General features: G+C 47.1%; 2 protein-coding genes across 6 annotated transcripts in view; both read right to left on the bottom strand.

Moving 5' to 3' along the window:
- Window positions 1-7,611: 7,611 nt before the first annotated feature.
- On the bottom strand, window positions 7,612-88,998 carry ACTN4 (actinin alpha 4). 2 transcript variants are annotated; one of them, XM_063937930.1, is made up of 21 exons: window positions 88,661-88,998; window positions 32,945-33,059; window positions 20,462-20,581; window positions 19,474-19,560; window positions 19,296-19,383; window positions 18,525-18,603; window positions 18,314-18,395; window positions 17,394-17,479; window positions 15,456-15,548; window positions 14,626-14,856; window positions 14,374-14,521; window positions 13,862-14,012; window positions 13,230-13,338; window positions 12,968-13,108; window positions 12,689-12,871; window positions 12,469-12,603; window positions 10,502-10,681; window positions 10,275-10,421; window positions 9,822-9,902; window positions 9,224-9,382; window positions 7,612-9,077 (listed from the first exon to the last, which is right to left on the bottom strand). In XM_063937930.1, the coding sequence occupies exons 1-21, from the start codon at window positions 88,799-88,801 to the stop codon at window positions 8,919-8,921; spliced, it is 2,715 nt and encodes a 904-aa protein (XP_063794000.1). In that variant the 5' UTR covers window positions 88,802-88,998; the 3' UTR covers window positions 7,612-8,918. The 2 variants fall into 2 exon arrangements, with proteins under 2 accessions (XP_063794000.1, XP_063793999.1); XM_063937929.1 differs by lacking the exon at window positions 17,394-17,479 and adding an exon at window positions 17,825-17,910 and having other exon boundaries at window positions 88,661-88,997.
- A 44,051-nt stretch (window positions 88,999-133,049) lies between these two features.
- The window catches only part of LOC134949388 (calpain-1 catalytic subunit-like), a 91,563-nt gene continuing 80,433 nt past the window's right edge, over window positions 133,050-144,179 (bottom strand). For 3 of the 4 annotated variants that reach the window (XM_063937933.1, XM_063937932.1, XM_063937931.1), the window contains one exon: window positions 133,050-133,811. In XM_063937933.1, the coding sequence (XP_063794003.1) occupies window positions 133,785-133,811 (27 nt within the window). In that variant the 3' untranslated portion in view covers window positions 133,050-133,784. The remainder of the gene's footprint in view (window positions 133,812-144,179) is intronic. The other variant, XR_010183153.1, reaches the window with a different exon arrangement.

Here is a 144,179-nt window from a genome sequence, read left to right on the forward strand (position 1 = left end):
TAATACCCCTCGTCCAGGCTTGCAATAACCACCCTGAGCGATTCCATCTTGAACTTGAATTTTTTTATGTATGTGTTCAAGGATTTCAAATTTAAAATGGGTCTCACCGAACCGTCCGGTTTCGGTACCACAAACAGTGTGGAATAGTAACCCCGTCCTTGTTGAAGTAGGGGCACCTTGATTATCACCTGCTGGGAATACAGCTTGTGAATTGCCGCTAGCACAGCCTCCCTGTCTGAAGGAGTAATCGGCAAGGCAGATTTTAGGAACCGGTGGGGTGGAGACGCCTCGAATTCCAGTTTGTACCCTTGAGATACTATTTGCAGGATCCAGGGATCCACCTGTGAGCGAGAGCCCACTGATCGCTGAAATTTTTGAGGCGGCCCCCCACCGTACCTGGCTCCGCCTGTGGAGCCCCACCGTCATGCGGCGGACTTGGAAAAAGCGGGGGAGGACTTTTGCTCCTGGGAACCTGCTGTTTGTTGCAGCCTTTTCCCCCTACCTCTGCCTCTGGACAGAAAGGACCCGCCTTTTCCACGCCTGTTTTTCTGAGTCCGAAAGGACTGTACCTGATAAAACGGCGCCTTTTTAGGCTGTGAGGGAACATGGGGTAAAAATGCTGACTTCCCAGCAGTTGCTGTGGAAACTAGGTCCGAGAGACCATCCCCAAATAACGCCTCACCCTTATAAGGCAAAACTTCCATGTGCCTTTTTGAATCTGCATCCCCTGTCCACTGGCGAGTCCATAAGCCTCTCCTAGCAGAAATGGACAATGCACTTATTTTAGATGCCAGCCAGCAGATCTCCCTCTGTGCATCTCTCATGTATAAGACTGAGTCTTTTATATGCTCTATGGTTAGCAGAATAGTGTCCCTGTCTAGGGTGTCAATATTTTCTGACAGGGAATCTGACCACGCAGCGGCAGCACTGCACATCCATGCTGACGCAATAGCTGGTCTAAGTATAATGCCTGAGTGTGTATATACAGACTTCAGGATCGCCTCCTGCTTTCTATCAGCAGGTTCCTTGAGGGCGGCCATATCCGGAGACGGTAGTGCCACCTTTTTAGACAAACGTGTGAGCGCTTTATCCACCCTAGGGGGTGTCTCCCAATGTGACCTATCCTCTGGCGGGAAAGGGAACGCCATTAGTAACTTCTTAGAGACTACCAATCTTTTATCAGGGAAAGCCCACGCTTCTTCACACACTTCATTTAATTCTTCTGACGGGGGAAAAACTACGGGTAGTTTTTTCTCCCCAAACATAATACCCTTTTTAGTGGTACCTGGGTTTATATCAGAAATTTGTAACACCTCTTTCATTGCTTCAATCATGCAACGAATGGCCTTAGTGGACATTAGACTAGACTCATCGTCGTCGACACTGGTGTCAGTATCCGTGTCGACATCCGCGTCTACCATCTGAGGTAGCGGGCGTTTTAGAGCCCCCGATGGCCTTTGAGACGCCTGGACAGGCACGAGCTGAGAAGCCGGCTGTCCCGCATTTGGCATGTCGTCAAATTTTTTGTGTAAGGAGTCGACACGTGCACGCAATTCCTTCCAGGTGTCTGCATCGCAGGGGGTGACATCCCTTCTATAGGCATCTGCTCCGCCTCCACATCATTATCCTCATCAAACATGTCGACACAGCCGTACCGACACACCGCACACACACAGGGAATGCTCTAACAGAGGACAGGACCCACAAAAGCCCTTTGGGGAGACAGAGTGAGTATGCCAGCACACACCAGAGCGCTATATAATGCAGGGACTAACTGAATTATGTCCCCTATAGCTGCTGTTATATATACTGCGCCTAAATTTAGTGCCCCCCCTCTCTTTTTTACCCTTTTCTGTAGTGAAGACTGCAGGGGAGAGCTAGGGAGCTTCCTTCCAGCGGAGCTGTGAGGGAGAAATGGCGCCAGTGTGCTGAAGGAGATAGCTCCGCCCCTTTTTCGCGGACTTTTCTCCCGCTTTTTTATGGATTCTGGCAGGGGTAATTATCACATATATAGCCTCTGGGGCTATATATTGTGGTATTTTTGCCAGCCAAGGTGTTTTTATTGCTGCTCAGGGCGCCCCCCCCTAGCGCCCTGCACCCTCAGTGACCGGAGTGTGAAGTGTGTATGAGGAGCAATGGCGCACAGCTGCAGTGCTGTGCGCTACCTTGGTGAAGACTGATGTCTTCTGCCGCCGATTTTCCGGACCATCTTCTTGCTTCTGGCTCTGTAAGGAGGACGGCGGCGCGGCTCCGGGACCGAACACCAAGGCCAGTTCCATGCGGTCGATCCCTCTGGAGCTAATGGTGTCCAGTAGCCTAAGAAGCCCAAGCTAGCTGCAAGCAGGTAGGTTCGCTTCTTATCCCCTTAGTCCCTCGCTGCAGTGAGCCTGTTGCCAGCAGGTCTCACTGTAAAATAAAAAACCTAATTATATACTTTCTTTTTAGAAGCTCAGGAGAGCCCCTAGTGTGCATCCAACCTCGGCCGGGCACAAAATCTAACTGAGGCTTGGAGAAGGGTCATAGTGGGAGGAGCCAGTGCACACCAGGTGACCTAAAAGCTTTCTTTAGTTGTGCCCAGTCTCCTGCGGAGCCTCTATTCCCCATGGTCCTTTCGGAGTTCCCAGCATCCACTAGGACGTCAGAGAAAGGTTCTTTGCATGAAACCTGCCGAATGGAATCGCTTCGTAGGAAGCTACCATTTTTCCCAGGATCCGCGTGCAGTGATGCACAGACACCTGTTTTGGTTTTAGGAGGCCTCCGACTAGAGATGACAGCTCCTTGGCCTTCTCCTCCGGGAGAACCATCCCTAGGAACAGCAGGCGTGTCGTAGGGACCAGCTGTGACTTTGGAATGTTTAGAATCCAGCCGTGCTGTTGTAGCACTTCCCGAGATAGTGCTACCCCTACCAATAACTGCTCTCTGGACCTCGCCTTTATCAGGAGATCGTCCAAGTACGGGATAATTAAAACTCCCTTCCTTCGAAGGAGTATCATCATTTCCGCCATTACCTTGGTAAAGACCCTCGGAGCCGTGGAGAGACCGAACGGCAACGTCTGGAATTGGTAATGACAATCTTGTACCACAAACCTGAGGTACTCCTGGTGAGGATGGTAAATGGGGACATGTAGGTAAGCATCCTTGATGTCCAGCGATACCATGTAATCTCCCTCGTCCAGGCTCGCAATAACCGCCCTGAGCGATTCCATCTTGAACTTGAATTTTTTGAGATATGTGTTCAAGGATTTCAAATTTAAAATGGGTCTCACCGAACCGTCCGGTTTCGGTATCACAAACATTGTGGAATAGTAACCACTTCCTTGTTGAAGTAGGGGCACCTTTACTATCACTTGTTGTGAATACAGCTTGTGAATTGCCTGTAACACTGCCTCCCTGCCTGAGGGAGTGGTTGGCAAGGCAGATTTGAGGAAACGGCGGGGGGGGAGACGTCTCGAATTCCAGTTTGTACCCCTGAGATACTATTTGAAGGATCCAGGGATCCACCCGTGAGCGAGCCCACTGCTTGCTGAAATGCTCGAGACGGGCCCCCACCGTACCTGGCTCTGCCTGTGGAGCCCCAGCGTCATGCTGTGGACTTAGAGGAAGCGGGGGAGGACTTTTGCTCCTGGGAACTGGCTGTATGCTGCAGCTTTTTCCCTCTACCTCTGCCTCTGGGCAGAAAGGACGCGCCTTTAACCCGCTTGCCCCTATTGGGCCGAAAGGACTGTACCTGATAATACGGTGCTTTCTTTGGTTGTGAGGGAACATGGGGCAAAAATGTAGACTTCCCAGCTGTTGCTGTGGAAACGAGGTCCGAGAGACCATCCCCGAACAATTCCTCACCCTTATAAGGCAGAACTTCCATGTGTCGTTTGGAATCTGCATCACCTGTCCACTGCCGAGTCCATAATCCTCTCCTGGCAGAAATGGACATAGCACTAATTTTGGATGCCAGCCGGCAAATATCCCTCTGTGCATCCCTCATGTATAAAAGTGCGTCTTTTATATGCTCTACGTTCAGCAAAATAGTGTCCCTGTCTAGGGTATCTATATTTTCTGACAGGGAATCTGACCATGCAGCAGCAGCGCTGCACATCCAGGCTGAAGCTATAGCCGGTCTCAGTATCACACCTGTGTGTGTGTGTATATATAGATTTCAGGATAGCCTCCTGCTTTCTATCAGCAGATTCCTTCAGGGCGGCCGTATCCAGAGACGGTAGTGCCACCTTCTTCGACAAGCGTGTGAGCGCTTTATCCACCCTAGGGGATGTTTCCCAGCGTGACCTTTCCTCTGGCGGGAAAGGGTACGCCATTAGTAACCTCTTAGAAATTACCATCTTTTTATCAGGGGAAGCCCACGCTTCTTCACGCACTTCATTTAACTCTTCAGATGGAGGAAAAGCTACTGGTAGTTTTTTCTCTCCAAACATTATACCCTTTTTTGTGGTACCGGGGGTAACATCAGAAATGTGCAACACATTTTTCATTGCCTCAATCATGTAACGTGTGGCCCTACTGGAAGTTACATTAGTCTCGCCGTCGTCGACACTGGAGTCAGTATCCGTGTCGACATCTGTGTCAACCATCTGAGGTAGCGGGCGTTTCAGAGCCCCTGATGGTTTTTGAGACGCCTGGGCAGGCACAGGCTGAGAAGCCGGCTGTCCCACATTAGGTATGCCGTCAAACCTTTTATGTAAGGAGTCGACACTATCACGTAATTCCTTCCACAGCACCATCCACTCAGGTGTCGACCACGCAGGGGGTGACATCACATTTACAGGCATCTGCTCCGCCTCCACATAAGCCTCCTCATCAAACATGTCGACACAGCCGTACCGACACACCGCAAACACACAGGGAATGCTCTGACAGAGGACAGGACCCCACAAAGCCCTTTGGGGAGACAGAGAGAGTATGCCAGCACACACCAGAGCGCTATATAACACTGGGATCCCACTATCAATGAGTGTTTTCCCTATAGCTGCTTTTTTATATATATATATATATATATATATATATATATATATATATATATATATATATATATACACATACATACATACTGCGCCTAAATTTAGTGCCCCCCCCTCTTTTTTTTTACCCTTCTGTAGTTTTCTCAGACTGCAGGGGAGAGCCAGGGAGCTTCCTTCCAGCGGAACTGTGAGGGAAAAATGGCGCCAGTGTGCTGAGGGAGAAGCCCCGCCCCCTTTTCGGTGGACTTTCTCCCGCTTTTTCTGTGATACTGGCAGGGGTAATTTTACATCTATATAGCCTCTGGGACTATATATGATGTATATTTTGCCAGCCAAGGTGTTATCTATTGCCCTCAGGGCACCCCCCCCCCCCCCAGCGCCCTGCACCCATCAGTGACCGAAGTATGAGGTGTACATGAGGAGCAATGGCGCACAGCTGCAGTGCTGTGCGCTACCTTGGTGAAGACTGAAGTCTTCTGCCGCCGATTTTCCGGACCTTCTTCTTGCTTCTGGCTCTGTAAGGGGGACGGCGGCGCGGCTCCGGGAACGAACACCAAGGTCGGGTCCTGCGGTCGATCCCTCTGGAGCTAATGGTGTCCAGTAGCCTAAGAACCCCAAACTACCACCTGTTAGGTAGGTTCGCTTCTTCTCCCCTTAGTCCCTCGCTGCAGTGAGTCTGTTGCCAGCAGATCTCACTGAAAATAAAAAACCTAAATATACTTTCTTTCTAGGTGCTCAGGAGAGCCCCTAGTGTGCATCCAGCTCGGCCGGGCACAAGAATCTAACCGAGGTCTGGAGGAGGGGCTTAGTGGGAGGAGCGAGTGCACACCAGTAGTCTAAAAGCTTTCTTTGTAGTTGTGCCCAGTCTCCTGCGGAGCCGCTAATCCCCATGGTCCTTACGGAGTCCCCAGCATCCACTTAGGACGTTCGAGAAATGAGGCTCAGTAGTGTGTGTGGCCTCCACGTGCCTGTATGACCTCCCTACAACCCACACAAGTGGCTCAGGTAGTGCAGCTCATCCAGGATAGCACATCAATGTGAGCTGTGACAAGAAGGTTTGCTGTGTCTGTCAGCGTAGTGTCCAGAGCATGGAGGCGCTACCAGGAGACAGGCCAGTACATCAGGAGACGTGGAGGAGGCCGTAGGAGGGCAACAACCCAGCAGCAGGACCACTACCTCTGCCTTTGTGCAAGGAGCAACAGGAGGAGCACTGCCAGAGCCCTGCAAAATGACCTCCAGCAAGCCACAAATGTGCATGTGTCTACTCAAACGATCAGAAACAGACTCCATGAGTGTGGTATGAGGGCCCGACGCCCACAGGTGGGGGTTTGTGCTTACAGCCCAACACCGTGCAGGACGTTTGGCATTTGCCAGAGAACACAAAGATTGGCAAATTCGCCACTGGCGCCCTGTGCTCTTCACAGATGAAAGCAGGTTCTCACTGAGCACATGTGACAGACGTGACAGAGTCTGGAGACACCAAGGAGAACGTTCTGCTGCCTGCAACATCCTCCAGCATGACCGGTTTGGCAGTGGGTCAGTAATAGTGTGGGGTGGCATTTCTTTGGGGGGCCGCACAGCCCTCCATGGGCTCGCCAGACGTAGCCTGACTGCCATTAGGTACCGAGATGAGATCCTCAGACCCCTTGTGAGACCATATGCTGGTGCGGTTGGCCCTGGGTTCCTCCTAATGCAAGACAATGCTAGAGCTCATGTGGCTGGAATGTGTCAGCAGTTCCTGCAAGACGAAGGCATTGATGCTATGGACTGGCCCGCCCGTTCCCCAGAACTGAATCCAATTGAGCACATCTGGGACATCATGTCTCGCTACATCCACCAATGCCACGTTCCACCACAGACTGTCCAGGAGTTGGCAGATGCTTTAGTCCAGGTCTGGGAGGAGATCCCTCAGGAGACCATCCGCCACCTCATCAGGAGCATGCCCAGGCGTTGTAGGGAGGTCATACAGGCACAAGGAGGCCACAGACTCTACGGAGCCTCATTTTGACTTGTTTTAAGGACATTACATCAAAGTTGGATCAGCCTGTAGTGTGTTTTTCCACTTTAATTTTGAGGGTGACTCCAAATCCAGACCTCCATGGGTTAATAAAATTGATTTCCATTGATAATTTGTGTGATTTTGTTGTCCGCACATTCAACTATGAAAAGAACAATATATTTAAGAATATTTAATTCATTCAAATCTAGGATGTGTTATTTTAGTGTTCCCTTTATTTTTTTGAGCAGTGTATATACACATATATATATATATATATATATATATACACATATATACACACACACATATACATACACACTACTATCCCTTTAAACCAGGACACTTATGAATTATACAGGTTCTCTGTGGCCTGCATGTCACCTGGTTTTAATCAGCTACAGAACCTGTGTAATTTATAAGTATCCCAATTTAAGGGGCTAGTGTGGCAAGTATATACATACATAGACATGTTAATAACTGTATAGTAAAGCAAAACCTGTGTTTTATGTCTTATACACACTTTAAACTCTAGACTTCGAATCCTGACACATCCAAGCGTACAAATCATGTCAGTTTGACACACCACAAACACTCTTACAAATCAGAGTAACAGGCCTGAATAAAGGACACATGCACAATGTGTATCTTAAAAATATTACTTTTATTGTTCTGTAAGGAGTTGTAAGAGGTGCAGGAATGATAGAAAGGCGCTGCCCCCTGACATTTCTCCCGGTGGGCCGCTGGTATAAAAAGATGAGACATGGAATGTTACAGCTCTCGTGATAACAATCAGCAACCTTATTTTTTTATATTTTTTTCATTTAGAAGACAAGAAAAACAAAAAAACGGCAAATATAGGTTTTGCTAGTTGAATATATATTTATATCATAAATCCCCCTAAATTAAGTAAATAGTAACCCTCTTAAAGTTTTGTTTTATTATAATTTTATTTTTTTTGGTCCACAGGGGGAAAAATAAAAATAAAAAAGTAAAAACCATTATAGGGCTGATGCTATGACATGATACGAATGTATAAGATGTAGGAGGTGGCTGTGCTTCCCGAAAAGCAGGAGACAGTCACCAAAAGGTTATGCGATAAATGACGTGGAATGATGCATTGTAATGTGTTCCCCTCACCAGGGAGACACACCAAGCAACAGGAATGTAGAATTAATTGCTTGAAGGTTTGTTACCCATAACCAAACACCTCCGCTATTAAAAAGTGATTGTGAATAAGTAATGGTTATTCCCCCCCCCCTCCCTCCTTTCCCCTGGCCTTTTTGTAACAGATCTGGATGTTTGCTACCAGCAACCTCTGTTCAGCAGATGCACGCACGCACCAGTGTATGTGCATCCCTCTTAAAATAGGACATGGTAAAACATCTGGCTGGGAAGGGGGTTTGGAAAAGCACCCTCCGTTTTACGGATCTCTCCCCTGCCTGCAGTGCGGAGCCCTCTGTGCTGTGACCTCACCAAGAGGCCTTCGAGTTGTGAAACCATGATGAACAAGGAAAGATAGAATGGTACTGCGTAGGCAAGGACCATATGCCTCTCGCAGGAGCTTGTAGGACCAGGAATAAATAACCCAAGGTAGAGAGAGAGGGGCTTGTGAAGGACCTGTACAGGATGCAAGATATGAAAAGGTTATCCAGAAGCGCAGTCTACGTTGCCAGCTGTGTGTGGAAGCACCCCTGCCCTTTAGCCGTTGCATAGATAGCTTTGCAGAGGGGAGAGGAGCGGTCCTGCAGCTTTAGCTCTGCCTTCTCCTCCCTCCTTGCAAAGGGAATGAAAGCTAATGAGATCCCCTCCCTCCCCTTTCCCAGACAGGGGGATGCTAGTAAGCCCAGTGCCCCCATGTCCAACCAGAGCTTCGCCTCTTCTGCAGCAGAGGCATTAGTAGCCGATGGAGGGTGGTAGGGCAGTGTCACAATCTCTCCCCCATCAAGGTCTCACAGGTCGCTTTCGCCGTACAACGCAGTAGAAAAGGACAGGTAATCCAGTGCTCCGGGCACTGCATCGGGGCCGTGGTAGGGTGCCATACGAGAGATGCAGTACTCCGCCTGGTCTGGGGGCAACTCTCGGCGCAGCTCTGCTGCTGTGATGTAATTCTGAAACAGAAGATGCGAGAAGGGCAGGTCTTAAAAATCTGGAATTCCGGAGTAAGTCTACTCTCCTAATATCATGTCCGGGAAAGACTGAAGAAACGGTAGCCTGCTGTGGTCCGCACTACTCGCTGGGTTTAAGTGACACTTACCTTATCTCCAGCAAGGACCTTGAAAGAAGCAATGACTTGGTCAGCGGTGTCTGTGTCCGTTGTCTCTCTGGACATGAAGTCGATGAAGGCTTGGAATGTCACCATGCCCGAATTGTTGGGGTCAACGCTGGCCATGATGCGGTTAAATTCTGCGTCACCCTGCCATGAGGCAAATGGAAAAGCAAAAAAGTTAGGGCAGGGAGAAGCTCCAAAGTATAACTGTGACACTAGGTGAAGTCACAGGAGCACACGGATGGGAAACCACGGAAGTACATAGATGTAAGCAGCATACCAAGCTGTATCCGGTAGAGATAAGGAGAGCTCGAAAGTCATCGGCATCCAGAGAAGAGATTCTCTTCTTTTCCAAGAAACAGTTATAGACAGAAGTCGAAGAGAGCAGAAAGTAAAGTGACAGATACAGGGGAAGAAAAGGGGTGAAGGTGGTAAGATGTAGCAAAATAATGCAAAGGACATAAATAGTACAATAACAAATAAAAACAAAACATTGGCACAGATGAGCAAAAAACAGTGAAAGGAAAAATGAGAGAGAGAAAGAAAGAGTGAGAATTAGTTTGTGCTCAGGGTGGTAGTTTGGTACCTGTCTGTCATTCTCCACATCATAGCCCAGACTGATGAGACAAGCTTTGAACTCTTCAGGTCCCAGGGCGCCCGTATGATCCTGTCACGGGGAGAACATGGTAGGGAAGAACATGTGGGTCCGAAGACAAAGCAGTGGGCAGTGGACAGGCGGTGAGATGGGGTGGAAGCCATGGGTGGAAAACAAGGACAATGGAAGAGAAACAGAAAAACAATATGTTACAGAATGCATAAAATGATTAGGAGACCTGGGACAAATGGGAGATGTACTCTGACAAGACTGGAAGGTGGTCTTCTGGGATAGACAAAGGAAGGGATCCATATAAGGAGGGTATGAAACGAGTTTACCCTTCCCAAAGAACTACTATACAAGGACTGCCGTGTAACCATATTACTGTAACCTTCCTGCCTTTCACCCACAATTCTGCCCTCAAAGTCCACAGTGCCCCTTCACCTTGTCGAAGTGGTTGAAGGATGCTCTGAACTCATGCATTTGCTCCTGGCTGATTCCCTTGGCATCACGTGTTAGGATCTGGTTCTCCACTTCATTTATGGTCCTGGCAATAGTGGTGAGCAGATGTTCTGAACCAACGCGGATGTGCTGCAGGGGACACATACGAAGCAGATTATGGACCATTCATAACTGGGTTGCTCTGACAGGGTAATAGAGTGCTGCCTTACCTCCATGGTGTAGTTGGTGTGCTTATTATCGAAGATCAGGGCTTCCTGAATGAGCTGGTGCTGCTGCTCCAGCTTGTCTATGTTGGGCTTGTAGCTTAGGACGCTCTGTTCATACTGCTTCAGGTGACTTATCTGGTCCTCCAGCGTGCCATGCATTTCAATGGCAATTCTACCGATCTCCTGAGTAAAGATAGCAGTCAGTATTTGCAGAAAGAGACATAACACCGAATTACACAAAATATAGGACATAATATATACTCAATTGCAGTATGTTAATACAGTACTATGAGATAATGGTGACCCCCAGCTACAAGTCTGTATTGTGCTCATGTTGTTTAAAAGAAATCAAATTAAAGTAAATCAGGGCTGATATACAGAAATACTTTTTTTTTTTTTTTTTTTTAATGGGTGCCTGCTCCTGCCCTGCACCAAAGAAAAAAAACTGGTGTTGGGGGTGGGATATAGGGGACAGGGAGGATGAGGCATGCTGGGAAATAGAAAGTAACTCTTTGGTGCCTGCCTCGCTCCCTATCAAGCCTATACCCAGTGTAATGACTCGTGACCCTAGTGGACGAAAGAGAGGTTCTTTAAATGCTTACTATTCACTCAGACTGCAGGCGGCCGCATGACATTGCCTGGGCTCACCTGGCTCACAGTGGAGCTGTTCTGGTGCCTTAGCAAGGTTCCTAATTGGGTACAGACTTCTTTCATGCCCAACTGATTATAAGAGATGTACTCCATCAGATGTGCGCTGGTTACAGAAGTTGCACTCCATAATGGAGAGTAGAACTTACATTTTATGGTGCCTTAAGGTTATAATGTTTAAAGAATTTGCCCCAAACGGGAATTCAATCTCATATGAAATGCTCTCTACCTGGGTGCCTTAAATTCCACCAATTCAGTAATTCATTGCCGTCTGAGACAGGCTTTTCAGAAGTGTTCCCTATGGCCCTCTACATACAGCATTTCCGATTCACATGAATGGAAAGTCCAGCTCATAGGCGTATTTATAATGGGTGCAAGGTGTGCCCCACCGTGCATCCACAGTATACTTATCTTGTGCCAGCAAGCGGTTTCCTCCCTCCTCCATCGAAGTGTCACCTTGTGACATCTTCCAGGCACATAGCTCCATGCAGTTAAAAGCAAAGACTCGAAACAGTGCTAGAACCTTTGCTCTCTTGCACCATCTTCCAGAATATTACTGGGAACCCGCTTACCGGCACAAGGTAAAATGCGGGGGAAGAGAGAACTGATGCACACAGGCCACCTCACAGACTAGGAAGCATTAACGTGTTTAAACAGGCAAGCAAGGAAAAGAAATGCTGTACCGTGGCAGGCAGTGAGGGAATACCACGCGATAGGTAGAATCATCATATGGAAGTCTGTTCTGTATGGAATTTATACTTTAAACTGATCAGTGTTTTTACAATACCAAGACTAGCAATATTACTTCCACTGGGAAAATGTTTGCAGTCGTCGTGGCTGACGGCAAAGCTTCATTTCAGTGAAGAGAGACTGTTGCAAAAAGCAAGAGTCCATTTTATCTTCTGCCATCTTCAAAAGTAGACTGTTGAAGGAAATTAAAGCTCCCTTCACCTCCGCTACAAAATGAGCTGGGTTAGAGCACTGTAGTCAAACACTATATCGACTCCATAAATGGCATCACATAAAATGTTGCAATGTAAACTTAGTCAAATTTGTTTGTTTTTTTTAAGGCAGAAACGATTTATCTGCAGTCAAACTAATTTAACTCAAGTAATTTACAAAAAAAAAAAAAAAAAAAAAGTACCAAAAAATTGCAGTTCCTACTTTGAACACCAGGTGGCGCTGAGCCTGTCTGCATGCCAACGCCACCAGTCATGGTCTTTACACACAATGTCAAATAAGGTCTGACTGGTTGAAGAATGAACGTTTTCTTTGTCATATAAACAGAACAGTTAATACAGTCACAAGGAACTGAGACTTGCCTCCATCTTTGACTGGATCCAAGGTCCCACCACATTTGCTTGGTTAGCAAACTGCAAACGTAGGCGCTCGTTGGACTGCTGCTTGTCTTGCTCTCCCTTTAATGCATTGTCTCTCTTGGGTACAAGTTGCTGGACCTGGTGTACAAAGAGCATTCCATGCGTTAGAGCACACAGCTGTGCCTAAGCAACTGAGGGTTCTTGGCTCTAGTCAGCCACCTACCTTATCCCACTTTGAATTTATGGTCTGTGGAGTGACAGTGGTGTAGGGGTTTCCGCTGGTCAGCTTGATGTGGTTATAATCGGCGATCTTCTGAGCCTGGTTTTGGATGTCTAGAATGGCCTCTCGTTCGCGGTCTGCATCCGGAAGTGTGGACTTAAACTGCTCATGGGCTGCGATGAGTCCCTGAGAAGCAAAAGCAGAACAGCCATGTTTTCTCTGTTGGATACAGCAAATCTACAGGTCTGCAGAACGTTGGGTGACAAGAAACAGAGCCCATACCTCAATCTCTTCAATGGTGTGCACAATGAACATGTCCTGCAGGTCTTCCATGGCCCCCTCCATCCAGTTATTAAATGGCGCTGCCCTCTTTGCATACTCCAGGTAGAGCTGGTCAATCGCCTCCAAGTGCTTCTCAGTTTGCTGGAGACAAAGGGCCAAGTCAATTAAGAGATGGGGGAGAGGGGAGGGGTATGAGCACACATCATGGGATGAAGGCTTGGAGAAATGCTATGTAGGGAAACGGGAAGGGTTCTGTTCTCACCTCTAAGGCCTCTCGTCTGCCGTGTGTCAGTGAGCCTAGAACATCCCACTGGTCGCAGATCTTTTGGCAGCGAGCGTTTACACTGGGCGAGTCGTAATAGTCAAGTTCACTGGAAGAGACAGAAAAATCAGACGTTAGGTTCAGCAGCCCCAGTACCAGAGTAGCGGTTTTATATTCTGAGGATGATTCGTTCACACCCACGTGTAACCCCTTGCTCTGCGCTCCAATAAACCTCTCCACGTGTCAGTGAAATGAAAGACTCCATTCACTGCAGCCATGGCAAGCTCAGAGACGTGGAAGTTGTGAAACTCTGGCTTTGGAATGTCTTCTAATAACGGTGTGGAAGAGATGTGAACAATGAGAGCACTGTGTGTATACACATACACACACCTATATCAGGGAGCACAGAGATACCACATGTTCTATCTCCCAGCACCACCATGACATAACTACAACTAAACAGCCAGAGCAACCACCTGCGAAGAGACTCAGATGCTGGAGCCATATAACAATCTAAGGCACCAGATCAGGAATTACAGACTGCAGAAATCTCAGAAGTTGGCGATCGTACACTCTCTCTAACAACGTAAACATGTCCTGTGCAGATTGCCGCCTGCCCTTATAGAACTTACTTCAGTTCCTGCGCTATGGCTGCGATCTGCTCCACCCTGTCCTGGTGAGCTGCCAGGTCACTCTCAAAGGCCTCGTGTTTTCGGATTAGAGCCTTGATTTCTGCCAAGGTGGCTGTCTCATAGTCCTTCTGCTTCAACATGGTCTCCTTACCTGTTGGAAGATAAAGTATTTAAGTGAATGTAGTGTAATAGACCACCTCCACAATGTGTAACGCAGTAGACCAATACGCTAGTAAAACACTATACTCTGAGGGCCATGACAGCACAGCCAGTAGATTTACTAGGAACTAGTATCACTGTAACAGGAGGTACACAGTGACCACCTCCGTACATGTTAGGTATAGCTGTAATTATGGCAGATGCCGTGGGCAGGACTGCTCTATATTGGCACAAAGCTTAATTATGTTTATTGTATTAAAGTTCCAAGATTTCCACTACTATGGTAGAGACCAATCATTTAATAATGTTTCCCACCATCCAGGAAAGCCGGCAGGGATGGTTACAGTACCCACCTTCGGTCCAAGCTTCATGTATAGACGCTTTCTGGCGGAACTTCTCTGCCAAGTGGTCCAGCCTCTCTAAACGTCGAATCTCATTCAACATCCATTCCTCATAACCCTTCTCGGACTGCTCCAAATGCTGCCAGCCATTATTAATGTCCTAACAAGGTGGAAGGGATGTCACTAAAACTGGACAATGATCTAGACTTTGCACAAGCACACACCAGGTTCCGATAAGTCTCTTGACCCTCTCCCCACACTCACCGAAACCATCTTCCCCTCAGAAGGCATGAATGCAGGTCGGTTACTGAGCCTCAGCTTGGTCTGTAAGGTGTTGAAGTTGATCTCCAGCTGACACTTCTCCTGGACCTTCGGAGGTTTGTGCACGCGGCGATAATCCCGGAAATCCTCTAGCTTCTGCTGCATATCTTGCATGGTCTTCTCTGGCTGACGATCTTCAAGCCATGGGATTGTACGTCTGATCCACTCCAAAAGCTACCAAAGGAAATCCAGTTCAGTTACAAGGAAATCACCAAATCAGGCTGAATTGTCAAAACCTAGACATGACCACTGCTTAACCTCAAACTACTACAATAAGAATGATCTATTACATACTCTGTTGACCATTCTGTAGGTAATTTTTCTAGACCACATACGTCTTCCATAACTAGACAAACCAGTAAAATCCTCTACTGGGCTCCGTATGCATTTGAAGATTTAACAGGGAAATTATCACATACCTGACAAATGTAAATAATGCTCAGTGATGTTAAAGGTTCTCTAAACTTAGTATCTATAGGAACTGTACACGTAACAAATAGCCGCACTTACTTGCGCTGCAAGGGGATTCATGGCTAATAGGATCTACCTGTACAATCTCTCAGGATCGGGCTGGTGGCAAAACTCAACAGCACAAGTCCAATCCGGTGGGCAGAATAATGAAAGCAAGCCAAGGGAAAGCTTGATGGCCTCAAAGTGCATTGCTTAAAGTTTAAGCTGATCATTTTTGACCCATTTTGTGCTGAAGTTTCAGAACAGGTTTCCTCATTTCTATTGTACCATAGTCAGAACTAACAAAGTAACAGAGGACTCACATCACTGGCAAGTTTCTCGTAATCCTCCATCAGGTGCTCATTCTCTTGGTTCACAGCCAGGACTTTGCAGATCCTGTTGGCAGCAGTCTCAGCCTAAGGCAGAACACATTGGTTAGATGGCACATAAATCCCCCAAAAATGTCTGGCAGGCCCAACGGCTCTTCTAATGCCTCAAAGTTAAGCCAAATCTTGGGAGTTCACAAAGGAAAAACCATCTGATTGCAATTTGTAGACACGAACCATGAAGCTTTTGTCTCTCCACTGCAAAATATTACATCCCCCCTCTAACACAGCTGAAACACCCACAGCATCTTTCAGATTGTGTCATAATGGGCAGATAGTGGTCAAAAAGCTGAAACGTCATGTCAGTAAGTCAAATGTGACCGCGCTGGCCCTGCCCCTGAGTAGGACTCAATCAATCCACACTGCACATTCCTTTGAGGAAATCCTGCAGAACTGCCTGCCCCTTGTGTAGGTTATTAGAGAAAGCCCTCCCATGCTTCAGAAAAGTGACTGAGATTAGTGTAGTTTTGTCACACGCAGTCATCTCAAGAAGATGTAGCCCTCAATGGGAAGCAGTTAGCTTCCCGGCGGTCAAAATTCCGACACCGGGATGCCGAAGGAGGATGCAATGCCGGTGTCCAAATACCGACTCCGCTCGAGATGCCGGTGGGGGGGGAAGGTTAGGTTTAGGCTGGAAAAGGGGCGTTAGGGAGCAGAACCAGAAAAGTTAGGGTTGGGGACCGGGGAGGGAGGGGAGGGTTAGGCACCCTGAAGGGGGAAGTTAGGGTTAGGCACCACTGGGGAGGGAGGTTTAGGGTTCGGCACCAAGCGGGGAGGGTTAGGCACCCAGAAGGGAGGGTTAGGGGGCTGAATGGGTGGCTGTCGCGATTACAATGGACGGGATGCAGCCCATTTATTGGCAAATCATACAGAACACCCCTCAATATATTACACACGAGTGACATTAACGCCATTTAGAAACTTGATAGCAGCTTCCAATCAGAGGTGTGAAGGAACTACTTTCGGGTGAAATTATTGTTACACGGAAATAGACCACATCCTAGCATGACGCTTCAAGCAGCCCATTATGATGGAGAGAGTCTGAGCTCTTACAGCCAGTGGTTTGTGCATAAACCATGGAAATGGGAATTGTCTGATGCTTTCTATTGTAACAATGAGATTACAGCCATCTGATGCCTGCTAGCTGCAGGAAGCCCATTACAGATCCTCAAACACAATTAATGCTATAGAGTGGGAGCAGCTCTGACGTGGAACCTGATAATTCTGCACAGTTAGGTTCTCATGAGCTCTAGGTCAGTGGTTCTCACCCTCGGTCCACAAGTACCCCCCAACAGTTCATGTTTTCCAGGTCGCCTAGCAGTTGAACAGGTGTATTCATTAACTCACTGACACATTTTAAAAGACCCACAGGTGGAGCAAATTATTTCACTTGCAATCCAGTGAGGAAACCTGGAAAACATGAACTGTTGGGGATAATTGAGGACCGCGGTTGAGAACCACTGCTCTAGGTTATTCCATTGCTGGGTTACCATCGTACCACCCCACGTAAGACATTACACTGTAAACTCAAAAGGCATTCAGTTCCAGCAGTAAACTGTACTTCACGTGGCATTTAGTAGCCAAGGAGAGTTGAAAAAGAGAATTACAAAGTAGAGGATGATTACAAAAACCAGTTAAAACACCCAGGGCAAAAAGTAATAGTCTGAGAGATGCAGGCAGTTCACGAATTCCTGTGAGTCTGCCTGTATATTTAAAGCAGCAACCATTCACCAGGCAAAACCAGGTCAGTTTTGCCTTGTTAATGATTTCCGCTTTAAAAATACGGGTGGACGCGCAGGAATTACCAAACAGCCTGCATCTCGCAGACTATTACAATTTGCCCCCAGTATGAGATGCCAGCAGCAGCAAGCTCACCTTCTGAGCCCCAGAAAAAGCGTGGTAGAAGCAGGAAACGTAGGTCATTATGGCCTTCTCATCAGGCCTGAGAGTGCCCACAATATCTGTGCAGAGAAGAAAGAGAAGGACAAGTGCAGAGTGAGAGAGAGGGTGCAGGGCCGGTCAGGAGCCAGATGAGGGGCTTCCTGTCCCAGATCTGCACCTCTCTGCCCTCAGTATGTGTCAGGAATGACAGGTGGGGGGAGGGAGTGTAGAGACAGCCGCCGCAGCTGCGGGGATCGCTACTCCTCCCTAACACTGAAGAAAAAGATTTGTTATAGAGCAGACCAAGAGATTCCCGACACAAAGCGAGGGGACAGCATGCCGCGCATCTGCAAAAGAAGCAGGAAATTAGGCATGCAGAAAGGAGAGGAGACAGGTGGAGGCTCTGCGGCCGCCCCACACACTACCTTCTGGGCTCCAGAGAAGGCGTGGTAGAAAGAGGACACGTATGTCATGATAGCCTTCTCATCAGGGCGAGCGGTGTTGACAATGTCTGGAAATGAAGGAAATAGGGTGAGACACTGGAAAGCATGGTGTCAAGGCTCAGATGCCATTTTCGTTCACTACAAGGCAAGGGAAATGTATCTAACACTACAGATTACACAGCCAGTGCCTGTAATGGGAGGAAGCCACCTTGATAATGATAGTCTGCCTTGACTCTTCATGCAGAGGAAGACTTAAGGTCACATGAGCAATTAATATGCTGACTTCAACAAAACGCTCCCAGACATAAGTAATGGATAAAGGCCGAACCAGCGATTGCAGAGTTGTAATGCACATTCCAATGCGCCAGTCATTACTAGGTATCAGTGTTCTAGCGGTTAAGCATGGGATTTCAAAGCCAGCGGCTTACTTGATCATGTGACTACTGCAAGACCACAAATCCAGAGCCTCACCTTCAGCATCCAACATCTTGGGGATGTCCAGATACTTCTCGGCCACTTCAAAGGCATTGTTCAAGTTGGTGACCGGGTCGTCCTAGGAGACATTGGCAACATAAGATTAGGGAAGTTTGAATGTTTACTGGGGGAAGTTCAACTGCACAATGCATACATTAAGCAACAATGGGATTTATACAGCGTGTGACAATGCTGGTTATATTCTTACCTTTCTCAGTTTATCATATTCTATAAGCTCTGGCCGGTGTCTGTGAATCAAGGCGTTAAAAGCCAGGCCATCCTTCCAACTGCAGGGAGAGCCACAGATTAGTCAGAGAGAAAGAAAAGGAGTAAGAGTCTCTCAAAGCCAAGCAGTGACAGGAGTCTAGAACACCCAGCATCCAGATAGTAATATGTGTCAGTCAGATTACAAATTACAGCAAGTGTACAGCTTTATTTTTGTTGTAGGAGTGGATTTTAAGTACTTTGAGTCATACGACTCCCTTTGCCACAACCGATTGCTACATATGGTCATCATCCTAGTGATTGACAGATTCATTCCTATGGCATTCAACAGCAGTTTCAATGAGAATTGGCATGACCGAGACTAACATGACGATGAGGGTAGGAAGTCAGGTGCTGCAGTCCATAACGGGGACCACAGCAGAGAAAGCCAGGAAAAACAGACCAACCGTAGGAGAGTGCATCTTGGAACCACAGATTTAATAGGTCCGGTAGTTTGGTGGCAAGTAGTGTTTGCAGGCAAGAGTAGGTGTCACTGATGTAGTGGTGAGGAAGACATAGAAAGTGCAGAATCACATATCAGAAAGTAATGTAAGAGTAAACGTACAGCCACAGGTGTAGTGGCGTGGAGAGCGTACACTCAGGAACACAGGGAGATAAAGAGAGAGGTGCGATCCTGCAACACTGACACAGCTACATATAAGCAGCAAAGCTCAAGCAGAGAGCAATCACAAGAAGAAGCTGAATGCACTGTTACCTGATGTGGAAGTTCTGTACATTCACGTTCTTGTAAGGCGCTGTCTTTCTCTGACACCACAGCAACAATCCTTCCTTGGCAGACGTCTCTGTGGAGACAAGAAAAAGAGGAAGTTTAGCACGAGACAACAGGGAACAAGAGAGAAGGAACAGCGAAACCAGAATATCTGAACACTTACCCTCAACAGAAATATCTTGAATAGCAAACCGTAGGATAATAGTCCAGATCATCCCCAAGGTCATTTTAGCATTACCATCCACGATTTCTGCAAGAGATCAAAGGTTACAAGGACGCCAAGCTCCGGCTTCTGCTGTGTGCTTCGGGCGTAAGTCACAGCATGGCCAGTCAGGAGGGAAGACCTCACACTCAAAGATGCATGGCGCTGTGCTTGTAACTGCAGACTATCATTTTCTAAATATTGCTAGGGCCACTTTGTAAAGCCCCACTATGGAAAATAAATTTACCCTCTAGTGTCCCCCCATCTGCTACTTACAAGTAATTCATTGGTTTTGCAGGCAAAATGACATTCACGAACGTACTCTATTAATTCAACAATGACATTGCTACAACCATTCAAAAGCGGATTATAAACCCATAAGAATCCCATTGGTGCTCCTGGACCCTGCTCAATGGATAAGCTGCATCCTACAAATATTGGAACAGCCGCCTCCACTGTCTGCTGATGAGAAGGCTTTAAACACAGATATAGATGGAGGGAGGGTATACAGACAGCACTGACTATTCAGAGCATTTACACACAACAGCAGCCTTTAAAATTACCCCAAAGTATCTCAGGGGCAGATGTATTAACCTGGAGAAGGCATAAGGAAGTGATAAACCAGTGATATGTGCAAGGTGATAAAGGCACCAGCCAATCAGATCCTCACTGTTAATTTACATATTGGAGCCGATTGGCTGGTGGCTTTATCACCTTGCACATATCACTGGTTTATCACTTCCTTATGCCTTCTCCAGGTTAATACATCTGCCCCTCAGTGTGTTAGACTAAGGCAATTAAGTACTTTTGTACAAAGAAGATCACAGAGAACATTTGGGGGACAGTACGAGGTGCATAGAAAGCAGAAACCACTTCAACTAGTGCAGAGAAAATAAGGATGGGGTTAAATTAGATGCAGGTTGAGTGTGTTTTCAGACATCCGGCCTACCTTCAGCTCCGATAGAGACAAGCTTCACCCCTTTACTCGCAATGAAGTCCAAGGCTTTATTGACGTTATTGATTTTATGAACCCGCATCTTGCCACGTTCTGGTTTAGGAAGACGCTCCCCTGAAATAAAACAAAGCCTTGTTGATAACAAGTATAGAACGTAACATGGGCTAGCCTACCGTATTCTATGATCTAAGATGCCATACATTGTCTCTGCACAGTGTGCTGCAGACATTACCAGGTATTCCTTGCACCTCTATGGGAAAAGTAACAAAGACCCAATCATGAAGTTCCTTCTCCAGGCCATGCTGAAGGCACTTTGCAGCCATTGGCTGAATTCCCCTTTGAAGTGTGAATTCAATCTTTATCACAGAAGCAGCTGCCGTCGCACTATTCAATTGTTTGTGCAGCTGGGTGCGGGTGCCCATTATTTCTACTCCCACCCTCATAAGATGGCAGGCAAAACCTGACCAAAGTCAGCATTTTGGGTGCCCAAACGCAGAGCCCCAAATACTTTGTACCGGTTTAGCCATTTTAAAGGGGAGATTAAATTGTGCTGGGTGCCCCATGCTGGTCGTCTATCAGAGCAATTCAATTGTAGCTCAGATCAGATGCCCATTACCCATGGCATACTTTTTTTTTTCTCAAAGGGGTCAATTCAATTCGGCAAGTTATGAATAGCGCCGGGAATTAGCTCCCAACGCTATTCAATTCAGCTCCAGTTAAGTCAGCGATGTCCCATTCTCGCCGACTAAACAGGTTGAATTGTCGGGAGAACAGGCATTCTCCGACTTAACTCCCCGGCGCGAGGCTGATTCCCGACAGAATCAGCCTTGCGCTGGCCGCGAGGAAGCACTTTTGTCGGGTTTCTTCTCTCATCCCCGGGGATGAGAGAAGAATTCCCGACAATTGCGGGTAACTAGCAGCTGAATTGAATAGCGTCGGGAGCTAATTCCCGGCGCTATTCATAACTTGCCGAATTGAATTGACCCCAAAGCCTCTAGAGGTGCTTGGGGAAAAGAAAAAAAATAATATTTTACTCACCGGTAAATCTATTTCTCGTAGTCCGTAGTGGATGCTGGGGACTCCGTAAGGACCATGGGGAATAGACGGGCTCCGCAGGAGACTGGGCACTCTAAGAAAGAATTAGTACTACTGGTGTGCACTGGCTCCTCCCTCTATGCCCCTCCTCCAGACCTCAGTTAAGGAAACCGTGCCCGGAAGAGCTGACATTACAAGGAAAGGATTTTGGAATCCAGGGTAAGACTCATACCAGCCACACCGTATAACTCGTGATAACATACCCAGTTAACAGTATGAACAACAACAACAGAGCTCAAACAACAGATGCCAACATAACATAACCCTTATTAAGCAATAACTATATACACGTATTGCAGAAAGTCCGCACTTGGGACGGGCGACCAGCATCCACTACGGACTACGAGAAATAGATTTACCGGTGAGTAAAATCTTATTTTCTCTAACGTCCTAGTGGATGCTGGGGACTCCATAAGGACCATGGGGATTATACCAAAGCTCCCAAACGGGCGGGAGAGTGCGGATGACTCTGCAGCACCGAATGGGCAAACACAAGGTCCTCCTCAGCCAGGGTATCAAACTTATAGAACTTTGCAAAAGTGTTTGAACCCGACCAAATAGCTGCTCGGCAACCCCAAGAAGAGCCCAAGAAGAGCCCACTTTCCTTGTGGAATGGGTTTTCACTGATTTTGGATGCGGCAAACCAGCCGCAGAATGAGCCTGCTGAATCGTGTTACAGTTCCAGCGAGCAATAGTCTGCTTTGAAGCAGGAGCACCCAGCTTGTTGGATGCATACAGGATAAACAGCGAGTCAGTTTTCCTGACTCCAGCTGTCCTGGCTACATAAATCTTCAAAGCCCTGACTACATCAAGCAACTTGGAGTCCTCCAAGTCACGAGTAGCCGCAGGCACCACAATAGGTTGGTTCAAATGAAAAGATGACACCACCTTCGGCAGAAATTGCGGACAAGTCCGTAATTCTGCCCTGTCCATCTGGAAAACCAGATAGGGGCTTTTACATGACAAAGCCGCCAATTCTGACACACGCCTAGCCGAAGCTAAGGCAAATAGCATGACCACTTTCCACGTGAGATACTTTAGCTCCACGGTCTTAAGTGGCTCAAACCAGTGAGATTTCAGGAAACTCAACACCATGTTAAGATCCCAAGGTGCCACTGGTGGCACAAAAGGGGGCTGAATATGCAGCACTACCTTTACAAACGTCTGAACTTCAGGAAGCGAAGCCAGTTCCTTTTGAAAGAAAATGGATAGGGCCGAAATCTGGACCTTTATGGTCCCTAATTTTAAGCCCATAGTCACTCCTGACTGTAGGAAGTGCAGGAACCGGCAGAGCTGGAATTCCTCTGTAGGGGCCTTCCTGGCCTCACACCAAGCAACATATTTTCGCCATATACGGTGATAATGTTTTGCCGTCACGTCCTTCCTAGCCTTTATCAGCGTAGGAATAACTTCATCCGGAATGCCTTTCTCCGCTATGATCCGGTGTTCAACCGCCATGCCGTCAAACGCAGCCGCGGTAAGTCTTGGAACAGACAGGGACCCTGTTGCAACAGATCCTGTCTGAGAGGCAGAGGCCATGGGTCCTCTGTGAGCATTTCTTGCAGTTCTGGGTACCAAGTCCTTCTTGGCCAATCCGGAACAATGAGTATTGTTCTCACTCCTCTTTTTCTTACGATTCTCAGCACCTTGGGTATGAGAGGTAGAGGAAGAAACACATAAACCGACTGGAACACCCACGGTGTTACTAGTGCGTCCACAGCTATCGCCTGAGGGTCTCTTGACCTGGCGCAATACCTTTGTAGCTTTTTGTTGAGGCGGGATGCCATCATGTCCACCTGTGGCAGTTCCCATCAATTTGTAATCTGTGTGAAGACTTCTTGATGAAGTCCCCACTCTCCCGGGTGGAGGTCGTGCCTGCTGAGGAAGTCTGCTTCCCAGTTGTCCACTCCCGGAATGAACACTGCTGACAGTGCTTGCACGCGATTCTCTGCCCAACGAAGAATCCTGGTGGCTTCCGCCATCGCTACCCTGCTTCTTGTGCCGCCCTGGCGGTTTACATGAGCCACTGCGGTGATGTTGTCTGACTGAATCAGCACCGGTTGGTTGCGAAGCAGAGGCTCCACTTGACTCAGGGCGTTGTATATGGCCCTTTGTTCCAGGATATTGATGTGCAGACAAGCCTCCTGACTTGACCACAACCCTTGGAAGTTTCTTCCCTGAGTGACTGCCCCCCATCCTCGGAGGCTTGCATCCGTGGTCACCAGGACCCAGTCCTGTATGCCGAACCTGCGGCCCTCGAGAAGGTGAGCACTCAGCAGCCACCACAGAAGAGACACCCTGGCCCTGGGGGATAGGGTGATCAGCCGATGCATCTGAAGATGCGATCCGGACCACTTGTCCAACAGATCTCACTGAAAGGTCCTCGCATGGAACCTGCCGAAGGGAATGGCTTCGTATGACGCCACCATCTTTCCCAGGACTCGCGTGCAGTGATGCACCGACACCTGTTTTGGTTTTAAGAGTTCACGAGCTCCTGAGCCTTCTCCGCCGGGAGAAACACCTTTTTCTGGTCCGTGTCCAGAATCATGCCCAGGAAGGGCAGACGAGTCGTAGGGATCAGCTGCGACTTTGGAATATTCAAAATCCAGCCGTGCTGTTGCAACACTTCCTGAGAGTGTGCTACGCTGAACAGCAACTGCTCTCTGGACCTCGCCTTTATGAGGAGATCGTCCAAGTATGGGATAACTGTGACACCCTGCTTTCGAAGGAGCACCATCATTTCCGCCATTACCTTGATAAATATTCTCGGTGCCGTGGATAGACCAAACAGCAACGTCTGGAATTGGTAATGACAGTACTGTACCACAAATCTGAGGTACTCCTGATGAGGTGGATAAATGGGGACATGCAGGTAAGCATCCTTTATGTCCAGAGACACCATAAAATCCCCCTCTTCCAGGCTTGCAATGACCGCTCTGAGCAATTCCATCTTGAATTTGAACCTTTTCAGGTAAATGTTCAGGAATTTAAAATTCAATATGGGTCTGACCGAACCGTCCGGTTTCGGAACCACAAACATTGTGGAATAGTAACCCCTTACCTGTTGAGGGAGGGCAACCTGTACCACCACCTGCTGGAGATATAATTTGTGAATTGCCACTAACACTACTTCCCTTTCTATGGGGGAAGCAGGCAGGGCTGATTTTAGGTAACGGTGAGGGGGCATCACTTCGAATTCCAGCTTATATCCCTGAGACACAATCTGTATAGCCCAGGGATCCACCTGTGAACGAACCCACTGGTGGCTGAATTTTCGGAGACGCGCCCCCACAGCTTCCGGCTCCACCTGTGGAGCCCCAGCGTCATGCGGTGGACTTAGTAGAAGCCGGGGAGGACTTCTGTTCCTGGGAACTAGCTGTATGGTGCAGCTTCTTTCCTCTACCCCTGCCTCTGGCAAGAAAGGACGCACCTCGGACTTTCTTGCCTTTTTGTGATTGAAAGGACTGCATTTGGTAATACGGTGCTTTCTTAGGCTGTGAGGGAATATATGGCAAAAAATTTGACTTCCCAGCTGTAGCTGTGGAAACTAGGTCCGAGAGACCGTCCCCAAACAATTCCTCACCCTTGTAGGGTAAAACCTCCATGTATGGTACCTGAATGTGTATAAACAGACTTCAGGATACCTTCCTGCTTCCTATCCGCAGGATCCTTTAGGGAGGCCGTATCCTGTGACGGCAGGGCCACCTTCTTAGATAAGCGTGTCAGAGCTTGGTCTACCCTAGGGGAGGAGTCCCAGCGCATCCTGTCCATTGGCGGGAAGGAGTACGCCATAAGTAACCTTTTGGAAATCAGCACTTTCCTATCAGGAGAATCCCAAGCTTTTTCACATAACTCATTTAACTCATGTGAAGGGGGAAACGTCACATCTTGTTTTTTCTCCCCAAACATATAAACCCTCGTCAGGGACAGGGTTTACCTCTGATATGTGCAATACATCCTTCATAGCTACAATCATGTAGCGGATGGCTTTAGCCATTTTAGGCTGCAATTTAGCATCATCGCCACTGGAGTCAGAATCCGTGTCGATATCTGTGTCAACAATATGGGATAGTGGGCGCTTCTGAGACCCTGACGGCCTCTGCGCTGTAGGATCAGGCATGGGCTGAGACCCCGACTGTCCCAAGGCTTCAGCTTTATCCAACCTTTTATGCAAGGAGTTTACATTATCATTTAACACCTTCCACATATCCATCCAATCAGGTGTCGGCGCCGTCGGCGGGGACCCCTCATTCATCTGCTCTGCCTCCACATAGCCCTCCTCGTCAAACATGTCGACACAAGCGTACCGACACACCACACACCCAGGGAATGCTCTATGAGGACAGGACCCCCACAAGGCCTTTTGGAGAGACAGAGAGAGAGTATGCCAGCACACACCCCAGCGCTATATGACCCAGGAATCACACAGTAACTTAGTGTTTACCCAGTAGCTGCTGTATATATGATTATTGCGCTAAATTTGTGTGCCCCCCCTCTCTTTTTACCCTCTTTCTACAGTGAGTCTGCAGGGGAGAGCCTGGGGAGCTTCCTCTCAGCGGAGCTGTGGAGAGAAAATGGCGCTGGCGAGTGCTGAGGAAGAAGCCCCTCCCCCTCAGCAGCGGGCTTCTGTCCCGCGATTTGGTGTAAAAAATGGCGAGGGCTCATGCATATATACAGTGCCCAGCTGTATATATGCTGCTTTTGCCAGGAGGTACTCAATTGCTGCCCAGGGCGCCCCCCCCTGCGCCCTGCACCCTACAGTGACCGGAGTGTGTGGGTTAATGTGGGCGCAATGGCGCACAGCTGCAGTGCTGTGCGCTACCTCATGTGAAGACAGGAGTTTTCTGCCGCCGATTTTGACGTCTTCTTGCTTCATCCGCCGGCTTCTGTCTTCTGGCTCTGCGAGGGGGACGGCGGCGCGGCTCCGGGAAAGGACGACCAAGGTTAAGTTCCTGTGTTCGAACCCTCTGGAGCTAATGGTGTCCAGTAGCCTAAGAAGCGCAACCTAGCCGCAGTTAGTAGGTTTGCTTCTCTCCCCTCAGTCCCACATAGCAGAGAGTCTGTTGCCAGCAGAAGCGCTCTGAAAATAAAAACCTAACTAAAATATTTTCTTAATAGCAAGCTCAGGAGAGCTCACTAAAATGCACCCAGCTCCTTCCAGGCACAGATTCTAACTGAGGTCTGGAGGAGGGGTATAGAGGGAGGAGCCAGTGCACACCAGTAGTACTAATTCTTTCTTAGAGTGCCCAGTCTCCTGCAGAGCCCGTCTATTCCCCATGGTCCTTACGGAGTCCCCAGCATCCACTAGGACGTTAGAGAAAAATAAACAAGATTTTACTTACCGGTAAATCTATTTCTCGTAGTCCGTAGTGGATGCTGGGGACTCCGTAAGGACCATGGGGAATAAACGGGCTCCGCAGGAGACATGGGCACTTTAAGAAAGAATTTAGATTCTGGTGTGCTCTGGCTCCTCCCTCTATGTCCCTCCTCCAGACCTCAGTTAGAGAAACTGTGCCCGGAAGAGCTGACAGTACAAGGAAAGGATTTTGGAAATCCAGGGCAAGATACATACCAGCCACACCAATAACACCGTATAACTTGTGATAAACTTACCCAGTCAACAGTATAAACAACAGAGCATCAGTACAACCTTGATGCAACTATAACATAACCCTTATTGCAGCAATAACTATATATAAGTATTGCAGAAGAAGTCCGCACTTGGGACGGGAGCCCAGCATCCACTACGGACTACGAGAAATAGATTTACCGGTAAGTAAAATCTTATTTTCTCTAACGTCCTAGTGGATGCTGGGGACTCCGTAAGGACCATGGGGATTATACCAAAGCTCCCAAAACGGGCGGGAGAGTGCGGATGACTCTGCAGCACCGATTGAGCAAACACTAGGTCCTCCTCAGCCAGGGTATCAAACTTAAAGAACTTTGCAAAAGTGTTTGAACCTGACCAAGTAGCCGCTCGGCACAGCTGTAATACCGAGACCCCTCGGGCAGCCGACCAAGAAGAGCCCACCTTCCTAGTGGAATGGGCCTTAACTGATTTTGGCAGCGGCAATCCAGCCGCAGAATGAGCCTGCTGAATCGTGTTACAGATCCAGCGAGCAATAGTCTGTTTGAAGCAGGAGCACCAAGCTTGTTGGAAGCATACAGGATAAACAAAGATTCTGTTTTCCTGACCCTAGCCGTTCTGGCTACATAAACCTTCAAAGCCCTGACCACATCAAGCAACTCGGAACCCTCCAAGTCAGTAGTAGCCACAGGCACCACAATAGGTTGGTTTATATGAAAAGATGAAACCACTTTCGGCAGGAATTGTGGACGGGTCCTCAATTCTGCTCTATCCGCATGGAAAACCAGATAGGGGCTTTTAGGTGACAAAGCCGCCAATTCTGACACACGCCTAGCCGAAGCCAAGGCTAGTAGCATGACCACCTTCCACGTGAGATATTTCAATTCCACCGTTTTGAGTGGTTCAAACCAGTGGGATTTCAGGAAACTCAACACCACGTTAAGATCCCAAGGTGCCACTGGAGGCACAAAAGGGGGTTGAATATGCAGCACTCCCTTTACAAACGTCTGAACTTCGGGCAGTGAAGCCAGCTCTTTTTGAAAGAAAATGGATAGGGCCAAAATCTGGACCTTAATGGAACCCAAATTTAGGCCCAAAGTCACTCCTGACTGTAGGAAGTGAAGGAAACGGCCCAGCTGGAATTCCTCCGTAGGGGCATTCCTGGCCTCACACCAAGCAACATATTTTCGCCATATACGGTGATAATGTTGAGCGGTCACGTCCTTCCTAGCCATTATCAGCGTAGGAATAACCTCATCCGGAATGCCTTTCTCTGCTAGGATCCGGCGTTCAACCGCCATGCCGTCAAACGCAGCCGCGGTAAGTCTTGGAACAGACAGGGCCCCTGTTGCAACAAGTCCTGTCTTAGAGGTAGAGGCCACGGTTCCTCTGTGAGCATTTCTTGCAGATCTGGATACCAAGTCCTTCTTGGCCAATCCGGAACAATGAGTATTGTTCTCACTCCTCTTTTTCTTAGAATTCTCAGCACCTTGGGTATGAGAGGAAGAGGAGGAAATACATAGACCGACTGGAACACCCACGGTGAGGGTCTGAGGGTCTCTTGACCTGGCACAATACCTCAGTAGCTTTTTGTTGAGGCGGGATGCCATCATGTCCACCTGTGGCAGTTCCCACCAACTTGCAATCTGCGTGAAGACTTCTTGATGAAGTCCCCACTCTCCCGGGTGGAGGTCGTGCCTGTTGAGGAAGTCTGCTTCCCAGTTGTACACTCCCGGGATGAACACTGCTGACAGTGCGCTTACGTGATTCTCCGCCCAGCGAAGAATTCTGGTGGCTTCCGCCATTGCCACCTTGCTCCTTGTGCCGCCTTGTCGGTTTACATGAGCCACAGCTGTGATGTTGTCTAACTGAATCAGAACCGGTTGGTCGCGAAGCAGGGTCTCCGCTTGACGTAGGGCGTTGTATATGGCCCTTAGTTCCAGGATGTTAATGTGAAGGCAAGTCTCCTGACTTGACCACAGACCTTGGAAATTTCTTCCCTGTGTGACTGCTCCCCACCCTCGGAGGCTTGCAGCCGTGGTCACCAGGACCCAGTCCTGTATGCCGAATCTGCGGCCCTCGAGAAGGTGAGCACTCTGCAGCCACCACAGGAGAGACACCCCGGCCCTGTGGGATAGGGTGATTAACCGATGCATCTGAAGATGTGATCCGGACCATTTGTCCAGTAGATCCCATTGAAAGGTCCTCGCATGGAACCTGCCGAAGGGAATAGCCTCGTATGATGCCACCATCTTTCCCAGGACTCGAGTGCAGTGATGCACTGACACCTGTTTTGGTTTTAATAGGTTTCTGACCAGTGTCATGAGTTCCTGAACTTTCTCTATCGGAAGATAAACCCTTTTCTGGTCTGTGTCCAGAATCATGCCCAGGAAAGGCAGACGAGTCGTAGGAATCAACTGCGACTTTGGAATATTTAGAATCCAGCCGTGTTGCCGTAACACTTCCAGAGAACGTGCTACGCTGATCAGCAACTGCTCTCTTGACCTCGCTTTTGTGAGGAGATCGTCCAAATATGGGATAATTGTGACCCCTTGCTTCCGCAGGAGTACCATAATTTCCGCCATTACCTTGGTAAATCTTCTCGGAGCCGTGGAGAGACCAAACAGCAACGTCTGAAATTGGTAATGACAATCCTGTACCACAAATCTGAGGTACGCCTGATGAGGTGGCTAAATGGGGACATGAAGGTATGCATCCTTTATGTCCAGAGACCATAAAATCCCCCCCTTCCAGGCTTGCGATGACCGCTCTCAACGATTCCATCTTGAACCGGAACCTTTTCAGGTACATGTTCAGGGATTTTAAATTCAATATGGGTCTGACCGAACCGTCCGGTTTCGGTACTACAAACATGGTCGAATAATAACCCCTTCCTTGTTTAAGGAGGGGAACCTTGACCACCACCTGTTGAAGATACAATTTGTGAATTGCAGCTAACACTATTTCCCTCTCGAGGGGGGAAGCTGGCAGGGCCGATTTGAGGTATCGGTGAGGGGGCATCTCTTCGAATTCCAGCTTGTATCCCTGAGACACAATATCTATTGCCCAGGTATCCAACTGGGAGTGAACCCACTTGTGGCTGAAATTTCGGAGACGCGCCCCCACCGGGCCTAGCTCAGCCTGTGAAGCCCCAGCGTCATGCGGTGGATTTTGTGGAAGCCGGGGAGGACTTCTGTTCCTGGGAACTAGCTGTGTTGTGCAGCTTCTTTCCTCTGCCTCTGCCCCTGGCAAAAAAGGACGCACCTCGGACTTTGCTTTTCTGTGATCGAAAGGACTGCATTTGGTAATACGGTGCTTTCTTAGGCTGTGAGGAAACATATGGCAAAAAATTTGACTTTCCAGCAGTAGCTGTGGAGACCAGGTCCGAAAGACCCTCCCCAAACAATTCCTCACCCTTGTAAGGTAAAACCTCCATGTGCCTTTTTGAGTCGGCATCGCCTGTCCATTGCAGAGTCCACAGGACCCTTCTGGCATAAATCGACATAGCATTTATTCTAGAACCCAGTAGACTAATGTCTCTTTGAGCATCTCTCATATATAGGACAGCGTCTTTTATATGCCCCAGGGTCAATAATATAGTATCCTTGTCTAAGGTATCAAGTTCCTCAGACAGTGTGTCCGTCCATGCTGCCACAGCACTACACACCCAGGCTGACGCGATCGCCGGCATCAGTAAGGTACCTGAATGTGTATAAATGGACTTCAGGGTACCCTCCTGCTTTCTATCCGCAGCATCTTTGAGGGTAGCCATATCCTGTGACGGCAGGGCTACCTTCTTGGATAAGCGCGTTAAAGCTTTGTCCACCCTAGGGGAGGATTCCCAGCGTAACCTGTCCGTTGGCGGGAAAGGATACGCCATAAGCATCCGTTTGGAAATCTGCAGTTTTTTCTCTGGAGATTCCCAAGCCTTTTCACATAACTCATTTAGCTCGTGTGAAGGGGGAAAGGTCACCACCTGCCTCTTTTCCCCATACATATGAACCCTCTTGTCAGGGACTGGGGTTTCCTCTGTGATGTGCAACACATCCTTAATTGCTATAATCCTATAACGGGTGGATTTAGCCAATTTAGGCTGTAACTTTGCATCAGCGTAATCGACACTGGAGTCAGAATCCATGTCAGTATCCGTGTCAACAATTTGGGATAGTGGGCGCTTCTGAGACCCTGACGGCCTCTGCGACATAGGATCAGGCACGGGCTGAGACCCTGACTGTCCTGAGGCTTCAGCTTTTTCCAACATTTTATGCAAGGAATTAACATTATCATTTAAAACCTTCCACATATCCATCCAATCAGGTGTCGGCGCCGTCGGCGGAGACACCACATTCATTTGCTAGCGCTCTGCTTCCACATAGCCTTCCTCGTCAAACATGTCGACACAAGCGTACCGACACACCACACACACAGGGAATGCCCTTTTTGATGACAGTTCCCCCACAAGGCCCTTTGTAGAGACAGAGAGAGAGTATGCCAGCACACACCCCAGCGCTATAAACCCAGGAATAACACAGTAACTTAATGTTAACCCAGTAGCTGCTGTTATATTGATTTTTGCGCCTAATTATGTGCCCCCCTCTCTTTTTACCCTCTTCTACCGTGTATCTGCAGGGGAGAGCCTGGGGAGCTTCCTCTCAGCGGAGCTGTGGAAAAAAAATGTCGCTGGTGAGTGCTGAGGAAGAAGCCCCGCCCCCTCTACGGCGGGCTTCTGTCCCGCTTAAATATGTATTTTCTTGGCGGGGGCTCATACATATATACAGTGCCCAACTGTATATATGTTCACTTTTGCCAAAAAAAGGTCCAAATGCTGCCCAGGGCCCCCCCCCCTGCGCCCTGCACCCTTACAGTGACTGGAGTATGTGAGGTGTGTGGGAGCAATGGCGCACAGCTGCAGTGCTGTGTGTTACCTCAGTGAAGAACGGAGTCTTCTGCCGCCGATTTCGAAGTCTTCTTGCTTCTCATACTCACCTGGCTTCTGTCTTCCGGCTCTGCGAGGGGGACGGCGGCGCGGCTCTGGGATCGGACGACGAGGGTGAGATCCTGTGTACGATCCCTCTGGAGCTAATGGTGTCCAGTTGCCTAAGAAGCAGGACCTAGCTTCAGAGAGTAGGGCTGCTTCTCTCCCCTCTGTCCCACGATGCAGGGAGTCTGTTGCCAGCAGAGCTCCCTGAAAATAAAAAACCTGACAAACTACTTTCTCACAGCAAGCTTAGGAGAGCTCACTGAAAAGCACCCAGCTCGTCCGGGCACAGATTCAAACTGAGGTCTGGAGGAAGGACATAGAGGGAGGAGCCAGAGCACACCAGAATCTAAATTCTTTCTTTAAGTGCCCATGTCTCCTGCGGAGCCCGTCTATTCCCCATGGTCCTTACGGAGTCCACAGCATCCACTAGGACGTTAGATAGAAAAAAAAAAGTGTGAAAAGTCTGTATTTTTGCCACCCAAAACGCCAAAACCAGGAATTTAGGGGACCAAACAAGAACATTAGATGGATTTAGCTGCTTTGTGCGGCTATACCCAGTGCTTTCAGGCACGTTAAATATTAATGGACGCCTGAACGGAGAAACAATGAAATTGCTCCCTTAGGTGCCCATTCGTATAGACACCCAGCAGGGGGCGCCTCAGTGCATTTGGGAGCAACGAGTAATGTGTGCTCAGTAACTACTGCCTGGCAGCACAAACAATTGAATCATTTTCTTAGGGTCAGGCAGCCATTACTCATTTACGGATGTTTTCATAGCATCAACATGCCTGCAGGGCCGGCGTATGTAACTCACCCGATATAACTTCCAGGAGTAACATGAGCTTTAACCCATCGCGGAAATCCTCATCTATATTCTCAATCTGAGTGCCGGCCTTCCTCAGGTGCGAATTACACCACGCAGTGAAAGTCTATGGAAAGAAGAAAAGCTCAATGTAAGGCAAACAGGACAGGTAGCACTACAGCTTCTAAGATTGGTGTGTCTTTAACCCATCACTGGGAGAAGGGAAATTATTTTTTTTTATTAAAAAACCTATGTAAATAGAGCATTTTAGGACTAAATGGTGAAAACAGTGTATAACACAAATGTAGGGAGAAGCTACAGATGTGTCCTCCTACATCCTCGTTGCAGTCACGTTACACAGCCCTTCTAGTCACGCCTAGTAGTGAGCGCGATTACTAACACTGCATCTTTTTGTGCATTTCTTCCCCAAAATGTGTCTTTCGCTTCATTCAAGGAGACTCTGCTGATCAAAATTATATGCGGCTTGCCTATATTCTGTGTGCGACTGGCTGTATTACCCAGGAAAACACGAACGTTTTATTATTATTATTATTCCTTTATTTATATGGCGCCACAAGGGTTCCGCAGCACCAAATTACAGAGTACATAAACAAATAATCAAACCGGAAAACAGCAACTTACAGTTGATGACAGTATAGGACAAGTACAGGGTAAATAAACATAGTTACATCAGCAGATGACACTGGAATAAGTATCAGGTGGCAGAAGACTGCTGGAATTGGTGCAGTTGAAGATTATTAAAGTAAGAAAGGATAAGCACATGAGGGAAGAGGACCCTGCTCGTGAGAGCTTACATTCTAGAACGTTGCATTTCATATGCAGATACAGCAGCAGTCGCACACAGAATATAGGCATGCAGCATATCATTTTAATAAGCGGAGTCTGCTTGTGTGCCTTATTCGTGCAGCAATGCAAATCGGATGCATTTTCAGCAACCAAAAAAAAATAACAGAAAAGAAAAACAAAAACGGACGTTAGCAGAGCTGCCCGGGAACTGGCGGCTCACTCACGCCAGGCATCTCGCGGTGTATGGCATATTGCGGCTAGCTCTAAGAGGACACATCTGTAGTACACACAAACTATATAATCTGTATATCTGATACTGAATTAAGGAGTGCCGGCAGAGGAACATCATACAAAGAGCATATAAGATTACACACATACATCATACACATGTATTGTTGTAAGAGAAAACATAACACGCTGCTGCTACAGTTTGGCTGGATGCAGATTAGCCGTGATTCATAATCTGTCAGCCAGTCTCCGAGGCCACACATGCCTTTTGGCTTTAATTGTGCACTACATTCAATGTTAGACTCCTCAGAAACATGACATTCTAGAGTGCCCACTAGACAAAAGTGTTTCCCTCCTTCTGTATCCCACGGCGGAGCTGTCGTGCCTATAATGACATTCCTATATTGCAATATTACACTGCTGAGGTCTTGCAGGGGATCCTTTATCTTATCTCTTGAAGAGAGATGATCCCATCGCCCTACCAGGTATAAGTGAACAAATGTGAACCACCTGTTTAACCCGGCAAAGTCCCTGCTCCCCAAATAACGGAGAGCAAGTGTAACTGAGAAGTCCAAGGATTAGCCTTACAATGCAAAGGGAGGAATCCGCCAAGTGAGCAACGTCTGTGCCAAATGTATAAAACGATATAGCGACGACTCGCAGGTGTGCGCTATAAGGCAACATGCACGAGGCAATACAACTGCAGGTGTGTGTGGGGTAATAATTGGGACAGATTTTTCAAAAGTAACTTTAAGAGGGCGATTCAATTGTTGGTCGGGAATTAGCTTCCGGGAATAAATTCCCTTTTCCGGCACTCAAGTGCGTGGTATTTTCCGCATGAAGCGGCTTCTCCGGTGATAAGTGTCAGGTGCGCTGTAGTAACTGCGAAACAAGCACTGAAGCCCTACCTTACGCAGGTAACTGCTCTCACCTCAGGAGTGTGAGAGCAGAAATCTGCTATAAGTGCAGCCTTAGGGCTGGTCGTGCAAAACAACTGAATAGCGACCAGTCAGTTTAGAAACAACTTGCCCCTTAAAAGAAAACCAGGATGACTTTAAATTACCCGGCATAAATGGGAGAAAAAGCTGCAGGTTTGCAAGCATGGACTTTATTACGTTCCCACCATAGCGATACAGTTCAGTAGAGCATGGAAGGCAGCCCTTCCGCAGAGGTCACAACTCCCCGAAACTGGAGATGGCCTGTCATCCTTAATTACATAACTGCGAACAGTCGGGTAAATTATAACACTAGCAAACTGAGCACACAGCAAAGAATGGATGATTCACAACGTTGTGCAGAGCTGCGAGTAGTAGACAGGTCTCCGAACACATGCATGACAAGGAATGACAGTCTTATGACACGGCACCACCCAAAGATATGCCAGCTGGGCAGAGCCCAGGGGTGTAACTTCCATCACAGAGCAGGAATCAGGTGTCAGCCCAGAAATTTTGAGTAAGAAAAACATATCTGGGTCACTTCCTGAGGTCCCCCCCTCGCACTGACTCACCGCTCCAGAAATAGGCGCGCAATTATTGCTCACAGCTAGCACAATACTCCCTGCGCACCCCTACCCCCCCCCTCCCCATGCCAGGACTCAACACCAACTACAATTTATTTGGCTTCATCGCATCTGTAAACAAAGCAATAGTAGTGTATGCATTTATTTACATGGATCTTTGCATACAGAATGTCAGATTCACCTTGGAAATTCTGTAATGTTTTATTTCAATCCCCTGCATCAGAACGGGGCGTCCTTTTCCATAGTACTCACACTTTGCAACATTTAAAATGTTGGAACTCTCTCTTATACAGTAATGTATATTTAAATATGGGCCAGGCCGCGAGAGTCTCATTCAGGGATAATAAGATTTTACTTACCGGTAAATCTATTTCTCGTAGTCCGTAGTGGATGCTGGGGACTCCGTAAGGACCATTGGGAATAGACGGGCTCCGCAGGAGACATGGGCACTTTAAGAAAGAATTTAGATTCTGGTGTGCTCTGGCTCCTCCCTCTATGTCCCTCCTCCAGACCTCAGTTAAAGAAACCGTGCCCGGAAGAGCGGACAGTACAAGGAAAGGATTTTGGAAATCCAGGGCAAGACTCATACCAGCCACACCAATCACACCGTATAACTTGTGATAAACTTACCCAGTCAACAGTATGAACAACAACAGAGCATCAGTTCAACCCTGATGCAACAATAACATAGCCCTTATTGCAGCAAGAACTATATACAAGTATTGCAGAAAAAGTCCGCACTTGGGACGGGCGCCCAGCATCCACTACGGACTACGAGAAGTAGATTTACCGGTAAGTAAAATCTTATTTTCTCTAACGTCCTAGTGGATGCTGGGGACTCCGTAAGGACCATGGGGATTATACCAAATCTCCAAAACGGGCGGGAGAGTGCGGATGACTCTGCAGCACCGATTGAGCAAACACAAGGTCCTCCTCAGCCAGGGTATCAAACTTGTAGAACCTTGCAAAGGTGTTTGAACCTGACCAAGTAGCCGCTCGGCAAAGTTGTAATGCCAAGACCCCTCGGGCAGCCGCCCAAGAAGAGCCCACCTTCCTTGTGGAATGGGCCTTAACTGATTTAGGCAGCGGCAATCCAGCCGCAGAATGAGCCTGCTGAATCGTGTTAAAGATCCAGCGAGCAATAGTCTGCTTTGAAGCAGGCGCACCAAGCTTGTTGGAAGCATACAGGATAAACAAAGATTCTGTTTTCCTGACCCTAGCCGTTCTGGCTACATAAACCTTCAAAGCCCTGACCACATCCAGTAACTCGGAATCCTCCAAGTCAGTAGTAGCCACAGGCACCACAATAGGTTGGTTCATATGAAAAGATGAAACCACTTTCGGCAGAAATTGTGGGCGGGTCTGCAATTCTCCTCTATCCGCATAGAAAACCAGATAAGGGCTTTTATGTGACAAATCCGCCAACTCTGACACCCGCCTAGCCGAAGCCAAGGCTAGTAGCATGACCACCTTCCACGTGAGATATTTCAATTCCACCGACTTGAGTGGTTCAAACCAGTGTGATTACAGGAAACTCAACACCACGTTAATATCCCAAGGTGCCACTGGAGGCACAAAAGGGGGCTGAATATGCAGCACTCCCTTTACAAACGTCTGAACTTCAGGCAGAGAAGCCAGCTCTTTTTGAAAGAAAATGGACAGGGCCGAAATCTGGACCTTAATGGAACCCAATTTTAGGCCCAAAGTCACTCCCGACTGTAGGAAGTGAAGGAAACGGCCCATCTGGAATTCCTCCGTAGGGGCATCCCTGGCCTCGCACCAAGCAACATATTTTCGCCATATACGGTGATAATGTTGAGCCGTCACGTCCTTCCTAGCCTTTATCAGCGTAGGAATTACCTCATCCGGAATGCCTTTTTCTGCTAGGATCCGGCGTTCAACCGCCATGCCGTCAAACGCAGCCGCGGTAAGTCTTGGAACAGACAGGGCCCCTGTTGCAACAGGTCCTGTCTTAGAGGCAGAGGCCACGGGTCCTCAGAGCATTTCTTGCAGATCTGGATACCAAGTCCTTCTTGGCCAATCTGGAACAATGAGTATTGTTCTCGCTCCTCTTTTTCTTATGATTCTCAGCACCTTGGGTATGAGAGGAAGAGGAGGAAATACATAGACCGACTGGAACACCCACGGCGTCACCAGTGCGTCCACAGCTATCGCTTGAGGGTCTCTTGACCTGGCGCAATACTTCTGTAGCTTTTTGTTGAGGCGGGATGCCATCATGTCCACCTGTGGCAGTTCCCACCGACTTGCAACCTGCGTGAAGACTTCTTGATGAAGTCCCCATTCTCCCGGGTGGAGGTCGTGCCTGCTGAGGAAGTCTGCTTCCCAGTTGTCCCCTCCCGGAATGAACACTGCTGACAGTGCGCTTATGTGATTCTCCGCCCAGCGAAGAATTCTGGTGGCTTCTACCATCGCCACCCTGCTCCTTGTGCCGCCATGGCGGTTTACATGAGCCACTGCGGTGATGTTGTCTGACTGAATCAGAACCGGTTGGTCGCGAAGTAGGGACTCCGCTTGGCGTAGGGCGTTGTATATGGCCCTTAGTTCCAGGATGTTGATGTGAAGGCAAGTCTCCTGACTTGACCACAGACCTTGGAAATTTCTTCCCTGTGTGACTGCCCCCCACCCTCGGAGGCTTGCAGCCGTGGTCACCAGGACCCAGTCCTGAATGCCGAATCTGCAGCCCTCGAGGAGGTGAGCACTCTGCAGCCACCACGGGAGAGACACCCTGGCCCTGGGGGATAGGGTGATTAACCGATGCATCTGAAGATGTGATCCGGACCATTTGTCCAGTAGATCCCATTGAGAGGTCCTCGCATGGAACCTGCCGAAGGGAATGGCCTCGTATGATGCCACCATCTTTCCCAGGACTCGGGTGCAGTGATGCACAGACACCTGTTTTGGCTTCAATAGTTTTCTGACCAGTGTCATGAGTTCCTGAGCCTTCTCCATCGGGAGATAAACCCTCTTCTGGTCTGTGTCCAGAATTATGCCCAGGAAAGGCAGACGAGTCGTAGGAATCAACTGCGACTTTGGAATATTTAGAATTCAGCCGTGTTGTCGTAAACACTTCCAGAGAGCGTGCTACGCTGATCAGCAACTGCTCTCTTGACCTCGCCTTTATGAGGAGATCGTCTAAGTATGGGATAATGGTGACCCCTTGCTTCCGCAGGAGTACCATCATCTCCGCCATTACCTTGGTAAATATTCTCGGTGCCGTGGATAGACCAAACGGCAACGTCTGAAACTGGTAATGACAATCCTGTACCACAAATCTGAGGTACGCCTGATGAGGTGGATAAATGGGGACATGAAGGTATGCATCCTTTATGTCCAGAGACACCATAAAATCCCCCGCTTCCAGGCTTGCGATGACCGCTCTGAGCGATTCCATCTTGAACTTGAACCTTTTCAGGTATATGTTCAGGGATTTTAAATTCAATATGGGTCTGACCGAACCGTCGGGTTTCGGTACCACAAACATGGTCGAATAATAACCCTTTCCTTGTTGAAGGAGGGGAACCTTGACCACCACCTGTTGAAGATACAATTTGTGAATTGCAGCTAACACTATTTCCCTCTCTAAGGGGGAAGCTGGCAGGACCGATATGAGGTATCGGTGAGGGGGCATCTCTTCGAATTCCAGCTTGTATCCCTGAGACACAATTTCTATTGCCCAGGGATCCAACTGGGAGTGAACCCACTTGTGGGTGAAATTTCAGAGACCCGCCCCCACCGGGCCTGGCTCCGCCTGTGGAACCCCAGCGTCATGCGGTGGATTTAGTGGAAGCCGGGGAGGACTTCTGTTCCTGGGAACTAGCTGCGTTGTGCAGCTTTCTTCCTCTGCCCCTGCCTCTGGCAAGAAAGGATGCACCTCGGAACTTTCTTGCCTTTTTGTGATCGAAAGGACTGCATTTGGTAATACGGTGCTTTCTTAGGTTGTGAGGAAACATGGCAAAAAATTGACTTTCCAGCAGTAGCTGTGGAGACCAGGTCCGAGAGACCCTCCCCAAACAATTCCTCACCCTTGTAAGGTAAAACCTCCATGTGCCTTTTTGAGTCGGCATCACCTGTCCATTGCAGAGTCCACAGGACCCTTCTGGCAGAAATCGACATAGCATTTATTCTAGAGCCCAGTAGGCTAATGTCTCTTTGAGCATCTCTCATATATAGGACAGCGTCTTTTGTATGCCCCAGGGTCATTAATATAGTATGCTTGTCTAAGTTATCAAGTTCCTCAGATAAGGTATCCGTCCATGCTGCTACCGCACTACACACCCAGGTCGACGCAATTGCCGGCCGGCCTTAGTAAGGTACCTGAATGTGTATAAATGGACTTCAGGGTACCCTCTTGCTTTCTATCAGCAGCATCTTTTAGGGTGGCCGTATCCTGTGACGGCAGGGCTACCCTCTTGGATAAGCGTGTAAAAGCTTTGTCCACCCTAGGGGAGGATTCCCAGCGTAACCTGTCTGTTGGCGGGAAAGGATACGCCATAAGCATCAGTTTGGAAATCTGCAGTTTTTTATCTGGAGATTCCCAAGCCTTTTCACATAACTCATTTAGCTCGTGTGAAGGGGGGGGGGGGGGGGGAGGTCACCTCCTGCCTTTTTTCACCGTACATATGAACCCTCTTGTCTGGGACTGGGGTTTCCTCTGTGATGTGCAACACATCCTTAATTGCTATAATCATATAACGGATGGATTTAGCCAATTTAGGCTGTAACTTTGCATCATCGTAATCGACACTGGAGTCAGAATCCATGTCGGTATCTGTGTCAACAATTTGGGATAGTGGGCGCTTCTGAGACCCTGACTGTCCTAAGGTTTCAGTTTTATCCAACCTTTTATGCAAGGAATTTACATTATCATTTAAAACCTTCCACATATCCATCCAATCAGGTGTCGGCGCCGTCGGCGGAGACACCACATTCATTTGCTCCCGCTCTGTTTCCACATAGCCTTCCTCGTCAAACATGTCGACACAAGCGCACCGACACCACACACACAGGGAATGCTCTTTTTGAAGACAGTTCCCCCACAAGGCCCTTTGGAGAGACAGAGAGAGAGTATGCCAGCACACACCCCAGCGCTATATAACCCAGGAATAACAGTAACTTAATGTTAACCCAGTAGCCGCTGTTATATTGATTTTTGCGCCAAATTATGTGCCCCCCCCCCTCTCTTTTTACCCTCTTCTACCGTGTATCTGCAGGGGAGAGCCTGGGGAGCTTCCTCTCAGCGGAGCTGTGGAGAAAAATGGCGCTGGTGAGTGCTGAGGAAGAAGCCCCACCCCCTCAGCGGCGGGCTTTTGTCCCGCTTTAATATACAATTTATGGCGGGGGCTCATACATATATACAGTGCCCAACTGTATATATGCAACTTTTTGCCAAAGAGGTCCTTAATTGCTGCCCAGGGAGCCCCCCCCTGCGCCCTGCACCCTTACAGTGACCGGAGTATGTGAGTGTGTGTGGGAGCAATGGCGCACAGCTGCAGTGCTGTGCGCCACCTCAGTGAAGACTGGAGTCTTCTGCCGCCGATCTCAAAGTCTTCTTGCTTCTTTCACCCGGCTTCTGTCTTCCGGCTCTGCGAGGGGGACGGCGGCGCGGCTCTGGGATCGGACGACGAGGGTGAGATCCTGTGTACGATCCCTCTGGAGCTAATGGTGTCCAGTAGCCTAAGAAGCAGGACCTATCTTCAGAGAGTAGGGCTGCTTCTCTCCCCTCAGTCCCACGATGCAGGGAGTCTGTTGCCAGCAGAGCTCCCTGAAAATAAAAAAACCTAACAAAATACTTTCTTTACAGCAAGCTCAGAAGAGCTCACTGAACAGCACCCAGCTCGTCCGGGCACAGATTCAAACTGAGGTCTGCAGGAGGGACATAGAGGGAGGAGCCAGAGCACACCAGAACCTAAATTCTTTCTTAAAGTGCCGTTGTCTCCTTCGGAGCCCGTCTATTCCCCATGGTCCTTACGGAGTCCCCAGCATCCACTAGGACGTTAGAGAAATACTTGTTTCACATCGCTCCGATACCAGGTTAGGGAGGTGAAAACGCCATGATAATTAGGAGATGCCTGTATGCAGCAGGTAAACAGTCACAGGGTGCTACATAGGAGACCCTACTGGCACACCCCTGTATTGCATTAATATGCGGATGATGACACCCATGCATACAGCGCAGGCTATGGCGCTGGGACTTACTCATACTGTGCTGGCAAATTCTTTCACCTGCAGATTAGAAATTTCCATTGTTCCACAGTGAAGGGAATTACAACACCCTGTCCCCTTGCTGGGACCCAGCCCGGAGAGAGCACGTAAATCGGCTAATTCCGGACATTCTTGCACCTTCAGGTCATAGTCTCACATGCAGGAGAGGGGTGTCCTTGAGAAGGGGGCAGGTGAGGTGTTTGGAATGTGGACCGGCAGCAGATACAAGTAAATCCTCTTGTGTACACACCCTGCGCTCTGTATGCAAGGACTTGTCCTGTACACTCAATGCTGACTGCCACGCCTAGCCTGCTCACCTGGCTGGTGAGACCCTCTGTCAGATGATCTCTTGCATCACTGTACGGTGTATCAGAACCAACAGTCAGCAAAGCAGCCACTAATGGGTGTGGTATGTTAGGTAGATTAGACTTAGGTCGACAGTGACTAGGTCGACCGTAAGTAGGTCGACATGAGAAAAAGTCAACCTGATTTTATTCACTTTTTTGGTGTCGTTTACTCCGTACAGTGACAGGGAACCCCAATTAGTGCACCGCTTTGCTCGCCACGCTTCGGACAAGGTTACTGTTCCCAATTGTAGTCCACGTGGATCGCAAAGTATGAAAGTTTAATAAAATGAAGAAAAAAAGTGAAAAACTCATGTCGGCCTTTTGTCATGACCAATAGTGGTCAACCTAGACAGTGTCGACTTACTGTCGACCTAATGACTGGATCCTGCCAATATCATGTGATTGCTAAGCCACAGCTACTGCCTGTACTACAGAGAGCCAACTCCCCAGCACTAGACGGGATTTATGACCTGTGGTTATTGCTATGGAGCACACCTTCATACCTTTACACTGGAGCGTATCTTTGTGACTGAATAACCATTTTGCAGCCCATGCACCCAGAAGTGGGCCAGTTGTTATAAAGACAGAAAGGAGAGACATTGTGGCACAGAAGAGGTCACTTCATTAGAGAAGTGAAGTTCGGCAGGTCTGCAATGTAACAGCCAGTCTGCAGAATATACAGAGCTGGGACTACTTGTCCACTCACTGTGTGAGGTGTGGCTGGGTAGGACTACTGGGATCAGGCCAAACTGGACATGCAGAAACAGCTTAATGCTGAAAGACGGCAGCACTACACCCCCGCTACATCACCCCCCCCCTTCCTCCTATCCCATATCTGGCAGATACAAGGAAATGTGCAGTAATGATTGCTTATTGTGGGAAGGATTTCTGTATAACTGATGGTCTTAGGTTACAGTGCAGGACAACAGAGGTGTAAGCAGCCAAAACAGAATGCTGGGATTATTACCTGTCTGATCAGCTAGTCATCCAGTGCTGTAACGTTTAACATGAGCGGCCTCATCATATATCATCCCAGCATGCGGATCTCTAATTTGACGCGGCTCCCACTCACACTCCCGACACTGATGACGCTAATAGAGATTTCTAAATTGACTGCGCCAACCTCATAAACCCCCCGCCCCCCCATGACCAATCACTTGGTCCTGTCTGTGATGTTCTGCGATGTGATGCTCACGACACTGGCGGCATTCCTTCCTTGTTTGTCCATGCCACTGCGGCCTGGGCTTCCTAAGAGTTGTAGCAGGTAGCCGAGCAAGAAGGGTGGTATTCAGTATACCGGTTGTTGGGATCCCGGCACACAGTATACCTTTTCTCCCTCTTGGGGGGCCGCCCTCACCTGTGTATGACAGGCACAAAGTCTGCTTTAGGAAGCCTCACTGTCCGTCTGCTCATTGTCATATACAGGTGAGGGCGGCTACCAGACTGGGGAAAGATAAAGGGTGAGGACACAGGGAGGCACAGAGTGCAGAGGGGCGGCAGGCCGCGAGGCACAGAGTGCAGAGGGGCGGCAGGCCGCGAGGCACAGAGTGCAGAGGGGCGGCAGGCCGCGAGGCACAGAGTGCAGAGGGGCGGCAGGCCGCGAGGCACAGAGTGCAGAGGGGCGGCAGGCCGCGAGGCACAGAGTGCAGAGGGGCGGCAGGCCGCGAGGCACAGAGTGCAGAGGGGCGGCAGGCCGCGAGGCACAGAGTGCAGAGGGGCGGCAGGCCGCGAGGCACAGAGTGCAGAGGGGCGGCAGGCCGCGAGGCACAGAGTGCAGAGGGGCGGCAGGCCGCGAGGCACAGAGTGCAGAGGGGCGGCAGGCCGCGAGGCACAGAGTGCAGAGGGGCGGCAGGCCGCGAGGCACAGAGTGCAGAGGGGCGGCAGGCCGCGAGGCACAGGTGGGATGCCAAGAGGCATAGAATGAAGCGTGGGAGGCTGGCTTCTTTCAGTGTACTTTATGTGGATCTGTATTGTTTGTGTTTCTTACCACCAGTGTGACTAAACGGGGGTGTGACACATGGTCATGCTCCTACAAAATGTCCGACTGAAGGCGGGCGCACGAAAATGGGGCGTGGCCTTGTCCCAGTTAGGACTCCCCCTTTTTTTGTGCTCATGATATTGACTGTCTAGACGACTGATATTTTGGGCTCTTTCCCTCTGACTGGTTGGCCACCCCTGATATAGCAGGAACCCACTAGGATGAGCCCTGGAAACACACTAAACTCTGATTACTAGTTATCTAGACTTTCAAAACACACTAATAAGTTATTGCTGTCCGGTCATCTACACCGCTGTAAGGGTTCCAATCAGTAAATTCGGAGGTGTACGCATACACTATTGCTACAGTCACGCCAAACACACCGTCTCAGCACACTAGGTCCCGTACGTCTGTCTTTTCCACCTGAATGTGCAACTTCATCGCAATACGGCGCAACAAAACAAACTCCCAAGACTGCACTGATTAATTTGATATGCGACAGACCGACTCTGTATAGGAACTGCTACAATGAAATGTAGTTCTAAGAGGACTCTTCATTACCAGTCTACAGAGGTGAATTAAGAGGGTCTTGCCGACAAGTTGTGCTTGTACTATTTGTACCACATCAGAGAGCCACACGTTTGCTTTCTCAATGGCAGAAAGTTTACAGGGTAATGGTCAGCCCGTGTGCAGTGGGCTAAACAGTAGCTTGTAATGGAAGACAGATAAAAGGAGCTGGCTGGCAGTGGTGAAGGGCATCTGACACAGCAACAATCTCCTGTTAATCCTTCTCTGGTGGGTAGTTTATTAGAGGTGCATTGTTGACTCGCAGACTGTTTATCAGGTAAGGAGAGAGGGCAATGATGTAAGGGCACTGGAGAAGGACAGCTGTCCCCCACCCTTACTGCCGCCGGCCGACTAGAGTGGCTGGCATTAGCTCATCGTGGAAGAATGTGGCACAGGCAGGTCGTGAAATCAGCCAATCATCTACACAAGAAGATTCCCATGAATGTGGCAAAGCTGCAGTCTGTTAAAAGACTGAATCCACAGACTCCTCACTGGTCCGTGCGCACCCCTGCTAGGCACATCATTATCCAGACACTGGGAAATAGCACAATGAAAGAAGGTCACAGGAAACTCTGCCCTCACAAGTTCACCATCTTTAGAAGAATGTTACACGAGGGTGCAAGGGCCTGACCTTTCACTGGCTAAACCGTATGGCAAGCAGGAACGGGCCCAGCAGCACAACGGCTGCTCCCTGGCCCGCGTGTAACAAATACAGTACCTAATAAAATCTAGAGCAGAAGGGTAGGACAGGACGGACTCTGCTTGTAAAGTCCTGTGACTCCAACTCTGCAAGCACCTTATCAGTCGGAAGGTAAAGGAGAGGCAGGAAGTCTGAGCTCACGCAGGCCAAGGCACCCGTTCTGTGCCATCAGACACTCACCGTGTAGAGGGCGGTGTGTGTGGAATATCAGACCGTACGGTTTCTGCCTCTGTTAGTGAGAATGATGTAGTACTTCCTGGCTGGGACAGGGTCCAGCGAATGCACACAAGACATAACCAAGCTGAAAACATCAGCAACATAAGGAATTTAAAAATACAGGACAGGAAGGCCAAAAATGTGTGTGGGGACAGTATTTAGTGGCCCCTTGTTTCATAGTACTAGTGAGCAGGCTCCCACGCACACTTTTAACCCCATGCCTGCACAACGGGAAGCTGCAGACGCTGTATCTAACAGTTTGAGGTGTTGAATTAGACCGCGTCTCGCATAAGACTAGCCTGTCCTTGCTAGGCAGACGTTTCCTGCCACTGAGCGTTTCCGCTGAAGCGTGCTCACGGTTACCAAACCCCAAACACTGACAAAATGTTCTGACCACTTACTAACTTCTGAATTCCATTCCGAACAGGGAACAAGAGGCAGATTTAGTGTCACAGAAACATGAGGGATTGCCATTAACAGACGGAAACTATGCATAAAATGTATACTTTGCACTTCTACAATGTAAACTGTAATGCAAAGAGACACGTCACTGGCAAGCTAGGCTCGTCCTATAGGTGACATCTGTGTATCGCTGCGGAGGAGCGCCAAGACAGGAATTCCACTAAAAGCAGTATCTCCATTTACTAATGTACAGCCACCCTCTCTACAAGGCAGGGGCCCTCTTTCTATGTTCAGTATCCGTACTATCCCATAAAATCGGGCCAGGAGCAAACCCAGCAGCCAACAGACCTACAAATTGCTGCTGCCACTTATCTTGTGTGTCATTTTTTTCGGAGGTCAATTCACCAACATATATTTTCAGGCCCTTAAATTTCATTAACTCCTAATTTCTACACTATTTTGATTACACCCGCCCTAATATCAGGGCTATAAATAGTCGCCAGAGGGCGGAATTCAATTGTTTTTAAGCTGGCAGCCACTATATGGAGCTAGTAGCTCTGTTCGGGACGCAATGTCTCCTGGAGCCGGATTCAATTGTTGCCCCTTTCGTGATCGCACCCGCCGGCAGCTATTCAAATGTTGCTGCCGGCGGGCGTGACAAGTTCATTTCATCTCATTACCCCTGGGGGTAGCAAGCTGAAATACACGTAAAGATTTGCGATCTCACGTCACTTTAGACAGGAAATTGGGTGTGCGATTACATTTGAATTCCCGCTTGGTGTCTGCATATCAGCTCGCACCACCTGGGACAGGCGAGCTGGAATGCGCGAAAAGTGACCCATTTGGTCGTGTTTATCTGCTTTATGCTGCTAAATCAAACCTCTATAGGTGTGATCAGCGAGAAAACTACATACAATTGAATATCCCCCCACGAGATCAGGCGCGATAATCAAATTGAATAGCGCCCAAAGTGTCACCTAGGAAGATGGAGTAGTCCCTTACAGAGACTAATGGGCCTACAACAGTGTCTCCCAAACGTTTTGACGTCCTAGAGTATCAAGATTTTATTTTTTTTCACAGCACCCCTAGGCAAACAGTTTGATATTGCGAAATCCAAAAAAACATTAAATTAACTTGTGTTTACATGACATCCTTAGGTTGTTATGTAGTGAGGGACAGGATTCACTTGTTTCTCCACACATTTTATGATTGGAAGCCACCAGCACTGGTTTCGCCTATTACATTGACCATAAATTTGAATAGGTCCTTGACCACCAACCAGATCCCCTGCAAGTGCCCCGAGGCACCCCAGGGTGCCATGACACCCACTTTGGGGACCCCTGTGCTACAGTCTTAAGGGGGGTACTCACGGAGCGATAATCTAAGCAATCTGACTAGATTGCTTAGATTTTAAACATGATCGCTCTGCGTGTACCCCCCACAGCGATAGCGATGCGCAGCCCCGCGCATCGCTAGTGCTAGATTGGCCTGCCATGCAGGCCAATCTAGCAGGTCGCTCATTTTACCCGCTGGGTGAAATGAGCGGCCCCCCTGCCTCCCCCGCCCGCTCAGCACACATCGCGCTGTGCTGAGCGGGGGGAGAGATGTGTGCTGAGCAGTTCGCTCAGCACACATCTCTCCCACAACGGGCCGTGAATACGGGCCTTTACCACTCTTTAGAAACTAATGAGATTGCCGATTAATGAGACAAGCAAGATAAAGAGCAATGGGGTCGATTCAATTCGGCAATTTATGAATAGCGCCGGGAATTAGCTCCCGACGCTATTCAATTCAGCTCCAGTTAAGTCGGCGATGGCCCGTTCTCGCCGACTAAACAGGTTGAATTGTCGGAAGAACTGGCATTCTCCGACTTAATTCACCGGCGCGAGGCAGCACTTTTGTCGGGTTTCTTCTCTCATTCCCCAGGGATGAGAGAAGAATTCCCGACAATTGCGGGTAACTAGCAGCGGAATTGAATAGCGTCGGGAGCTAATTCCCGGCGCTATTCATAAGTTACCGAATTGAATCGACCCCAATGTGTTAGTGATGTCGGGGACCATTTATCAAATATTATGTGCACCCGTTTTCAGGGGTCAGACACAAGTATTAAGTATCCCTTGAATGCATGTAGGAGGGAACGCAGCAGATATCTCCGATACCTGCCGCAATCCTTCCTTTCCCGTCGACAGCCCAATCCCAATAGGTTTCGATGATAAGTCTGGCAGCATTGCATCCCCTCAATTTCTGGAAGAGATTGGCCCTGCGCAGCTACCGCCACCTAAAGATGGCGTTAGCCCGTTGTATCCTATGGGCTACACACCACATACCTGGCCGGCAGTGTGTTCCCCCTGGAATCTCTCCCTGGAAGCAGCCGCTGTGCATTTGTGGCCAGTGGGACGGCCTCTACCTGCGGGTTTTTCACTGATACATCCTGCTGATGTGACAGTGTTCTGCAATGCGATCTTGGGCGTATAAATAAAACTCCATAGAATCTCCAACCCTTACTGCATAACCATTGTATACAGTGTGCTGTGGCTGCACATTGATGCCAGGGACACGTATTTCCACATGGAAATCTGTAGCTCTATATACCCACATCACACAAAAATAAGAATTTACTTACCGATAATTCTATTTCTCGTAGTCCGTAGTGGATGCTGGGGACTCCGTAAGGACCATGGGGAATAGCGGCTCCGCAGGAGACTGGGCACATCTAAAGAAAGCTTTAGGACCATCTGGTGTGCACTGGCTCCTCCCCCTATGACCCTCCTCCAAGCCTCAGTTAGGATACTGTGCCCGGACGAGCGTACACAATAAGGAAGGATTTTGAATCCCGGGTAAGACTCATACCAGCCACACCAATCACACCGTACAACTTGTGATCTGAACCCAGTTAACAGCATGATAACAGAGGAGCCTCTAGAAAAGATGGCTCACTACAGCAATAACCCGATTTTTTGGTAACAATAACTATGTACCAGTATTGCAGACAATCCGCACTTGGGATGGGCGCCCAGCATCCACTACGGACTATGAGAAATAGAATTATCGGTAAGTAAATTCTTATTTTCTCTAACGTCCTAAGTGGATGCTGGGGACTCCGTAAGGACCATGGGGATTATACCAAAGCTCCCAAACGGGCGGGAGAGTGCGGATGACTCTGCAGCACCAAATGAGAGAACTCCAGGTCCTCCTCAGCCAGGGTATCAATTTTGTAGAATTTTACAAACGTATTTGCTCCTGACCAAGTAGCTGCTCGGCAAAGTTGTAAAGCCGAGACCCCTCGGGCAGCCGCCCAAGATGAGCCCCCTTCCTTGTGGAGTGGGCATTTACAGATTTTTTGGCTGTGGCAGGCCTGCCACAGAATGTGCAAGCTGAATTGTACTACAAATCCAACGAGCAATAGTCTGCTTAGAAGCAGGAGCACCCAGCTTGTTGGGTGCATACAGGATAAACAGCGAGTCAGTTTTTCTGACTACAGCCATCCTGGAAACATATATTTTCAGGGCCCTATATTTTCAGGGCCCTGACAACGTCTAGCAACTTGGAGTCCTCCAAGTCCCTAGTAGCCGCAGGCACCACAATAGGTTGGTTCAGGTGAAAACGCTGAAACCACCTTAGGGAGAAACTGAGGACGAGTCCTCAATTCCGCCCTGTCCGAATGGAAAATCAGATAAGGGCTTTTACAGGATAAAGCCGCCAATTCTGACACGCGCCTGGCCCAGGCCAGGGCCAACAGCATGACCACTTTCCATGTGAGATATTTTAACTCCACAGATTTAAGTGGTTCAAACCAATGTGACTTTTGGAAACCAAAACCTACATTGAGATCCCAAAGTGCCACTGGAGGCACAAAAGGAGGCTGTATATGCAGTACCCCTTTTACAAACGTCTGAACTTCAGGGACTGAAGCTAGTTCTTTTTGGAAGAAAATTGACAGGGCCGAAATTTGAACCTTAATGGACCCCAATTTCTGGCCCATAGACACTCCTGTTTGCAGGAAATGTAGGAATCGACCCAGTTGAATTTCCTCCGTCGGGCCTTACAGGCCTCGCACCACGCAACATATTTTCGCCAAATGCGGTGATAATGTTTTGCGGTTACATCCTTCCTGGCTTTGATCAGGATAGGGATGACTTCATCTGGAATGCCTCTTTTTCTTCAGGATCCGGCGTTCAAAACCGCCATGCCGTCAAACGCAGCCGCAGTAAGTCTTGGAACAGACAGGGTCCTTGCTGGAGCAGGTCCCTTCTTAGAGGTAGAGGCCACGGATCCTCCGTGAGCATCTCTTGAAGTTCCGGTTACCAAGTCCTTCTTGGCCAATCCGGAGCCACGAATATAGTGCTTACTCCTCTCCATCTTATCAATCTCAGTACCTTGGGTATGAGAGGCAGAGGAGGGAACACATACACTGACTGGTACACCCACGGTGTTACCAGAGCGTCTACAGCTATTGCCTGAGGGTCCCTTGACCTGGCGCAATACTTGTCGAGTTTTTCCCAACGGTTTATAATCATGTGGAAGACTTCTGGGTGAAGTCCCCACTCTCCCGGGTGGAGGTCGTGCTGAGGAAGTCTGCTTCCCAGTTGTCCACTCCCGGAATGAATACTGCTGACAGTGCTATCACATGATTTTCCGCCCAGCGAAGAATCCTTGCAGCTTCTGCCATTGCCCTCCTGCTTCTTGTGTCACCCTGTCTGTTTACGTGGGTGACTGCCGTGATGTTGTCCTACTGGATCAACACCGGCTGACCTTGAAGCAGAGGTCTTGCTAAGCTTAGAGCATTGTAAATGTCCCTTAGCTTCAGGATATTTATGTGAAGTGAGGTCTCCAGGCTTGACCATAAGCACTGGATATTCCTTCCCTGTGTGACTGCTCTCCAGCCTCGCAGGCTGGCATCCGTGGTCACCAGGACCCAGTCCTGAATGCCTAATCTGCGGCCCTCTGGAAGATGAGCACTCTGCAACCACCACAGGAGGGACACCCTTGTCCTTGGTGACAGGGTTATCCGCTGATGCATCTGAAGATGCGACCCGGACCATTTGTCCAGCAGGTCCCACTGGAAAGTTCTTGCGTGGAATCTGTCGAATGGGATTGCTTCGTAGGAAGCCACCCTTTTACCCAGAACCCTTGTGCACTGATGCACTGAGACTTGGCTCGGTTTTAGGAGGTTCCTGACTAGCTCGGATAACTCCCTGGCTTTCTCCTCCGGGAGAAACACCTTTTTCTGGACTGTGTCCAGGATCATCCCTAGGAACAGAAGACACGTCGTCGGAACCAGCTGCGATTTTGGAATATTGAAAATCCAATCGTGCTTCCGCAACACTACCTGAGATAGTGCTATACCGACCTCCAACTGTTTCCTGGATCTTACCCTTATCAGGGAATTGTCCAAGTAAGGGATAACTAAAATTCCCTTCCTTCGAAGGAATATCATCATTTCGGCCATTACCTTGGTAAAGACCCGGGGTGCCGTGGACCATCCATACGGCGGCGTCTGAACTGATAGTGACAGTTCTGTACCATAAACCTGAGGTACCCTTGGTGAGAAGGGTAAATTTTGACATGAAGGTAAGCATCCTTGATGTCCCGAGACATCATGTAGTCCCCTTCTTCCAGGTTCGCAATCACTGCTCTGAGTGACTCAATATTGAATTTGAACCTCTGTATGTAAGTGTTCAAAGATTTTAGATTTAGAATCGGTCTCACCGAGCCGTCCGGCTTCGGTACCACAACAGTGTGGAATAATACCCCGTTCCCTGTTGCAGGAGGGGTATCTTGATTATCACCTGCTGGGAATACAGCTTGTGAATGGCTTCCAAAACTGTCTCCCTGTCAGAAGGAGACATCGGTAAAGCCGACTTTAGGAAACGGCGAGGGGGAGACGTCTCGAATTCTAATTTGTACCCCTGAGTATCACCTGAAGGATCCAGGGGTCTACTTGCGAGTGAGCCCACTGCGCGCTAAAATTCATTGAGACGGGCCCCCCACCGTGCCTGATTCTGCTTGTAAAGCCCCAGCGTATACTGAGGGCTTGGCAGAGGCGGGAGAGGGTTTCTGTTCCTGGGAACTGGCTGATTTCTGCAGCCTTTTTCCTCTCCCTCTGTCATGGGGCAGAAATGAGGAACCTTTTGCCCGCTTGTCCACGATAATACGGCGTCTTCTCATGTTGAGAGGCGACCTGGGGTACAAACGTGGATTTCCCAGCTGTTGCCGTGGCCACCAGGTCTGAAAGACCGACCCCAAATAACTCCTCCCCTTAATAAAGCAATACTTCCAAATACCGTTTGGAATACGCATCACCTGACCACTGACGTGTCCATAACCCTCTACTGGTAGAAATGGACAACGCACTTAGACTTGATGCCAGTCGGCAAATATTCCGCTGTGCATCACGCATATATAGAAATGCATCTTTTAAATGCTCTATAGGCAAAAATATACTGTCCCTATCTAGGGTATCAATATTTTCAGTCAGGGAATCCGACCACGCCAACCCAGCACTGCACATCCAGGCTGAGGCGATTGCTGGTCGCAGTATAACACCAGTATGTGTGTAAATACCTTTTAGGATACCCTCCTGCTTTCTATCAGCAGGATCCTTAAGGGCGGCCATCTCAGGCGAGGGTAGAGCCCTTACAAGCGTGTGAGCGCTTTATCCACCGTAGGGGGTGTTTCCCAACGCACCCTAACCTCTGGCGGGAAAGGATATAATGCCAATAACATTTTAGAAATTATCAGTTGTTATCGGGGGAAACCCACGCATCATCACACACCTCATTTGATTTCTCAGATTCAGGAAAACTACAGGTAGTTTTTCCTCACCGAACATAATACCCCTTTTTGGTGGTACTCGTATTATCAGAAATGTGTAAAACATTTTTCATTGCCTCAATCATGTAACTTGTGGCCCTACTGGAAGTCACATTTGTCTCTTCACCGTCGACACTGAAGTCAGTATCCGTGTCGGCGTCTATATCTGCCATCTGAGGTAACGGGCGCTTTAGAGCCCCTGACGGCCTATGAGACGTCTGGACAGGCACAAGCTGAGTAGCCGGCTGTCTCATGTCAACCACTGTCTTTTATATAGAGCTGACACTGTCACGTAATTCCTTCCAACAGTTCATCCACTCAGGTGTCGACCCCCTAGGGGGTGACATCACTATTACAGGCAATCTGCTCCGTCTCCACATCATTTTTCTCCTCATACATGTCGACACAAAAGTACCGACATACAGCACACACACAGGGAATGCTCTGATAGAGGACAGGACCCCACTAGCCCTTTGGGGAGACAGAGGGAGAGTATGCCAGCACACACCAGAGCGCTATATTATATTATATATATATATATATATATATATATATATATATATATATATATATATATATATATATATATTATATATATATATATATATATATTTATATATATATATATATATATATATATATACACATATATATATATATATATATATATATATATATATATATATATATATATATATATATATATATATATATATACACACACACACACAGGGATAACCTTATATAAGTGTTTTTCCCCTTATAGCTGCTGTATAGTTAATACTGCGCCTAATTAGTGCCCCCCTCTCTTTTTTAACCCTTTCTGTAGTGTAGTGACTGCAGGGGAGAGCCAGGGAGCTTCCCTCCAACGGAGCTGTGAGGGAAAATGGCGCCAGTGTGCTGAGGAGATAGGCTCCGCCCCCTTATCGGCGGCCTTATCTCCTGTTTTTCTATGTATTCTGGCAGGGGTTAAATGCATCCATATAGCCCAGGAGCTATATGTGATGCATTTTTTTTGCCATCTAAGGTGTTTTTATTGCGTCTCAGGGCGCTCCCCCCCAGCGCCCTGCACCCTCAGTGACCGAAGTGTGCTGAGAGCAATGGCGCACAGCTGCAGTGCTGTGCGCTACCTTGTTGAAGACAGGACGTCTTCTGCCGCCGATTTTCCGGACCTCTTCTGCCTTCTGGCTCTGTAAGGGGGCCAGCGGAGCGGCTCTGGGACCCATCCAAGCTGGGCCTGTGATCGTCCCTCTGGAGCTAATGTCCAGTAGCCTAAGAAGCCCAATCCACTCTGCACGCAGGTGAGTTCGCTTCTTCTCCCCTTAGTCCCTCGATGCAGTGAGCCTGTTGCCAGCAGGTCTCACTGAAAATAAAAAACCTAAACTAAAACTTTCACTAAGAAGCTCAGGAGAGCCCCTAGTGTGCACCCTTCTCGTTCGGGCACAGAGATCTAACTGAGGCTTGGAGGAGGGTCATAGGGGGAGGAGCCAGTGCACACCAGATAGTCCTAAAGCTTTCTTTAGATGTGCCCAGTCTCCTGCGGAGCCGCTATTCCCCATGGTCCTTACGGAGTCCCCAGCATCCACTTAGGACGTTAGAGAAACATCAGATACCAGAGGTGCAGGGGAGGCGTCCAGCCATCCGTTTCACCTCTCTGCATGCAGATACAGACTTCTGTAGATGTGAGGAAAGTATGAATTTGGTCAGCCCAGCACTACTGAATTACCTGATTTACAGCAGGTTTTATCTATCAGTTACAGGCGCCTCGCACAATGTCATCTCGTAAACTGGTTTAGCATAAGTGCATATCTTCCGGCTGAAACCTGGACTGAGTGGGTGTGTGCGCAGCAGGAGGAGGGATAGAAGGGGATTCTATTCACCTGGAAACAAAACCATCTCTAATAACCCAAAGCCCCTTACACTACCCATGCTGGAGATCCCACACCCACCATTACCTGCGAATAGTTGGCAAATACTCAATAGGAGAAGGACTTGATAACATTGCGGAGTGTATTGGATGGGTAAAGCAAGATGGTCTATGGTGCACAGGGAACATGGAATGCAGCCAATACTACTACTACTACACTACATGCTCAAAATGCTTCAAGGTAGTTTTATCCATATACTCATTAATAGTGCCCTCAGGTACTGTGGCTGAGAAAGCCCATTAACAACTAAAAAAGTAACATTGCGGAGTGTATTGGATGGGTAAAGCAAGATGGTCTATGGTGCACAGGGAACATGGAATGCAGCCAATACTACTACTACACTACATGCTCAAAATGCTTCAAGGTAGTTTTATCCATATACTCATTAATAGTGCCCTCAGGTACTGTGGCTGAGAAAGCCCATTAACAACTAAAAAAAGCTTCTTTTTAAACAGAAGACTTCATCTAAGAAGGAACTAGTGACATAGCTTTTGCCTTGCAGTAAACTTGCTACACCTGATACTATGTGACTGCTTCATATAGAAAACTCCCAGGCCTGGGTGGTGTAGGTAATGAAGCTGTAGTGCAAGCCTGGCCAACCTGTGGCTCTCCAGCTTCTTGAAACTACAACTCCCAGCATGCCCTGAAACAGTTTAGCTATTCGGGAATGATAAAACTGTGGCTGGGAATGCTGGGATGTGTAGTTTCACAACAGCTGGAGAGCCACAGGATGGAGATTGTGGGGCGATATTCAATTGATCCCCTTTATTGTGCATATTGCGGCCATAGCAGTATTATTAAAAAAAAATTATAAAGGCGCCACAAGTGTTTCGCAGCACCGTAGGGTTTTGCCTCTTGAAAGAGGCAAAACCCAACTAAACTAACGGGCTCGATCGCGAAAAGACAGATCACTTTATACGCATTCCAGCAGAAACAATTGAATAGCTGCTGGCGGGAGTGAGCGGTTGTGTGTGTGTGTGTGTGTGTGTGTGGGGGGGGGGGGGGGGGGGGGAAGGAGGAGAGGGGGGACTAAACAATTGAATTCTGCTCTTAATGCCACTTGGGCAGCCGTGCAGGAGAAAGTAAGCTGCTGATTGGACGGACGCTGCGGCAGTGTCCTTTGAGGCTCGTCTAAAGAGTGGACAAGTTGGCCACAGAAGCCAGTTTGTTGCTACCCATCATTTTATATAGACTGTTATAGACTGTAAATGCTAGCTGGAAGCGGTTTGGTTGCCATGGGCAACGTCTCCACTCTTTAGAAGGTTTAATACATTTCTCTCATCGAAAGCCCAGATCAGCAGGGCATTTAAAGTGGTATATAGGTTAGCAGTCACATGATCGGGTATTCCATACTGGGCATCATCCAGCAACAAGTGCTAGTAATGACACCGTATATCGGCAATAATTGTAAGGACCATTTATAATTGTGCATCATTATTACTGACAGTTTATGACTGAGAACAGCCGGTGCTGCTGGGTACTAGTATTATGCATGGATTATTACTTGTGGTGGATCGGGAAGGCTTAGTAACAAGCCAATAGTAAAATAATGCCATAAGGGGGGGGGGGAAATTCAATTATTTTTGGGCGCAGTTATAGAAAATTACTCGCACTGCCTCCAATGACGGCGTATTAAATGGACCTCTCTGATGCCGTGCAACCAAGCATTACTACGACTGTAGACATTACTAGGCATCGGTGGTCTTTAATTCTCCAACCTCAATGGAAAGGACATCATACAGCGGAAAGATTGTTAGGGATCCATAGAAAACACTGGATGCATACCATGTCCCCAAATTAAAGGATACTTTTTGTATTTCACCCCCCTCCCCTCCGTTCTCTAGGACTTGCCCACTGCTCTATCATGAACCGGGCACGACCAGCTCCTCTGCCATGTATTATCCAGCAGTACAGAGCGTATTCAGCTCATTCTTATAGGATTTTGTTGCATGACCCTATTTGAAGCTGCAAGAATTCCACAGTTGCTAAGTTTAGGCAAAAAGAGGGCTCGAACGGGCACCCGAGACATGCCATATTTGGGGCTGCAGCTCCGCAGATTTGTAGAAATATTTGTGACTTATGTTAATACCATGGCAGGTTCAAGAGAAGCATTAATTTACAGAAAGGACTGAGCGATACAGGGTATAACACACGTGTGTGTGTGTGTGTGTGTGTGTGTGTGTGTGTGTGTGTGTGTGTTAGTGTGTGATATATATATATATATATATATATATATATATATATATATATATAGAGATATATAGAGATATATATATATATATATATATATATATATAGATATATAGAGATATATAGAGATATATAGAGATATATAGAGATATATATATATATATAGAGATATATAGGAGATATATATATATATATATATATATAGAGATATATAGGAGATATATATATATATATATATATATATATATAGATATATATATATATAGATATATAGAGATATATATATATATATATATATATATATATATATATATATATATATATATATATATATATATATATATATTATGGGGGTGGGAGTGTGAGAAAGAATTTCCTCATCCAAAAATTCAAAAGTTTGCAAATGCCTAAAAAGGACAAAGAATGAGGAGAATTCCCATAGCTTGATCCTACTGCACAAATCCTATTAAGCAGCTGCTGCAGGAAATGTGAGCAAGGAGGGCAGTATCTGGAGGAAACAGGAGTCACTTGCAGCCCAAACATGACTGAGGATGTTCCCTGCTGCAGAGCTTAAACACCAATTCTCAGACGCCTTCCGCTTAGACAATCAATGTCACAGTGTGGACAGCTCAGACCTAGCACAGGAGAAGCCTGTGTACAGACAAGCACTGATGCTCCCGTCACACATACATACATACATACATACGGTCACTAGACATGACAGGTGCAGCTTCAGAGAGTTCCAAATATCCCTTAGCAACACCAAACAAAGATCCGACAGGGGGGCAGTACGATTAGATGGGAGGTTCCGTAGCAGCCTCAAGCTTTTTTTTCTGCGCAAATCGTAGCGATAATAAAAAAGGAAAAATATAATTCTTTGCTTGCACCACAAAAATGAGTAAGTTAAGCTATTTTTTTTATATCATGTGATCCGACCAACGTGCCACATGGAATAATTATCAAGACTTCTACGTAACCTCCCTTCTAAAGTATCATAGGGCTCGATTCAATTCAGCAGTGCTGGTAAAGGAGCTCCCGGAGCTATTCAATTCAGTGGGCTGTTATGTCGGGGAATGCCGGTTCTCATGCCACAAACATGGTGTGAAATCGCAAAAGCCGGCATTCTACAACTTAAGTGTCCGGGAGCGGTGCAGTCTCTGGCGCGCCAACGGCGGAGAACAGCAACGCAACAGTAGTTTTGTTGAATTTGTGCTCACACCCCAGGAGGGGTGCGAGTAGAAATCCTAAACTCCAGCATAACATCACACTGAATTTAATAGCTCAGGGAGCTCCTTCCCGGCACTGTTCAATTCGCGATGAATTCAATCGAGCCCATAGAAATATAAGAGTTTGACGGAAGATAAGAAGTCTGCCCTTAACGCATGTACACTCAGACACTTACACACTATAGTCAATTTATTGTTGCTGGTAGCCAATTAACTGGAGGAAACCCGTACAAGTACGGGAAGAATATACAAACTTCACACAGTTGGGGCCGTGATGGTAAACAAACTTCTGGCCTCAGCGCCTTGAGGCAGCAATCGTAACCATTACTCCAGCCGTACTATTTTGTGAGCGAATCAGACATCAATTTGCATACACTCATTGCTATAATGTGGAAAGTGCACAAAAACGAAACGTTTTTACACTGTCATTTAAAACACGCACATTCCCTCATTGGAAAGATCTCGCTACAGTTCAAGGTGTAATTGTCCATGTGTATAAATCTGAACTTCACAGGTCAGTGCAATGAAAGTCTTATGACACGTGTATGTATTGTGCGGTTACATATGCAGATACTGTATATAAAGATACATAAATAGTCTGCATTTAATGAGCCAAGGAATGTGGAGATGATGTGACTGTTTAAAGAAACTGGCAAGCTCCAGTCTGCTGACAGGGGCCCTTGAAGCAATCAGTGTGTGTTTATCCGAGACTTAAAGCAAGGAAGCACTGACTTCCGGATCGCACGCAACCCCTAGGAGACAGGAAGGTGGGGTGGGGGAGGGATCTATCTGCATGTTCACAAGAGGATAGCACAAAGGTGACTGCCTTGGGTTGTAGTGCAGCCTATGTGATCTGGATTGCACACTGCCCCAGTGCCCTGGTGAATTATGTTTCCAGGGAACGGAGAGGCAGTGCAGACTTCACAAGTGCCAGAGTTTGCATCACCACCTAAACTGGTTTACACCCCACAACCAATCCACTGTGTGCAAAGCCCAACCCTATAAAAAACAGGTCTGTTCCACATGAGGACACAGCCACAAAATTCAAATATCTGCAAGTTCAGACCTGCAGTGTGATCAGAGCAGAAACTTCAAACAATCCAGGCTGCAGCACTGGAGCTGAAGAGAGGCTTCATACACAAGATGTGAGGGCCGTCTCCTGGTTAGACAAGAATCACTTTTACACACTGCTCCTGGCACAGTTACTGCAGTCACTTCAATTACTCCCAGGGATGTGATCCAGAATGCAGAAGAGGGGAGGTGTGCCAGCCGGAGTAACCGCCCACTCCCCCCAAATCACACACTAATTGGACTCTACTGGAAGGCTGTGGAGTGTACACAAAGCTCCTTTACTCCATACAGACACAATCCTTTTATTACACATTCCAATAATAACACTGACAGGATGCAAATATAAAATAAATGAACAAACGCTCTCCCCAATTAAGTCACAAGTCCACCCTCTGTCCCACTCCCCCCCCCCCCCCCCCCCCCCCTCCCTTTTAACATGACAGCAAGTCATGCAAATCCAATTGCTTACACAGGAAGTTCTCTCTCTTACACACACATACAGTAGATATATATGAACCTCCGGAAGAGAACCACACAAATCTGGGTGCGCATTATAGTAATGTCTGAAAGACATCACTAGCCTATCTGTGGGACCAAATGGACTTCAGTATATACGACTAGGCCCAACCTGAGCGTTACCAGGATGAGACTGTCTGGCAGTATAGTGAGATCTTTATCACCCCACAGTAGACACATTCTGCACATTCTCGGAAGAAGGACAAAAGTGACAAACGTGTGAGGTTGGTGCGCTTCTGCAGGAGGTGTGAAAGTCAGCTGTATGCAGGGCTGCAGCACAAAGTCACACACTACCTGCCTCAGAAAAGGGAGAGGCCGAGAACACCAACAAGTCCTTACTTGGTAAAAAGAGCAACCTGTATCCACCCCTGATTTAAATTCAGCTGCAATTGCTTATTTACATACACAGCCACACTGCGAGCACCGGACATCACAGGCCTCTGCAACATTTATAGAAAATGCACTTGTCTTTGAAGCACTCATACAAAGCGTTAAAATGAAAAAGTTCGCTGGCTTCTCAATGGAGGAGCTGCTTTGTGCACAGTAGTCAAGTGTTGCATAGTATAAGTCCCACTGACACAAGTGATATTTTACCAGTATCACCGGTGTACGAATGCAGCATTAACTCAGCGCAAAAATCAATTCCCGTGCGGAAAATCTTAGGTAATATGTACAAGGTATTAAGAAAAACATATGTTGCCAACCGACAGCAACTGGTTTGTGCCGTGTTATAGATTTGGCATGCATTTCCTTATAAGCCTCTTTACATGGCAGTCGCTGTTTCAGCATAGGAATCAATGATGCCGCTGCGGTGCTGAATTAGCACTGTTCATGAGCAGCCAAACTAAGTGCTTTAAATTTAAATATAACTAGGGCGTTGCACTCCAATCAAGGCCTCTGCCACAGATTCTAGATAGATATGTAGACTGATATGCCGATAACAGGAAAAAAATAAATAAAATATATATATATATATATATATATAGATATAGATAGATATAGATAGATAGATATAGATATAGATATAGATATATATTTATTATCTCTCACAAATATATCCGTGGCTCTGAAACTATACTGATGTAGACACTTATGGGCCCTACACACATACCGATCCGCCGCCAAGCTGCCCGACGGCAGATACGGCCGACCCGGCGGGGGAGTGAAGTTTCTTCACTCCCACCATCACCCAGCTCCATAGCACTGCACGCCAATATGGACAATCTTGTCCATATTGGCCCGAATGCATAAGCGACGGTGCACCAACGATTAACGAGCGCAGGGCCGCGCATCGCTAATCGTTGGTGCCTACACACAGAACGATATGAACGAGTTCTCGTTCATTTATGAATGAGAACTTTCATATCGTTCTGTTTAAACTGCCATTGTGTAGGGCCCATTAGGTGCATACACACTGAGCGTTTTCTCCCCCCCCCCCCCCCCCTCCCCAGCGATGTCAGCGGCTTTCCATAGCAGGACGCTATGGAAAGCCGCTCACCCCACCGTTCATCTACTGGTAATACCAGTAGATGAACGGCAGCCGCCAGCGATGAAGCGGGAGCGCCCATCAGCGCTCACCCATACACACTGGGCGGCTTTGAGCTGAAAGCAGCTCAACACACCAAAAGTGACCTGCTCTCAGCTCAAAATCGCCCAGTGTTATACATAATGTCATCTATATAAAACTGATAACATCTGCCTTAACTTTAAGGATGACTTTTTAGGATAGGGCTGCTTAAACCAGGTTTAAACAAAATTTGGCATTAAAAAAGAAAAAAAAAAAAAGAATTTACTTACCGATAATTCTATTTCTCATAGTCCGTAGTGGATGCTGGGACTCCGTAAGGACCATGGGGAATAGCGGCTCCGCAGGAGACTGGGCACAAAAGTAAAAGCTTGAACTAGCTGGTGTGCACTGGCTCCTCCCCCTATGACCCTCCTCCAAGCCTCAGTTAGGATACTGTGCCCGGACGAGCGTACATAATAAGGAAGGATCTTGAATCCCGGGTAAGACTCATACCAGCCACACCAATCACACCGTACAACCTGTGATCTGAACCCAGTTAACAGTATGATAAACGAAGGAGCCTCTGAAAAGATGGCTCACAACAATAATAACCCGAATTTTGTAACAATAACTATATACAAGTATTGCAGACAATCCGCACTTGGGATGGGCGCCCAGCATCCACTACGGACTATGAGAAATAGAATTATCGGTAAGTAAATTCTTATTTTCTCTAACGTCCTAAGTGGATGCTGGGACTCCGTAAGGACCATGGGGATTATACCAAAGCTCCCAAACGGGTGGGAGAGTGCGGATGACTCTGCAGCACCGAATGAGAGAACTCCAGGTCCTCCTCAGCCAGGGTATCAAATTTGTAGAATTTAGCAAACGTGTTTGCCCCTGACCAAGTAGCTGCTCGGCAAAGTTGTAAAGCCGAGACCCCTCGGGCAGCCGCCCAAGATGAGCCCACCTTCCTTGTGGAATGGGCTTTTACAGATTTTGGCTGTGGCAGGCCTGCCACAGAATGTGCAAGCTGAATTGTACTACAAATCCAACGAGCAATCGTCTGCTTAGAAGCAGGAGCACCCAGCTTGTTGGGTGCATACAGGATAAACAGCGAGTCAGATTTCCTGACTCCAGCCGTCCTGGAAATATATATTTTCAGGGCCCTGACTACGTCCAGTAACTTGGAGTCCTCCAAGTCCCTAGTAGCCGCAGGCACCACAATAGGCTGGTTCACGTGAAACCACCTTTGGGAGAAATTGAGGACGAGTCCTCAATTCTGCCCTATCCGTGTGAAAAATCAGGTAAGGGCTTTTATAAGATAAAGCCGCCAATTCTGAGACACGCCTGGCTGAAGCCAGGGCTAACAGCATTACCACCTTCCATGTGAGATATTTTAATTCCACAGTGGTGAGTGGTTCAAACCAATGTGATTTTAGGAACCCCAAAACCACATTGAGATCCTAAGGTGCCACCGGGGGCACAAAAGGAGGCTGTATATGCAGTACCCCTTTGACAAACGTCTGGACTTCAGGCACTGAAGCCAGTTCTTTTTGGAAGAAAATCGACAGGGCCGAAATTTGAACCTTAATGGACCCTAATTTTAGGCCCATAGACAGTCCTGTTTGCAGGAAATGTAGGAAGCGACCCAGTTGAAATTCCTCTGTAGGGGCCTCTTTGGCCTCACACCACGCAACATATTTTCACCAAATGCGGTGATAATGTTTTGCGGTTACATCCTTCCTGGCCTTTATCAGGGTAGGGATGACTTCTTCTGGAATGCCTTTTTCCTTCAGGATCCGGCGTTCAACCGCCATGCCGTCAAACGCAGCCGCGGTAAGTCTTGGAACAGACAAGGCCCCTGCTGGAGCAGGTCCTTTCTTAGAGGTAGAGGCCACGGTTCCTCCGTGAGCATCTCTTGAAGTTCCGGGTACCAAGTCCTTCTTGGCCAATCCGGAACCACGAGTATAGTTCTTACTCCTCTCCTTTTTATGATTCTCAGTACTTTTGGTATGAGAGGCAGAGGAGGGAACACATACACTGACTGGTACACCCATGGTGTTACCAGAGCGTCCACCGCTATTGCCTGAGGGTCCCTTGACCTGGCGCAATATCTGTCTAGTTTTTTGTTGAGACGGGACGCCATCATGTCCACCTTTGGTTTTTCCCAACGGTTTACCATCCCTTGGAAGACTTCTGGATGAAGTCCCCACTCCCCCGGGTGAAGGTCATGTCTGCTGAGGAAGTCCGCTTCCCAGTTGTCCACTCCCGGAATGAACACTGCTGACAGTGCTATCACATGATTCTCCGCCCAGCGAAGAATCCTTGCAGCTTCTGCCATCGCCCTCCTGCTTCTCGTGCCGCCCTGTCTGTTTACGTGGGCGACTGACGTGATGTTGTCCGATTGGATCAATACCACCTGACCCTGAAGCAGGGGTTTTGCTTGACTTAGGGCATTGTAAATGGCCCTTAGTTCCAGAATGTTTATATGAAGAGATGTCTCCATGCTTGACCACAAGCCCTGGAAATTTCGTCCCTGTGTGACTGCTCCCCAGCCTCTCAGGCTGGCATCCGTGGTCACCAGGATCCAATCCTGAATGCCGAATCTGCGGCCCTCTAGTAGATGAGCACTCTGCAGCCACCACAGAAGAGACACCCTTGTCCTTGGCGACAGGGTTATCCGCTGATGCATCTGAAGATGCGATCCGGACCATTTGTCCAGAAGATCCCACTGAAACGTTCTTGCATGGAATCTTCCGAATGGAATCGCTTCGTAAGAAGCCACCATTTTTCCCAGGACCCTCGTGCACTGATGCACTGACACCTGGCCTGGTTTTAGGAGATTCCTGACTAGCTCGGATAACTCCCTGGCCTTCTCCTCTGGGAGAAACACCTTTTTCTGGACTGTGTCCAGAATCATTCCTAGGAACAGGAGACGTGTTGTTGGAATCAGCTGCGATTTTGGAATATTTAGAATCCACCCGTGCTGACGTAACACTAACTGAGATAGTGCTACTCCGACTTCTAACTGTTCCCTGGACCTTGCCCTTATCAGGAGATCGTCCAAGTAAGGGATAATTAAAACGCCTTTTCTTCGAAGAAGAATCATCATTTCGGCCATTACCTTGGTAAAGACCCGAGGTGCCGTGGACAACCCAAACGGCAGCGTCTGAAACTGATAATGACAGTTTTGTACTACAAACCTGAGGTACCCTTGGTGAGAAGGGTAGATTGGGACGTGGAGATAAGCATCTTTGATGTCCAGAGACACCATATAGTCCCCTTCTTCCAGGTTTGCTATCACTGCTCTGAGTGACTCCATCTTGAATTTGAACCTCTTTATGTAAGTGTTCAAGGATTTTAGATTTAAAATTGGTCTCACCGAGCCGTCCGGCTTCGGTACCACAAACAGCGTGGAATAATACCCCTTTCCCTGTTGTAGGAGAGGTACCTTAATTATCACCTGCTGGGAATACAGCTTGTGAATGGCTTCCAAAACTGCCTCCCTGTCGGAGGGAGACTTTGGTAGAGCAGACTTCAGGAACCGGCGAGGGGGAGACGTCTCGAATTCCAGTTTGTACCCCTGTGATACTACCTGCAGAATCCAGGGGTCCACTTGCGAGTGAGCCCACTGCGCGTTGAAATTTTTGAGACGGGCCCCCACCGTGTCCGAGTCCGCTTGTAAAGCCCCAGCGTCATGCTGAAGACTTGGCAGAAGCAGAGGAGGGCTTCTGCTCCTGGGAAGAGGCTGCCTGGTGCAGTCTTTTTCCTCTTCCTCTGCCCCGGGGCAGAAATGAGTGGCCTTTTGCCCGCTTGTACTTATGGGAACGAAAGGACTGAGTTTGAAAAGACGATGTCTTTTTCTGCTGAGAGGTGACCTGGGGTAAAAAAGGTGGACTTTCCGGCCGTTGCCGTGGCCACCAGGTCCGATAGACCGGCCCCAAATAACTCCTCCCCTTTATACGGCAATACTTCCATATGTCGTTTGGAATCCGCATCCCCTGACCACTGTCGCGTCCATAACGCTCTTCTGGCAGAAATGGACATAGCACTCACTCTTGATGCCAGGGTGCAAATATCCCTCTGTGCATCACGCATATATGGTAATGCATCCTTCAAATGCTCTATAGTTAGTAATATACTATCCCTATCCAGGGTATCAAAATTTTCAGTCAGGGAATCCGACCACGCCACTCCAGCACTGCACATCCAGGCTGAGGCGATTGCTGGTCGCAGTATAACACCAGTATGTGTGTATATACCCTTCAGGATATTTTCCAGCCTTCTATCCGCTGGTTCTTTGAGGGCGGCCGTATCAGGAGACGGTAAAGCTACTTGTTTAGATAAACGTGTGAGCGCTTTATCTACTCTAGGGGGTGTTTCCCAACGCGCCCTAACCTCTGGCGGGAAAGGGTATAGTGCCAATAATTTATTAGAAATTAGCACTTTTTTATCGGGGGAAACACACGCTTTATCACACACCTCATTTAATTCATCTGACTCAGGAAAAGCTACTGGTAGTTTTTTTACTCCCCACATAATACCCTTCTTTGTGGTACTTGTAGTGTCAGAAATGTTCAATGCCTCCTTCATTGCCGTGATCATGTAACGTGTGGCCCTACTGGACATTACGTTTGTCTCCTCACCGTCGACACTGGACTCAGTATCTGTGTCTGGGTCTGTGTCGACCCACTGAGGTAACGGGCGTTTTATCGCCCCTGACGGTGTCTGAGACGCCTGTACAGGCACTAATTGATTTGTCGGCTGTCTCATGTCGTCAACAGTTTTTTGTAAAGTGCTGACATTGTCACGTAGTTCTTTAAATACAACCATCCAGTCAGGTGTCGACTCCATAGGGGGTGACATCACTAACACAGGCAATTGCTCTGCTTCCACATCATTTTCCTCCTCATACATGTCGACACAATCGTACAGACACCCAGCACACACACAGGGAATGCTCTGATAGAGGACAGGACCCCACTAGCCCTTTGGGGAGACAGAGGGAGAGTTTGCCAGCACACACCAGAGCGCTATATATATATATATATATATATATATATATATATATATATATATATATATATATATATATATATATATATATATATATATATATATATATATATAGTGTTACTCCCTTTTATAGCTGCTGTTTATAATTTAGCTGCCAATAGTGCCCCCCCTCTCTCGTTTTTACCCCGATTCTGTAGGGACTGCAGGGGAGAGTCAGGGAGCCGTCCTTCCAGCGGAACGGTGAGGGAAAATGGAGCTTGTGTGCTGAGGAGATAGGCTCCGCCCCTTCACGACGGCCTTATCTCCCGCTTTTTTCTGGAAAACTGGCAGTGGTTAAATACATCCATATAGCCCAGGAGCTATATGTGATGTATTTCTTTTGCCATCCTAAGGTATTTCAGTTTTTATTGCGTCTCAGGGCGCTCCCCCCCAGCGCCCTGCACCCTCAGTGACCGGAGTGTGAAGTGTGCTGAGAGCAATGGCGCACAGCTGCAGTGCTGTGCGCTACCTTAGTTGAAGACAGGAACGTCTTCTGCCGCCGATTTCACCGGACCTCTTCGTTCTTCTGGCTCTGTAAGGGGGCCGGCGGCGCGGCTCCGGGACCCATCCAGGCTGAACCTGTGATCGTCCCTCTGGAGCTAATGTCCAGTAGCCTAAGAAGCCCAATCCACTCTGCACGCAGGTGAGTTCGCTTCTTCTCCCCTTAGTCCCACGATGCAGTGAGCCTGTTGCCAGCAGGACTCACTGAAAATAAAAAACCTAAAATAAACTTTTACTCTAAGCAGCTCAGGAGAGCCACCTAGCATGCACCCTTCTCGCTCGGGCACAAGAATCTAACTGAGGCTTGGAGGAGGGTCATAGGGGGAGGAGCCAGTGCACACCAGCTAGTTCAAGCTTTTACTTTTGTGCCCAGTCTCCTGCGGAGCCGCTATTCCCCATGGTCCTTACGGAGTCCCAGCATCCACTTAGGACGTTAGAGAAAAGAAAAAAAGAAAGACAGCCTAGGAACATAAATAGAGTAGTGATATTATCAATGTTCCACAATACACCAGTGTGCATCCGTACTGTTTACCTGTAGCTTCACTAACAGGACAGCCCAGGGGAACATTACTATGCGGCTTCGCTAAATCTACCAGTCCATCAGGAACAGGAGATTTCTATCTTTGTACTGGCATGGGAACATTACTGAACTAAACAAACATTACAATAGGAATAAAGGCATAAAATACACTAATAGTGGAGTAACTAGAAGGCAAAAAGGACATGTGACCACACACACATCGGATAAACAAATTTGCACTTCTGCACACAATGACCGATTACGACCTGCACCGATGTTCATATACCAGCCTTCCTAATGAGTGTGTGATTGGAAGATTGCCTCATATGCACAAGGGTGGCTTATCCTCAGACACCAGTGACTAAAGAAAAAATAAATATATAACTACTTGTCCCATGTGCAGAACGCCCACAATTTTGCCCACTTGCTGACATCTGTTGCCACTGTAAAAGATCATGGCATCTCCGTTAGGGCAACATAATAGGAGTCTAGTGTTCACACTAGGCTGTTTTAGCAGGGTGCTGCGTTTGGCCACATATTAAAAGGGGCAAAATGCGCTCTGCGCCTTTAGCAGCGCCCTGCTGACACAGCCTGAGGTGCGTGTATGGGTCATCAGGTCGGCGTGGAAAAAAAAGTCGCCATGAGTTTTTCACTTTTTTGGTGTCGTTTTCTTTGTAAAGTGACGGGGAACCCCAATTAGTGCACGGTATTCGCTCACCTTGCTTCGGACAAGGTGCGTCGCTCTGCTACTGCTGCGCTCAGCCCAGGTTACTATTCCCAATCATAGTCTACGTGGATCGCAAAGTATGAAAAGGGTTAAAAAAAAAAGTGAAAAACTCATGTCGACTTTTTCCATGTCCACCTAGTGACCATGTCAACAAATAGTGGTCGACCTAATGACTGTATCCCCTGACGTGCAATAGTGACTCTGGCATGGCCACACACCCTTTTCAAGGGGGGGGGGGGGGGGGGAGGAGGAGGAGGGAGGAGGAAATAAAGTACCAGCCAATCAGCGCTTTCCTGTAGTGTTAGAGGCTGGCTGATCGGAACTTTCTCTCTCCACAAGCCTTAGTACACAGACCCCTAAGACTGGGTACACACTGCGCTAATTCGGCAAACCCACCATAATGGCTGATTCAGGTAAGTACATACACTTACCGATTAGTCACTTGATGTGTTATCCCGGTGTCATAGCTGGTCGGGTATTTTTATTTGCCCGTCCAGCTATGACATCAGTTGCTGCAGCAAGGGTACAGAAGAATGGCGGAATACTCGCAGCCAGGTGCACCAACATATCAGGCATTAGCTGTGCTGTACAGCTGAGGCGATACGTCCGAACGACATTCTCCACAGACGTAATCGGCTATCTGACTAGATTGCTTAGAAATTAAGCACACATTGCTCTGTGTGTATGCCCCATAGCGACAGTGATGCACGGCCCCGCACGACGCTATCGCCGGTTCTACATTGCGCCTGCAATTATTTTTATACTCATACAGACGTCTAAAGTGTTTGTTACTAGTCTAATTACAAATAAACCCAAGAGGAAAGTAGAGGTGGGTACACACTTGGCTATGTGCTCTATGAGCGACGTTTCCCCCTCCCGAGCCGGGCAGTCAGCGGCAGTGCATACACACTGGGGTCGATTCAATTCGGCAACAGATGAATGGCGCAACAGATGAATAGCGCCGGGAATTAGCTCCCGACGCTATTCAATTCAGCTAAAGTTAAGTTGGCGAATGCCCGTTCTCACCGACTTAACAGGTAGTTTTGTCAGGAGAACGGGCATTTGACTTAACTACCCGCGGCGATGCCGATTACCGACAGAATCAACCTCGCGGCAGCACTTTGGTCGGTTTTCTTCTCTCAACACCCCCCCCCCCGCCCCCCACCATGGGGGTGAGAGAAGAATTCCCGACAATTGCGAGAAAATAGTAGCTGAATTGAATAGCGTCGGGAGCTAATTCCCGGCGCTATTCATCTGCTGCCGAATTGAATCAACCCCACTGAGCAATATGACGACTATATCGCTCAGTGACGTCCCGCCGCGGCCAGGCCATGCAGGCAGCTATTGGATGATAGTCCAAATTGAGCTGTATGCACGGCCAACAGCAAGGGTCATTAATGACCCGCATGGTCACGCATCGCTTGTCGGCGGCGGCATACACACTTGCCGAGAAAGTAAACGACGTCTCTCAGGAAGGGTGAAGATGAGCGACGTTGTTTACATTTTCAGCAAGTGTGTATGGACCTTGGGGGGGGGGGGGGGGGGGATCTACCAAACGGAAAATGCAGTAAACTCCCGCATTTTCCTAATGTACTAAACCCCGGCTGGCAAATCAGCGCCGTGGTTCATCAGCTTTTGCTGGCGATACCCCGTAGAAGGCTATGGGCTTCTCTCCGCAGCGCTGTGTGAGGGATCCGATCGGATCCCTTCCAGCATGCCTCGCGCCCTCCGACGTCACCCTGCGAAAGCGCTGACTGGCTCCCGGGGCCGAATCATAGAAGTCAGCACATCGCGGAGGACAGCTCTTATAGGAATAGCTGTCCTCCGCAATTGCTGATCACATACACAAGTACATACGCGATCAGGTTCGTGGCGCTAGGCGGCGATGTACATTAGTACATCCCGCCCCTTTACTTTTGCCATTAATATGTAACAAAATGTATTACAGAAGTTATAGATGCACCTGCGCTAACTGCTAAAGCTGTGTTTACAGGGAATACACCACTCACACTGTTACCAGGAAAAGCAACAATACAAGGGTGGCAGTATACAGGACAGCACACAGTTTAATGAATGACTGCGCAGGGAATATATAATATAGACAAGACGTTGTAAAGAGGAAGCAATACATTCCCATTACAGACAGCTGACAGATCAAGCAGAGAGAAGTTACCTTACATATGTAAATAAAAAACCCACAATTAAAAAACCCATTAAAGGCAACTTACTGTTCATGAGACAAAAGCAAGCTGAAAACATCTAGGGGATGCAGGGAGGGGTGCGGCGTGCATTTACATTTTTATTAAAAGTTTCTGTATACAGACATCAAAGGCCGGCATGTTTTATGGCCCGCAATAGAGAAAGCATAGGAATAACTCCCCTATAAATATTGCAGCAAGCCTGGCATTATTACATCATTACATAGCTAGAAGAGTGTCTCCTCCACCCCTCGGCTATAAATAAATAGGGACTGACAATACTGACTCACGTCTCAAGGTTTTTACACATTTCAGGGAAAATGCTATATACTGAATACAGGGAGGAGAGGATACAGAGTGTCACAAGCGAGTGCAGAAAGGCCTCGCCGGCCCACACTCATTGGATTAACTCCCCCACTCGCCACACCCTGGAAAAGTATCGCTGTGATGCAGTGGTTACACTGGCAAGGTCTGACTGTATACCAAGCCTCAGGCTGGTGAGCCACTCACCCTGCCCCCCACGCTTCTGAAGGGATTAAGCTCATTTTATGGCCTTTCCAGGACTGCAGAAAAAGTTTCACATACAACACTCATACACAACAGCCAGGGATAAGGTCAGTAAAATGAATGCAGACAGTTTCTACATTTCCTCTTACAAAACAGTTGCCTGGCAGGGGCAGACGCATCAACGGGGGGCTGTTATGACACCGTATAACAACACACTATAGGGAACAGAGGTTACCAAACATGGAAATCTGCTATCACATAGCTTAAACCGCCAAGAAATTCATAATTGCTAGGTGCAGACAGCCTACATCATAACAGGCCTGACTGGCTAAGCTGGTCTTACCCGTCTCCCTGACCACTAATCAATTCAATATGTTAAATAACACCTATTTTTAGGGGGGATAAAGGGGCATCTCAGCCTCTTAACAAGACCTCCTCTTGCTTAGACTGCAAATAAAATGACCATTAGCAACCAGTGATTACATATTTCTGGGGGTGAAATTCTAGACTTGTAGGGAGTGATTCAGTTGTTTTTACCACAGCTATATAACCAGACAGAGAAATTCAATTGTTGTTCGGGAAGAGGAGAATAGCTGCGTGCACACACATTTCAACTTGCAGCCTCCTGAAGCATGGGAAGCTGAAAAACACAAAAAGTTAGCTGTTTGGCCACACAAACAGCACTTCCGTGTCATGCCCATAAGTTTAGGCTTTGGATGGGAGATGGGCGTGATAAAAAAAATTTTTAATCACATAGATGGGAGAGATATGGGCGGGAGGGGGTTCCCACCAAACACCACTAGATATTGGTGAAATTACTCTGCAACCCAGGCAACTATTGTGTACCCATTGCCAGCACACAATATACGTAGCAAAAAAAAAAAAAACAGCCAAAAAACTAGGACCACTGAGGCACAAAGTGCACCATGCCTCACTGACCAAACTAGTTTATAGCAAACTGATTGGCTGAATGGTCAAATAAAATAAGATTTTACTTACCGATAAATCTATTTCTCATAGTCCGTAGTGGATGCTGGGGACTCCGTCAGGACCATGGGGAATAGCGGCTCCGCAGGAGACAGGGCACAAAAGCAAGCTTTTAGGATCACATGGTGTGTACTGGCTCCTCCCCCTATGACCCTCCTCCCAGCCTCAGTTAGGTACTGTGCCCGGACGAGCGTACACAATAAGGAAGGATCTTGAATCCCGGGTAAGACTCATACCAGCCACACCAATCACACCGTACAACTTGTGATTTGAACCCAGTTAACAGTATGATAACAATGAAGTAGCCTCTAAAAAAAAAAAGGCTCACAACAATAATAACCCGATTTTTTTGTAACAATAACTATGTACAAGTAATGCAGACAATCCGCACTTGGGATGGGCGCCCAGCATCCACTACGGACTATGAGAAATAGATTTATCGGTAAGTAAAATCTTATTTTCTCTAACGTCCTAGTGGATGCTGGGGACTCCGTCAGGACCATGGGGATTATACCAAAGCTCCCAAACGGGCAGGAGAGTGCAGATGACTCTGCAGCACCGAATGAGAGAACTCCAGGTCCTCCTCAGCCAGGGTATCAAATTTGTAGAATTTAGCAAACGTGTTTGCCCCTGACCAAGTTGCAGCTCGGCAAAGTTGTAAAGCCGAGACCCCTCGGGCAGCCGCCCAAGATGAGCCCACCTTCCTTGTGGAATGGGCATTCACAGATTTTGGCTGTGGCAGGCCTGCCACAGAATGTGCAAGCTGAATTGTACTACAAATCCAACGAGCAATAGTCTGCTTAGAAGCAGGAGCACCCAGCTTTTTGGGTGCCTACAATATAAACAGCAAGTCAGACTTTCTGACTCCAGCCGTCCTGGAATTTATATATATATATATATATATATATATATATATATATATATATATATATATATATATATATATATATATATATATATATATATATATATATATATATATATATATATATATATATATATATATATATATTTTTTTTTTTTTTTTTTTTTTTTTCAGGGCCCTGACAACGTCTAGCAACTTGGAGTCCTCCAAGTCCCTAGTAGCCGCAGGCACCACAATAGGTTGTTTCAGGTGAAACGCTGACACCACCTTAGGAAGAAACTGGGGACGAGTCCGCAGTTCTGCCCTGTCCCGAATGGAAAATCAAATATGGGCTTTTGTAAGACAAAGCCGCCAATTTTGACAATCGCCTGGCCGAGGCCAGGGCCAACAGCATGGTCACTTTCCATGTGAGATATTTCAAATCCACAGATTTGAGTGGTTCAAACCAATATGATTTGAGGAATCCCAACACTACGTTGAGATCCCACGGTGCCACTGGAGGCACACAAGGGCTGTATATGCAATACTCCCTTGACAAACGTCTGGACTTCAGGAACTGAAGCCAATTCTTTCTGGAAGAAAATCTATAGGGCCGAAACTTGAACCTTAATGGACCCCAATTTGAGGCTCATAGACACTCCTGTTTTCAGGAAGTGCAGAAATCGACCTAGTTGAAATTTTTTCGTGGGGCCTTCCTGGCCTCACCCACGCAACATATTTTTACCACATGTGGTGATAACGTTGTGCGGTCACCTCCTTCCTGGCTTTGACCAGGGTAGGTATGACCTCTTCCGGAATGCCTTTTCCCTTAGGATCCGGCGTTCAAACCGCCATGCCGTCAAACGCAGTCGCGGTAAGTCTTGGAACAGACAAGGTCCCTGCTGGAGCAGGTCCTTTCTTAAAGGCCGATGCCACGGTTCCTCTTGGAACAGACATGGTACTTGCTGAAAGCAAATCCCTTCTTAGTTCCCGAGGCCATTAGTCCTCTGTGAGCATCTCTTGAAGTTCCGGTTACCAAGTCCCTCTTGGCCAATCCGGAGCCACGAGTATAGTTCTTACTCCTCTATGTCTTATAATTCAATACCTTGGTTATGAGAAGCAGAGGAGGGAACACATACACCGCCTGTTACACCCACGGTGTTACCAGGACGTCCACAGCTATCGCCTGAAGGTCTCGTGACCTGGCGCAATACCTGTCCCATTTTTTGTTCGGGCGGGACGCCATCATGTCCACCTTTGGTCTTTCCCAACGGTTCACAATCATGCGGAAAACTTCCCGATGAAGTTCCCACTCTCCCGGGTGGAGGTCGTGCCTGCTGAGGAAGTCTGCTTCCCAGTCGTCCACTCCCGGAATGAACACTGCTGACAGTGCTATCACATGATTTTCCACCTAGCGAAAAATCCTTGCAGTTTTGCCACTGCCCTCCTGCTTCTTGTGCCGCCCTTTCTGTTTACGTGGGCGACTGCCGTGATGTTATCCCACTGGATCAATACCGGCTGACCTTGAAGCAGAGGTCTTGCTAAGCTTAGAGCATTATAAATTTGCTCTTAGCTCCAGTATATTTATGTGGAGAGAATTCTCCAGACTTGATCACACTCCTTGTGTGACTGCTCCCCAGCCTCTCAGGCTGGCCTCCGTGGTCACGAGCATCCAATCCTGAATGCCGAATCTGCGGCCCTCTAGAAGATGAGCACTCTGTAATCACCACAGGAGAGACACCCTTGTCCTTGGATATAGGGTTATCCGCTGATGCATCTGAAGATGCGATCCGGACCATTTGTCCAGCAGATCCCACTGAAGAGTTCTTGCGTGAAATCTGCCGAATGGAAGCGCTTCGTAATAAGCCACCATTTTTACCAGGACTCTTGTGCAATGATGCACTGACACTTTTCCTGGTTTTAGGAGGATCCCGATTAGCTCGGATAACTCCCTGGCTTTCTCCTCTGGGAGAAACACCTTTTCCTGGACTGTGTCCAGAATCATCCCTAGGACCAGCAGACGTGTCGTCGGAACAACAGCGGTTTTGGAATATTTAGAATCCACCCGTGCTGTCGTAGAACTACTTGAGATAGTGCTACTCCGACCTCCAACTGTTCTCTGGACCTTGTTCTTATCAGGAGGTCGTCCATTTTCTTTGAAGACGAATCCTCCTTACGGTCATTACCTTGGTAAGGACCCGGGGTGCCTAGGACAATCCAACGGCATCGTCTTGAAACTGATAGTGACAGTTCTGTACCCCGAACCTGAGGTACCCTTGGTGAGAAAAGGCAAATTTTGGGACATGGAGGTAAGCATCCCTGATGTCCCGGGACACCATATAGTCCCCTTGTTCTTTGCTATCACTGCTCTGAGTGACTCCATCTGGATTTGAACCCTTGTAAGTGTTCAAATTTTTCAGATTTAGAATAGGTCTCACCTAGCCTTCAGTACCACCATATAGTGTGGAGTAATACCCCTTTCCTTGTTGTCGGAGGGGTAATTTTATTATCACCTGCTGGGAATACAGCTTGTGAATTGTTTTCAATACTGCCTCCCTGTCGGAGGGAGACATTGGTACAGCAGACTACAGGAACCTGCGAGGGGGGAAACCTCTCGACATTCCAATCTGTACCCCTTGGATACTACTTGTAGGATCCAGGGGTCCTGTACGGTCCCAGCGTCATGCTGAGAACTTGGTAGAAGCGGTGGAGGGCTTCTGTTCCTGGGAATGGGCTGCCTGCTGCAGTCGTCTTCCCTTTCCTCTATCCCTGGGCAGATATGACTCTTATAGGGACGAAAGGACTGAGGCTGAAAAGACGGTGTCTTTTTCTGCAGAGATGTGACTTAGGGTAAAAAAACGGTGGATTTTCCAGCAGTTGCCCTGGCCACCAGGTCCCATGGACCGACCCCAAATAACTCCTCCCCTTTATACGGCAATACATCTTTGTGCCGTTTGGAATCTGCATCACCTGACCACTGTCGTGTCCATAAACATCTTCTTGCAGATATGGACATCGCATTTACTCTTGATGCCAGAGTGCAAATATCCCTCTGCGCATCTCGCATATATAGAAATGCATCCTTTAAATGCTCTATAGTCAATAAAATACTGTCCCTGTCAAAGGTATCAATATTTTTAGTCAGGGAATCCGACCAAGCCACCTCAGCTCTGCACATCCAGGCTGAGGCGATCGCTGGTCGCAGTATAACACCAGCATGTGTGTGTATACTTTTTAGGATATTTTTCAGCCTCCTATCAGCTGGCTCCTTAAGTACGGCCCTATCCGTAGATGGTACCGCCACTTGTTCTGATAAGCGTGTGAGCGCCTTATCCACCCTGAGGGGTGTTTCCCACCGCGCCTTAACTTCTGGCGGGAAAAGGTATACCGCCAATAATTTTCTATCGGGGGAAACCCACGCATCATCACACACTTCATTTAATTTATCTGATTCAGGAAAAACTACAGGTAGTTTTTTCACCTCACATATAATACCCTTTTTTGTGGTACTTGGAGTATCAGAAATATGTAACACCTCCTTCATTGCCCTTAACGTGTGGCCCTAAAAGAAAATACGTTTGTTTCTTCACCGTCGACACTGAAATCAGTGTCCGTGTCTGGGTCTGTGTCGACCGACTGAGGTAAATGGGCATTTTACAGCCCCTGACGGTGTTTGAGACGCCTGGACAGATACTAATTTGTTCGCCGGCCCTCTCATGTCGTCAACCGGCTTGCAGCGTGTTGACATTGTCACGTAATTTCCATAAATAAGCCATCCATTCCGGTGTCTACTCCCTAGAGAGTGACATCACCATTACAGGCAATTTGCTCCGCCTCCTCACCAATATTTTCCTCATACATGTCGACACACACGTACCGACATACAGCACACACATAGGGAATGCTCTGATAGAGGACAGGACCCACTAGCCCTTTGGGGAGACAGAGGGAGAGTTTGCCAGCACACACCAAAACGCTATAATTATCCAGGGACAACCTTTATATAAGTGTTCCTCCCTTATAGCATTTTAATATATATACATATCGCCAAATCAGTGCCCCCCCTCTCTGTTTTAACCCTGTTTCTGTAGTGCAGTGCAGGGGAGAGCATGGGAGCCTTCCCACCAGCCTTTCTGTGAGGGAAAATGGCGCTGTGTGCTGAGGAGAATAGGCCCCGCCCCCTTTTCGGCGGGCTTCTTCTCCGGAGTTTTAGATATCTGGCAGGGGTTAAATACATCCATATAGCCTCAAGGGCTATATGTGATGTATTTTTCGCCATACAGGTATTATACATTGCTGCCCAGGGCGCCCCCCCCCAGCGCCCTGCACCCTCCGTGACCGCTGTGTGAAGTGTGCTGACAACAATGGCGCACAGCTGCAGTGCTGTGCGCTACCTGATGAAGACTGAGAGTCTTCTGCCGCCTGGTTCCGGACCTCTTCATCTTCAGCGTCTGCAAGGGGGGTCGGCGGCGCGGCTCCGGGACGAACCCCAGGGCGAGCCCTGTGTTCCGACTCCCTCTGGAGCTATGTCCAGTAGCCTAAGAATCCAATCCATCCTGCACGCAGGTGAGTTGAAAATCTCTCCCCTAAGTCCCTTGATGCAGTGAGCCTGTTGCCAGCAGGACTCACTGAAAATAAAGAACCTAAAAACTTTTTCTAAGTAACTCTTTAAGAGAGCCACCTAGATTGCACCCTGCTCGGACGGGCACAAAAACCTAACTGAGGCTTGGAGGAGGGTCATAGGGGGAGGAGCCAGTACACACCATGTGATCCTAAAAGCTTGCTTTTGTGCCCTGTCTCCTGCGGAGCCGCTATTCCCCATGGTCCTGACTGAGTCCCCAGCATCCACTAGGACGTTAGAGAAATATATGTTCAGCCCACAAAATGGCTCCATACACTTTGGATAGGGATGGGACAACGGACACTGATTTATAAAAGCATTTTATGATGAGCTGGGTTGGCAAGCCTTGTGAATGGAATTTACAAGGCACCCCTAACATACTTATGACAAATAGGTATCCGGTAAAATGCAGAAATCCGCTGTTCTAATACATGCACTTTGCAGTGTCATGTAGTGTACAAATAACACATGCAATTATGTGTTGCATCATATTCAGCAACATTGTTTTGCAAGAGGAAATATGGGGGGGTTCAATTAGCTAGGAGGTTCTGCCATGGAATACGGGCAAGCAGCAGGTTATTAAACCTGTATACCCACACCTAAGACATTCCATAGATCCGTGATGGGAAACAAGTAGCCCCATGTCCACGTGGGGCCATCCAAGACTCCAGCTGCGTACCCCAGCTCTTCTCTGCTTTACTGGCAGATCTGTTCGGGCATTGTATATAGCTAGTCGACAATCAAAGGGGTCAATTCAATTTGCCGACAGTCAAATAGCGCCGAGAATTAGCTCCCGCCGCTATTCAATTCTGCTCAAGTTAAGTCGGCGGATGCCCGTTCTCCCGGACTTAACAGGTTGATTTGTCGGGAAAAGGGGCATTCTCAGACTTAACTGTCCGGCACGATGCCGATTCCCGACAGAATCAGCCTCGCACCGGCCACGTGCTAGCACTTTTGCTGGATTTCTGCTCGCACCCCCCTGGGGGTGAGAGAAGAAATCACAACAATTAAGTGTCACATGGCGCTGTATTGAATAGCGCCGGGAGCTATTTCCCAGCGCTATTCAACTGTCAGCAAATTGAATTGACCCCAAAATGACAACAAGGGTTATGGGGACCCTGGAAGGCAGGCACTGGGATGTCAGCATGTGTAAGCATTTTACAAGTGCCGCCAGTACAACTGTAAACAGGATGGTAATTCGCCAGGCTCATAGCTGTACCACCAGCGGGTGTAAAACGCTTTACACTTGCGGACATTGTGGCGCCTGACTTTTGGGGTCCCCTTAATGGCTGCCGACAAGCTACTCGACACTACTTTCCATTTGCTCATCGTAACTTGTAACACTGTGTAAAAGGCCTGCTTCTTTTAAATAAATAGGTCCCTTTATTTGGGCAAATATATTAACTTATTATTGAGACAAAAGGGTAGGGAGGACCTTTTGAAGGTTAGAGTACCACCCCTACGGCCCCTGAAGTTCATCAGGCTGCCAGACGCTCTCCTAAGTACTCCTGCAGCAGTTGCGATCTACTCTGTCCCTTTAATACACAAAAACAACCTAAAATAAAAACAAATTTGTTCACTAGCAGCCACTGTTTGTTTTAACATGAATGGCAGTCGGGAGCCTCCGTGTAACAGGGGTTCTAGCATCCCCCGGCTGCATCCTTTTGCTATTAACACAATGCAGCCTTCAAACACATCTTGTGCTTCTCCACCTGGCACTAGCCCAGCCACAAGTTTGAGCAAACACAAATATTACACCCACAGCAATAACCCAAAAGGAAAGAGCTGGTAGGAGCCAGGTTTGTGGGAGCAGGGAGACGGTGCTGCAGAGAGGACACTTGCTCTTCCTTCTGGGAAAGGCTAATTATAGTGATAAAGCAGCAGGGTTTGGAGATAGGACTGAGAAGTGGAAATGCATCTTTACTGGCACGCTTCAGATATCTGGTTTGTTGGAGTTTGGGAAAACAAGCAAAGGGCGCACACATTTTCTGCTTGGCTGTTTCAAAAAAAAAAAAAAAAAAGTGCATAGCTGAGATTCCTGTCCAGCAACCCGAGGGAACAAACCAACTAAAACCACAGGATAACTTGGACTTTCGCAGCAGCAAATTAAATATTGCTCTGTATACCTTCATAAGGGAAGGAGAGTGAAGAGAGACACAGCAATACTGAGTAAAAGGCTCTCACGCTGTAAGCTGCTTCTGAGGACATGTCATCTGGTGCACAAACCTCAGCCTGCTCCACAGATGTTCACATTCTTACAGTGGCCAAGAGCCGAAACACAGGAGACATTATGAGCGAAGCGACTTTCTGGCTGCCTCTATTTTCAGGCTACCGGACACCTCTCCCTGGGTTGTATTGGGTATTATGCTAGATCAGCCCACTACGTAACGCTGTAGGACGCAGGCAATATAAGAAACATGGCATTTTTTGGAATATGCCTAACCTACACGGTTATATGGGGGTGAGGACATCTTCACCCCATATAGTACACTGTCTACCAAACTGAAATACAGGCAGGGGAGGCCTTTATAAAAGAACATGCAAATTGCGGGTACACCACAGACAGGAGAACCAGAGCTTGGGTCACTACTTTGGAACCAGTCACTAATGGAGTATAGAGACCAATATGCAACAAAAAAAGCAAAGTGTATCAGAAGAGAAAATAAGAATTTACTTACCGATAATTCTATTTCTCGGAGTCCGTAGTGGATGCTGGGGTTCCTGAAAGGACCATGGGGAATAGCGGCTCCGCAGGAGACAGGGCACAAAAAGTAAAGCTTTAGGATCAGGTGGTGTGCACTGGCTCCTCCCCCTATGACCCTCCTCCAAGCCTCAGTTAGGTACTGTGCCCGGACGAGCGTACACAATAAGGAAGGATTTATGAATCCCGGGTAAGACTCATACCAGCCACACCAATCACACTGTACAACCTGTGATCTGAACCCAGTTAACAGTATGATAACAGCGGAGCCTCTGAAAGGATGGCTCACAACAATAATAACCCGATTTTTGTAACTATGTACAAGTAATGCAGATAATCCGCACTTGGGATGGGCGCCCAGCATCCACTACGGACTCCGAGAAATAGAATTATCGGTAAGTAAATTCTTATTTTCTCTATCGTCCTAGTGGATGCTAGGGTTCCTGAAAGGACCATGGGGATTATGCCAAAGCTCCCAAACGGGCGGGAGAGTGCAGATGACTCTGCAGCACCGAATGAGAGAACTCCAGGTCCTCCTTAGCCAGGGTATCAAATTTGTAGGATTTTACAAACGTGTTTGCCCCTGACTAAATAGCCGCTCGGCAAAGTTGTAAAGCCGAGACCCCTCGGGCAGCCGCCCAAGATGAGCCCACCTTCCTTGTGGAATGGGCATTTACATATTTTGGCTGTGGCAGTATTTTCAGGGCCCTGACCACATCTAGCAACTTGGAGTCCTCCAAGTCCCTAGTAGGCGCAAGACACCCCAATAAGCTGGTTCAGGTGAAACACTGACACCACCTTAGGGAGAGAACTGGGGACGAGTCCGCAGCTCTGCCCTGTCCGAATGGACAAACAGATATGGGCTTTTTTGAGAAAAAAAAACCACCAATTTGACACTCGCCTGGTCCAGGCCAGGTCCAAGAGCATGTTCACTTTTCATGTGAGATGCTTCAAATCCACAGATTTGACTGGTTTTAAACCAATGTGTTTTGAGGAATCCCAGAACTACGTTGAGATCCCACAGTGCCACTGGAGGCACAAAAGGGGGTTGTATATGCAATACTCCCTTGACAAACTTCTGGACTTCAGGAACTGAAGCCAATTCTTTCTGGAAGAAAAATCGACAGGGCCGAAATTTGAACCTTAATGGACCCCAATTTGAGGCCCATAGACACTCCTGTTTGCAAGAAATGCAGGAATCGACCGAGTTGAAATTTCTTCGTGGGGCCTTCCTGGCCTCACACCACGCAACATATTTTCGCCACATGTGGTGATAATGTTGTGCGGTCACCTCCTTTCTGGCTTTGACCAGGGTAGGAATGACCTCTTCCTGAATGCCTTTTCCCTTAGGATCCGGCGTTCCACCGCCATGCCGTCAAACGCAGCTGCGGTAAGTCTTGGAACAGACATGGTACTTGCTGAAACAAGTCCCTTCTTAGCGGCAGAGGCCATAAGTCCTCTGTGAGCATCTCTTGAAGTTCCGGGTACCAAGTCCTTCTTGGCCAATCCGGAGCCATGAGTATAGTTCTTACTCCTCTACGTCTTATAATTCTCAGTACCTTAGGTATGAAAAGCAGAGGATGGAACACATACACCGACTGGTACACCCACGGTGTTACCAGAACGTCCACAGCTATTGCCTGAGGGTCTCTTAACCTGGCGCAATACCTGTCCCGTTTTTTGTTCAGACGGGACGCCATCATGTCCACCTTTGGTAATTCCCAACGGTTTACAATTATGTGGAAAACTTCCCCATGAAGTTCCCACTCTGCCGGGTGGAGGTCGTGCCTACTGAGGAAGTCTGCTTCCCAGTTTCCATTCCCGGAATGAAACACTGCTGACAGTGCTATCACATGATTTTCCGCCCAGCGAAAAGTCCTTGCAGTTTTTGCCACTGCCCTCCTGCTTCTTGTGCCGCCCTGTCTATTTACGTGGGCGACTGCCGTGATGTTTTATCCCACTGGATCAATACCGGCTGACCTTGAAGCAGAGGTCTTGCTAAGCTTAGAGCATTATAATTTTACCCTTAGCTATATTTATGTGGAGAAAAATCTCCAGACTTGATCACACTCCCTGGAAATTTTTTCCTTGTGTGACTGCTCCCCAGCCTCTCGGGCTGGCCTCCGTGGTCACCAACATCCAAAACTGAATGCCGAATCTGCGGCCCTCTAGAAGATGAGCACTCTGTAACCACCACAGGAGAGACACCCTTGTCCTTGGATATAGGGTTATCCGCTGATGCATCTGAAGATGCGATCCGGACCATTTGTCCAGCAGATCCCACTGAAAAGTTCTTGCATGAAATCTGCCGACTGGAATTGCTTCGAAGGAAGTCACCATTTTTTTACCATGGCCCTTGTGCAATGATGCACTGATTTTAGGAGGTTCCTGACTAGCTCGGATAACTCCCTGGCTTTCTCTTCCGGGAGAAACACCTTTTTCTGGACTGTGTCCAGAATCATCCCTAAGCACAGGAGACTTGTTGTCGGGATCAGCTGCGATTTTGGAATATTTAGAATCCACCCCTGCTGTTGTAACAGTATCCGAGATAGTGCTACTCCGACCTCCAACTGTTCCCTGGACTTTGCCCTTATCAGGAGATCGTCCAAGTAAGGGATAATTAAGACGCCTTTTCTTCGAAGAAGAACCATCATTTCGGCCATTACCTTGGTAAAGACCCGGGGTGCCGTAGACAATCCAAACGGCAGCGTCTGAAACTGATAGTGACAGTTCTGTACCACGAACCTGAGGTACCCTTAGTGATAAGAGCAAATTTGGGACATGGAGGTAAGCATCCCTGATGTCTCGGGACACCAGATAGTCCCCTTCTTCCCGGTTCGTTATCACTGCTCTGAGTGACTCCATCTTGATTTGAACCTTTGTAAGTGTTCAAATTTTTTTAGATTTAGAATAGGTCTCACCTAGCCTTCTGGCTTCAGTACCACAATATAGTGTGGAATAATACCCCTTTTCTTGTTGTAGGAGGGGTAATTTAATTATCACCTGCTGGGAATACAGCTCGTGAATTTTTTCCCATACTGCCTCCTTGTCGGAGGGAGACCTTGGTAAAGCAGACTTCAGGAGCCTGCGCAGGGGAAACGTCTCGACATTCCAAACTGTACCCCTGGGATACTACTTGTAGGATCCAGGGGTCCTGTACGGTCTCAGCGTCATGCTGAGAGCTTGTCAGAAGCGGTGGAACGCTTCTGTTCCTGGGAATGGGCTGCCTGCTGCTGTCTTCTTCCCTTTCCTCTATCCCTGGGCAGATATGACTCTTATAGGGACGAAAGGACTGAAGCTGAAAAGACGGTGTCTTTTTCTGCAGAGATGTGACTTAGGGTAAAAACGGTGGATTTTCCAGCAGTTGCCGTGGCCACCAGGTCCGATGGACCGACCCCAAATAACTCCTCTTCCTTTATACGGCAATACACCTTTGTGCCGTTTGGAATCTGCATCACCTGACCACTGTCGTGTCCATAAACATCTTCTGGCAGATATGGACATCGCACTTACTCTTGATGCCAGAGTGCAAATATCCCTCTGTGCATCTCGCATATATAGAAATACATCCTTTAAATGCTCTATAGTCAATAAAATACTGTCCCTGTCAAAGGTATCAATATTTTTAGTCAGGGAATCCGACCAAGCCACCCCAGCTCTGCACATCCAGGCTGAGGCGATCGCTGGTCGCAGTATAACACCAGTATGTGTGTATATACTTTTTATGATATTTTTCCAGCCTCCTGTCAGCTGGCTCCTTGAGGACGGCCCTATCTATAGACGGTACCGCCACTTGTTCTGATAAGCGTGTGAGCGCCTTATCCACCCTAAGGGGTGTTTCCCAACGCGCCCTAACTTCTGGCGGGAAAGGGTATACCGCCCATATTTTCTATCGGGGGGAACCCACGCATCATCACACACTTCATTTAATTTATCTGATTCAGGAAAAACTACGGTAGTTTTTTCACATCCCACATAATACCCTCTTTTGTGGTACTTGTAGTATCAGAAATATGTAACACCTCCTTCATTGCCCTTAACGTGTGGCCCTAATAAGGAATACGTTTGTTTATTCACCGTCGACACTGGATTCAGTGTCCCTGTCTGTGTCGACCGACTAAAGTAAACGGGCGTTTTAAAACCCCTGACGGTGTTTTTGAGACGTCTGGACCGGTACTAATTGTTTGTCGGCCGTCTCATGTCGTCAACCGACCTTGGCGCGTGTTGACATTATCACGTAATTCCCTAAATAAGCCATCCATTCCGGTGTCGACTCCCTAGAGAGTGACATCACCATTACAGGCAATTGCTCCGCCTCCTCACCAACATCGTCCTCATACATGTCGACACACACGTACCGACACACAGCACACACACAGGGAATGCTCTGATAGAGGACAGGACCTACTAGCCCTTTGGAGAGACAGAGGGAGAGTTTGCCAGCACACACCAAAAACGCTATAATTATATAGGGACAACCTTATATAAGTGTTTTCCCTTATAGCATCTTTTTTATACATTTCTAACGCCAAATTAGTGCCCCCCCTCTCTGTTTTAACCCTGTTTCTGTAGTGCAGTGCAGGGGAGAGCCTGGGAGCCTTCCCTCCAGCCTTTCTGTGAGGGAAAATGGCGCTGTGTGCTGAGGAGATAGGCCCCGCCCCTTTTTCGGCGGCCTCGTCTCCCGCTCTTAACGGATTCTGGCAGGGGTTAAATATCTCCATATAGCCCCCGGAGGCTATATGTGAGGTATTTTTAGCCAAAAAAGGTTTTCATTTGCCTCCCAGGGCGCCCCCCTCCCAGCGCCCTGCACCCTCAGTGACTGCCGTGTGAAGTGTGCTGAGAGGAAAATGGCGCACAGCTGCAGTGCTGTGCGCTACCTTAAGAAGACTGAGGAGTCTTCTGCCGCCGATTCTGGACCTCTTCTCGTTTCAGCATCTGCAAGGGGGCCGGCGGCGAGGCTCCGGTGACCATCCAGGCTGTACCTGTGATCGTCCATCTGGAGCTAATGTCCAGTAGCCAAAGAAGCCAATCCATCCTGCACGCAGGTGAGTTCACTTCTTCTCCCCTAAGTCCCTCGTTGCAGTGATCCTGTTGCCAGCAGGACTCACTGTAAAATAAAAAACCTAAGCTAAACTTTTCTAAGCAGCTCAGGAGAGCCACCTAGATTGCACCCTTCTCGGCCGGGCACAAAAATCTAACTGAGGCTTGGAGGAGGGTCATAGGGGGAGGAGCCAGTGCACACCACCTGATCCTAAAGCTTTACTTTTTGTGCCCTGTCTCCTGCGGAGCCGCTATTCCCCATGGTCCTTTCAGGAACCCCAGCATCCACTAGGACGATAGAGAAAAGAGATTCTGACGGGAAAGAACTACAAGCTGACAGACCCCTAATTCAACACATTAGGGTGGATTCAATTCACTGACAGTTGAATAGCGCCAGGAATTAGCTCCCGTTGCTATTCAATTCAGCTCAAGTTAAGTTCGGGAGAAGGGGCATTCGCCGGCTTAACAGGTTGATTTGTTGGGAGAACGGGCATTCTCCGACTTAACTCCCCGGCGGGTTATGCTGATTCCCGACAGAATCAGCCTCGCACCAGCCGCGTGACAGCACTTTTGTCTTGTGTCGGATTTCCTCTCATCCCCCAGGGGTGAGAGAGAAGAATTACCGACAATTGAGTATCACTTGGCGCTGTCTTGAATAGCACCGGGGAGCCAATTCCCGGCGCTATTCAACTGTCGGTGAATTGAATCGACCCCAAAGAATGATTTCATGTCTCAGTGACCTAATAACTGACAATATGCTCATTACACTAATATTAGGTCATGTGACAGGCAGTAGAGAAGCCAGTCATGTGACGGTGCTTTTCCCCCCTAAATGTCCAATCCAAGCACAAAGTTTATATGCGGTGTTATGCCTAGTCTGGTCAACCTGGAGTTAAACTATTTCTGCTTGCACAACTTAACAAATATAATAGACTCATAACCTATTCCCTCTTGACCAGGCTTTGCTGACACTTGTTAATGATTAAAGCCCTGGAAGGTTAAAAGTACAAGCCCACAGTATTACGGATTGTATGGCACCTGCCAACGTGACACCAGGTGCCATTCAGAACTCATGTTTTATTCCTACAGATGACCATAATATGCAACTGAACATATGTACTAGAAAGTGGTCATCCGCTGTCCTGACATCTTGTCTCTATATAAACGTAGGTAAACTCTGCAGGCCTTAACTACTGCTAGGGGTTTAATAGCTTTCGCCAACATGCAGTCATCTTAGGCCTTTATTCCAGTGCCATTCGTGGTCACAAACAACCCTGCACATTACTAGCCCATGTGGACAGAAGAAAATGAGACGCCGCAGGTCCGGTCACCATGTGAACACACAGTGCTCTTCTTATGTGTGATCATTGTCTGCCACAAAAAGGCAACTGTGCTGCACTCGGAGAGTCCCCATAAAGAGGTCTTTCAGATGGGAAGACTGTGCCCAGTCAGAGGGGGGTTTAAAGCCCAAACATGAAAGATTTCCAGGCTCTCAGTTAATAGGTCACTGGTTTCACTTACAACTGGCAAACCAGGTTTGGACGCAGTAAAAAAAATCTTCACCGCTTAGAAAAATAGCAGCTACACAAGAAAAGGACACAATTGTGCATGTTACACAAATAGCTCATAGACTAACCACAGAGGCTAAACTCTTAAAGGACTTATTCACAGCCTTTCAAGGGAGGAGGGGAAAAAAAAAAAAAAAGAAGGAGCAGAATACACAGTAGCGAGTTCTATTTATTCAGCTGAGCAGATCCCCCACCTACATTTTCCTTCACCTGTACAACTGCAGGCTACTCTTAGGAAAGTAGTCTTGTCTATACAACTTGGATTTAACTTGTGTCCATTAAAGATAAGCGAGCTCCTACTTTGAGCCAGACAGTCTGAGCTGCTACTTGCAATGTAATTTCCCATTGCTCTGACTGTAGTTTGCTCTGTTCTAAATATATCCACGGGAGAAAGCTTGAGAATATATTATATATATTTATTTTACACGCATGGAGCATGCTTTTCATGTCTTAACATTTTACTAAGCCCTTATGAATGACCAGGTATAATAAAAATTCTGTATGCAGCCCAGCCCAGCCCTGATTGCAAGGCACTGACAAGCTGGGCCAAGGGACATATGCAAAGGGCATGACACATGACTGACAGCCCGGCGACAGTGACTAACTCCCACTCTGTGATAAGGAACCACCCCCAACAGCACGGTTCAACATGTTAGATCGGATTTTATATGCACAACTCTAAACCCTTATTTCAGAGATGCCTTGCCACACCCTGCAGCACCTTCAGACACCCTGTAAAGTCACCTAACACCTGTGTACGGCCTCCTCTCCCTTCTGTATCCAATGTCTATAGAACCAGATAAAAGCCTATATAATAACTTTCCCAAAAATAGAACATACTGTAGAAGTGTATATAAATTGCATGCATTTTATAGGAACGAAAGCAGCTGGGAGTGGGTAATATAATCACATTAAACTTTCCTTTTGCACTAATGCATGAACGCAGGATCTCAGCAGGCTACATAGTGTAGATTGCTATACAAAGCTGACACACATCACAAACAAGTGTTGTGTAATAAGTTGCAGGTGCCTCCCTTTCCCACAGGTGGCTCTGCAATGCGTGAGGGCACACTGTACAGGCAAAGTAGACAGCACAGGAATATAGACGATCAATGCTGTCAAGTACAGACTAGTAGTACACATGACTGCCTTCATCACGGGGGTAAAAGGAAATCTATACTGAAAGTATATCACTAGATATGCAAATGGAATGGCCCAGAGGCCTACAACGCAGCAGTACATATTTACTACAACCTGCATGTCCATGTGATACAAGGTAGCAGATACAAAACAGCTTTCTAAAACTAGTAACATTATATAAATAGCCCACGCACTGGGTGATGGCATAACCTGAAAGGCTGTGCAGGGCAAGAAGTCACAAGTGTGTATATATATATATATATATATATATATATATATATATATATATATATATATATATATACACACACACACACACACACACACACACACACACATACATATACACACACACACACATATACACACACACATAAAAACTATTGCGGTTATCATGTCACCCAAGGTCAGATAGTTTACCTGGCTGATTCCTGCAAGCCATGTGAAACAGTGATAAGGTATAGACTTGTCTCTCTATCAGGTTACATATACACTAAAAGGTCAGGAAGTCTAGTATATTACAGGGGCACCATAAATGTATATCTATAGCAGGTTACATGTATGGAGGTACTGCGGTGGGATATGTGGATAAAGTCTGTGGATGTGTGCATAGAAACTTCTATAAACCTCATGTTATATGTATATACTGTTCCCACAGGGCTATATAGGGATACAGTATAGGCAGATATCACACGTATCCAATGTTAAATATATAGTACTGGGCAAGGTGCAGCAGCAGAGTGTGTGTGTATATATATATATATATATATATATATATATATATATATCTCTCATGTTACATATACTGTACTACAGGGCCAGGTGCAGTAGTGTAGAGATACAGTATATATATATATATATATATATATATATATATATATATATATATATATACACACACACACATATATACTGCTGGACAAGGTGTATGCAGCAGAGTGATATAAAGATACACTGTAGGTCTATATATCCCATGGTGTGTGTGTGTGTGTGTGTGTGTGTGTGTGTGTGTGTGTGTGTGCTACTGCGAGGTGTCAAACCAAACAGAGTGGTGCAGGACGGGGCAGACGTGCGCTCACCTTGCGTTGCTGTTTCTCCCAGGCCGGGTCGAGCAGCAGGTCCCGGTCCCATTCATCGTCCTGCTCCATGTATTTACCGTCTGGTCCGATGATTCCTCTGCCGATGGGAACCCCGCCGCCAGTCATGTGATAGTCCACCATGGCGGGCCGGAGAGTGCGGATCTAAGAGGCGATGCGGCTGCGGGTTCTCTCCGGTGTGTGCGAGCGGCGGGTGTCTCTCTCCTTCCCTGCGATCAGTGTCCGAGTGCGCATGCGCAGTGCACGTCCCGCACCACCACAGCGTCTACTCGCTCACCTCAACTCAGCCCGCCAATGGGGGGACGCTGCTGCGGTGGAGGGAACGCCTATCCAGACTGCTGACCAATGGTAAAGAGGAAGGGTGTTTCCCGCTCTGGAAACCGCCTTTCCAATGAGCAGCCGAAGCCACGCCCACCCGTCGCTGAGCGGCAATTTGAAGAACGGCCCAGGAGGCGGTCGTAGGGCACGCCCTCTGACGTCACCGGCCACACCCAATCAATGTCAGTGTATAATATTAACTAATGGAGAGAAGAGTCTGACTCTGAGAGAGACCGCTCCCGCTCTTTCCTCCAGCGCTGCCAGGTGTCCGTGTGTGGGGCTGGGAAGGCGCCCCGCCCCCACCCATATATACCTGACTGAGAGCTGTGTGCTCTTCCTCATAGTGTTGCACTACAGATGTGCCCTCATATCTAGCCTTGCCATACTATCCCTTTTAACTGGGACACGCATGGTGCACCATAGGATACTGCCACTTTGTAATACCTGCATCATAGGATACTGCCACTTTCTAATACCTGCATCATAGGATACTGCTACATTATAGTACCTGCACCATAGATTACTGGCACATTATAGTACCTGCACCATAGAATACTGCCACATTAAAATACCTGCACCATAGGATACTACCACGTATAGGGGGTCATTCCGACCCGATCGCACGCTGCATTTTCTTGCAGCAGTGCGATCGGGTCGGAATTGCGCATGCGTGGCGTGCGCATTGCGCACATGCGTCGTTGCCCGGCGACCCTTGTGTCCGGGCTACGTCGCTGGAAACAGAAAGCGGTCGCAGCGGCGACCGCAAGAAGATTGACAGAAAGAAGGCGTTCCTGGGCGTCACCTGTCCGTTGGCGGCTTTTTTTGGGGAGTGGTAAGGAAAACGCAGGCGTGTCCAGGAGAACGGAGGGCGGATGTCTGACGTCAAAGCCGGCCCCATCATCGCTGGATCCGTCGCACAGGGTAAGTATGTCCAGGGCTGCTCTTATTTAACGTGAAACTTTTTTAGCATAACAGTGCTGCACAAGCGATCGCAGCCCTGCTATGCTAAAATACACTCCCCCATAGGCGGGGATTAGTTGATCGCACCAGCAGCAAAAAGTTGCTTGGTGCAATCAACTCGGAATGACCACCTAAGTACCTGTACAATAGGATACTGCCACATTAAGTACCTTCACCATAGGGTACTGCCACTTTGTAATACCTGTACCATAGGATACAGCCACATTATAGTACCTGCATCATAGGCTACTGCCACTTTGTAATACCTGAATCATAGGCTATTGCCACATTATAGTACCTGTGCCATAGAATACTGCTACAATATAGTGGCTGTGCAGCAAGGACACTTTAAACAAAACCTCCAGTATCTTACCACATATAAATGCCACATCAGGAACAAAAGTGACCAAAAAAATACAAAATTGAAAGGAACAATGTGCAACCTCTCAACTGTCCCCATTTAGTTAGGCATTCCTGGTTTTGGGGATGTGCCCATATTGGTCTGGAAGATATGTCCCATTCACTGCTGCTCCCCTTGGATGCCCTAGCTATTCCATGTGCCCATAGGCATATGCCTATAATGCTTATGCATAGGGCCAGCTTTGTCAATAACTTAGTTTGGACCCAAGACTTTGGTCTGAAAGCAGTATACAACACTCTGCATGGGTCTTCAACCTGCGGCCCTCTAGCTGCTGTGGAACTACACATCCCAGCATACCCTGCCACGGTTTTGCTATTAAGGCATGCTAAAACTGAGGCAGGGCATGCTGAGATGTGTAGTTCCACAGCAGCTGAAGGGCCGCAGGTTGACGAACCATGCTCTTTAGCAACACTCCCTATAGATAATATGGATTGATGCAGGATCAGCACCAGCACATCGATGACAGACCACCATCGCCAAAACAATATCAACATTTTGGTGCCTTGAGGAGCCTCACAGGAGACTCACTGAATGCAGCACAACTAGCGGCCTGGGCCACACGCATATGCGTCAGAAGTCCAGGCTAGCTGGGTTGGGTTTTCGGGTCACTGAACCTGTATTAACCCTTTCCCACTGACCCGTGACACAGGTTATCACGGCAATAACCCGGGATTTAGAGGCAATGGAAAAGGGATATATATATATATATATAAAGTTCCCAAATGACCGGCACTCCAAACAGCTAGTTAATTACCTGGGTGCCCTCCCACGGTCCAAACAGAGCAGATACAAAGAGCAAGTTCAGGATTCCTGACGAAAGGTGTAATTAAATAGCACCTGAAACGTTGACAATCAAGCTGGTGTAGCTGTCTTATTTGGTTTTGAAAATCCGTGGAGTGCCGCCTGAACTTGCTCTATATATATATATATATATATATATATATATATATATATATATATATATATATATATATATATATATATATATAAAAATACCCATACAATAGAAAAAGTAATTTCATTGTTCAATGGTGAATGGATGTTTTGGGGCTGATATGCTGGCGGTCAGGATCCTGGAGGTCAGCATACCGACCCCGGGATCCCGTCCGCCAGATTGCCGGCGGGGGGATGAGCGCAACAGAGCCCCTTGCGGGCTCTTTAGCTCGCTGAGCTCACCATATGTTCTATTCCCACTCTATGGGTGTCGTGGACACCCGTGAGTGAGAATAGCCCCTGCTAGCCGGCATTCCGGCTGGCAGCATTGTCAGCGGTTGGAATTCCGGCGTCCGTATCTTGACCGCTGGGATCCCGACCGGTGGCATACAAACCGCATCCCGAATGGATACAGTGGATTGTATATCACATTATCTCTGACTGAAAAATCCTTAAAACAACCTAGGTTGGGTACTCGAGAGGGTTATAATCCTCCTGTATGCAATGAATTACACACTAGGGTCTTCAGCGGTTTCAAATTTAAAGGGACATTAATATTAAATACACAACTAAGCAAATATGTCTTTTAATCCGGGCACGTATGTAGCATAGGGGTATCTGCTGTTCGAGTTTCTGCGTGAGACCCAGTATGTCTGTGAGTATTGCTTCTCTTAATACAAATTACAGCTAATACATCTGCTTTGTATTACACTATTCCCCATGTGCCACCTGCATTTGCTACCAGAAGTACTCATCCGTATTATAGCCAAACTGACATCCTTAAAATGACATTAATGAAAATCCTATGTCTTTACTGCTACCAAGAGTATTGTTTGCTTAGTCTATTTAATTATTGCATCCAATATTGAACAGGGTTTGGCAGTAGCTTCCCCTCTTGCATACCGCATTGGTGTTTCATATTAACCGACTACGCCTCTAATTAACTTGGGCTGCCATAGCCTATCTTTGATACATCTTGCAAGCCTTGAATTTAGAAACAATGAATAATGACATTTACCAGCTCCATCTTGTGTCCATTGAGGGGTATTACAAGTGATCCACTAAAATGAAAGCATTAAAATACAAAGAATCATTAAAGTAACATACATATACATTGATTATTATGTATCTGTGTTTGCGCTTCAGCTTTGAAAAATTTAAAACTATTGACTCTCAGCTTTTGACACTACTGGTACTGTCAGATGGTTAAGGAACAGTAACCACCTCAAACTCAACATTTCAAAAACAGAATTAATTATATTCCCGACAGCCAACAGTATTTACCGACCTACCTGATATCTCCGTAACTGTTGACAACGCGACTATCCACTCTACCCCACAAGTTCGTTGCCTAGGTGTCATCCTGTACTCTGAACTGTCATTTGCACCACACATTTAATCTGTCTCTAAATCATGTTACATGCATCTAAAAACATATCCAAAATACGTCCTTATCTTACACAAGACACTGCAAAAACTCTAATCCATGCTCTCATTGGGGGTCATTCCGATTTGATCGCTAGCTGCCGTTCTTCGCTGCGTAGCGATCAGTGAAAAAAAGGCTAATCTGCGCATGCGTATGCACCGCAATGCGCACGCGCATCGTACTGGTATGAAGTCCTTTGTGGTTTTGCACTGGTTCTAGAGACGATTCCAATAGCACAGCCGCACGCAAGGAGATTGACAGGAAGTGGGAGTTTCTGGGTGGCAACTGACCGTTTTCTGGGAGTGTTTGGAAAAACGCAGGCATGGCCGGGGGTTTGCTGGGCGGGTATCTGATGTCATTACCATGTCATTCGTCACAGCAATCATCGCACAGAATAAGTAACTACAGGGTTGGTCTTGTTCTGCACAAAATGTGTTTGCTGCCGCGCGGCTGCACAGGCGTTCGCACTCCTTCAAAGCGAAAATACACTACCCCGTGGGTGGCGACTATGCGTTTGCATGGCTGCTAAAAGTAGCTAGCGAGAAATCAACTCGTAATGAGGGCCACTATCTCCCACGTTGATTATTGCAATAGTCTCCTTACTGGTCTTCCCAAGAAAAGACTCTCACCACTACAATCCATTTTGAATGCAGATGCAAGCCTAATCTTCCTAGCAAGATGTTCAAAATCTACTGATCCGCTCTGTCAGTCCCTCCATTGATTACCTGTATTCTACCGTATTCAATATAAAATACTTCTTCTCTCATATAAAGCTAATAACCAAACTACACCAACATATATTTCAATTCTTCGCTTATCTCAAAATATGTCCCAATTCGACGTCTCCGCTCTGCACAAGATCTGCGTCTCTCATCTGCATGGATCACTAGTTCCCATTCACAGTTGCAGGACTTTCTTAGGGCAGCACCCACCCTATGTAATGCCCTCCCATGCACAATAAGACTCTCCTCTAGCCTCCAAACTTTCAAGAGTTCCCTGAAAATCCAACTATTCAGGCGAGCCTATCAAATTCCTGAACCGCCCACATAACCTTCAGAAGCATTCATATCTAATAATGGGGCAGATGTATTAACTTGGAGAAGGCATAAGGAAGTGATAAACCAGTGATATGTGCAAGGTGATAAAGGCACCAGCCAATCAGATCCTAACTGTTAATTTACATATTGGAGCTGATTGGCTGGTGCCTTTATCACCTTGCACATATCACTGGTTTATCACTTCCTTATGCCTTCTCCAGGTTAATACATCTGCCCATATATCCCATCAGGACTGTCTTTGCAATCTGGTGACTGCTATACTATAGATAGCGCCTATCCTTGTGTATCCTTCCTATTTCCCTATAAATTGTAAGCTTGCGAGCAGGGCCTTCCTACCTCTACGTCTGTCTGTTATTACCAAGTTTGTCTTATCACTGTTGATTGCAATTGTAAAGTGCAGCAGAATATGTTTCGCTATATAAGAAACAGTAAATAAATAAATAAATAAAACAATAAACAGGGTGGAGAGGGGGGCACAGGTAATGTACAGGAAGCTAGGGGAGAGAAACCCAAGCAAGAAACACAAATCAGAAATAGGTAAAGATATAGCACAAGGAGAAGAGGCGAGGGCAGCATAGGGTTACCATGAAAAAGTATGTGTCCCGTTCTTTAAATGGGCATTGTTAACTGAGTGTGTGGTCGGCTATGCCATTGTGAATCTCAGCCACACAATACTGGGGCCGTGGCTATGTCTCTGTACCATTCTCCCTGCAAAGACAAGACACAGGAAGATAGAATGAGATACATAGGTTTACAAGGCCACTGCTGATAAGTACAGTAATGGTAACTAATGATAAGTTACATTGATTAAGCATTAATTAGTATTGCCCTTTAAAAATCCCTCAAACGGCCTGATTCAGTGTTGTACACAAACCAGTGTTGTAACGGGGAGTGCCGCCAAAAATGCAGGCATCAGAGCATTCTCAGCCGACATATGCGATCCCGCATGCAGAAAACATGGAGTTAGCGTCCCAGACTCCGCAGCCATTCTGGGCGACTCAGATGGTCGATTATAGAAGGATCTGCAATCACCGACGCATGTGCTTGGACCTGCAAGGCTGCTAGTGGGTGGCTACAGCATTAGCATATTCCAACACACCCGCTGCTTATGGGATCGCAGCTATGAATGCATTAGCATCCATCTCTGAATCAGGCCCAATAGACAATAACCGTACCACTGAGTACACAGGAGTGAGCCGTGAATCCTCATTTTAAAGTAAAGGGGAAGCCTAATAACGTAAATCTCCCATGTATCAAAGAACCAGTTTGCCCTATGCTCCTTATCCAACATGGTTATCAGCCAATCCATGTTAAATACCTGAAACAATTTGTTTTTAATACAGTCAGAGTAGGAGGGACTGCGCTGATCCAAGTTTGTGATGTGTCTTTTCGTGCAGCAGCAGTGATAAAAGTGGAGAAGTGAGCCAGTGGAGTAGTTTCCCATGACAACCAATCAGCATTGACATAACATTTATTTTGGGGCAGCACAGACAGTGTAATGGTTAGCATTACTGCCTCACAGCACTGAGGTCATGAGTTTGATTCCCACCATGCTCTAACTGTGTGGAGTTTGTATATTCTCCATGTGCTTACGTGTGTTTCCTCCGGGTGCACCGGTTTCCTCCCACAATCCAAAAATATACTGGTAGGTTAATTGGCTCCCTACAAATTAACCCTAACGTGAATGTGTGTGCATGCACGTGTGGTAGGGAATATAGATTGTAAGCTCCACTGGGGCAGGGACTGATGTGAATGCCCAGATATTCTCTGTAAAGCGCTGCGGAATATGTGTGCGCTGTATAAAAAACTGGTAATAAATAAATACATTTATAATTTGCATACTATAAAAGTATACAGAGCAGCTGATTGGTTGCCATGAGCAACTTCTTCACTGGCTCACTTCTCCACTTTTATCACTGCTTAGTACATGTCCCTTTCAATCTGTAGGGATCAAAGAGGCAAATTTTTGTATGTGAAGCCGAAAGAGTCGAATGAAAGGGCAGCTCCAAAATTAATGGAAAAGGTCGGCCTAACAGCGTGTATAGAATGGAGAAGGGGACATGCCTGCTGAAAAGTGCCTATGTGGTGAAAAATATGCTTTATGAAAGAGGTTGAGAAACATTTCCTGATACTGAGCTGCAGGTAACATCTTACGGGATGTTGTGAGAGCTCTGAGCAAAATGTCGCAAGACAGGGATGGGAAAGCTTGAAGCCATTGACTCATACTAGATCAAGTCTGTGTATAACCATTTCTCAAAAAGGAATATGGCAAAGATATATGGGGATGTTCATGAAAGCTTGGAGAGATAAAATACCAACCAATCAACTCTGAACGTTCTGTTTACAGGTTGTGTTTGAAAAATGACAGCTAGAAGCTGATTGGTTGATACTTTATCTCTCTCCAAGTTTTGATACATCTCTTCCATAGCTTGTTGGAGAGAGGGAGGGGGTTGAAGCAAGCAGTCCAACAGATTCTGCCATTTTTGGCCCGAGAACCACTTAATGGAAGCACTGACATAGTACTGTGCTTGATAAAAAGCCAATGGGTAATGACGGAAATAAGGATACTTAGCAATGGCCTGGGCAAATGTCAGAAGGTGTTTAGTATTGATATCCATCCATCATGAGCCAATTTGGTAAAGGGGAAACTCACCGTCCCATATTGAACCTTGGGGTTACCTAAGACTGGCAGAAATACTATTTCTGCAGCGGGGTACACTGTGTTCCACAGGGAATACATTGGGGTGTAGAGCGGGATTTTGGATCCAGAGGCACCATCAGGCAAAGCTTTGACTATCCCAGGATGCATTTGTGCCTCCTCTAAAACCCTGCCTCCAGGCACTGAGAGCTCAGTTTCGAGTGGTGCCTGCAAGCAGCTGGTCACCTAACAGGCGGGCTGCACTGGGCAGCCCTGAAAAGCTTAAATAGACTTCAAGGGACACAGCACTGTCAGGGTGACATTCAGTGCTGCATCTCCGTCAACTCCCAAGCGGCGTCACATACTCCCACGGCTCAGATCCCGGATACTTGCGGCGGAAACGCTCCTGGTTTGCGTGGCTGCTACGAAGGGAGGAGGTAAGAGGGTCCCCCAGGTGGGACCCGCCACTAAATCGCGTTCCTGTTGCAGTCTAGGGAGACGGACTGCGACGCTGGCGTGGACACCGTATCCGCCAGGGCATAGGAGTACAGGTCAGGTAACCCTTACCCTTATTGGTAAGGCTCCACAGTACCGGTGGTGAGGCCCAGCACAGGGGAGTCAGCGCTTGACCTGTAGCCCCTCCTCCGCCCCAGGGCACGATCTCGCAGATTTCCCACCCTGGAGCTGCCTCACACTTTCCCTCATTTCCTGACATAGACGCAGTGTTTATATATATATATATATATATACTAGTCCAGTGCAGTTTTATTGTGCTTATAATAATCTCTGCATTGCCTGTGACTATGTGTGCCTGTATCTGCTGTATGGTTTCACTCTGATGTGTATCCCATCTAGGGTAGCTATATTCTATACCCGAAGGGACTAGGCGCGTCAGGGTCCTCTAATATAGTGAACACAGTACTTATCGCTATATGGATATTTTACTGTGTTACAGTCACATACACCAGGATTTATTTCACAAGTGTGTGTATTCGGACGCTGGTTGTGTACTTTGTCCGCAAGTTGTGTACTCTGTCTGGCTTTATTGTACTGCTAGCCTGATTGTTGCTTTATTACAATATCTAACAATAAGGGCAGTAAAACTCAGGAAGCTACTGTAAATTGCAAGGTATGCTCCAGAGGTTTATCTGAGGGGGAAGTATTGTGTGATGGTCTGTGTTCTAAATGTCATACACCTCCCAGTCAGCCTGCAGCTCCTGTCACTACAATGGAGCCACCCTGGGCTTTGTTCACTACCCTTCTGGGGACTCTGGTGGACCATTTAGCCCCCCCTATGGGACCTTCGGTGCCACTGCCACTACAAGTTGTCCCTATAGTAAATACGCCTTGGGCAGAAAATTTGTCTACCCAGCTGCAACATTTAAATCAGTCTTTGGTTAGATAGAAATCTACCCCAGGTCACTCCCGTGTCTCTGGGTCCTCTAAGCGGGCTGCTTCCTCCTCACAATCCACTAACCTCTCTGATGCTTCATCTGATGAGGAGGGGGAGCATACGGCCCTGTCAGACTCTGAATCATGTGTTACTGACAAGGATTCTACCTTACAGGTTGATGTCCCTGCCCTGGTGGATGCTATTAAGCAGACCCTACAACTCACTGAGGATGAGGATTCCACCACAGTGGCCAAGAAAACTGATACTGTATGTGTAAGCAACAGAAGGTGGTTAAAACTGTATTACCCCACTCTGATCATCTTGTGGACATCAGGAAGAAACCCTGGTCTACCCCAGGTAAGAAATTCCCACTCCGTAAACGGGCTTTGGCTCGCTTTCCTCTCACTGCAGAGTTATGTAGTAAGTGGGAGAAACCACCGCCGGTGGATTCTCATGTCACCCGTCTCGTGGTGTTGTCTACTCTGCCATTCACTACTGTCACCTCCTTGAAGGAACCGACAGATAAGCGTGTGGAGGGATGCCTGAAATCTATATATTCACTCGCAGGGGCCATTCATAGGCCCACTGTAGCTGCCTCTTGGGCCGCAAAGGGTATTGAGGCGTGGGTTCATGCGTTAGAGGATGAGCTGCCCGAGGATATTTCTGATAAAGCCAGAAACTACCTGTCTCACATATGCACCGCCACCAATTACATTCAGGAGGCGTCCTCTGAGGTGGAGGTAGTGGCAGCCAAAGCGTCATCCACGTCTATCCTGGCTCGCCGTATACTGTGGTTAAGGTCATAGAAAGTGGATTTGGACTCCAAGACCTTGGAGGTACTTCCCTTCACCGGGGATATTTTATTTGGAGAGGACCTGAATAAAATAGTATCTGAATTAGCAGCTGCTAAGACTGCTTTTCTTCCTCATACTAATCCTTCTACACAGAAGGCGAAGACTACCACTTTTCGTTCCTTTTCGACCTCAAGGGAAAGCTAAGGGCCAGTCTTACCCCAGACAGTCTCGTGCTTCCAAGACCACCAAGCCCAAGTCGAAACAGTCCTGGGCAGCCCGTCAGCCTGCTCCAAAACAAGACAAGACTGCTGCATGTTGGGGCGGGCCTCCCTCTGGGGGACCCCAGAGTGGGAGGCCGACTTCTCCAGTTTGCCCAGGTCTGGTTAAAGACTACTTCAGATGCATGGGTACTGGAAGTTGTCTCTCACGGGTACGCTGTCTCCTTCAAGAGACGTCCCCCTCACCATCTCTGCACTACAGTACTCCCCTCGGATCCGTTGAAGGCGCAGGCTTTACAAACGGTGGTAGGTTCCCTCCTGAGCACAGGAGTGGTCGTGCCGGCACCCTTAATCTCAGCATGGCAGAGGCTATTATTCGATACTGTTTCTTGTGCAGAAACCCAATGGGTCTTTTCGGACTATACTCAACCTCAAATCACTGAACAAATTCATGAGGGTAGCCAAGTTTCATATGGAAACATTGCACTGTATTGTGCTGGCGATGGAACCAGAAGATTACATGATATCCCTGGATATACAGGATGCTTATCTGCATATTCCTATTGCCATATTGCATCAGCAGTTCCTGCGGTTTGCTATTGGCGACAGTCACTACCAATTCCAGGCTCTGCCGTTCGGACTGGCAACGGCTCCTCGGATCTTCACCAAGCTTATGGCCATGATGACGGCGCACCTCCGTCGTCAGGGAGTCAGTATCCTGCCATACTTGGACAACCTGCTGATTCTGGCGAGTTCTCACGATGTCCTCCTCAGTCATCTACAATTGACATGCCCACGGATAGCTGATCGATTGGAGAAGTCCTCGCTGGTCCCAGCTCAGAGCAGGTACACCTAGGGGAGCTTCTGGACACACACAGTCAGAAACTTTTCCTGTCTCCAAACAAGGTCCTGAAAATCCAGGACAGGATAAAACACTTCATCCGTCGCCCCAGAGTGTCGATTCACTCAACGATGCAAGTACTGATGGTGTCGACGTTCAACATGGTGGAGTACGCTCAATTCCATTCCCGTCCTCTGCAAAAGTCTTGTTGACTCCGGAGGTTCGCTTGTCGCTGACCTGGTGGCTACAGGACCAGCAATTGAGCAGGGGCCGACCCTTCTGGATCCCTGACTGGGTCCTCCTGACGACGGATGCCAGTCTGAGGGGATGGGGGGCGGTGTTGGAACAACACTCTTTTCAGGGTCGGTGGACCAAGGAAAAAATCACTCCTCCCAATAAACATCCTAGAGCTGAGGGCGGTGTTCAATGCATTATCACTCGCCTTGCCTCTGGTACTGAACAGGCCGGTACAGGTACAGTCAGACAACGCCATGACTGTGGCATACAGTACATAAACCATCAAGGCGGCACTCGAAGCTACATGGCTATGAAGGAAGTGTCAAAAATCCTTTGTTGGGCAGAACGCCATCTGCCAAGTATATCGGCAGTGTTCATTCCGGGTGTCCTGAACTGGGAAGCGGACTACCTCAGTCGTCAGGACGTACACGCCAGAGAGTTGAGTCTTCATCCGGAAGTCTTTCAACTCCTATTGGACAGGTGGGGTCTACCGGACGTAGACCTCATGGCGTCTCGACACAATCACAAGGTTCCGGTCTTCGGATCAAGGACAAGGGATCCTCAAGCAGCGTTCGTGGACGCACTGGCAATTCCATGGAATTTTCGGTTGCCTTGCGTGTTCCATCCAGTGTCATTCCTGCCCATAGTTCTAAGGAAGTTCAAACAGGAAGGAGGAAGGCTGCTTCTAGTTGCCCCAGCGTGGCCCAGAAGGCATTGGTTCTCAGACTGCAGGGTCTATCGACGGAATATCCCCTTGTACTTCCTCAACGACCAGACCTCCTCGTAAAGGGCCCTTGTCTCTACCCAGACCTGGCCAGACTGGCTTTGACGGCGTGGCTCTTGACGCATCACTCCTGAGAGCCAAAGAATTTTCGGAGGCGGTTATTCAAACGATGATGAAAGCCCGCAAACCGGCGTGTGCCTGGATTTATTATAGGGGTTGGAATTCTTACTTCACCTGGTGTGCTGAGAAGAATTACAATGTCCATAGATTCAGAACTTCCAGAATACTGGCTTTTCTGCAAAGAGGCCTGGATTTAGGTCTTCATCTGGCCTCCCTCAAGGTTCATATATCTGCCTTGTCGGTTTGGTTTCAGAAAAAGATTGCCTCTATACCTGATGTTCATTCAGGGCGTCATTCGGATTCAGACTCCCTATGTCCCTCCTGTGGCTCCATGGGATTTGTCTGTTGTGCTGAATGCTCTGCAAGAGTCTCCATTTGAACCTCTTGAATCAGTGGACCTTAAATGGCTTACAGCCAAGGTCCTGTTTTTGCTGGCCATTGCCTCTGCAAGACAGGTGTCGGACTTAGGCGCTTTGTCCTGTCGTCCACCCTTTCTCATATTCCACCGGGACCAGGTAGTTTTACGAACTCGCCCAGGGTATTTGCCTAAGGTGGTGTCATCTTTTCACCTTAACCAAGAGATTGTGGTTCCGGCCTTTGTCTCTTCGGATTTGTCTCCCAAAGAAGTTCTTTGGATGTGGTTAGGACTCTCCATATCTATGTGGAGAGGACTGCCTCTATCAGGAGGTCAGATTCCCTTTTTGTTTTGTTTGGTTTTCAAAAGCGTGGCTGGCCTGCGAATAAGCAAACCTTGGCCAGATGGATAAGAATGGTGATTGCACAAGCCTATGCGCAGGCTGGACTCCCAGCTCCTGCTGCAGTTAAAGCCCATTCTACTCGGTCTGTTGGACCTTCTTGGGCGGCCCGCCGTGGCGCGTCCCCAGAACAATTGTGCAAGGCGGCTACGTGGTCCTCAGTGAAGACGTTCATTAGGTTCTATGCCTTTGATACTTCTGCCTCCCAGGATGCTTCCTTTGGATGCCGGGTTCTCCTAACTGCTAAGGCAGTCCCCTCCCTTGAGGATCTGCTTTAGGACTTCTCCAATGTATTCCCTGTGGAACACAGTGTACCCCGCTACAGAAAAGGAGAGTTATGATAGACTTACCATGGTTAACTCTCTTTCTGCGAGGTACACTGGGTACCACAGGGCACCCACCCTGAGGCACCTAGCTTCTTTGGGTTGTATGGCATTAGCCGCTGGTTCCCTCTCCTGTCATGAGATTGTGGTTCTATGTGACTAACATCTGCCTTCTCTTTTACCTGCTCCTGCATTGGACTGGTTAACGAAACAGAGCTCTCAGTGCCTGGAGGCGGGGTTATAGAGGAGGCCGCAATGCATCCTGGGACAGTCAAAGCTTTGCCTGATGGTGCCTCTGGATCCAAGATCCCGCTCTACACCCCGATGTATTCCCTGTGGAACCCAGTGTACCTCACAGAAAGAGAGTTAACCATGGTAAGTCTACCATAACTCTCCTTTTCTGAGAGTTTAAATTATACTTGTGACGCAATATGTGCTACAATTTGCGAATAAACCTCAGTAGGAGTTTATCACGTATCTGAGGCAGAATTTCAGGTAAAAGCCAGATTTTTTAAAACTAAGAATTAGGGAATTGTTTATGGGCAGTACAGATGGTGTAATGGTTAGCATTACTGCCTCACAGTACTGAGGTCATGGGTTTGAGTCCCACCATGGCCCTAACTGTACGGAGTTTGTATATTCTCCCCGTACTTATGTGGGTTTCCTCCGGGTACTCCGGTTTCCTCCCATAATCCAAAAATATACTGGTAGGTTACTTGGCTCCCAACAAAATGAACCCTAGCGTGAATGTTTCTGTGTGTACATGTGATAGGGAATATAGATTGTAAGCTCCACTGGGAGCAGGGACTAATGTGGGGTTCACTACGATATGCCGGCGGTCGGGCTCTCGGCTACTGGCGCCGGGAGCCCGACCGCCGGCTTATCGGCAGTGTGGCGAGCGCAAATGAGCCCCTCGCTGCGCTCGCCACGCTACGGGCGCGCTATGCGCGCCACACTATTTTATTCTCCCTCCAGGGGGGTCGTGGACCCCCACGAGGGAGAATAAGTGTCGGTATGCCGGCTGTCGGGATCCCGGCGCCGGTATACTGTGCGCCGGGATCCCGTCAGTCGGCATACTGAAGACCACCCCTAATGTGAATGGGGAAATATTCTCTGTACAGTGCTGCGGAATATGTGTGCGCTATATAAATAACTGGTAATAAACAAATAATAAATAATCTCTCTGAGTCATAAGAAGTGGTAAAGACTTAGCCAAGTCAATGGGATTAGACCTGATCACAGCAGCAAAATCTTTCTCTAATGGGCAAACCATGGCCCTCATTCCGAGTTGATCGGTCGCAAGGCGAATTTAGCAGAGTTACACACGCTAAGCCGCCGCCTACTGGGAGTGTATCTTAGCATCTTAAAATTGCGACCGATGTATTCGCAATATTGCGATCACAAACTACTTAGCAGTTTTAGAGTAGCTCCACACTTACTCTGCCTGTGCGATCAGTTCAGTGCTTGTCGTTCCTGGTTTGACGTCACAAACACACCCAGCGTTCGCCCAACCACTCCCCCGTTTCTCCGGCCACTCCTGCGTTTTTTCCGGAAACGGTAGCGTTTTCAGCCACACGCCCATAAAACGCTGTGTTTCCGCCCAGTAACACCCATTTCCTGTCAATCACATTACGTTCGCCGGAGCGATGAAAAAGCCGTGAGTAAAAATACTATCTTCATAGCAAAGATACTTGGCGCAGTCGCAGTGCGAATATTGCGCATGCGCACTAAGCGGAATTTCACTGCGATGCGATGAAAAATACCGAGCGAACGACTCGGAATGAGGGCCCATGTGCATTGCAGGTGGGGCAGATACATGTGCAGAGAGAGAGTTAGATTTGGGTGGGTTACTTTGTTTCAGTGCAGGGTAAATACTGTCTGCTTTATTTTTACATTGCAATTTAGATTTCAGTTTGTACACACTCCACCCAAATCTAGCTCTCCCTGCACATGTATATCTGCCCCACCTGCACTGCACATTGGCCCTCATTCCGAGTTGTTCGCTCGCTAGCTGCTTTTAGCAGCATTGCACACCCTAGGCCGCCACCCTCTGGGAGTGTATCTTAGCTTAGCAGAATAGCGAACGAAAGATTAGCAGAATTGCTACTAAATAATTATTTGCAGTTTCTGAGTAGCTCCAGACCTACTCCTAGATTGCGATCACCTCAGTCCGTTTAGTTCCTGGTTTGACGTCACAAACACGCCCTGCGTTCGTTTTTTGCAAACGCCGGGAAACCGCTGAGTTGCCGCCCAGAAACACCCCTTTCCTGTCAATCATTTACCGAACAGCAGTGCGACTGAAAAGCGCCGCAGAAGCCACAGCAAAACTGCTAAGTTTTGTGTTAAATAACTAAGCGCATGCGCCCTGCGTGCCTTGCGCATGCGCAATTTGCAACAAATTGCAGCATAGCGAAAATAGGCAACGAGCGAACAGCTCGGAATGACCCCCATGGTTTTGCCCATTAGAGAAAAATTTTGCTGCTGCAATCAGGTCTGAATTAGGCCCTAAATTACTAATTTGGTCTTTTTATTTTAGGGTGCAAGAAAAGACCCTTGGATTTTGACAAGTTGATAGTGAAGCTGGAGACAGCTATAAACTCCTGAAGTTTTTCAAGGATTAATGGGGTAAATTCAATTCAGCGTGGATTGGATAGCACTGGAATTATGGGACTATTCAATTCAGCACACTGTTATGTCAGAGAAGGCCGGTTCTCGCAGACTAAACAGGGTGCTTTGTCACGAGAACTGGCATTCTCTGGCTAAAGTGCCCGACGCAGTGCTGTTTCCGCCGTGCTAAGGGCAGAAAACAGCATAGCATCAGCACTTTTCTCAGATTTCTGCTTGCACCCCTCCGGGAGTGCGAGAATAAATCCTCTCACCGGGTGTCACATCACGCTGAATTGAATAGCACAGGGAGCTAATTCCCGACGCTATTCAATACGCACTAAATTGAATCGAGCCCAATGACTGAGAGTCTTTAAAATTAGCTATATAGAGTAAAGGTGCATACACACGGTGCGATACCGACTTATGTGCGATTCTGACTATGCGATATTGTCTATGTGTGCCTTCGATTTTGGCTATGTGCAATTTTGGCTATGGACGATTTTGACTATACTTTGTACTAGATAGTCAAAACTGACTTGCCTGTCGGGACCGTGCATCGGTATCGCAAGCTGTGTACACATAGGGGGTCATTCCGAGTTGATCGATCGCTAGCTGCTTTTAGCAGCAATGCAAACGCTAAGCCGCCGCCCCCTGGGAGTGTATCTTAGCTTAGCAGAAGTGCGACCGAAAGGTTCGCAGAACTGCTCCAAAATATTTTCATGCAGTTTCTGAGTAGCTGCAGACCTACTCCTACCTTGCGATCACTTCAGACTATTTAGTTCCTATTTTGACGTCACATACACGCCCTGCGTCCGGCCAGCCACTCCCCCGTTTCCCCAGGCACGCCTGCGTTTTCATCTGACACGCCTGCGTTTTTTAGCACACTCCCGGAATACGGTCTGTTACCTCCCAGAAATGCCCCATTCATGTCAATCACTCACCAATCAGCAGAGCGACTGAAAAGAGTCACTCGACCTTGTGTGAAACTGCATAGTTTTTTGTGAAAGTACGTCGCGCGTGCGCACTGCGGCCCATACGCATGCGCAGAAATGCCGATTTTTAGCCTGATCGCTGCGCTGCGAACAACGGCAGCTAGCGATCAACTCGGAATGACCCCCATGGTGTGATCTGCACTAACTTTCCTTGCGATATTGACTATATAGTCAAAATGGCAAGGATATATCGCACCGTGTGTATGCACCTTAAAAGAGCGTTGGCAAAAGTGTAAAATTCGTAATAGAGGGTCAAATTAAATATTTTTTAAAAAGGGGCAAAAGTGGGCAGCCCTGACGTGCGCCCCTATACATTCGCATAGGCTCCCCTTGAACCCATTAACTAATAAAGAGGTAGAGGTCTGGGAATAGACATATTGAATTAAGAAAATAAATGGTCAAATTCTTATTTCTCTAAGACCGTAAACAGATGTGGCCAAGGAACTGTATCAAAGGCATTTTAGGTATATAGAGTAACATCCCTTCATACCCTTTATTTTGCACAGCAGCTACTACTGCAACAGCAATAGCCATCCGAACAGCCTTCACAGAGCGTCAGCCACAGGCGAAACCCATTTGGTGTGAAGTCAGCAAGTCCGATAGCATAGTCTGAACTGCGCATGCACCGCAATGTGCAGGCGCATTGGTCCGCAGCGACGGGGAGCGCCAGGCAGCGACAGGATGGTGCGAGAAAAGTGATCACACGGGCGATCGCAAGGTGATTGACAGGAAGAAGCCATTTGTGGGTGGCAACTGACTGTTTTCAGGGAGTGGCCGGAAAAACGTAGGGGTGACCAGGCGTTTGAAGGGAGTGTTTCTGACGTCAGCACCGGCACCGATCATTGCACTGGAAGAGTAAGTCCTGGGCTGTGCAGAGACTGCACAAACTTCTGTTTGCGCAGCTCTCCTGCACATGCAATCGCACCCCTGCACAGCGATTTCCCCCTCCCCCTGCAGGTGGCGACTACCTGACCGCAGGGATGCAAAAAACACACCCTAGCGATCAGGTCTGAATTAGGCCCATAGATTTATAGGAGTCAACTAAAAGTGGATCCTTGTCAGGTTTAGGAATTAGTGTATTGAGGGGATCATTCCGAGTAGATCGTTCCTGTGCTAAATTTAGCACGGCTACGATCATTCACACTGACATGCGGGGGGACGCCTAGCACAGGGCTAGTCTGCCCCGCATGTCAGTGCCGCCCCCCCTTCCCCTGCAGAAGTACAAAGGCTTCGCACAGCGGCGATGCCTTTGCACTTCAAGAGTAGCTCCTGACCAGCGCAGCTTTCACGTGCTGGCCGGGAGCTACTCGTCGCTTCCTGGCCCGCAGCGGCTGCGTGTGATGTCACGCAGCCACCACGCCCCGCCCCCTCCAACGGTCCGGCCATGCCTGCGTTGGTCAGACCGCGCTCCCTAAACAGCGGCTTTACGCCGCCGTCCAGCCCCCTCCTGCCCAGCGACCGCCTCTGCCTCAGAGGCGATCACTAGGCAACGACGGCTGGCATGCAACGGCGCACTGCGGCGCATGCGCAGTTACGACCCGATCGCTGCACTGCGAGAAACTGCAGTGAGCGATCGGGTCAGAATGACCCCCTGTAAGCGTTAGTGAAGGAGGAGTAAGGTGGGTTATCTTTAAGAATTTTGTTATAAAGCTCTAGCAATGTCGGCATCAAATTAGATTGTTAAAGTTTGAAGATCAGGAGATTCATGTGGTAATAGATGAGCAACGGTAGTAGCCAATTCCAACTCAGTAATGTCAGCAGATAAAGGGGCAGATTTACTACCAACCAATCAGCTCCTAATGTTTCAAACACAGCCTGTAACAAGGCCATTAGGATTGGCTGGTACTTTATCTCTCTCCACTTTATCACACTCCAAGGGGTATATTTACTAAGGTGCAAGTCTTTTTTAGAAGTGGAGATGTTGCCCATAGCAACCAAAGCCACTAAGAAGTAGTCTGTACGGGACAAGAATTGATGGGCTCTGGAGAGGTGGGTAAAGGATCAATCTGTCAAATTGAGCAACCTCCAGGGATCACTTAACTGGAACGTAGTTTTAAGATTATAGATGTGGTGCTAGGAAAGGGTTGCCAATCATGAGGCAGGGGGAGACTTATCAATACTTGGGTCATCCACTGTATTAAAATTGCCTGCCAATATCAAAGTGTACAGCATGCGGCCAGACAAAATTTGCAACAAATTAAAAAAAAAAAAAAAGGATCATGGAAGATACTGGAAACATAGATGGTTACTATGATGTTTCGCACACAGAGACGGAAAGGTTTCTTCACAGTACGGACAACACTTATTTGGAATTCACTGCCTGAGAGAGTAGTAATAGTGGACTCGGTCATTACTCTTACGAATGGGCTTGATAAATTCCTAATGTATAAGGTATACAGGGTTATGGGGGTCATTCCGACCTGTTCACAAGCAGCGGTTTATCGCTGCGGTGCGAACGGGTCCGGAATGCGCATGCGCGGCGGCCGCAGTGCACGTGCGCAATGTTGCCCAGTGACAGGGGTCGCCAGGTTACGTTGCGTGTAACGAAGGAAGCGGTCGCAGAGCCGACCGCAAAGAAGATTGGCAGGAAGAAGGCGTTCCAGGGCGGATCGGGACCGTTTGGAGCCGTTTTCGGGGAGTGGTGAGTAAAATGCAGGCGTGACCAGGAGAGCGGAGGTGAGGTGTAAGTGAGGTGTGTTCAAGTGAAGAAACCATTACCATTTATGTTAAAAGATACCTTTACATATATCATCTGACGACTCACATTGTAAGTGAGGTACGCCGGATGAGTTTGGTGAAGTTTTTATCATATTGTACATAACATTACTACACATTGTGTATTTTCTAATTCTATCCCCCCGCCCGTGGTCGAGTGTTCCATCAAGGACCCGGACACAGAGCCTTTCCGGTCAACTATTGGGATATACAGAGCATAGCTAAGTACTCCTATTCCCTCACATTTTCCACTCTTGCTTGAACGTTAGCGCCATCTAGTCCACAAAAACACTTTTTTCTGTCCAAATCCTTGGTTCTTTTTTGGGATAGGTCCAATTTTGGATTTAGAAGGCAGCCAACGATAGACAAGAAGCGCCCAAAAGGATTTTCACCTTTTCTGTAGCATGGATGTCTGACGTCACAGCCGGCTCCAGCATCGCAGGGATTGTCGCACAGGGTAAGTAGGTATAGGCCTAGTCTTCTTTTGCTTGCATTTTTTTTAGCAAGCGATCGCAGCCCTGCTAAGCTAATATACACTCCCCCATAGGCATGTACTAGTTGATCGCAGCAGCAGCAAAAAGTTGCTGGCTGCGATCAACTCGGAATGACCACCTATGGTGGGTAAATCATGTACTATAGTAATAAAAAACAGAGTATTTTAGTTTATGGCTAAACATTCACCACAGTTAAAGTTAGTCTTAATAATACTTCAGTGTAGGAGACCACTAACAGGTTGAACTCGATGGACAAATTGTCTTTTTTCAACCTCAGAAACTATGTTACTGTGTTACTAAGGAATTCACCCTACCTCAGTTTCTACATCCACTTTTAAAAAAACATTCCCCGAAGTCAAATACAGAGACAAGTATTGTGTAACGCAGATCGTGATGAAAGAGTATAGCCACTCCACGTGATTTTCACTTATAAGAGGCTGACAGACATTCCCCAATCCAACAAGCTTTAAGAGCCCATCTCTCTCTGCATCCAATGGGTTTTTGCAGAAACACCAGGGTTGGATGATGTCTACAAAGATGTGTGATGACTTTCTTTCGTTTAACTGGGTTATTGAGGCCATCAACAATGCATGACACTACATTGAAATGTGGAGGAATTGTGAGCACATTAGCATTATCTATGAGAGAGACCATGTGTAATGGAACCCAAAAGTAGAGAAAAAAGCAGATACCAAACATACTCCATGAACTTAAAGGAGCAGTATACATGGTGGTACCCCAGTAAGGAAAATTACCCACCACACGACTCACAACAATGGCACACAGGTGACAAGAGTAGAATGAAACAGGTGACAAGAGTACAATTAGTTATAGAACATGCGGCAATGAGACACAATCATATTTTTCTAGAGCACTTTTTGTATGTTGAAGAAATTCCACCAAACCCATCAGAGGATCCAATTCCCAAAACAGGTCAGTAGAGCCACGTAACATAAACAGTAATGACATTTAATAAGCAAGCATTACACCATAATATCCAAAAAGGAGTCAATCTAAATAACCTGAGCAAACTTTAATGCTTAATTGTTATAGTGAAAAGGTGAGGGTGGGGAACATCTAGCGAAATGATCTATAGCCCTCTGGGGGTCAGTAAATATTAATAGCCCACCATTCTCCCATCGCCCTCAATCTAGTCAGGTACATCAAAGCAAATGGCTTATTCTGATGAACTAGCAATTTACGAAGCTCAGGAAATTCCTTTCTCTTTTGAAAGATGGTCGCTGATAAATCCTGGAATATCTGACATCAGCAGCTAAAAGTTTCTCCTTAGCCTTGATGTAAAGGAATTTCTCTAACGTCCTAGTGGATGCTGGGGACTCCGAAAGGACCATGGGGGAATAGCGGCTCCGCAGGAGACTGGGCACAAAGTAAAAGCTTTAGGACTAGCTGGTGTGCACTGGCTCCTCCCCCTATGACCCTCCTCCAAGCCCCAGTTAGATTTTGTGCCCGAACGAGAAGGGTGCAATCTAGGTGGCTCTCCTGAGCTGCTTAGAGTAAAAGTTTAAATAGGTTTTTTATTTTCAGTGAGACCTGCTGGCAACAGGCTCACTGCATTGAGGGACTTAGGGGAGAGAAACGAACTCACCTGCGTGCAGAGTGGATTGGGTTTCTTAGGCTACTGGACATTAGCTCCAGAGGGACGATCACAGGCCCAGCCATGGATGGGTCCCGGAGCCGCGCCGCCGGCCCCCTTACAGATGCTGAAGCAAGAAGAGGTCCATAAATCGGCGGCAGAAGACTTTCCTGTCTTCATAAGGTAGCGCACAGCACTGCAGCTGTGCGCCATTGCTCTCAGCACACTTCACACTCCGGTCACTGAGGGTGCAGGACGCTGGGGGGGGGGGGGGCGTCCTGGGAAGCAATGAATTTACCTTAGTTGGCGAAAAATACATCACATATAGCTCCTGGGCTATATGGATGTATTTAACCCCTGCCAGTTTTCCAGAAAAAAGCGGGAGAAGAGCCCGCCGTGAAGGGGGCGGGGCCTATCTCCTCAGCACACAGCGCCATTTTTCCCACACAGCTCCGCTGGTAGGAAGGCTCCCAGAATCTCCCCTGCATCCTGCAACTACAGAAACAGGGTAAAAAAGAGAGGGGGGCACTTATTTGGCAAAATAACAGATATAAGCAGCTATAAGGGATAGACACTTATTGTAAGGTTGTCCCTATACATATATAGCGCTCTGGTGTGTGCTGGCAAACTCTCCCTCTGTCTCCCCAAAGGGCTAAGTGGGTCCTGTCCTCTATCAGAGCATTCCCTGTGTGTGTGCTGGGTGTCGGTACGTGTGTGTCGACATGTATGAGGAGGAAAATGATGTGGAGGCGGAGCAGAGTGTCTGTAACAGTGATGTCACCCCCTAGGGGGTCGACACCTGAGTGGATGTACTGTTGAAAATTACGTGACAGTGTCAGCTCTATATAAAAACAGTGGTTGACATGAGACAGCCGGCTACTCAGCTTGTGCCTGTCCAGACGTCTCATAGGCCGTCAGGCAGATGGCAGATACAGACGCTGACACGGATACTGACTCCTGTGTCGACGGTGAAGAGACAACCGTGATTTCCAGTAGGGCCACACGTTACATGATTGAGACAATGGAAAATGTTTTATACATTTCTGATAATACGAGTACCACCAAAAAAGGGGTATTATGTTCGGTGAGGGAAAAACTACCTGTAGTTTTCCTGAATCTGAGAAATAAAATGTGTGCTGATGCGTGGGTTTCCCCCCGATAACAATTAATAATTTCTTAAAAAGTATTGGCTGCATACCCTTTCCCGCCAGAGGTTAGGATGCATTGGGAAACACCCCCTAGGGGGGATAAGGCGCTCACACGTTTGTAAGAACAAGGGCTCTACCCTCTCATGAGATGGCCGCCCTTAAGGATCCTGCTGATAGAAAGCAGGAGGGTATCCAAAAAAAGGTATTTACACACATACTGGTGTTATACTGCGACCAGCTATCGCCTCAGCCTGGAGGTGCAGTGCTGGGTTGGCATGGTCGGATTCCCTGACTGGAAATATTGATATCCTAGATAAGGATAGTATATTATTGCCTATAGAGCATTTAAAAGATGCATTTCTATATATGCATGATGCACAGCGGAATAATTGCCGACTGGCATCAAGTATAAGTGCGTTGTCCAATTCTACCAGTAAAATGGTCAGGTGATGCGGATTCCAAACGTCATTTGGAAGTATTGCCTTTGAAAGGGGACATTTGGGGTCGGTCTTTTAGACCTGGTGGCCACGGCAACAGCTGGGAAATCCACGTTTGTACCCCAGGTCGCCTCTCAAAATAAGACGCCGTATTATCAGGCGCAGTCCTTTGTTGGCAAGCGGACAAAAGGTTCCTCTTTTCTGCTCGTGACAGAGGGAGAGGAAAAAGGCTGCAGAGATCAGCCAGTTCCCAGGAACAGAAACCTTTCCAGCCTCTGCCAAGCCCTCAGTATGACGCTAGGGCTTTACAAGCTCAGGCACGGTGGGGGCCCGTTCTCAATGAATTTCAGTGCGCAGTGGGCTCACTCGCAAGTAGACCCCTGGATCCTTCAGGTAATATCTCAGGGGTACATATTGGAATTCGAGACGTCTCCCCCTCGCCGTTTCCAAAAGTCGACTTTACCGACGTCTCCCTCTGATAGGGAGGCATTTTTGGAAGCCATTCACAAGCTGTATTCCCAGCAGGTGATAATCAAGGTACCCCTCCTGCAACAGGGAACGGGGTATTATTCCACACTATTGTGGTACCGAAGCCAGACGGCTCGGTGAGACCGATTCTAAAATCTAAAATCTTTGAACACTTACATACAGAGGTTCAAATTCAAGATTGAGTCACTCAGAGCAGTGATTGCGAACCTGGAAGAAGGGGACTACATGATGTCTCGGGACATCAAGGATGCTTACCTTCATGTCAAAATTTACCCTTCTCACCAAGGGTACCTCAGGTTTATGGTACAGAACTGTCACTATCAGTTCAGACGCTGCCGTATGGATGGTCCACGGCACCCCGGGTCTTTACCAAGGTAATGGCCGAAATGATGATGTTCCTTCGAAGGAAGGGAATTTTAGTTATCCCTTACTTGGACGATTCCCTGATAAGGGTAAGATCCAGGGAACAGTTGGAGGTCGGTGTAGCACTATCTCAGATAGTGTTGCGGCAGCACGATTGGATTCTCAATATTCCAAAATCGCAGCTGGTTCCGTCGACGTGTCTTCTGTTCCTAGGGATGATCCTGGACACAGTCCAGAAAAAGGTGTTTCTCCCGGAGGAGAAAGCCAGGGAGTTATCCGAGCTAGTCAGGAACCTCCTCAAACCGAGCCAAGTCTCAGTGCATCAATGCACAAGGGTTCTGGGTAAAATGGGGGCTTCCTACGAAGCAATCCCATTTGGCAGATTCCACGCAAGAACTTTCCAGTGGGACCTGCTGGACAAATGGTCCGGGTCGCATCTTCAGATGCATCAGCGGATAACCCTGTCACCAAGGACAAGGGTGTCCCTCCTGTGGTGGTTGCAGAGTGCTCATCTTCTAGAGGGCCGCAGATTCGGCATTCAGGACTGGGTCCTGGTAACCACGGATGCCAGCCTGCGAGGCTGGGGAGCAGTCACACAGGGAAGGAATATCCAGGACTTATGGTCAAGCCTGGAGACATCACTTCACATAAATATCCTGAAGCTAAGGGACATTTACAATGCTCTAAGCTTAGCAAGACCTTTGCTTCAAGGACAGCCGGTGTTGATCCAGTCGGACAACATCACGGCAGTCACCCACGTAAACAGACAGGGTGGCACAAGAAGCAGAAGGGCAATGACAGAAGCTGCAAGGATTCTTCGCTGGGCGGAAAATCCTGGGATAGCACTGTCAGCAGTAATTATTCCGGGAGTGGACAACTGGGAAGCAGACTTCCTCAGCACGACCTCCACCCGGGAGAGTGGGGACTTCACCCAGAAGTCTTCCACATGATTAAAAACTCGACAGGTATTGCGCCAGGTCCAGGGACCCTCAGGCAATAGCTGTAGACGCTCTGGTAACACCGTGGGTGTACCAGTCAGGGTATGTGTTTCCTCCTCTGCCTCTCATACCCAAGGTACTGAGATTGATAAGATGGTGAGGAGTAAGCACTATATTCGTGGCTCCGGATTGGCCAAGAAGGACTTGGTAACCGGAACTTCAAGAGATGCTCACGGAGGATCCGTTGCCTCTACCTCTAAGAAGGAACCTGCTCCAGCAAGGACCCTGTCTGTTCCAAGACTTACCGCGGCTGCGTTTGACGGCATGGCGGTTGAACGCCGGATCCTGAAGGAAAAAGGGCATTCCGGATGAAGTCATCCCTATCCTGATCAAAGCCAGGAAGGATGTAACCGCAAAAACATTATCACCGCAATTGGCGAAAATATGTTGCGTGGTGCGAGGCCAGTAAGGCCCGACGGTGGAAATTCGACTGGGTCGATTCCTACATTTCCTGCAAACAGGAGTGTCTATGGGCCTGAAATTGGGGTCCATTAAGGTTCAAATTTCGGCCCTGTCAATTTTCTTCCAAAAAGAACTAGCTTCAGTCCCTGAAGTTCAGACGTTTGTAAAAGGGGTACTGCATATACAGCCTCCTTTTGTGCCTCCAGTGGCACTTGGGATCTCAATGTAGTTTTTTTTTTTGGATTCCAAAAGTCACATTGGTTTGAACCACTTAAATCTGTGGAGTTAAAATATCTCACATGGAAAGTGGTCATGCTGTTGGCCCTGGCCTGGGCCAGGCGCGTGTCAGAATTGGCGGCTTTATCCTGTAAAAGCCCTTATCTGATTTTCCATTCGGACAGGGCGGAATTGAGGACTCGTCCTCAATTTCTCCCTAAGGTGTTTTCAGCATTTCACTTAAACCAACCTATTGTGGTGCCTGCGGCTACTAGGGACTTGGAGGATTCCAAGTTGCTGGACGTAGTCAGGGCCCTGAAAATATATGTTCCAGGACGGCTGGAGTCAGAAAATCTGACTCGCTGTTTATCCTGTATGCACCCAACAAGCTGGGTGCTCCTGCTTCTAAGCAGACGATTGCTCGTTGGATTTGCAGTACAATTCAGCTTGCACATTCTGTGGCAGGCCTGCCACAGCCAAAATCTGTAAAAGCCCATTCCACACGGAAAGTGGGCTCATCTTGGGCGGCTGCCCGAGGGGTCTCGGCTTTACAACTTTGCCGAGCAGCTACTTGGTCAGGGGCAAACACGTTTGCTAAATTCTACAAATTTGATACCCTGGCTGAGGAGGACCTGGAGTTCTCTCATTCGGTGCTGCAGAGTCATCCGCACTCTCCCGCCCGTTTGGGAGCTTTGGTATAATCCCCATGGTCCTTTCGGAGTCCCCAGCATCCACTAGGACGTTAGAGAAAATAAGAATTTACTTACCGATAATTCTATTTCTCATAGTCCGTAGTGGATGCTGGGCGCCCATCCCAAGTGCGGATTGTCTGCATTACTTGTACATAGTTATTGTTACAAAAATCGGGTTATTGTTGTTGTGAGCCATCTTTTCAGAGGCTCCTTCTGTTATCATGCTGTTAACTGGGTTCAGATCACAAGTTGTACGGTGTGATTGGTGTGGCTGGTAATGAGTCTTACCCGGGATTCAAAATCCTTCCTTATTGTGTACGCTCGTCCGGGCACAGTATCCTAACTGAGGCTTGGAGGAGGGTCATAGGGGGAGGAGCCAGTGCACACCAGCTAGTCCTAAAGCTTTTACTTTGTGCCCAGTCTCCTGCGGAGCCGCTATTCCCCCATGGTCCTTTCGGAGTCCCCAGCATCCACTACGGACTATGAGAAATAGAATTATCGGTAAGTAAATTCTTATTTTAATATTCCACCCCTTTTACACCAGTTGTCTAACTTTATTTTATCTCATAAGCGATCTCTAGCTGACCCCTTTGACAGGATGAAACATTATGGTGCTCCCTAAATGTATGTATATTGGCCCTCATTCCGAGTTGTTCGCTCGCAAGCTGCTTTTAGCAGCTTTACACACGCTAAGCCGCCGCCTACTGGGAGTGAATCTTAGCATAGTAAAATTGCGAACGAAAGATTCTCAAAATTGCGACTACACACCTCTTAGCAGTTTCTGAGTAACTTCAACCTTACTCGGCATCTGCGATCAGTTCAGTGCTTGTCGTTCCTGGTTTGACGTCACAAACACACCCAGCGTTCGCCCAGACACTCCTCCGTTTCTCCAGCCACTCCCGCGTTTTTCCCAGAAACGGTAGCGTTTTTTCCCACACGCCCATAAAACGGCCAGTTTCCGCCCAGAAACTCCCACTTCCTGTCAATCACACTCCGATCGCCTGAACGAAGAAAAAGCCGTGAGTAAAATACCTAACTGTATAGCAAATTTACTTGGCGCAGTCGCAGTGCGAACATTGCGCATGCGCACTAAGCGGAAAATCGCTGCGATGCGAAAAAAATTACAGAGGGAACAACTCAGAATGACCCCCATATTCCAATCCTCACCTCATGAAAGTTACTTGTTACCTAAAATGTACTTAGCTAAGATTCAATCTGTTGTGTCTTCATATGTGTGAAAGCTTAATGTCAAATTGCCTCTTCTAGGGGCAGATGTACTAAGCCTTGGAGAGCGATAAAGTGGAGAGAGAGAAACTACCATCAGACCAGCTCCTAACTACCATGTTACAGGCTGTGTATGAAATATTCATTATTCAGGCGATCAGATTTATTCTACACCATAATTATTTTTCATTTGATACCCAATTCTTTCTACAGACCAGGGGTACTGCCATGGGGACCAGGTTCGCGCCGAGTTATGCTTATTCTTTCATGGGCCGTTTTGAGGAGCGGCACATTTGGGGTGGCGGGCTTGGCGCGAACCTGGTCCTCTATGGTAGATATATTGATGATTTATTTTTCATTTGGGAGGGAGACCTTCATTCAGCACAATCTTTTGTCAATGAATTAAATAGGAATGAATTTGGGATAAAGATCACTAGCACTATTAGTGACTGCGAGATCACTTTTCTCGATATTGCACTCACTGCCAAGGAGAACGAGACTATCAAAACAGAAACCTTCATAAAGAAGGTAGATCAGAATCGCTTCCTGAATTACAGGAGCTGCCATCTTAAGTCATGGAGGGAGAACATACCAAAAGGTCAGTTTCTTCGAATAAAACGGAATTGTTCCTCGAATGAAGCATTTCTCAAACAGTCGAAAGATCTATATCAAGCATTTGTGGAACAGGGTTATCCAGACCATGTTCTACAGAAAGCCCTAACAGAGATAACCTATATACAGAGGGAGGATATTCTGGAGGGAATGGGAAGACAACGGTCAATACATAAAGCAACACAAATGAACAGTATAGATAGAACAACATCATTCATAACAAGATATAACACGAGCCATAGATGTATTAAGAAGATAGTTAAAAATAATTTCCCCTTACTCCAGTTGGATGATGTATTAAATAGCACAATAAAACTGTCCAACAATGTAATTTTTAGAAAATCAGAAAATCTAAAATTGAAATTAACCTCCAGTACATTTAGAAGGAACAATAACCAAGAATGTAAGACGTGGCTTCCTCAGAAACCGAAGGGGTTTCATAAGTGTGGGAAAACATCTTGCAACACTTGTAAGTTTTCTGAAAAGAAAAGTACTATTTTTACATCATTTACAACAAAGGAAGATTACACCATACAACAGTTCATAAACTGCAGATCCACATTCATAGTTTATTTACTACACTGTGGGTGTGGGATACAATATGTAGGGAGGACAATCCGCACTTTAAATTGTAGGTTCATGGAGCATAAAAGAAATATTGAAAAGAAACTAAGAACTAACACTTTATACAGACACATCACAGAGTGTCAAGATGGAAGTATGGCTAATATTAATATCAGAGCCATTGAACAAGTGGGAATAACCTCTAGAGGGGGAGATCGCTTCAATAAATTGTGTAAACGGGAAGCATATTGGATCTTTTGCCTAAGGACCATGACTCCGTTTGGATTAAATGATACTATCGAGCTGAACCAATTATAGATCATTCAATATCATGTGTTTATAGCAGGAAGAGTTAGGCGGGCTGTGGGACATTTATCACTTGCATTGGGGGGTTAGGCCACAGTGCGGGGGAGGGGATAGGGATTTATTAGGGAGGAAGAAGGTAGTGTTGGTAGTCTTTTTGGGGGGTAGCCTCCATCAGTAGGATCTGTGAAGTATGACACTTTATTATTAGCACATTTATTTATGTTATCAGAATGGGTTATACCATAGCTGTTTATACACAAACTTCAGGGTTCCCAAGACGCAGAATCATCCATGTCTTCTTTTCTATGCTTTTTTATTTTATGTACATTGTCTCTTTAAATGTCATATTCTAGAATATTGACATCTAGATGCAAAAATTTTTTATTTATGATATGATGTTATGGTGAAGGTGTCTAATTATCAATAAGTTGAAATTATCCTCTCAGGTATAAGGTTCTAGAAAATTGAGGTTACAGATCAATGAACATTTGTATACAGAATTGAGGAGGTCAGGAACTAAGATTGGGGAATACTCCTGGTTAAAATTATATATGTTTATATGGGACAAACAGAGCATGATACTGGTGGAGAAATTGAATTTAGTCTAAGGTTAATTATCAATACAATATACTATAATTAAAAATATATGTAGTATGATAAAAAATTGTATAATGAATCCATATATAGGTTTTGATCATGGTCTAAGTGAATGTTGGATTATACGTATAATCACACATGCATATATTTATGATTTTAGTATGAGAGTCATTTATGTAAATTTTATCATAGTTTTCTTTGTAAAGATAAAAATATTACATTAGCGGTGTCTGTTTTAACATTTTTCACAAATAATGTTTTTTTTATTATTATCTACTTTTACCCATACATATACATATATATATTTTTAATATATGGTATGGGGGTCATGTTTAAAATATGGAATTAAGGAATATCAGTACAAGATATGAAGTATATGATGGATGAGGCCGGCTATTAATCTAATCATCTTAATTGCAAACAAACATGGGTAACAAACCAAAAAGATGGCCACCATAATCCACATAGGGCCAATCAGATCAAACGATAGCTGAATGAAACAAAGGAGGCTGGAACCGCAAATGAACGGAAGCAGTCACATAAGGGCGGCACTGGTAACACAGGGCTGAGACCGCTATAAAAGACCGACATTGACAGCTCTTAAGATGTCTGAGGAAGCCGCCGAGGTAAAAGGCGGAGAAACGCGTAACAAGAGAGCACCGGAGTGCCGCTGAGCACATCACCTACACACAGCACTGACGTCAGTGAAGAGAACGGGACCACGTAGCACATACGGACAAGAACCCTCCTCCATTGTTGTAAAACGCTGGCAGGTCCAGTAGGAGAAAAATGGAGGAACAGCACCAGTGCCGTGGGACCCAGGTAACTTCAATATAGAGACTGTGTGATTAAGGGATCCTTATTTCTATAAAGGACATTGCATTCAGCTGGATCCGCACTGCTACATTGGGTTATATGTGGATGAAGCTATATCAAAGTATCCATATCTTCATGGAAAAATGAAACAATGGGGTAAATTTACTAAGATTCGTATTTTCCCGTTTCAGGTCAAAGTTCAATCACGAATGACATCGAAAGTGTAAAACTGCAACTTTTTTAATTTGTTACGATGGATTTACTAAGCTGTCGTATTCGGGTTTTTCTTTTCTTCCGATGTCGATGTCATTCGTGTTTTTTTTGTGTTTTTTACGGCAGTGATTAGCAAAACACTGCCGACTTTTTTACAATTAATCTCGGCCGGATCTGTGTGATCCGTGCTGGGGTTCTATTTTTTTTTTTTTTTAATTAAACACTGTAAAATTAAAAAAAAAAATTGCGTGGGGTCCCCCCTCCTAAGCATAACCAGCCTCGGGCTCTTTGAGCCGATCCTGGTTGCCGAAATATGGGAAAAAAAATGACAGGGGTTCCCCCATATTTAAGCAACCAGCATCGGGCTCTGCGCCTGGTCCTGGTCCCAAAAATACGGGGGACAAAAAGAGTAGGGGTCCCCCGTATTTTTAAAACCAGCACCGGGCTCCACTAGCTGGACAGATAATGCCACAGCCGGGGGTCACTTTTATATAGTGCCCTGCGGCCGTGGCATCAAAAATCCAACTAGTCACTCCTGGCCGGGGTACCCTGGGGGAGTGGGGACCCCTTCAATCAAGGGGTCCCCCCCCCCAGCCACCCAAGGGCCAGGGGTGAAGCCCGAGGCTGTCCCCCCCCCATCCAATGGGCTGCGGATGGGGAGGCTGATAGCCTTTGTTGTAAAAGAAAAGATATTGTTTTTAGTAGCAGTACTACAAGGCCCAGCAAGCCTCCCCCGCATGCTGGTACTTGGAGAACCACAAGTACCAGCATGCGACGGAAAAACGGGCCCGCTGGTACCTGTAGTACTACTACTAAAAAAATACCCAAAAAAAGACAAGACACACACACACCGTGAAAGTATAATTTTATTACATACATACATACACACATACATACATACTTACCTTAAGTTCCCACGCAGGTCGGTCCTCTTCTCCAGTAGAATCCAAGGGGTACCTGTTGAAGAAATTATACTCACGAGATCCAGGGGTCCAGGCTCCTCGGGAAATCCAGGGGTAATCCACGTACTTGAAAAAAATAACAAAACGGTGTCCCGACCACGAACTGAAAGGGGACCCATGTTTGCACATGGGTCACCTTTCCACGAATGCCAGAAACCCACTTTGACTTCTGTCTAAGTGGGTTTCTTCAGCCAATCAGGGAGCGCCACGTTGTAGCACTCTCCTGATCAGCTGTGTGCTCCTGTCCTCACTGACAGGCAGCACACGGCAGTGTTACAATGTAGCGCCTATGCGCTACATTGTAACCAATGATGGGAACTTTCTGCCCTGCGGTTGACCTAAAGTGACGTCACCGCTGAGCAGAAAGTTCCCATCATTGGTTACAATGTAGCGCATAGGCGCTACATTGTAACACTGCCGTGTGCTGCCTGTCAGTGAGGACAGGAGCACACAGCTGATCAGGAGAGTGCTACAACGTGGCGCTCCCTGATTGGCTGAAGAAACCCACTTAGACAGAAGTCAAAGTGGGTTTCTGGCATTCGTGGAAAGGTGACCCATGTGCAAACATGGGCCCCCTTTCAGTTCGTGGTCGGGACACCGTTTTGTTATTTTTTTCAAGTACGTGGATTACCCCTGGATTTCCCGAGGAGCCTGGACCCCTGGATCTCGTGAGTATAATTTCTTCAACAGGTACCCCTTGGATTCTACTGGAGAAGAGGACCGACCTGCGTGGGAACTTAAGGTAAGTATGTATGTATGTGTGTATGTATGTATGTAATAAAATTATACTTTCACGGTGTGTGTGTCTTGTCTTTTTTTGGGTATTTTTTTAGTAGTAGTACTACAGGTACCAGCGGGCCCGTTTTTCCGTCGCATGCTGGTACTTGTGGTTCTCCAAGTACCAGCATGCGGGGGAGGCTTGCTGGGCCTTGTAGTACTGCTACTAAAAACAATATCTTTTCTTTTACAACAAAGGCTATCAGCCTCCCCATCCGCAGCCCATTGGATGGGGGGGGACAGCCTCGGGCTTCACCCCTGGCCCTTGGGTGGCTGGGGGGGGGGGACCCCTTGATTGAAGGGGTCCCCACTCCCCCAGGGTACCCCGGCCAGGAGTGACTAGTTGGATTTTTGATGCCACGGCCGCAGGGCACTATATAAAAGTGACCCCCGGCTGTGGCATTATCTGTCCAGCTAGTGGAGCCCGGTGCTGGTTTTAAAAATACGGGGGACCCCTACTCTTTTTGTCCCCCGTATTTTTGGGACCAGGACCAGGCGCAGAGCCCGATGCTGGTTGCTTAAATATGGGGGAACCCCTGTCATTTTTTTTCCCATATTTCGGCAACCAGGATCGGCTCAAAGAGCCCGAGGCTGGTTATGCTTAGGAGGGGGGACCCCACGCAATTTTTTTTGAAAAAATAAGCACTTTCCCACCCCTTCCCACTGATATACATGCACGGATCTCATGGATCCGTGCATGCCTATCCAATCACGAATAAAAAAAAAAGGTCTGTTTTTTTTTAGCACTTTTTTACGAGTTGTAATTTTTCACGGCAGTGTTTGTTTTTTTTTTGCTTTGCACTTCTTAGTAAATGACCGAGATTCATACTTAAACAGCCGCGTTTTGACCGATGGTGTATTCATTCGTAATTTTTTACTTGGACTTGCAAAAAATTATGAATGCCCTCATCTCTGCCGTGATTAGTGTTTAGTAAATTACCGAGATGACACTTTGATGAAAAAACGGCATCTCGGTCAAAATCGGGAGCTTAGTAAATTTCCCCCATTGTTTCTTTTGGCCAGCAACAAGTAACCATCTTAACTACCCTATGAGACTACGCTATTAAGCAAGGGCACTGTGCAATACTATTATAGCCTACACAGGATTTCCATATGTTTCATGTGAATCAGATAAAATATCTCTGATCTGGTATTCCATCTCAATAATATAATTTATCATTGGTGATAATAACATTGTTTTTCTTCTTTTTTATTTCTTTTTTTCTTTTTCTCTCTCTCTCTCTTTTATCTTTGTTTTTTTATGTTAATAATTAAAGGTCATTTTATTATATACACCGCTAATGAATATTAATTATATAAGTAAAGAAGGTTGGATTTTTTTAGCAATACTAGCAGCGCTCCCACTTTGTTTGTTTTCTTGTTTCTATCATAATCACGAGGGGCGCAAAACATCCCTCATTTTGGGTAGCAGCAGCAGTATTACTATTAGAATACCCCTGAAAGGGAAATATAAGTAAGCTATTTCTCCACCAGTAAGTCAGCGCAATACCTTTTTTTTTTTAAATTATTCTTTTACTTGTGTATGAAATATGACAGAAGCTGATTGGTTGGTACTTTATCTCTCTCTACTTTATTACTCTCCAAGGCTTAGTACATCTGCCCTCTAGTATGATCATCTCCAAAAACAAGATGGACTGGTGATGCCAAACCTCCATCAGGAACCTTGGGTACATTACTTACCCAACTCCATGACTGGTGTCTTCATTCTGGTTCTAAACCCTGGGTGAATTTGGAGATGGCTGCATGCTCTTAGGTTTTATTTAAACCCCATACCCACACACGGCCCTGCCCCTTGCACATGTTGTCTTTCATCTGGGACTAACTACAGGTTTGGGACAGGTTGATCCTACAGTATCTTTTCTGGCCTATCACTTGTCTGTTATGGCTTGGACCAATTTAATCATTAATACCTCCTAACTTAGCATAACAGTGGTATTAATTCTCTTACTGATCTCCATGCTTCCATTTATTTTCCTTCTTATTCCTTCCTACAAGATCAGTTTTCTCACCAAGACGCAGGGCTTTGTTCATGCCCCACCATCAATGCTATTCCATTGTTTGACTATAAGTACTGGGAACGGGGACATGTCCAGGGCTGCCAAGAGCAACTATGGGCCCAGGTATTGAGGGGTGTGGCCAAATCTTGGGAGGTGTGGCAACACCACCTAAAAAAAATATAAAAAAGCAATCACACAGGGGGCTCCAGCAGCCACCTTTGTCCCCCTCAGCAAGTCTGGAAAGGAGGACAATGTCCCCCATAGCAGCTGACCCAGGCCCCTCCAAAAAGCCCAATCCTGGATAATTAGTACATGCCCACCACACACACACTCAACGTTCCTAGACATATCTTCCTGGTTTCAACACATGCTCCATTTATGCCCACCATCTAAAATTCCATCTCAGGCTTGTTGGTAGTTGAACCTTTGTATGTGTCTTCCTGATGCCCAAGAGTAATTTGCGTATGCCATGCCCTACCGCATGACAAGATGTTTGAACCACTCCTGATTGCATGTTAAAATGTTATATCAGTAATATCTCACACCCAACCAGAGGCGTAACTCTGGGAGGCAACGGAGTAATCTGCCGCCGGGCTCCTGCTCTGAAAGGGGGCACCTCTCCTCCCATTCTGTGACACCATTGAATTAAGTTAATTGACAGCTGCCGCTATCTCTTTAGTGGCCGACTCCCTCACTGGTCCCTGCACCTTACAAATCACACCTTTTATTACACTGTAGATAGACGTTTTACAAGTGTCATACCCAGGATTAGAAACCACAACCTATTACACTGTAAGCAGACACCTTACTGATGAAGCTGTTTGCTCCTGTATAGGAAATAAGAGAATTCTAACTATATGAAGATACTTCTCAGACAATTAGACATAACTTCATATAGTAAGAATTCTCATGCTTCCTGTACAGGAGCAAATAGCTCCACCAGTAAAGTGTAACAGGTCATGGGTTCTAATCCTGGGCATGACTGCTAAGAAATGTGTGATTTAAAATAAAAGACAATGAAATGTATATATACAGTATATACATTTTTTTTCAGAGCACTACACACACACACACACACACACACACACACACACACACACACACACACACAAACTATATATATATATATATATATATATATACACACACACATACATACATATATTTATTCGCCAGGTTCCCAGAATGATGTGTTAGGGCATATTCTCATTGCAGCTTGTGCTACTATAGCACAGAAACGGAAGAGCCTACTCTCCCCCTATCTACAGTGTTTCTGAAAATGCAATATCAATAGTGACATTCAAAACTGCAAATGTCACTGTGTCACTTTCTTCCAGGGCCATAGCCAACAGGCACTAGGTCCAGTGCATGGAGGGACGCACATCACCCTGCAGCCAGTGACGCTGCTGCAGATCTGCCCAGAGTGTCCCAAAGATGCTTCAGGCAAGCACCCTGCAGCCCGTAGCACAACCAGAGAGCATCCTAAGTGCTCTCCTGCCTATTTCCAGCTGCCTAGTCCTGCACTTTGCGCTCACCATACTGACGGAATAATGGTGGCCGGGATGCCGTTGCCAGTGTATCATACTGAACCCCCAGTAATACCTTCCAGTTAACAAGTGGAGGTCCAGTGCAGTTCCTTCTTAGGGTGCTTGAACTTTTTATTATTTTCTTAATTTGTTTAATTTGCCTGAAATCTTCCAACCTATGACCATTACTAATATGCAGATATATCTGTACAGTCAAGGCTTATCCTTTGCCAGAATTCCTGCTATTGATTTCATGGCAGTTATTCATCAGTGAGAAAAAGATCACATTTCTAGAGCCACATTGACTTTTGAAAAATTCACGTGATCGTGACGAAACGCGTTAAGGTCTCCTACACATTTTTTCCTGGAATTTAATCTAGTCGATGCGGGCAAGTGATCTTTAGTGATCTGTGGAACAACCAGCACAGAGACAGATCTTTCTTCCGGCCCCCTAAATAAGTGTGGGTGTATAATTTAAAGTCACTACTTACGTACCCAGGAGGAATTTAATATTTACCAATTTAATTTATCTTGTTGATACAGGAGTGCATTCTCAAAACATATTATCCTCTGCCGACTTCTATTTACAGAGACGCTCTATATATTGAATATCTACTAACTCAGCGTTTTTCAACCGCTGTACCGCGGCACACTAGTGTGCCGCGGGCGGTTCTCAAATGTGCCGCCAGAGATGCCCATTATCACCTCACTCGGGCAGCACTGGGATCTCCTGAGTTTACCTGACACAGCCCGGTTCGTGACCTGTAGAGATGCAGCGTGACTTCATAGGTCACGCACGTCTCCTTCCCCTCCGTCTGCCTCTGCCGAGTTACTTCCTGCTCATCGCTGCTGCTCCCTGCTCCCTGGCAGACACTCGCGCTGCTGGCGTTGGAATAGCTGCTGTAGGGGGTCAGTATTTTTATTTATTTAATTACATTAGGGGCCAATATTTGTAATTGCTGTGGGGGTCAATAAGTATCATTAGTGTGGGGGCCAATGTGTGCCATTACTGTGGGGGCCAATGTGTGCCATTACTGTGAGGGCCAGTGCATTTGTTTTATTAATGTGGGGGCATAATGTGTAATTACTGTGGGGACAGAGTGTTTAAATGCTGTGGGGGAAAATGTGTTTTATTACTGCAAGTGGGCCAGTGCATGTAATATATCTTGATATTTGTTATTATATATTTTTGATGGTGTGCCTCAGCATTTTGAAATCTTGTTTAGTGTGCCGCGACTTTAAAAAGGTTGAAAATCACTGTACTAACTGGTCAAGTATTAATCTCCACCATTCTCTGTTATCGATTCTCTAATGAGGAAATATATGAAAGAACCAAGTTGGGAAAAATGATTTCGCTTGTTAACAACTAACCAATGTATTTGTAACTGTTGTGATGTTATAACTGTGGAGGTTGTTAGACAATAACTCTGTATTTGTATTTATTAGGATACTAGTATCGTGATTGATATATAACACTTTAATTATGTTTAATCAGTACCATTGGTATAATTAATTTATTTGACTGCGCGGTCTGTATGTAATCATTTGTTTGTGTTCTATCTTCAAAACCTAAACGGAGGTTTAATTTAGACTGCGGCGGTGAATATAAACTATAACAGTTATTATAATCTATAGCCACTTAGGGCTCTTTCTGTTGGGTTTTCTGTTGATTTAAATGAAACAGTTATAGCAGACTGCTTCTACACAGTAGTGAGAATGGATACTAATGAGTAACCTAGGGGTCTATTTACTAAGCCTTGGATGGAGATAAAGTACCAGCCAATCAGCTCCTAACTACCATGGCTGGGTTTGAAAAAGGACAGTTAGGAGCTGGTTGACTGGTACTTTATCTCCGTGCACTTTATCTCCATCTAAGACTTAGTAAATAGGCCCCCTAGTAACTCTTATCCTCCTCCCCACCACCTGCCCCCTAGATTCAGTCCCCTCTCGCCTCCTCCACCCCCCCCCCCCACTACCTGCGCCCACATTACTCACCTCTTCAACCAATCACTCTCCAAAGGGCATCTTCCTCTCCATGCTCAAACATACTCTTTTCTTACCGATTCTTAAAAAACCCAAGCTTGACCCGTCCTCACCCCCTAGCTACCGCCTCATTTCTCTCCTCCCTTTCGCCTCCAAATTACTTGAGCGGCTTGTCTACAGCCATCTCACCAGCTACCTCTCTGACATCTCCAATTCTTTGAGATTTGATTACTGTAATGTTCTGAAAGTGGGCATTTCAGTAGCTGCACATTTGGACACACAGATGTACATCAGGGAAGGCTTTTGTTGTGGCATTAGAATCATGTGACAGGTACAACTGCAGCAGAAGATGCAAGCATTCTACTCAGAATCAGGCCCTATGAGGAGGGAGTATCCCACCCTCCTTGGCAGGCCATACCGCCTCAACAGACCCCATCCCCATTAGGGCTGCTTCCAGAAATTTCCTGGTCTGGTTTTAAATCCCAGTCCGCCCCTCGTAGTGTCCTTTTGTGGTTTGATTGAATGCGCACTGGCTTGCCATTTTCCCATGCAATGACATCACTAGTAAGAACAGCAACTGCCCCCTGGCCTCTCCCTACATTATAAAATACAAGATAGTCTGTCTCTGTTGTGCTGATTAGTGAGTACTACAATTTGGCTATTTCCCTGGGGTGCATGGCAACAAGCTACCGTTTCTTTCTCCAAACGGTACTAGAACTTTTTTTTTTTAATTGTTCTTTTGTACAGAAATCTGCAAAACTATTTCTTTGTTTTGTGACACACAGGGGGGTATCCAACTATCCCCAATGCCATTTCGGCAGATGTAAACAGCTGGATATCACGATTTATGACCGATGGTCATCATTGTGGTATCCTTTTACAGGCCGTTTTCATCGTCCCCAAGTCCATGCGTTATTGCGGCTCTGGCAGCCCGTTTAATGCGGATTATGCTTCGGGTGCCTCAGGCACCCGAAGCATAATCCCTGATAAGTGCCGGTATCAGGGGGAGGAGCGCTCCACATTGGGTCTAATAGGATAGCCCTCTGCAATACAATTACCCACAGTCATTGACCACAGCTAATTGGATACAGCCCTATGCCTGCGGACGAGAGAGTGACCTAGTCAAGAAACAAAAACTAAATAAAACATGTTTATTGTTTCAGAGTGAGCGTAAGTGGTGATAACTGTAATGTTCCAGAGTGAGCGTAAGTGGCGATAACTGTAATGTTCCAGAGTGAGTGTAAGTGGTGATAACTGTAATGTTCCAGAGTGAGCGTAGGTGGCGATAACTGTAATGTTCCAGAGTGAGTGTAAGTGGTGATAACTGTAATGTTCCAGAGTGAGCGTAAGTGGTGATAGCTGTAATGTTCCAGAGAGTGTAAGTGGTGATAACTGTAATGTTCCAGAGTGAGCGTAAGTGGCGATAACTGTAATGTTCCAGTGAGTGTAAGTGGTGATAACTGTAATGTTCCAGAGTGAGTGTAAGTGGTGATAACTGTAATGTTCCAGAGTGAGTGTAAGTGGTGATAACTGTAATGTTCCAGAGTGAGCGTAAGTGGTGATAGCTGTAATGTTCCAGAGAGTGTAAGTGGTGTTAACTGTAATGTTCCAGAGTGAGTGTAAGTGGCGATAGCTGTAATGTTCCAGAGTGAGTGTAAGTGGTGATAACTGTAATGTTCCAGAGTGAGAGTAAGTGGTGATAACTGTAATGTTCCAGAGTGAGCGTAAGTGGTGATAGCTGTAATGTTCCAGAGAGTGTAAGTGGTGATAACTGTAATGTTCCAGAGTGAGCGTAAGTGGCGATAACTGTAATGTTCCAGTGAGTGTAAGTGGTGATAACTGTAATGTTCCAGAGTGAGCGTAAGTGGCGATAACTGTAATGTTCCAGTGAGTGTAAGTGGTGATAACTGTAATGTTCCAGAGTGAGTGTAAGTGGCGATAACTGTAATGTTCCAGTGAGTGTAAGTGGTGATAATTCTAATGTTTTCCGGAGTGAGCGTAAGCGGCGATAACTGTAATGTTCCAGAGTGAGTGTAAGTGGTGATAACTGTAATGTTCCAGTGAGTGTAAGTGGTGATTACTGTAATGTTCCAGAGTGAGCGTAAGTGGCGATAACTGTAATGTTCCAGAATGAGCGTAAGTGGTGATAACTGTAATGTTCCAGAGTGAGCGTAAGTGGCGATAACTGTAATGTTCCAGAATGAGCGTAAGTGGTGATAACTGTAATGTTCCAGAGTGAGCGTAAGTGGTGATAACTGTAATGTTCCAGAGTGAGCGTAAGTGGCGATAACTGTAATGTTCCAGAGTGAGCGTAAGCGGCGATAACTGTAATGTTCCAGAGTGAGCGTAAGTGGCGATAACTGTAATGTTCCAGAGTGAGCGTAAGCGGCGATAACTGTAATGTTCCAGAGTGAGCGTAAGTGGCGATAACTGTAATGTTCCAGAGTGAGCGTAAGCGGCGATAACTGTAATGTTCCAGAGTGAGCGTAAGCGGCGATAACTGTAATGTTCCAGAGTGAGCGTAAGTGGCGATAACTGTAATGTTCCAGAGTGAGCGTAAGTGGCGATAACTGTAATGTTCCAGAGTGAGCGTAAGTGGCGATAACTGTAATGTTCCAGTGAGTGTAAGTGGTGATAACTGTAATGTTCCAGAGTGAGCGTAAGTGGTGATAGCTGTAATGTTCCAGAGAGTGTAAGTGGTGTTAACTGTAATGTTCCAGAGTGAGTGTAAGTGGCGATAGCTGTAATGTTCCAGAGTGAGTGTAAGTGGTGATAACTGTAATGTTCCAGAGTGAGAGTAAGTGGTGATAACTGTAATGTTCCAGAGTGAGCGTAAGTGGTGATAGCTGTAATGTTCCAGAGAGTGTAAGTGGTGATAACTGTAATGTTCCAGAGTGAGCGTAAGTGGCGATAACTGTAATGTTCCAGTGAGTGTAAGTGGTGATAACTGTAATGTTCCAGAGTGAGTGTAAGTGGCGATAACTGTAATGTTCCAGTGAGTGTAAGTGGTGATAATTCTAATGTTTTCCGGAGTGAGCGTAAGCGGCGATAACTGTAATGTTCCAGAGTGAGTGTAAGTGGTGATAACTGTAATGTTCCAGTGAGTGTAAGTGGTGATTACTGTAATGTTCCAGAGTGAGCGTAAGTGGCGATAACTGTAATGTTCCAGAATGAGCGTAAGTGGTGATAACTGTAATGTTCCAGAGTGAGCGTAAGTGGTGATAACTGTAATGTTCCAGAGTGAGCGTAAGTGGTGATAACTGTAATGTTCCAGAGTGAGCGTAAGTGGCGATAACTGTAATGTTCCAGAGTGAGCGTAAGCGGCGATAACTGTAATGTTCCAGAGTGAGCGTAAGCGGCGATAACTGTAATGTTCCAGAGTGAGCGTAAGTGGCGATAACTGTAATGTTCCAGAGTGAGCGTAAGCGGCGATAACTGTAATGTTCCAGAGTGAGCGTAAGCGGCGATAACTGTAATGTTCCAGAGTGAGCGTAAGTGGCGATAACTGTAATGTTCCAGAGTGAGCGTAAGTGGCGATAACTGTAATGTTCCAGAGTGAGCGTAAGTGGCGATAACTGTAATGTTCCAGAGTGAGCGTAAGTGGCGATAACTGTAATGTTCCAGAGTGAGCGTAAGTGGCGATAACTGTAATGTTCCAGAGTGAGCGTAAGTGGCGATAACTGTAATGTTCCAGAGTGAGCGTAAGTGGCGATAACTGTAATGTTCCAGAGTGAGCGTAAGTGGCGATAACTGTAATGTTCCAGAGTGAGCGTAAGTGGCGATAACTGTAATGTTCCAGAGTGAGTGTAAGTGGCGATAACTGTAATGTTCAATTGTAAAGCGCAACGGAATATGCTGCGCTATATAAGAAACTGTTAATAAATAAATAAAATAAATAATTAATGTTCCAGAGTGAGTGTAAGTGGCGATAACTGTAATGTTCCAGAATGAGCGTAAGTGGTGATAACTGTAATGTTCCAGAGTGAGCGTAAGTGGTGATAACTGTAATGTTCCAGAGTGAGCGTAAGTGGTGATAACTGTAATGTTCCAGAGTGAGCGTAAGTGGCGATAACTGTAATGTTCCAGAGTGAGCGTAAGCGGCGATAACTGTAATGTTCCAGAGTGAGCGTAAGCGGCGATAACTGTAATGTTCCAGAGTGAGCGTAAGCGGCGATAACTGTAATGTTCCAGAGTGAGCGTAAGCGGCGATAACTGTAATGTTCCAGAGTGAGCGTAAGCGGCGATAACTGTAATGTTCCAGAGTGAGCGTAAGTGGCGATAACTGTAATGTTCCAGAGTGAGCGTAAGTGGCGATAACTGTAATGTTCCAGAGTGAGCGTAAGTGGCGATAACTGTAATGTTCCAGAGTGAGCGTAAGTGGCGATAACTGTAATGTTCCAGAGTGAGCGTAAGTGGCGATAACTGTAATGTTCCAGAGTGAGCGTAAGTGGCGATAACTGTAATGTTCCAGAGTGAGCGTAAGTGGCGATAACTGTAATGTTCCAGAGTGAGCGTAAGTGGCGATAACTGTAATGTTCCAGAGTGAGCGTAAGTGGCGATAACTGTAATGTTCCAGAGTGAGCGTAAGTGGCGATAACTGTAATGTTCCAGAGTGAGTGTAAGTGGCGATAACTGTAATGTTCAATTGTAAAGCGCAATGGAATATGCTGCGCTATATAAGAAACTGTTAATAAATAAATAAAATAAATAATTAATGTTCCAGAGTGAGTGTAAGTGGCGATAACTGTAATGTTCCAGAGTGAGTCTAAGTGGTGATAACTGTGATGTTCCAGAGTGAGTGTAAGTGGTGATAACTGTGATGTTCCAGAGTGAGTCTAAGTGGTGATAACTGTGATGTTCCAGAGTGAGTGTAAGTGGTGATAACTGTGATGTTCCAGAGTGAGTTTAAGTGGTGATAACTGTAATGTTCCAGTGAGTGTAAGTGGTGATAACTGTAATGTTCCAGAGTGAGTGTAAGTGGTGATAACTGTGATGTTCCAGAGTGAGTTTAAGTGGTGATAACTGTAATGTTCCAGTGAGTGTAAGAGGTGATAACTGTAATGTTCCAGAGTGAGTGTAAGAGGTGATAACTGTAATGTTCCAGTGTTAGTGTTAGTGGTGATAGCTGTAAATAGTTGGTGGTCACACTTGATACCCTGTTGTTATTTTTTTTTTTAAGAGCAGCCCAGATAGTACACACTTGCTTTTTGGACACAAATACATTTTGTAAGAGTGGTCCAGATACTGCCCCATTTGCTGGCTGGACACAGGTGGCAACGCTGCCCAGAATCTGCCCCACTTGCTGGCTGGACACAGGTGGCAGCGCTGCCCAGAATCTGCCCCACTTGCTGGCTGGACACAGGTGGCAGCGCTGCCCAGATACTGCCCCACTTGATTGATGGACTGATAGCCAGCCCAGATACTGCCCCACTTGCTGATTATCAATGCCTGATATCTGGTACAGGGAAATCGTTATGCTTGTGTCCTTTGACCTTAGACTTACAGTTCATAGACTACAGTATATACATGGAACTGGTAATTATTTTTCACTCTGTAACAAAGGAATTCTATTGTATTTCTCCAGTGACACTGTTACAGAATACATCCAGCTCTTTTCCATTCTAATACAAAAAAATGTATGTGTGTTTTTCATACCTCTGTAACGATGGAGTAACAATGGAGTTATGTGTTTGATATGTGGACAATTTTAATAATAATTGTTCTTAGATCTTCATGTTAGTAACTATTTTGTATTGAATACTTACTCTCACACAGTTCATTTATTTTTGTTTGTACATTTGGGATGCGTTTAGCGTTTATCAGATTCATAATATAGGTGAATATCCTATATAGAACAGCTGCAGTATGTGCATACAAAACTTTTTTTATTGGGTATTAATATATACAGTATTAGTTTATTTTAAAGTTCTTTGTGTGTATAATTTCTTCCCCCCAAGTGATCTACTGTACCTAAAAACTACCAGCGAGTTATTTTCTGTAATCTGACCAACTTGCTGGCTACACAGTAGACGGGTCTGGGACTGAGGGTCGACAGCACAAAGGTCGACACACCTTAGGTCGACGGCAATTGGTCGACACACCTTAGGTCGACATGGACAAAAGGTCGACAGGAACAAGATCGACATGGAAAAAGGTCGACATGAGTTTTTTGTTTTTTTGGTGTCGTTTTCTTCGTAGAGTGACCGGGAACCCCAATTAGTGCACCGCGTTCGCTCGCCATGCTTCGGGCATGGTGCCTTCGCTCCGCTACCGCTTCGCTCGGCACACTTTACCGTTCCAATCGTAGTCCACGTGGATCGTTAAGTATGAAAAGGTTCAAAAAAAGAAAAAAATCGTGAAAAATTCATGTCGACCTTTTTCCATGTCGACCTTGTTCCTGTCGACCTTTTGTCCATGTCGACCTAAAGTGTGTCGACCAATTGACGTCGACCTAAGGTGTGTCGACCTTTGTGCTGTCGACCTGGAGTCCGGATACCACAGTAGACCCAGTAGCAAACAACATGCGGCTGTGAAATGCACAGAGGGGACGCAGTTCATTCTTTTTACAGCATCTTCCAACAGTATTTCCGCACATATTCAATAATGATCCAACTAACTTCAATAGAAATACCCCAGAAAACAAGTCATGCATAAACCTCCCTCAGGACTTACAGTATAAACCAAACAAAAGAATGTGCAAAAATGAGGCCCCCTACAGGGAAGAACGCAGTTAGATTCTTTTTTTGTGCAATCTTCAGGTGTGCACAGCTTTGCATGCTATGATGAAGTATATGGACGTTCATAATGAAATGCAAATTCATATTTGGATGCACGTATGTACACCGGCGCAACTGCAGCAAAAAGTGGAGGGAAGGCCGCAACTGCGTCCAACTCAGACGCAGCCCTATAAGATGGGATCCCGCCCCCTTGACAGACTCCACCCTCTCAACAGACCCCGCCCCCATTAGGTCTGCTTCCATAAATTTCCCGGGCTAGTTTTCCCTCCCACCCCTGTATACATGAAATGGGGTTTATGAGGTATTGGTTTTGAAATGGAACAAAATTTCCAGGAAATCTGTTTTTCTTCACATCAAACGCGTCGCGTGAGAGATGACATCCTTGAATACGTAGACCCAAGCCAATGTTCATACATGTGACATCTTGAAGGCTGCTTCCAGTGGTCGGTCTCCATACGTTTCCCTTCAGCTGTACACAGCCAGTAGCAGCCACTGTTGGGATAAATATATGGCACTAAATATTGCTTGCATTCAGGTGTGGAACATTCATGTTATACAGAAGGGTATATTAGCTGTGGGGAGACATAGGAGGGAATTAAATTGTCTGCTATAGCCTGTTTTCACACGAAAAAATAGGCTTTTATCACGATTAATGAAAACAGACATATCCAATTAATAGTGAAAATGTACTGGGGATAATTCTCCATTTCTTTTCACCACCTCCTGAGCAGGTGAAAATTTGGTGAAAATCCCTACTTTAAGATAAAAATGTCAGGACTTGGGGGGTAATTCTGAGTTGATAGCAGCAGGATTTTTTTAGCAGTTGGGCAAAACCATGTGCTCTGCAGGGGAGGCAGATATAACATGTGCAGAGAGAGTTAGATTTGGGTGTGGTGTGTTCAATCTGCAATCTAAATTGCAGTGTAAAAATAAAGCAGCCAGTATTTACCCTGCACAGAAACAAAATAACCCACCCAAATCTAACTCTCTCTGCACATGTTATATCTGCCTCCCCTGCAGTGCACATGGTTTTGCCCAACTGCTAAAAAAAATCCTGCTGCGATCAACTTGGAATTACCCCCTTGGTTCAGAACCACTGGGACACCCCCTTAATGACTACTTAGGATGTTTTTAATTAGCTTAATTGGGACAATAATTATGCATGTCTACTAATGATAATATTCAATGATTACATAGATTATTCATTTTTATATATATACGTTTGAGGAATAATGCCATTGGTTGGAAATATGCAACCGATTTTTGTCACACTACCAGAACAGAACATGGGACCCCTGGGCTATTAATTCCACTATCCACATGGACATCTAATGGGAATAGTAACCTGTTCATGTTCTGAACAAGTCTAATGATATTCTGAAGAAGTTTAGTTATGCTAATCCTGGGGGTCCCATGTTCTGAACTTGAAATATATATATATATATATATATACATACACACATACAGTACGAGTCAAAAGTTTGGACACACCTTCTCATTCAATGTTTTTTTTTAACTTTAATTATTTTCTACATTGTAGATTAATCCTGAAGACATCAAAACTATGAAAGAACATATATGGAATTATGTTGTAAACAAAAATAGGATTTTAATTACCTACCGTTAAATCCTTTTCTTGTAGTCCGTAGGGGATACTGGGAATCCATTTAGTACCTTGGGGGTTGTAGACAGGTCCACTTGGAGCCATGGGCACTATAGAAGTTTGATAATGTGTGCTGGCTTCTCCCTCTATGCCCCTCCTACCAGACTCAGTCTAAGAAACTGTGCCCAAGGAGACGGACATACTTTGAGAGAGGACATACTCTGGATATAGATAAGGAAAGTGGTGAGATTTCTAACCAGCACAACCAGACCAAAACCAGAACAAGAGGAAAGCCATGCTAACCCAACTTGAAAACCGGAACAGCAACAGCTGAACCAAACAACAGGAATTAAACAAGTAACCTTGCAGGAAGAACGGATCACCGGCTGGGCGCCCAGTATCCCCTACGGACTACCAGAAAATAATTTACCGGTAGGTAATTAAAATCCTATTTTCTCTTAGGTCCTAGGGGATACTGGGAATCCATTTAGTACCATGGGGAAGTACCAAAGCTCCCAAACCGGGTGGGAGAGTGCTGAGGTTCCTGCAGAACTGACTGACCAAACTGAAGGTCCTCAGAGGTCAAGGTATCGAACTTGTAAAACTTTGCAAACGTGTTAGAACCCGACCAAGTAGCTGCTCGGAAGAGCCGCCCAAGAGGAACCCACCGACCTAGTAGAGTGGGCTTGTACAGATTTTGGAATCGGCAAGCCTGCCGTGGAATAAGCATGCTGAATAGTGAGCCTGATCCAGCGAGAAATTGCTTTGAAGCAGGACACCCAATCTTGTTGGCATCATAAAAAACGAACAGCGAATCCGATTTCCTCTGACGAGCAGTTCGCTTTACATATACCTTAAAAGCTCTTACAACATCCAAGGACTTTGAAGTAGCAGAGGCGTCAGTAACAACCGGGACCACAATTGGCTGGTTGATGTGAAATGCCGACACCACCTTAGGAAGGAATTGCTGACGAGTCCTGAGTTCAGCTCTGTCCTCATGGAAAATCAAGTAGGGGCTCTTGTGAGACAATGCCCCCAGCTCCGACATGCGCCTTGCCGAAGCCAAGGCCAACAGCGTGACAGTCTTCCACGTAAGATACTTTACGTCTACCTCCTGTAACGGTTCAAACCAGTCCAATTGGAGGAAAGTCAGAACCAAATTGAGATCCCAAGGTGCCGTTGGAGGCACAAAGGGAGGTTGGATGTGAAGAACACCTTTCAAGAATGTCTAAACCTCAGGAAGAGAAGCCAATTGTTTCTGAAAGAAAACAAACAAGGCCAAAATCTGAACTTTTATGGAGCCTAGGCATAGGCCCACGTCCCGACTGCAGAAAAAGCAGGAAACGTCCCAGATGAAATTCCACCATAGAATATTGTCTGCTCTCACATCAAGATACATATTTCTTCCAGATACGATGGTAATGTTTTGATGTTACCCCTTTCCTGGCTTGGATCATAGTCAGAATAACCTTGTCAGGAATCCCTCTCCTGGCTAGAATCAGCCGTTCAACTTCCATGCCGTCAAACGTAGCCGTGATAAGTCTTGATAGATGAACTTGTTACAGAAGATCCTCTCGAAGAGGCAGAGGCCATGGATCTTGGATTAGCATCTCAAGAAGATCCGCATACCAGGCCCTTCGCGGCCAAGCCCTGAGTTCCAGGATGTTTATTGGAAGAATGATTTCCTGACTTGACCATCTTCCTTGCAACTGCACCCCAGCCTCTGAGGCGTGCGTATGGTTAGCAGAATCCAATTCTGAATCCCGAACCTTCAACCCTCCACTAGGTGAGAAGTTTGTAGCCACCACAGAAGGGAGATCCTGGCTTTTGGCGACAGACGAATCCTCTGATGCATGTGAATTTGCGATCCGGACCATTTGTCCAACAGATCCAGCTGGAAGGCCCTTGCATGAAACCTTCCGTACTGGATTGCTTCGTAAGAAACCACCATTTTCCCCAGAATGCGGATACACAGATGTACTGAGATTCGGGTCAGCTTCAAGACAGCCCGAACCATCGACTGGATCACCCTTGCCTTTTCCAAGGGAAGGAACACTCTCTGAGACTCTGTGCAGTATCATTCCCCGGAAGTGAAGCTTCTGCATTGGTTCTAGGTGAGATTTTGGTAGGTTCAGAATCTACCCATGATCCAGGAGTAATCTGGTCGTGAGACCAATGTTCTCCAACAACTGCTCCCTCGACGCAGCTTTTATCAGAAGATCATCCAGGTAAAGAATTACGTTTACTCCCTGTCTGTGGAGTAACATCATCATCTCTGCCATCACTTTGATGAACACTCTCGGTGCCATGGAGAGACCAAATGGCAGGGCCTGAAACTGGTAGTGACAGTCCTGCAGTGCAAACCGTAGATAAGCCTGATGAGGTGGCCAGATCGGAATGTGAAGGTACGCATTCTTGACATCCAGGGACGCTAGGAATTCCCCCTCTTCCAGACCTGAGATCACCGCTCTCAGAGACTCCATCTTGAACTTGAATACTCGTAAGTATGGGTTCAATGATTTGAGATTCAGAATCGGTCTTACCGTCCGGTTTCGGAACTACAAACAAGTTGGAACAGTATCCCTTGTTTTGTAGATGAGGTGGAACTGGAACAATGACCTGGGTTTGTAACGGTTTTTGAATGGCTTCTTGTAAGGTTACTCTTGCTTCTTGTGAAGCTGGTAAGCGTGATTTGAAGAATCTGTGAGGTGGGAGATCCTGGAACTCCAGCCTGTAGCCCTGGGCTATAAGGTCTATGGGGGTAATTCCAAGTTGATCGCAGCAGGAATTCTGTTAGCAATTGGGCAAAACCATGTGCACTGCAGGGGGGACAGATATAACATGTGCAGAGAGAGATAGATTTGGGTGTGGTGAGATCAATCTGCAATCTAATTTGCAGTGTAAAAATAAAGCAGCCAGTATTTACCCTGCACAGAAACAAAATAACCCACCCAAATCTAACTCTCTCTGCAAATGTTATATCTGCCCCCCCTGCAGTGCACATGGTTTTGCCCAACTGCTAAAAAATTTCCTGCTGCGATCAACTTGGAATTACCCCATATGACCCAGGGATCCTGGTGAGATCTTGTCCAGGTCTGACTGAAGGATTGTAGCTGGCCTCCCACCTGCCTGTCTCCCAGGCATCGCGGTCCACGTTCATGCGGAAAGTTTTGAGGAGGCAGAGCCTGAGCTCTGTTCCTGTGAACCAGCAGTCGCTGGTTTGCGTGGTTTACCTCTAGTACCTCTGGCAGAGGTAGAAGAACCTCTGACCTTGCCCGAAACTTGGCAGTCCGAAAGGACTGTAAACTGGGGCATGAGTAGGCCTTCCTGGCTGGCGGAGCTGCAGAAGGTAGATAAGTGGACTTACCCGCAGTAGCTCGTGAGATCCACTTGTCGAGTTCGTCACCAAATAAGGCCTCACCTGTGAAAGGCAGGCCTTCCACACCTTTTTTGGAGTCCGCGTCAGCAGTCCACTGACGTAGCCATAATCCCCTGCGTGCCGACACTGCCATAGCTGTAGTGCGTGCATTAAGCAAACCTATCTCTTTAATGGCTTCCACCATAACGTTTGCAGAGTCTTGTATGTGTTGCAGGAGTAACACAATTTCCTCTTGAGGTAAGGTGTCTAACCCTTCAATTAAATTAACAGACCATTTAGCAATGGCTCGAGTAATCCACCCACATGCTATAGTGGGTCTCTTGGCCACCCCTGCAGCTGTATACAAAGATTTGAGTGTAGTCTCAATCTTACGATCAGCTGTGTCCTTTAGGGAGGCTGCACCAGGAATAGGTAATACTATTTTACGTGAGAGCCTGGAGACTGATGTATCCACTATCGGTGGATTTTCCCATTTTTTCCTTTCCTCAGGAGGAAAAGGAAAAGATGATAACCGCCTAAGAATTTGAAATTTCTTATCTGGATTAACCCACGGTTCTTCAAACAGGGTATTTAGTTCCTTTGATACAGGAAAAGTGGCTGAGGATTTTTTCTTTATATTAAAGTAAGATTCCTCACACTTCTCTGTCACCTTATCAGGGATATTTAGGACTTCTCTGATAGAATCTATGAGAGCCTCTACACCCTGCGACAGTGTACCCTCCCCTACCTCTATGTCCACCTCACCTTTCTCCATTTCTGATCCTTCCTTATCAGAGTCAGAATGCAGGATATGGGCCAAAGTACATTTTTGCGGACAAATGGTAGAGGACTGAGACGCTGGTCTGAGTACTGAGTCCTTTTGCATAAACTCAGCCATAGACTGTCTTAAGTATTGCGTCTCTTTCTCATTACGAGATAATTTAGTAGAGATGGTGGAAATCATCCCCCTAATGGAGCCCAGCCATGCTGGCCCGCCCCACTAGCCTGAGAAAGGATACTACACTGAGTACACACTAGTGAACCCCCTGGAGAAGAGGAACACTGGGGGTGATTCCGAGTTGTTCGCTCACTAGATGCTTTTAGCAGCATTGCACACGCTAAGCCGCCGCCCTCTGGGAGTGTATCTTAGTTTAGCAGAAGTGCGAACGAAAGATTAGCAGAATTGCGAATAGAAATTTCTTAGCAGTTTCTGAGTAGCTCCAGACTTACTCAGCCATTGCGACCAGCTCAGTTCTTTTCGTTCCTGGTTTGACGTCACAAACACACCCAGCGTTTGCCCAACCACTCCCCCAATTCTCCAGCCACTCCTGCGTTTTACAACTCGAACGCCTGCGTTTTTCCGCACACTCCCATAAAACGGCCAGTTTCCGCCCAGAAACACCCACTTCCTGTCAATCACACTCCGATCAGCACAGCAATGAAAAAGCTTTGTTATGCCGTGAGTAAAATCGCAGTATAGCGAAAATCGGCAACGAGCGAACAACTCGGAATGACCCCCACTGTGCCTTATATGAAACACACTCTTTGCCTGACATACTGCATCAATGACAGCACACACACAGGAAAAGGTTAAAGCACAATTAACCCACAAAGAGCCCTTCCCAAGAGACACAGAGAGAGGATAAAACCAGCACATGGCGCCCTTGTCGCTAAAGCCAAGCTTAGCTGGGTCGCAGACTAAGTACCTAGATTAGGGATTTAGGGGGTAATGCAGAGTTGATCGCAGCAGCAAATTTGTTAGCAGTTGGGCAAAACCATGTGCACTGCAGGTGTGGCAGATATAACATTTGCAGAGACAGTTAGATTTGGGTGGGTTATGTTGTTTCTGTGCAGGGTAAATACTGGCGGCTTTATTTTTACACTGCAATTTAGATTTCAGTTTGAACACACCCCACCCAAATCTAACTCTCTCTGCACATGTTATATCTGCCCCCCCCCCTGCAGTGCACATGGTTTTGCCCAACTGCTAACAAACTTGCTGCTGCAATCAACTCTGAATTATGCCCTTAGTACACTAGTATAACGCTCCCCCCTGCTATGACCACCTGGTACCGCTGAAGTAATCTGGAGGCTCTCCAGAGGAGTTGCGCGTTCCTGTAGTCAGGGTCTGTGTAGCTGCAGTAGGGTAAATTGGCGCCTGTGAGCTGCTGGATCCACTCATAGTGAAGCCCCGCCCCTTCAATGGCGCGCGGTCTTCCCGCTCTTCTTTATACTGGCTTTATGTGTCTGTGTGCATAAAATGGAGTAAGCCCCCTTTTAAGCCTGTATTGCCAGTCTGGGTACTGTGTACACTACAGTGTACTAAGTCTGGAGACTCAGTCCGCCCCGTGTAGAAGCCGTGCGTCTCCGTACCCTTATGCCGCCACAATGGCCGGTGACCCGTTAGCCGGCTTAGTACTCACCACTCTTCTTTCTTCTGGCTCTGTTAGGGGTGGCGGCGTGCTGCGGGAATGTACGCTCGCCGTGGTGGGGCTTGCGAATAGTTCCCTCAGGAGCTAGCATCATGTCAGTGGGGAACGGGACCATTAATCCTTAGTGGGGTTGGGCCATTCCACCCCTAAGTCCCACGAAGCAGGCAGGCTGGTGCTATCCAGCCCTGCCTGAAAATAACAAACTTTAAAAATAAATGCAGAAAACTCTTCAGGAGCTTCAAGAAATGTGACCGGCTCCTTCGGGCACATTTTCTAAACTGAGTCTGGTAGGAGGGTGTCAAAGTCGAAAAATACAGCGACCTATGATGCCTTGTACTAACCCCATGCGCTTGCCCGCTGCACGTGCACATTCTCTCCCGTGCGTGCGCATATTCGCAGTTGCGTGACGGCGCCACCACGGTCATGCGCTCAGGCGCGTGGTATGTGCATTTACGGTAGAGTTTGTGTGCGTCTGGCGGGCGACTCGATCGTTACATAATTAATCCAAATAATGTATTTTATAGGTTATGGTCTCCTTAATAATATCAGTAAGTTTGTTTAGTGTAACTGGTTCATGGACAGAGAGATCCCTCTTTACATGATACAAAGGGTCAGACAGGTTTTGAGCAGTGGTGTTTAGTATGCAACGGTAGAGTAAATTGTTAGTAACATTCCGGTGTTGGTTCGAAAGAGATTAATCGCTCCTGCGAATAGTTATGGTTATAAGAAGTTTATGGACATTTACTGTATTTGCAATTCATTATCCATGCGGCGGGAATCCTGAGATTCCCTCCCACCTGAGCAGTATGAAATAGTCACAGCCCACCTGTTTGAATCAACCTATGACCTTTTGTTATAATGTGAAGACAGATTCCTGTGTCCAATGAACAATGAGATTGTAGGCCCCTTTGTAGTGTACTGTATGTAGTGTATATAAGGCAGCCAGTCTGGGCCAGCTCAGTCTACTCTCCACAATGGTTTTCATCATTGACTAACTAGAGAGCTGGTACCAGGACTGCGCAGCGATCATTCCCCAGTGTGTAAGTTTTTCTCTGTAACCAACTTGTTCTCTGTTTGTATTTGCCATACTCTTTCTCTCTCTCTCTCTGTTATTGTTACGCTGTTGTATATTGTATAAGTTCGGTTATTTTGTTTAGGTGTTTCATGTTAGTGCTGTAGTGTATAAGCTGTAACTGTTTTCCCCTTTTACATACTAAAATCATCTAGATAAAGGTTTTGGAACCTTACAAGGTATTGTGTGTTTATCATTACATTGCTAAGGGTATTCGGAGCGTCTCAATTGCTCAAGCGGCTTTTACATAATTGAAGCGTTACATTGTGTTGCATACATGGTTTACTGTGTCATTCTGTGAGCGTCTGCGCCGCTCGTGTTCCTCTTGTGGGCACAGCGTCCGCTACGCTAGTAGCGTAGCATTACGGTACTCGGACCGCCTATAGCGTGCTCGATACCCAGCGTAAGCCGTGAGCGAACGTGCCGCTCGTGCGTCTCGACCAAGGCCTAGCGTCTGCTACGCTAAGTGCGTACCTTTACGGTACCCCGTACGCCCATTGCGTACTGAGTCTCTTACCAGTATATAGTGAATGTTATAAGATAAATAATTAGCTTTATCAATTGGCGGCTCGTCCGTCCTCCACATATCCGCTCTAGCGAACACAAGCAGACTTTATCTGTCAGCAAAGGGCGGGAAGGCGTATCCCTTCGTATCCGTGTTGGTGGTGAGGGATACGGTAGTGCTGACTTGATAAGCGTCTGCATCGCTACGCTGTAGGAGTGCTGGTGGAATCCGGAACCGGAAGGTAAGAACAGTACGCTATTGTCTTTTAAAACTGTTGTATTTCTGTTTGATACACATTGCGTACGCAACACACGCACACACCTGCATTTGTCATTTGTGTAATTTCACATCTCGCTTTCCTGTTTGCCATTTATCATTGATAACGTGCTGAGAAAGATTTGTTGCTATTGGTAGTTAAAAGTAAAATTAATACGTAAGGAAGTAATTTGTAAAACACGCACACGGCTTGTCTAAGATACAAGGAAGTTATGTGTGGTGCTTGGTAGATGATTACAGTTAAATATCATTTGCATTGATAGAAACGTGTTACTTGTGTTACTGTGGACGTGTCTGGCCTGTGTACACGTGTCCCTAGCAAAGGGCGGGACAAGCGTACGCGATGCAAGGGCCGACGCACGTAGCGTATATTACGCAACGGAGCGTATGGGTACGCCCACGTAATACAAATCACACGATAGTATTGTTTTAGTAGGCGATACGGAGGCAACGCGATAATAGCGCAAGTCAATCTCAGTGTCCTAAATTTTAGCGTAAATAATCCTTCTCTAGTTGTAACTCCTTTCGGGAGTATATGAGGTGAAAGAGTGTGTATACATATATATAAGTTTCTCATTTTTGGGTGGAACCACAGGAAATCGAGTTCTCGTGAGGTACATTCGTGAAAGTGACAGCGCGGTGGCTTGGGAGGCATCCCTTGTTAAACATATTAAAATAAGAGCATTAGAGTATAGCAGACCAGGAGGTCACGGACCAGGAGGTCCAGAGACAGACCAGGAGGTCTAGGTACAGCGGACTAGGAAGTCCGCTATAGATAGAGTCAAGAAGCACAACCCCAGGAGGGTTGGTGCAATACCCATATAGGCCATTAAGCTCCGGCTGAAGGAATTCGCAGCCACAATTTTCGATTCCACTGGTCGTTCCGCACATAAGATTAGTTGCTTATGTGCAGAACGATTGTACCGCATGTAATTGTGTGCATTAGTTTGTAACTTGACCCAGTACCATTTGCGTACGCTAGAGGGGTCATAAACGCTATTTGTACATTCTAACGTGATTTGTGTAATTTTTTTTATTTTAAGGGAGGTTCGCTGGTCACTCAGGAATTCTCCAGCAACTGATATTTACTGGGAAGGGTTAAGTGCTCTTCGGATCACACCCACACGTTCCAGTAAATAGAGGTTCAGGTTGCAGGGGCCCCAGGTTGAGTACGCCAGCGCTAAGGCAGTGTGTGGGCGTATTGGTCGACGTGGGCGAGTGAGTGAAGGTACTCGGTAAACTTTCACCGTCGGCCTACCCCGGACATCTTGGTTTTTGTAAGGGTTCGCTGAAGACCCTGATTTGAAGGTCAGAGGTAGTGAAAGCAACACCTGCAAAGATGGGGGCCAGTTGTTCAGGTAGGGGACGATCAACCCTGGTTCAGGTTGATTTAGTAAACCGGCCAATAGGGTCGGCAAGGTATATCATGTGTGAGAAATACGGTTCACACACAGAGGTTTTGTGCGATGAATGGGAAAGAATGACTGTGCATGACGGGGAAAAGTTCCCACGGGTAGGCAGTTTTAGCCCTGAGGTGTTACAAAATCTAAGGAGAAGGATATGTCTCATTAAATCTGCAAAGAGACGGATCAAACATTATGATTATTTACAATT

The sequence above is a fragment of the Pseudophryne corroboree genome, chromosome 8 (genome assembly GCF_028390025.1).
Source record: "Pseudophryne corroboree isolate aPseCor3 chromosome 8, aPseCor3.hap2, whole genome shotgun sequence".
In the NCBI taxonomy this organism is placed as follows: Eukaryota; Metazoa; Chordata; class Amphibia; order Anura; family Myobatrachidae; genus Pseudophryne; species Pseudophryne corroboree.

What these genes read in the sequence shown, in the direction of transcription:
- ACTN4 (XM_063937930.1), bottom strand. Translation starts at nt 88,801, where the DNA reads ATGGTGGACTATCACATGACTGGCGGCGGGGTTCCCATCGGCAGAGGA. An exon ending in AATATGATAAACTGAGAAAG is followed by an intron (nt 18,396 to 18,524) that starts GTAAGAATATAA and finishes AATGTCTCCTAG; the next exon opens with GACGACCCGGTCACCAACTT. An exon ending in ACGAGAAACTTGCCAGTGAT is followed by an intron (nt 14,857 to 15,455) that starts GTGAGTCCTCTG and finishes TTCCTTTGGTAG; the next exon opens with CTTTTGGAGTGGATCAGACG.